At 45.2% G+C, this 115,918-nt stretch overlaps 2 protein-coding genes and 1 long non-coding RNA gene across 7 annotated transcripts; 2 read left to right on the forward strand and 1 right to left on the reverse strand.

The window, feature by feature from the left end:
* Nucleotides 1-22,046: 22,046 nt before the first annotated feature.
* LOC126546166 (golgin subfamily A member 7) lies at nt 22,047-26,657 on the forward strand. Of its 3 annotated transcripts, none has more exons than XM_050194301.3 (5): nt 22,047-22,367; nt 23,462-23,599; nt 23,700-23,852; nt 23,921-24,022; nt 26,309-26,657. In XM_050194301.3, exons 1-5 carry the CDS (start codon nt 22,353-22,355, stop codon nt 26,348-26,350), a joined length of 450 nt encoding a protein of 149 aa, XP_050050258.1. In that variant the 5' UTR covers nt 22,047-22,352; the 3' UTR covers nt 26,351-26,657. The 3 variants fall into 3 exon arrangements, with proteins under 3 accessions (XP_050050258.1, XP_050050259.1, XP_050050260.1); XM_050194302.3 differs by having other exon boundaries at nt 23,465-23,599; XM_050194303.3 differs by having other exon boundaries at nt 22,048-22,367; nt 23,483-23,599.
* Nucleotides 26,609-27,461, reverse strand: LOC126546167 (uncharacterized). The gene is made up of 2 exons (XR_007602530.3): nt 27,159-27,461; nt 26,609-27,053 (listed from the first exon to the last, which is right to left on the reverse strand). It is a non-coding gene; the product is annotated as an uncharacterized lncRNA (long non-coding RNA).
* Nucleotides 27,462-27,597: 136 nt separating this feature from the next.
* On the forward strand, nt 27,598-114,848 carry LOC126546156 (regulator of G-protein signaling loco-like). Of its 3 annotated transcripts, none has more exons than XM_050194272.3 (15): nt 27,598-27,984; nt 40,440-40,858; nt 46,181-46,745; nt 48,445-48,761; nt 60,020-60,115; nt 60,210-60,392; nt 63,594-63,680; nt 70,360-70,681; nt 81,252-81,421; nt 87,824-88,003; nt 88,068-88,265; nt 88,549-88,651; nt 91,111-91,250; nt 103,120-103,249; nt 111,373-114,848. In XM_050194272.3, exons 2-15 carry the CDS (start codon nt 40,457-40,459, stop codon nt 111,627-111,629), a joined length of 3,150 nt encoding a protein of 1,049 aa, XP_050050229.1. In that variant the 5' UTR covers nt 27,598-27,984; nt 40,440-40,456; the 3' UTR covers nt 111,630-114,848. The 3 variants fall into 3 exon arrangements, with proteins under 3 accessions (XP_050050229.1, XP_054917349.1, XP_054917350.1); XM_055061374.2 differs by lacking the exon at nt 27,598-27,984 and adding an exon at nt 28,353-28,422; XM_055061375.2 differs by lacking the exon at nt 27,598-27,984 and adding an exon at nt 36,784-36,847.
* Nucleotides 114,849-115,918: the final 1,070 nt, after the last annotated feature.

The following is a 115,918-nucleotide window of genomic DNA, read 5'->3' on the forward strand; positions in this document are numbered from 1 at the left end:
GACTCTACATAGCTTTTTAAACAGCATGATCTTACTACAAACTCTCACTGTTCCTAGTTCGCTTTAAGAAGCACGTTTACATGCTCCCCGAACCAATTCTCAGTAGACAGTAATGCTCACACTCCTTGACTATTTCTTTCTGTCACTATTTCGCACGTTTTCACAGTTTGATTTTCACCAACTTTCACCAATTTTCACCAATTACCTTTTCTAGTGACCAAGCAGAAGATAGTAATTATTTATTATGCTGTACCCTGTCTATTTATTTATTTATTTATTTATTTATTTATTTATTTATTTATTTATTTATTTATTTATTTATTTATTTATTTATTGAAACGCGTGTCAGAAGGCGGCTTCAGTCCCACGTTTTGTGGCTGTCTAAAGCCCGCTGTGGACAGTGCCCGCTTTCGCATGCAATGGCGCCTAACTCAAGTTATGCCAAATCCGTAAACGTCCACTGTGCATGCATCGGGTCTCATGCACACCGGGGAGGTGTGCCGCGAGCGCTAGGGCGCTCGCTTACGTGATTACATTGTTGTGGAGCCGAGGGGACGAAAACGGGAAGGTGCGAGTTGTGCTGAAATAAGAGCGCTCACTGAAGTCGTAGATGTCATATACTTTCCCCAGCAGTTTACAGAACAGCCACGCTGATATCCTATCTTCAGTGTCCACCGTCATTTCAATGCGTAGCGTTCTTTATCTCATATCAGGCACTTTGATGTAGGTATATCGGTTCCAGTCTCACCTCGTTCAGAGCCTCATCAAAAAACGAAAAATTATAGGAATAAATAAATATTACGCCAGATGGCGGGCTACGAATCCGAGTCCCCCAACGCAAGAGCCCAAATGCTCTGCCCACAATTGACAGTGGAACCAGGCCCGTGTTTATAAAACTTCTCTTCCATAAGTACCGTCCGCAAATGGCCCCCGAATACGGTACCCCCGGATAACGCTACCTGCGTATGCTACCTACGTAAGCTACGTAATCTGCGCGTGTGATGGGCTCCCAGGGCACGTTAAATTTCTTTGCATCGGCAGCTGGACTTACGGATTGCGCCTGAGAGCTTGATATGCTCATACATTCCCTCAGGCAGTGTCGCTGACGTGATATCAGAGGCAACTGTCGATTCAAAGCAAGGCCTGCTTTTTTTTTTTTTTTTCGAAGCTTATCTACGTGGAGCCCCAGATTTAATTTCAAAGCTTACGTATGTTACGTTTGCGCCAGGCGTGTCGAAAGGATCAGACAAGTTCCGGGTGAACGACGTTTGTTAACCCATGCTTGTGGGTTGAGGCTCGGGCAGGAAAAGAGAGGCCGCTAGCAAGGGGCACTCTGCTTTTAACACTTAGTGGCGCATGCGCACTTCGCAGAGTGCTCTTATCAAGATGAGCGCCAGCCGACACAACAACGTATGCGTAAATCTGATCACTAAATCAAGTAATCGATTAAAGTGTACGATTATTTGGGTTAAATTTTTTTATCGATGACCTGCCCTATCGAATTTTGGCATTTGTGAAAGGCAACGCACCCTACGCCAATGTACGTCATATGAGTTTATGTAAATGACTGAGAAACGTAAAAAAAAGTATCATGCCATCCTGTGTGTCGGCCTAATGTAATTGATAAAGTTGCCTGGCGATGACGATCCTGACTTGGGACGCGCTTTGCTATAGCCCAGGTCTGCGTTTGTTGAGTACTGTTAATGGGTGTGTGTGTGTGTGGCGTTAAAATATCCCCCCAACTACAGCAAACCATAGCTACAACAAAATTGACTTATTTGAAATATCGCTTTGATCGAACTTCTTTGTGGTTACGACTGCAACGCATGCATTTCAGTCTGGATAATCCAAAGTGTAGTGGCGCCGAATGCTGCTCTGTAGGGAGTGCGAAGCGGAATATATGCGCACGGGACCGCTCGGTGCAGCATATACCGGATCACCCTTTGCTTCTCTTTGAGTCGACCTGGAGCGGCCAAGAGAGTCTGTGAAGGAGCACGTTTACCCAGGTCAATTACTCACAGGGGACCCCGATCACGAGAAGGAAATTCCCAGAAGCATAAAAATGGGTTGGACCGCATACGGCAGACATTGTCAGCTCCTAACTGAAAGCTTACCATAATCATTGAAAAGGAAGGTGTACAATCACTGCATTTTACCGGTGCTGACATATGGGGCAGATACTTGGAGAATGACAAAGAAGCTTGAGAACAAGTTAAGGACCGTGCAAAGAGGGATGGAACGAAGAATGTTAGGCATAACGTTAAGAGACAGGAAGATGACTTGGATCAGCGTGCAAACGTGTATAGCCGATATTCAAATTGACAGTAGGAGAAAAAAATGGAGCTGGGCAGGTCATGTAATGCGCAGGTTAGATAACTGGTGGACCATTAGGGTTACACAATGGGTGCCAAGAGAAGGGAAGCGCAGTTGAGGACGGCAGAAGACTATAGGGGGGGGACGATGAAATGGGGGGGAGGAAATTCGCGGGCGCTATAGTTAGAATCGCTTAGCGCAGGACAGGGATGATTGGTGATCGCAGGGAGAGGCCTTCGTCCTACAGCGGACATAAAAGATGATGATGATGATGATGATGATGATGATGATGATGATGATGATGATGGAGCGGCCAAGAGCGCTATGCAAAGGCCACTCCGCCGTTTGGCGGGAGCGCTCCTTGGGACTAACCGTATGACGGGACGATAAGAGACAGACGAGGCAGTACTATAGCTCACGGGCGTCAATATCAGCAGAATTTCGCCGCAGCCATCTCGCCACTGTCGAGTGCGGCCTTGTTTGAATATACATTCGGCGAGTTCCCCCGCTGTTGGAGTGCTCGTTGCACGTTACTATAACTTGTCTTGACATGAGCTGTCGAGTCCAGGTAGCTCTGAATTATAACAGTCATTTTATGTCGTTATTGTTGAGAGCTCCCGAGGCTTCGCACTGATCCCTTCCTTCTCGCTACAGGTGGGCCGAGGTGGCGGTCAAATTGAGTGCCAGCGCCGTCGTCTGCTGATCGCGACAAACTCTTTTAGAGCCTCTCCGCGTATACGGAAATACCGCTTATAATGAAGTCAATTTTCTGCCCCAATGACTTCGTTGTGGCGAGGGTTTACTGTATAGGACAAGACTTCGTGGATAGAGCATAACGAAAGGTGCAAGCTCGACGACACACAACTCGACATCACTCGCGCGCGTGTCCCTTGCCGAGGCGCGCATGTTGTAAGGGAAGGGTGCAATAATGTGCACGCCGGTCAGGTTTGGTTTATTTTGTGCCGGGCAGAATAGTTAATGGCGGGCTATAACGTAAGTGGTTAACGCCGCTGCTAAACCTGCTCACGCCAGCAGAGGATTCCGTACAGGGAACACAAGCGTGGCAAAAATATCAGGCGGTGTCACGCAAGGATCAGCCATCAGAAGTGACACACACACACACACACACACACACACACACACACACACACACACACACACACACACACACACACACACACACACACACACACACACACACACACACACACACACACACACACACACACACACACACACACACACACACACACACGCGCGCGCGCGCGCGCGCACATGTTGTCCCACATAACTTGAGCCAAAGTTTTAAAAATGAAAGGCACTCCGGACGCGAGTTGCACCGAATGCATAATGTTGGCGCAGGCCTAGAGCTACTCAAGCTATATTTTATGTTTAATTAATCAACCTTTTTAAGTATTGGCTGCAGACCTAAAGTGTGACAGGCAACGTTCTATAGCACCTTGAGAAACCTCCCAATAAATTGTTTCCAACACGATATATATCTCACCTGGTCCTATTTTCCGCGTTCCAAAGAAAGCCCGCGAAATATGAAAAAAAAATTGGAGGACGCTTAAGCTTCGCCTTCAAGAGTGGAACGCGACAGCGTTCCCGTCGACCCGCCAAGGGATGTAAGACAATGCCCTACGGCGCAGCGATCACTTATGAGGCGCCCCGCGTCGGACTTTGCACCCACCAATCACGCGGTGAGCGCCGAGCAACGCAGCGTTCGGCGCGGCAATAAAACGTGCGCCTGAGCAAAGGGAACGAACCAAAGAACTCGGTGTCTCTGAGGGAGAAACGATCTACGTGAGCCGAACGATGGGCCTGACGCCTCGATGGGATCGTCCTCTATCTCGCTTGCGAGCACCACGCAGACGCATGACTTCTCCGAAGCATCTCGGCACACATCGCAGGGGACGCTTTTTCACCAGACGCGCTACGGCGCAGCGATCATGTCAGAGGCGTTCCGCATCGGACGCTGCACGTAGGAATCGCGCTGTGAGCGGAAAGAGGAGCCGCGTCGCCTAAACACGAGTGTTCGAGTGATGCACGCTGGAAGTTGGAAGGGGAGAGAGCAAGAAAACTAATTAAACGCAAGGGTAGTGGCGCATCCTCGTACAGGTCCCCGCACGGCCCGAAGGGGAGAAGTTAGGGAGAAGCGGGCGAGTGGCGCGCCACGCGTCGGGGCAGCGCCGCACATTGCGAGGAGGGGGTCTTCTGTGTTTGCCGCAAGATGGCTCTGCGTGTGCGAAGAGCGCAGAAGCAATGTAGCGGGAGCGTACTTCGCTACTCGTGAAACTGCGACTTCTGTAAGTTACATGGTCATAATTACGGATATACACCGCAGTATAACTTTCTACGGCACGTTTCTAAGGCAACACCGCATTCACTAGAGGCGATTTTGTCCCGTTTTGAAGGAACGAACTCGTGGCTGAGTGGTAGCGTCTCCGTCTCACACTCCGGAGACCCTGGTTCGATTCCCACCAGCCCATCTTGCCAGATGTTTCTTATTTATGAAGCGCCTTCTGGGATTTATCACTCACGGCCAACGCCGCTGACGCCGACGACACCGGCATTTCAACACCGGCACGTGGTATTAACGCTGTCGCGTTAATACCACGTGACGGGGCGCTTGCCACGGTTATTGTGCTGCTCTCAAGCGTGCGATGGATGTGCAAGGTCGGCTGCAGCGAGGCTGGCCCGCGACAGGGCGTTATGCCCGGTGTAGGTATCTGGGCATGCGGCTCTAATCGCATGACGGTGCAAATGCATGCTGCTGGGCTAGCGTTGCCGAATCGATAAAACGTCTAAGGACACGAAAAATAAAAGACGGAAGACGCATTCTGATTCTGCTTCAAAGAAGGGGAAGGGCGAAGCGCGTGGGAACGATGCAAGGCGATGACGGCTGCTACAGTTTTGCCTTTGTACACAAATGACCTTGTAGTAGTTTTCGAATTGAACGATGACGCTAGAGCTTTAAACCTCGAATAACCGCGGATAAATCACACGGAGACAAAACTAACTAATGGTAAAAAAAAACCTATATTCAAGGAAGGTTACGCATGTCTTCTTCAGACGATGACTCTTTTCACACTGGGCCTGTCTGCTTTCCTTCTCACACTTACTGTCTACCAGACGCTCTTTTTTGATCTCGCACCCCACACGTGCGCATCGCTTCGTGGTCGCAGTATCGGGTCGCGGCGTCTGGCTTCACACTTGTGCACCGTGACCGGCGCGTCAGTCCCTGAGAGTGCGCGCACACGCTGTTCCAGTTTACCGGATGTAGATCACACCTTGCGTACCTCGTTTAAACCAATCCCAGCGAACTGCAATATAGCCAGTGCTCTTCAGGCGCCCGTATCCCTGCGTGTTCTCCACAGCAACGATATTTGGCTGTGACCGGACAGGCCGCCATTGGAATTTGAACCTGGCAAAGTTTAACGCTAGAACGTTATCTAGTGAGGCGAGTCTAGCAGTGCTGTTGGAGGAATTGGAGGGCAGTAAATGGGATATAATAGGGCTCAGTGAAGTTAGGAGGACAAAAGAAGCATATACAGTGGTAAAAAGCGGGCACGACCTGTGCTACCGGGGCTTAGCGGAGAGACGAGAACTAGGAGTCGGATTCCTGATTAAAAAGAATATAGCTGGTAACAGGCACGTACCCAAGGTGGGGCCCGGGGGGACCCGGGCCCCCCCCCCCCCCCCCCGAAATCAAGTGGCATACCCCCCCCTCCCCACCCACGCCACCACTCCTCACACATTCCTAAAGCGCCGCCAGATCAATGTTAAGACTTGGCAGCTGTTCATCGGTCAGCATTATGCTGCCTTTTTCACTCCTTTTAGATGGCGGTAGTTATGGGCATCTCTTGTAATGTGAAGGACGGTGTCAGGAGTGACAAGCGTAATCGAAGAAAGTACGAGGAAGAAGGAGTGGAGCGGGCGCGTGGAGCCGCCATCTTGGAGAAGGGGCGCGCGCAGGGAAGGACGTGGTGGCCGGGGGCAGCGTTCCAGGAGAAGACGGCCCAGGTTCTGCCCCAGTTCCTAGGCGACACATCGACGTCCCGCCCGAGTACCAGGCTCGGCGAGCAGATGTCCGACGTCCCCGGGACTACCGCTGGCCCGGACCTACCTGCCAGGGCACGTCAGCGTTTGTGACCCGCGGAGGCTGGCTACAGTCAGTCACCATCCCGTCCTGAGAACTAAGCTGGGCCGGCGCGCACCGGGAGCGCCAGCCGGCACGAGCCGCGCTCTGCCGGAGCGCGACAGCCCCTCAGCGACCGTGCCTTCGTCACGTCGGCCGGGGCATCGGTGACGCCGGACACCAACAACGACTAAAGACTACCAGATTACAACGATGGACCACAGACCGGGGGACGCCGATACCCGCGTCGAACAGAACCGGTACGATAAGCGCCCCTACTACAGCGAAAAGACGATCGCCTCACAGACGTTTGTAAACGCGGTAGTGTGAGCCGAAAGCTTAGGAAGGGAGGACGCATTCTGTGTGCAATAAGTGTCAAAAGTTACCCTGTGTTCCTGTAGTTAAAGGTCCATATTGAATGAATGTTTCGTGTGCTGCATCTTGCGTTCGTGTGTTTCTTCTGCCCGCTCAAGCTAGCGTACCAGGCGTTAACGTATGCGTGACAACATGTTGTCACGCGTACGTAAGAGAGAATAGAGAGAGAATAGTCTAGAGGAATTTGAAATCCCACAAGTAACGCCGGAAGAAGTTAAGAACGCCTTGGGAGCTATGCAAAGAGGGAAGGCAGCTGGGGAGGATCAGGTAACAGCAGATTTGTTGAAGGATGGTGGGCAGATTGTTCTAGAGAAACTGGCCACCCTGTATACGCAATGCCTCATGACCTCGAGCGTACCGGAATCTTGGAAGAACGCTAACATAATCCTAATCCATAAGAAAGGGGACGCCAAAGACGTGAAAAACTATAGACCGATCAGCTTACTGTCAGTTGCCTGCAAACTATTTACTAAGGTAATCGCCAATAGAATCAGGAACACCTTAGACTTCTGTCAAGCAAAGGACCAGGCAGGATTCCGTAAAGGCTACTCAACAATAGACCATATTCACACTATCAATCAGGTGATAGAGAAATGTGTGGAACATAACCAACCCTTATATATAGCTTTCATTGATTATGAGACAGCGTTTGATTCAGTCGAAACCTCAGCAGTCATGGAGGCATTACGGAATCAGGGTGTAGACGAGCCGTATCTAAAAATACTGAAGGATATTGTTACGTAGGAAGACGCAGACGAAAAGCTATGTACAAGTATATTTACAAGAAAATACGCTGCGCTTGGCCAAGAGGCAACAGCCCGCGCTAGCTTTTAATCGTCGTCGTCGTCTTCACACTGCTCGCCTTTTCGTGATCGCACATATTGTTCTGTAGCAATATCTATAGCGGCTCCACAGCCACCGTAGTCCTCCATAAAGAAATCAACAAAATCCCAATAAAGAAAGGCGTCAGGCAGGGAGATACGATCTCTCCAATGCTATTCACAGCGTGTTTACAGGAGGTATTCAGAGACCTGGATTGGGAAGAATTGGGGATAAAAGTTAATGGAGAATACCTTAGTAACTTGCGATTCGCTGATGATATTGCCTTGCTTTGTAACTCAGGGGCCCAATTGCAATGCATGCTCACTGACCTGGAGAGGCAAAGCAGAAGAGTGGGTCTAAAAATTAATCTGCAGAAAACTAAAGTAATGTTTAACAGTCTCGGGAGAGAACAGCAATTCACAATAGGTAGCGAGGCACTGGAAGTGGTAAGGGAATACATCTACTTAGGGCAGGTAGTGACGGCGGATCCGGATCATGAGACGGAAATAATCAGAATAAGAATGGGCTGCGGTGCGTTTGGCAGGCATTCTCAGATCATGAACAGCAGGTTGCCATTATCCCTCAAGAGAAAAGTGTATAATAGCTGTCTTACCAGTACTCACCTACGGGGCAGAAACCTGGAGGCTTCCGAAAAGGGTTCTACTTAAATTGAGGACGACGCAACGAGCTATGGAAAGAAGAATAATGGGTGTAACGTTAAGGGATAAGAAAAGAGCAGATTCGGTGAGGGAACAAACGCGAGTTAATGACATTTTAGTTGAAATCAAGAAAAAGAAATGGGCATGGGCAGAACATGTAATGAGGAGGGAAGATAACCGATGATCATTAGGGGTTACGGACTGGATTCCAAGGGAAGGGAAGCATAGCAGGGGGCGGCAGAAAGTTAGTTGGGCGGATGAGATTAAGAAGTTTGCAGGGACGACATGGCCACAATTAGTACATGACCGGGGTAGTTGGAGAAGTATGGGAGAGGCCTTTGCCCTGCAGTGGGCGTAACCAGGCTGATGATGATGATGATGAACGTTGAGCAGCAGATTACTCCAATGTGGAAAAAGCGGATATGGTTCTGGCTCTAGGTGCTTCAAGTGGACATAGAAGGCGCGCAGTTGAGCTATTTTAACGCTGGCATCCAGGGGCCGAATCTTATAACGGTTCGGTTGGGGGAACCGTTTGTTTGGCCTCACCTTGTTGGCCAAAATTTTCGTTACATCACAGGTCGTCAGAGGTAGCGGGGCGGTATCGCAATTTATGAATACATCACGCATCTGTCAATCATCTTCAAAGCGAACCGGTCGTAGGAACCGACGAAGGGGTAGTCCGCTTTGGTTTCCGTTGCTGCAGTGGCTTGGCTGTTGGCTTGCGACCCTGGCCGTGGGCGCCGGTCGCGCGACCCCGGAAACACGCGTGCGTAGCGCCAAAGCCACCTAGAAAAAAAAGGAAGGCCTCCGCACGCCGGTGTGACGTCACGCTAGTCGGATGAGCCGGACAGTCGACGCCGTCGGCGTCTCCGCGCCTAGGTTCGTTGCGCTTGCAGGGTGTCTCTTTGCGCGTCGCGGATACTATGGCATGGGAAAATTAGTGCTGTCCTTAAAGTGCCAGCACCTTATAAATGCATATGCTTCGGTTCGAAAGCAAGACACGTATAGCTGACGCAAAAAATAAGGGGGAGCCGCTGGTTCACCGCAGTCAACACCACCATAGAAAGCAACATTATTTCATACCTTCCTTAGATTACTTGCCTGGCGACATTTCTTTTTTGCGTGTATCGCAACACGACCTGCCTTATTGTGCTTGTGATGTTTGGTCGGGACTAAGACAAGCAAACTGCATGCAGCTTAGTCACTTTAACCTTAGACGGAAAGAAAGAAAGAGGAAAACTGCATATTGAAGACACAGAATATACTTTATTCACAAATGATAAGAACTTCATTCAGAAACAAAAATTTTAAATCTTCCATATACAATTATCATTCTCACTCTTGCATTGCGTAAAACAGTCCTCGCTGGACACACGAATATCGAGGTTCATTTTATTGTTAAAATTTTATTATTATAGGGTCACGCACAACTAATTCTCAAATAGAATAAGCTTCCGTCTTTGTTGTACCATTTCTTGTGGTTATCTTATTTCCACCCGCCTTGTTTGCAGGCCTTATTGGTCTTCATAAAATACTGAGATAATGGTGAAAAGTAAGTAAAAAACGAGAGGCCTACTCTCAGTCCTAAAGGAAAACATGCAATTAATGGATTGCGGTAGCATGGAGAGTTCGAATCATAAACAGGTAGCACAATGCACTCAAATAACATTTGAATTGGCCAAAATGCAGGGTTTAAATTTTGATAATGTAGGCAAATAAGTCCTAGCTACGCCACAGGTTTCTTTTTACAAGGGTTCTGTCAACACAAACATACGTAGATGTTCAACAAAACAGAGCTTCATGAATAAAAAATAAATAATGAGAGACATCTCAGGCCTTCAAGGTCTGCAATTTTCGGTCGTTCTTGGCGTTGCGTAATTTGTCGTTTTCTGTGTGGCACAAGTTGTTCAGCAGTGTATTCGCTGCAGCACTTACAACATGCCCCATTACCTCCTGTGCAGGATGACCGAAATCACACACATCGACATCCTCAAAGTCATGAAGGGTAGCGAACACAAGGCCGACAAGAGTATCTTTCTGCCTAGGAAGGCTGAAAAATCGTACGGCATATTCTGGTGTCCTGAGCTTGTCCAATATAATTTCAGTAAAGAGTACAGCATTAACTACAACTGCTCATGGAAACTTCAGGCCACCCCTTGTCATCTTCGTGATTAATGCATTCTAAGGGTCATCTAGATCGACGTCTTGCATCACAAGGCTTTCACTGCAAGATGCGCATGTCAGCTTTTTTAGAGCTGCATGGGCCCAATAGCCGGCAACATAGGTTAGTGCCGGTAGCCTTGACGTTTTTTTCTCAATGTCGGAGTCGGTCACAGTGACTTGAAACTGGCCGTTTCCTGAATGTACACTTGTCTCCAACGTGTTCGCGCTCGGTGGTAGTAGAATGTCCAAATCTGGCAGGTCCAGAACCTTCTGCAAACGCAATTTGTTTTCAGATTCATATATCTGCCTTATAGACACGTGGTAATTGGCACCAGACAATTGCCGGTACTTTCCAAAGCGATCCTCTAAGCTATCAGTTTGAAATTTGCCCAAAAGAACATACTCGAAATGAAGCTCTTTGAGACAGTATATGGCAAGTTCGTGCAAGGCATGGGTAGTGTGGCTGAAAGCTATGTGCGTTTCACGTGTCAAGCGGCCATTGTCATGTTCGAGGCTTCTCCAGTGATCAAGCCATTGAACTATTCTCTCTAAGAATTCTAGTTGAGGACATGACGATGAAACTATTGGACCTTGCAATTGATCTCGCAACCGCTGTCCTTTTCTTGGCGTCTTGACGTTAACAATGTTCCACCAAGTCAAAATGGTGTCGACATATTGAGAGGTTTCCTTTGCATTCTGGAACGTTGCAACACTGAGAGCAGCAACAGTAGATGAGTTAAAAATCTTTAAGGCCAGTTTAACGTTCTGCCGTTCCATGTTTGAGGGGTTCAGTGCCTTCAAAGTGAGCGTTGGTGCTAGCTTCAAGAGCTCATGCTTTTCAGCTTCGTGCAGCTGGCATAATACCTTGAAAGATGCTGTAAGTATCTTTGGTTCAGCCTCATCACTCTTCGGTTCAGGAAAGTACATGCATTTGTCAATGTTTCTTTGATTCAGCCAGTTATTTCTTATACACTTTATTATGTGAACTGGGTCCACCACAAAAAACAGGGGTCGTGATGGGTCAGCAGGATGCTGGTAAACAATGCTGACACTTGCCGGCTTAGCGAAGTAGGACATGGCTTTTCTGTTTATGGAGTTATTGTCCGAGATCACTGCGATTATTCTAAAACCAGATGCCTCTAGATCAAGAACAATCTTCCGAAGGAAGTCGTGCAGCGCCTTAGCATCGATTTGTGCCACAGGAAGCATGTGTACAACATCCTTGTTTGAAGAAAGCAGGCTCTGTATCATAAATACGTGGGGAGTTTTTGCTGCAGTCGATGAATTTACCGCAGCACCAGTAACCAACCCAGCCTTGTAATCAAAAAATGATTGAAGGTGAATCTCATCAATCATTAACGTTACAGACTTTTCATGCTCTTTATATGTGCTTACAATACGCTTTGCATAGGAAAGAAAGCTACATTCTTGCTGCTCCGTTTCAGGGCGTACATCGTACGATGAACACAGTCTTTTGATCGTATCAGGATGCGGCATCTTAAGCTTCATCGAACTTCTCAGGAATCTATATGCCTGAGGTGAAATTGTGAACAAAAGGCTAGCAAAAACCAATAAATCGGGGGGATATCGGCCAGCATCATTCAAAACAAGATCAACTTGACTCTTCAAGAATTTAAGCACTTCCAAATGCCATTCTTGCAACTCGCATGCGAAATGTTTTCCACTTACTTCCTCTAGCAATGTCGAAACCAATGTCAGTAGATGACGGGCCTTTTCAGAACGCTCAGTGCTGATATCCTTACGTGTCTGGTCGATCATGTGTAACAAACTTTTCAAATCTCTCAAGTCGCACAGCTTCTCAGGAACTAAAACATCACCACACTTCCTCACACCCGTTTCACCAAAAAATACTTCGACGCGCAGGTCTGTGGACACGATCACCGAAGTACGGACTGCAGGAGCAGATTGAAGTGACAAGTCAAAAAAGAAAACCTTGGAGCCCTTGTTCAAAACTGTCCAGAAGTCCGAACACCGAAAGCTTGGCAAGGCCTTCAGCAAGTCCGCAAAGCTACCAACCAGATTTTCGGCGTCCTCTTCTGCTTGGGTTTGCTGAGAAAGCATTATTGCTTTTTGCAAATATGTGGCTTCCAAGCGCGCTCTTTTGGCAGCCGGCGCTTCTCGAACGCACACTTGCGGACGCGATAAATAGGCAGGGCAATTGGGAAACAAGCTCGGAACTGCAGTTTTCTTCAGACGCATGTTTTTCATGGCAACTTCGACCACTTTTCCTGTCTTGACGTCCGTGTAAGATGTCGTCTTCAAGTAATCCGATGGCAAGAAATGCTTTTCACAGAGCTGAAAAAAAAAAAAAAAAAGAACAAGCCGTTATGAGGTATGAAGCTCGACGAAAACGTTGAATTTACAAACGCGTTGACAGGTGCAGAGACCCATCTATTGTGCACGCGTGCACGAATGCATTGCGCACTATGCCGACGAAACCTATTCGTCTGGAAACCCAGAATAACAATAGAGAGAAGAAATACTTACCACTGTGTACTTCGTTGGCGAGAAGTCCTTCCGAGGAACTGCTCTCGTCCATGCTTCCCGAGTGGCTCGGTCAGATGGGAACTTGTGCACTCGGACACTTTGTCCTCCGTCATAATTGGACTTGCAGTTTGGTGCGCAACAACAGCCAGGCATCGTTGCGCTTCCGTGTACGACGAACCACGCACAATCGAAGAAAAGCAATCGCGTTTACGGTGCAGCATGCCCCACCAAAGCCACCAAGCAAATGCTCCACGCGTTGCCGCTCTAGCGTTGCAGCCACGGAGAAAATTTGTTTTCAGAACGCGCGCCGCGTTCTAGAAACGCAGCGCTCCCCCATCCACCGCTACCATCCGACTCTCGTGACGTATTGACAGGGGAGAGGAGGTGATGCGGAGGCCTTACATTTTTTTCTAAGTGGCTTTGGTAGCGCGCGCGTGCGTTGGTTGCTTCGGAGCCATGGAGGAAGGAAACTGAGGAGAGGCCCTACCCCTTCCGCGCGCTAGGAGAAAAGTGTGGAGAAAATGACGTAGTATGTTCTCCGTACTTTTTTTTTGCTGTTTTTTTTTATTTCTTTGCTGTAGTGGCCACGCCTTTCGGGCCACAATGGCGGCTTTGTTATGGTTCTGTGCGCTCACACGTCTTGCGCCGTAGGTTTCGTAGCGTGGCAAAGGCGCCGTGCGGGCAGGTTCGCGTTGGTCTCCGTGTTTTGTTGCGCTGCGTTATCTGGACCGTGCTCTACCGGGTGTTGCTGTGGCCAGGTGGGACAGGAGGAACTAAAGTTCGTGAAATGAACGCGCATGCAACGCTGTACGCAATGTACCGCGCCACGGCAATGGCAACGGACGAAGGAATATCCGCGGGAAATTTTGCCCTCTTTGGCGCAATCACGCTAACGTGCTAACGATTGTTTATAGTATTGCTGCGGAGCGCGCGCGTCCGAGCAGCCCGGTTGCGCGCAGCGCGGCATGATTTCGCGAGAAATGTAAACAAGAGAGGAGAGCTGGCCCGAAAGGCGGAGCAACGCCATGAGCAACGTCAACTTCCGGCTTCACTTTAGCTTCACAAAGAGTGACGTCAGGGCCTCTCCTGGGTTTCCTTCCTCCGTGCTTTACCTAGTCGAATCACCACTGTCTGTTGCATGCAAACGCACGCTTTGCGCTGATTTGCGCATAGTCGGTCACACGACTCAACGCCGCCGTCTTGTTCTCTTCGCCCTTCTGTGTAAGCTCGGAATGCCTGAAGAGCTGAAGGCCTGGGTTCGTACGCTCCGCGCTCACACGATCAGTTCGCGCGCTTTCTCTGAACGTGGTGGTTGTGTCATGTGCCCATGCGTTCCAGCGTGAGCGTTTCTCAGTTCCAGGTGAACGTTTTAACGCGACAGCGTTAAGGAGCTCGTGTCGCAGAAAAGCCGTTGTCGTCGGCGTCGGCGGCGTTGGCCGGGAGCGAAAAATCCCGGTAGGCAATTCATAAATAAAAACAACTTGCAAGATGGGCTGGGTGGAAATCGAACCAGGGTCTCCGGAGTGTGAGATGCTACCACTCAGCCATGAGTTCCATGGTTCAAAGCGGGACAAAAGCGCCTCTAGTGAATGCGGTGTTGCCTTAGAAACGTGTCGTAGAAAGTTATACTGCGGTGTATATCGGTAATTATGAGCATGTAAATTACAGAAGTCGCAGTTAAACGAGTAGCGAAGTACGTTTCCGCTACATTTCTTCTGCGATTGGCGCATACGCAGAGCCATCTTGCGGCAAACACAGAAGACCCCCTCCTCGCAATGTACGGCACTGCCCCGACAGGTGGCGGGCCACTCGCCCGCTTCTCCCCTTCGTCTCGTTTGAGCGCATTGGGGCCGTGCGGGGACCGGTGCGAGGATACCCCTATACGCTTGCGTTTAGTAAGTTTTCTCGCTCTCTCTCCTTCCAACTTCCAGCCTGCGTCACTCGAACCCTCGCGTTTAGGTAACGCGGCTCCTCTTTCCGCTCACAGCGCGATTCCTAGGTGCAGCGTCCGATGCGGGAAGCCTCTGACGTGATCGCTGCGCCGTAGCGCGCCTGGTGGGAAAGCGTCCCCTGCGATGTGTGCCGTGCTGCTGGCGAGGAGTCATGCGTCTGCGTGGTGCTCCTGGTACAAGTAATTAGAAAAAAATTGTGCTGTGGATTTAGAAGTGTATATGAAAACTATGTTTTTGTGTGACTCAAGAGCATGCCGAGCGAATGAGTGGGCGGTGCGAACGGGGTGGGATAACGCTATCGCATTCCACTCTTGAAGGCGAAGCTTAAGCGTCCTCTAATTTTTTGTCATGCGCTTTGGAGCTCCATTTCTGCGGCGCCTGCACGTCTTACGCCTATCAAGAGGTAAGTGACAGTTCATGAAGTCAACGTTTTTCTATTAGCAGCCCTGCAATCTTTTCGACTAAAATGTCGTGTCTGCGCATAATCGAATGACGGGCTTTGTAGTACACCCCCATCATTTGCAGCGACGGTAACATCAATCGGCGACTGACCATTCGTTGTGCTGCGTTTGGTCGCATCGTACTACTTTTCTGCAACCTTCCGAGCTTACTCTGTCCTATATTTCTGCGCAGCTCTGAGATCGGCAAAAAAAAAAAATTGGAATTCGAAACTTTTTTTTTTTTTTTAAATTATGGGGCTTTACGTGCCAAAACCACTTTCTGATTATGAGGCACGCCGTAGTGGAGGACTCCAGAAATTTCGACCACCTGGGGTTCTTTAACGTGCACCTAAACCTAAATACACGGGTGTTTTCGCATTTCGCCCCCATCGAAATGCGGCCGCCGTGGCCGGGATTCGATCCCGCGACCTCGTGCTCAGCAGCCTAACACCATAGCCACTGAGCAACCACGGCGGGTAATTCGAAACTTTAGAACCGTTAACTCCTTCCATGTAGCCCATAAGATGGGTCCGCGAGAGTTATCGTTGTGTCTTTCCTGAACAGTGGCGAATAATAAGAAAATGAATATTAATTATAATAACTTCCCGACACACACTGTCCAGAATAGCCTTGCTTGAGCTTCGTTTGCGTTTTCTTTGCGTAACCGTGATTGCGAGAGCAATCAGTCGTACAACTGCGTAAGGTTGAAATAGCTGAAATTTTGTAGGCATTTGTATCACGGGCGGGGCACTTGCTGCACGTTATGGCCGGCAACGCTGCTGAGTTTTAATACGTCTGTCTTTAGGGTTGCTATATTGACCTTACTAACAGTGCATGCACTTTTCTTGGAATAACGAAACTTTAGGGCGACGTTAGATTTCTGCTTACTTACATGTGATCGGATGGTGGTTTACTCTTCCAGACAAGTTTACTCTTCCGCTGTCTGTGACGAACGAAACGTTTGCGCCTACTTAATGGCTCGTTCGCACGTGGTCGTATTTTTTAGTGCGCAGCGGTGAAACTGCTGTTGGCGTTTTGTTTGTGTAACAGCGATTGCCAAAGTAATCGTAAACCTGCGTACGTTCGGAATAATAGAACTTTGTTGGCGTTTGTATCGCGATCTGATAATTTGCTGCCCGTGATGGCCGGTCGCGCTGCTGAATTTAACAACGCGTGTATTTACGTCTGGTATTGTTTTTGGCTAACAGTGTCGTGCACGTTGTCGTAACAACGCAACATCTGGGCGACTTGTTAGGTTTCTGCTTATTTACACGTGAACGGATGCATGCTAGTATTATGTTAAGGTCAACTGCACGTCTCAGCTTCGTAACGACTAAACGTGCGCGCTGATGAGCTCGTTCGCACGTGGTCGCAATTCTTTTATTACAAGAGTTTGTGAGAGTTGACTCCATCACACGCTCGTACTGAGTAACCGTGTCGCTTAAGCTTCGTCTGCCATTGCTGTTTTGTTTGCGTAACGATCGCGATAGCAATCGTAAAAACTGCGTAAGGATGGATTAACTGAATTTACTTTACTTATTTCAGTACGCTGAATGTCACGCAGGGCGTTACAAAGAGGGTTGGGATTCTCTACAATAAGTGGAAATCGTGCTTTTAAAGGATGATGGGACAGCTTGTCGCTGACCTTAGAATGAAGGGAATAACCGTGTAGGTTTGTACGTGAACTTGGGACGTGGAATACAGATGTAAGCATCTGTATCACGATCGGAGCACTTGCTGCATGTACGTGATGGTTAATTGGCCGGCCGCACTGCTGATCTTTACCCCGCTTGTCTTTACAGCTGGTATACCAGTCGTAAATTAACCATTACGTACAGCGCGCGCGCGCACACACACACACACACACACACAGACACACACACACACACACACACGCACACACACACACGCACACACGCACACACACGCACGTGCCAAACAGTGACATGCACATTCTTCGAAATAACGAAACTTTTGGGCGACTTGTCAGACTGCTCCCTATTTGCATGTGGTCGGATGCATGCTATTATGCGTGTAATGAGATCAAGCTTAAGTTTCAGCTTCCTGTAGCAATCGACACATTTACGCTAGTTATACTATAGCTCGTTAGCACGTGGTCGTATTGTTTCGTATTAGTAATAGGGAATGTTTGTCGGTCTTCGTTGACGGCTAAATTTGCGTCACACGCCCGCCCTCACTGATTAACCGTGTCGCTTGAGCTTCGTCTGCCGTTTGAGTTTTCTTTGCGTAACCGCGACTGCGAGAGCGATCGTAAAACGGCGTACGGTTGAAATAACTAAACATTTGTGGGCATTTGTATCGCGATCGCAGCATTTGTTGCACGTGATGGCTGGCCGGCCGCGCTGCTGAATTTTCCCACGCGTTTCTGTCATACAATGGCGTACACGTTCGTTTCTGGGAATAACGAAATTTTGGGCGACATCTTGTGAACTGCTGCTTATTTACACGTTCTCAGGTGCATGCTAGTATGTTGGTGAGGTCAAACTATGGCGTGCTTCATAATCAGGTCGTGGTTCTGGCACGTAAAACCCAATAATTTATTTTTTAGTAATCAACATTTGTCTCTTTTGACTGTTAATTAAATTCTGTCAGGTGATTTACCGTGTCGCTTAAGTTTTGTCGACCGTTTGAGTTTTCTTGCTTAATCGCGTTTGCAAGACCAATACAATCGCGGAAGTTCCGAATAACGGAACTATCTCATAGGCATCTGTATTTCAATGGCAGCACCTCGCACACAGGGCGGTTGACCAACCGTGCTGCTTCAGTTTTCTTCTCGCATTTGCTATCATTTGGGCCAGTATGTGCTGACATGTGTGCGCGACGCGCCTAGAAAAGATTACGAGTCTGTTGCATCCCCATAGTGTCATTGTAATTTACTGGAGTTATATAGTCGACATTCGCCTATTTATTATTATTATTATTGCGATAGAACTTGTAGGGACACTCCTGACGAAATTCCGCTGACGCGGACGTGCGCCGCAGTGGGTAATGGCTTCGCGGGCGCTGTTCCCGCGCACCTTACTGTCGAAGGTCGCGTAAACTTGGCTCTCGAAACGCATTGTGGCTGGAAGCAGCAAGAAGCGATCGCTTGTCGCTGCTGCCCCGCTTCATCACGCCAGCGTTCATACAGCGTGTTTACCGTCAGTGAGATGCATTCACGTTTGGCTTTGCGCACGACACCAATTTTGTTAATTTAACAAGGACGCGAAGGTTTACTGTAATTTACACTGGCGATAACACGTACAGCTGCTTAAATATAGCTGTCTGGTAATTTGCTGTCGCAATCACCGCTTCGCTTTTCGGACGAAACTGCGACATATTTTTACTGTTATCAGCTCGCTTGACATAGCTATGCTGACGTAGAGACTGGGAGAATTCCTTTCATCTTTGTACAGAGTTGAAACCATTATAACTTATTTTCTGATAACTGTTAGCTCAGCGAGTTTGTGTTAAGCCACAAGGAAGCAAAGTTGCAGTCAGAACCTGCAAGACTGCTGTTAAAAGAGCACGTTGTTAGCATGCACATGGTGGATAGCAATTTTCGTACATATTTCTAACACGTTTTTATTGCATACTTTACAGCCATGCTGTGTTCCTGCCATGAGACTGGTGTAACTTTGGGTCGACATCGCTCTTCGTTGATGATCAGCACAGAATTAAACAAGCCCACGGAAATCTGCTTTAGTACTTCTGATCTTAGCAGGGAATTTTCGTGTCTGCGACCACTGGAACCAATCATGCAGGATGACTACTAAATTGTGTAGTGTACCCGTGATCTATTCTGTTCTTCATCTGCAACCATGGGCGAAAGGCTACACCCAGCATGTGGTAACTTCCTTATGGGCCGATGTACCTGTGAACTCTGGGTTAAGTTCTGTCTCTGTGACTGTTCAAACAAGTCCAGAAAAATGCCCCACTAAATTTACTAAATTTCTTAGTACATGTGAGCTGCAATGTAGTTGTCTGCGACCGTTGGCCAGCCTGCAGTGAGCCTTAGTAAAATGTTTAATCGCCAAGATACCTGTGATATTTTCAGAATTATTTGTATCGGCTGCCATGGAAGAACAGCCACGCTCTGCCTCTGGTAACTTCCATCGGGGCTGTCTGATACCCGTGAATTTTTAGGATTAACTTGTTGTGTGTGGCCACTGAAGCAAGCCCACACAAATCCTCTCTTAGCTTTCGGTAGGGGTGAACTCATACAATGCATTTTTCTGTCTATGACTGCTGAAGCGAGCATGCTGCAAGCCTTTAGGCAATTGTGTAGTCGCCAAATAAATTAAGGTACCTGTGACGGCTTCAGAAATATTTGGCTGCGACCACGGGAAGGTCGCATTCAGCTTCTGTTTATTTGCTTAAAGGCCTTCAAGCCTATGAACACTCATGGTGAATTTGTGTTTGTGACCACTCAAGTATAGAAAGTATCTTGTAACTTCTAGTACCTGTGAAATCAGTTTGGTATTGTGTTGAAGCAAGTGTCTTGTAACTGCTCTTGCGTCTGTGAACTCTCCAGTAATGTTCGTGTTTGCAACTGTTTAAGTGACCCTTTAGTAATTTTTTAATGCCCAGTGCGTCTACAAAATATTTAGTACTTTTACTGTGTGCGACCACTGAAGCAGGCCTGCAGAAAGTCTGGAGGAGCTTCCTTCATGGCTAAGGCACCTGCGAACTTTCCAGCAAATATTGCATTTATGTGCCTGCGACCGTTGAAGTGAGACAGCCCACAGTAGCCCTCCTACTAACCTCCTTTGCCATGTATAGAGGCTGATTGTACTCTGCGGATTTCTCGATTAACTGATTGATGACATGGTTGTGATCCATTGTAGAGTATCCCTTTCTGAAAGCTGCCTGTTCCTTTGGTTGACTAAAGTCAAGTGTTGCCCTTATTCTATTGGAGATTGTCTTGGTGAATATTTTATATATTACTGGGAAGAATTAAGCTAATGGGCCTATTTTTTTCAATTTTTTAACGTCTCCCTTTTTGTGTATTAGTATAATGTTTGCATTCTTCCAGTTTTCTGAGACCCTTGCAGTCGATAGACACTTCGTATAAAGAGCCGCCAGTTTTCCAAGCATTATATCTCTCCTCCACCTTTGATTAAATCGACTATTCCATCTTCTCCTGCCGCTCTTCCCCGTTTCATCTCTTGCAAGGCCCTTCTAACCTCATCACTAGTTATAGGAGTAGTTTCTGTATCCTGTTCATTACTGTTTCGAATGGAGTTATCCCGAGTCCTCTGCGTACTGTACAGGTCAGTATAGAATTGTTCCGCTGCTTTTACTATACATTCGAGATTGCTGCTGCTGATATTACCCTGCTTATCCCTTAACGGGGAATTAAGTATCGTGTGTTTATTTCAAATACCTAGATAAACAAATTAGGATGAGGAAGGGAAGAAAAACTTGCAACTGACCGCAGTAAATAACTGCATGTAGCGCAGTCTGCCGACACCTGAACCGCGGCCAGCAGTGGAGGAGGGAGGGGAGTAAGACATATGGAGTAAAAGGACAGTGGAAGAGGATAGAGTAGCAGAGCGACTAGGCAAAGCATATTCAGAGTTCGCTTGTGGAGTGACTTCCTCGAGAGAGTTTGTCACCCGGCCGGCCCCGCACCGGCACTTTTGTAACAGCAATTCGCTGTTACAAGTGCGAGCTTGTCTGCGTTTGTATTTACGATAGCAGTACAAACGTATTAGAGTGAAGTCAACAGGTGATCAGCCATGGAAGCACCAAATCACTAGCATGGACCGAGTTCTCTTTAAACTCGCGTAGGCTGGCCCACGGACCCAGGCTGCGCAGGCCGCCTGAGAGCGTCGTCTGCAACTGCGCGTACAATTAGTCGATGGAGGTGGCGACACCTGTTACCAACTCTCGAACGCTTTAAGACGTAAGCGCTCCTGCGCACAAAAAAAAAAAAAAAAAAACACACAATACGTGCATGTGTACATATTCATAGTAGGCGCAACATTGTTTTATAGAATGACTGTTCAACCTGCACATCAATTTTTGAAGTGCTGTAGTGATATTAAGAAGCGAGTGAGCAACGTATCTGGGCCGGGTGGCTGGTCTAGCGAATGTGCTAGTTTGCCTTACCAGCAGACGGTGGAATTCAAAAGTTACATCAAGAGCTAGAAGACCTCGCATTTCACGGATCACAAACAAACAAGCAAAAAATATACACGAAAGGTGGACGCACATTTAAGGTGAAATTTGGCATGATAACAATTAAAGCAACCCCCATCTACGTAAATAAAATATGACACCACGGTGCATATGAAACTCTTGTAAAGCTGACTTGGGGAATTACAGCTGCATGACAAATTTGCAACACTCTTTTGTTCTAGTAATTAGAACAAAATAAATGTACCGTCGCTGTGACGTCGCATACTTACAGAATAAAACACATAATTATTCTTCAATCATAAAGGAAACTGGGACTGATGGTGAACGATGAAGCGAAAGTCATCCGATAGCGTTTGCTGGAACGCTAGCTAGAATTATGTAGTGAGCAGAGCACACTAGAAACTTGTTCTAGTACGCTCAAGTCATGCTCAAGTCGTTAGGATCGGTAGACACATCAAGACGCACCCTACCCGAAGACTGCCAAAACTTGCAGACGAACGTGCAGCAGACGTCGTGTGCTCCGTCCGCTGCGCATGCGCAGACTTTTCCTCGGCAGTCGTGTTTGGCAGCACGGTGCGCGTTGTGCGAAGCTGTGTAGTGTAGTTTATTTTGTCGCTGTTATAACATTTATTGTGTATAATAAGCACTTGTTTCGTTACCATAATAGCCAGTTAGTTAATCTTAACCTCGTGACCTTGTCACATGGGACAGCTCTGCCAAAATACGCGGGCACGTTTTGAGTTGAGTCCGTCTCATGACTAGCATCGATCAGGAGGACATTTCAGTTTGTAATTTCGCCGATACTTAATCTTATGGTGTAAGCAAGCGTGCCGGAATGGCATCAGGCCAGGTAAGCGCTTCATTGGATCCTGCTTCTACTCGCTTAAATGTAATCCAGTGTTTGAATGCCAATGTTAGGCTTACGATTTAGCGTTTATCTAGCCGTCACCTATCTTGCAGTTCAGCTGTTTTGACAGGGTCTGCGACGCCCATTCATGGTGTACACTGCAATATTGAACGTATGACCGTGTTTTTAATGGCGCGGTCTTCGCTGCCGAAAGTCTGCTTTGTAAACTCGTAAATTCGGTGGAAGCTTCGTGCTTAAATATGTTGTAAACGCTCTTGGCCAAGTCATGCTTTTGAGTGTTTTCCGGCTAAAGGAATGAATGGGGATCTAACATCAGAAGCACCTATATGGCCTGTCTACCGAAGTGATTGGGCAAACCGGACTTTGCTCAGAACAATAGTGGTAGCAGTAACAGGAGATTGTACTTATCGGCATTTTCCAAGATTCGGTCAAATGTAATACTGTGGCACTATATGGCCAGTCTAGTTGCCGTAATCTTGTGAAGCTGAGTTTTAGCTCTCTACATAAAGTACGGACAGTAACAGTAACACTATACCGTATTAACCATTTAATTGGTCACCACAATCAACTCTATATACTCTGAAGCTGAAAGAATGAGTAGCAAGACATTTTGTGAAGGCTTCATGGCGTGCCTCACTGCATATTTATTATACATGTGTACTAAAACCCACTATGACCCGTAACGTTCATTTCAGTCACCTGGGAAAAGAGGAAGTTTACTGTTGCGGCTGCACGATGTTCATTAGAACGTTCTATTTTTTGTCTTTAAATTACAAGTGTGTTTGCCTCTGTACACTATATGCAAACTGAAAGGCCGAACTAGCGCACTATCGATGGTATGCTCTTTGGGATTTCAGTGCACTGGCTGTAGCGTGTGACATTTTCACATGACTAGTGGGCACTCACTTGCGCCGCATGACAACGGGACTAAATGAGACACACATAGTACATTGTTTAGCAAGTTATTCACCACGAACCAGCTAGCTCGACAGTATGTTCTTGTGACTAATGCATGTGGCTGCTTTCCTATGTTTTGTGCTAATGTAATCTTTATGCATACCTCTCTCTCGCTGTAGCAGGTCTCTTCACTTTTGCAGAACCAGGCAGGCCATGAGGGAAACCGCATTCCAAACAAGGTGTTCATTCAGAGGGACTACTCCGAGGGAACATCAGTGAAGTTCCAGACAAAGTTTCCACAAGAGCTGGATGGCTTGGTATCTGTCCAATAGTGATTACACTAATGTCAAATTTATTATGTTAGCTGCATAGTGCTGGGACATTTGTGTGAGGGATATCTGCCTCCTTGTTTTTCAGATAGAAAGGCACATGTTTGATCAGATGGTCACCACAATCAACTCTATATACTCTGAAGCTGAAAGAATGAGTAGCAAGACATTTTGTGAAGGCTTCATGGCGTGCCTCACTGCATATTTATTATACATGTGTACTGAAACCCATTATGAGAAGGTATGGCAGTTGTGATTTGCACTTGTGACATCATACTTACTTTCGTTGCTGTGGCCACTTTGTTGCAGTTCTTGAAGCAGGCCACTGCATACATTCATGAGCAGAACGAGACTGTTTATGGTCCACGTGGCCTCCACATCACAGACCCCATAGAAAGAGGTCTACGAGTTGTATCCTTTTCTGCATATTACTGAGATTGCTTTATTGGAATACTATGAGCTTATTCACTTATGGCGAGTGATCTCTGGTGACGATTGGCCCATAAGTTTAATCTGAGCAGCTGTAGGCAGGGCTGGGAACCACAGAAGATACTTGTATCCTAGGTACAGATTGGGTATCCTGCGTCTGTGTTGAATTGCATAAAAAATATGTATTTCAGCATCAATATTTAAGATACCATTTTTATTGTCTGTTCTACTTAAGATGCCCACTGCTTAATGGGTAAACCAAATGTTTACATGTAATTTTTCTGGCTGCTTTGATTGTGATTGCTCAAATAAAGTGGCTGCCAGTTTCTTTTTGAGTTTTATTATGTGTGTTGATTATTATTTTAAATTATGGCAGACATTATCTACAGACTTTGGCGCCACTTTATGAATAGACATGCATGTGGTGTGCGTTTTTTTTTCTACGACCTGTGTGTTTTTAGCGCTCTTAAGTTTTTATTATTATGCATTACCAACTAGCCCACCTATCCATCCTTTTCCATCAAAGCATTTAGTTTGCACAGTTATGTCACCTGTAGCAAACTGCCCCTAGTCTACTTGGTCTAAGTAGTCTACTTTGGTTTGTGATTTGGTTATTCAATATTTGAAAATGTTGCCTTATGCCCTTTAGGTAATTCCATTATTTACTAATATGTTTGTGCAATGTTGTGATGTGCCAGCTGCAGACTTGCACTAACCATGTTTTCTGCCGAAGTTATAGAGCGTGGCAGTAATTAAGTGACCTTGGGAATGATGGATAGTATATGCATTTTCATGCGGTTCGGCTTGGCTTCATTGAGAAAGCAACTGCGGCTTCTTTTATTGTTCAACTGTACTGCGTACTAGTCGCACAACATTAGGTAGAGCAGTCAAATGTTTTACGTAGAAAACTACTTGATTCTGTTATGCAATTATGACTGCATGAACTTCTTGCTGTGCATGTTGCTAGATCTAGGTGGCTTTTGGGCATTGTCACTCACCATGGGTCATTTTCATTTGTGATGTTCGGTATAATAGTAGAAGTTAAAATAACTTGAGCTGTATTAGTAACCCTTGTACTCTTCATAGGGGAAATTGTTTCAATTAACGTGTAGGAATAAGGTGAAGGGAAATGAAAGTGGATGAAACGATAACTTGCTGCAAGTGTGAGTTGCCATTTTGTCCAATTTAATTACCCTTTAATTGAAATTTACAAATATTAAGGTAAACATAATTCATTTCCCCTAGGCTTTCTCTGGCTTCATTGTCTGTTTCTTATGGTTGTGGTCAAGACCTTGAGATCGCCTTATTCTTCTTGTTCTGAATTGAAAGGATTCCTGTGCCGCCTTCGAAGTTCCTGCACGAGCTTACCGTGGCGACATGGGTTTCAACAGCACGTGCTTGTGCCTAGTTGAACTTTTTTAGAGCCTGAACAGGCGAAATACAAAAAAATATTACATTGTGATCTGCGATGTCACACTGACTTAACAGTGCTGGGGCATTGGCAATCTGTTAGAGCAAAATTAATGAAAGTAGATGTCGGAAAGAATACTTTATCCCTCTAAATTTATGTAGTGTTTCTTTAAAACATGCACCAAAAGTATGGTGCACAAGCATTCTTGCATTACATCACCATAGGCTTGTGGTCAAGAATTGGAGCTGGCACCTTATGCTTAGTTCAGCACTAAACTGCTATAGTCCTAGGTTGGATGTTGATCAAAAAAGAACATTGTGGGTAGAGAAATTCAAAGATGCTGATGTGAGATAAGTGCAGCGGGGGTGAGTGGACATGTTTCTGCTAATGATATATAAGCTTAAGCAAGTATCTGTGAAAAAAAAAAAAAAAAAGCTAGGATGACTTGGCAAGGCTTTGTAGTAGATGCAGAAGGCTGTTTCCTAGGAAAGATGCGCAATAGAACTGCAGGGTTGCCCAGTGGCATGCAGAAATGACCAGGTGCATTTATTTAGGTGGTCCTGTCCTGGTATGTTGCAAGAATGCTCAGGTGCATGGGTTTGAATGTTTGCACTGTGGTCTCATAAGTGTCCCTTTAATCGCATTATGCATATGGACTGCGAGAGTCTGCCTTGATAGTTCATCTGTGCATGTTGAAAGCTGAGGTTGTCATTGCTGGTCACCCACAGAAACCATGCGAGGTGTTTAGTTTTCATCTGTGTTTTGGTTTACTAGAAAAGGAAAAAAAGAAAACCTTTGTATTGGTGTGTTTGATTTTTTAACTGGCAAGACACTCTCACCTTGACTTCTGGTTCCAGATTGAGATCACTATCTTAAGCGAACAAGGTGCGCGGTCATGATCGCAAGCATAACCTGGCCATCCTTGAAGCCTGGTCTGGCCCGTGCTGCACTGGTCTACCCCAAATTCTCACTGTGGCCTCACAGCCAAGCACCCAGCCCCCCCTTGTGCACCCACTCCGCCATGTGCCCAGCGATGGATGCGGCCCAGGGACGAGGTCTTGGTGTGTTCAAGACACCTTTGTTTTCCTTCTAAGCTTGCTGGATGCATATGAAGTGGGGGAGTAACAATAGCTGGTGTTTCCATCACGTGTATAAAGTATGCTTTCTCAAGTCTGTTTTTATTAAAGCTTGCTACAAAAGAAAAAATGGCTGCATCGGTCTTATTTGACGCGTGCACAGTGCAGCGCGGCCACGCCCCATGCTAAGGGGCGTTGCGTTATATAAGGTCACTTTATCTGCATAATGTTCACGCGAAGTGCAGTATGCCAAGTCTCTGGAGGGGTACTTCCGGTGCCGAAATGCTCCTTGAGACAGGGCTTCCTACATGATGTGGGCATTAGGAGTCATTAAAATCATCAGGCGCAGCAGACTCCACCTGGGGCACTGTTGGCGCTTCGCACGTCTCATTCAATCGTTGGAGAAACGATTGCAGCAACCGCTTGTTCAACTGGTCCGTCAGCGTGGGTACGTTGTTGACTGGTTCAGGTTCACCGTTCAAAGTCTCATCCCTTCGTCCTTCCGACATAGCGGCGCTCACAGAACCTATTTAAAAAGAAAAGGTAACGAATTGAAAGTCGCTCATGTAACAGTGGGCAAGTAAGTACATTAATTGCGAAACTGCGACAGTAGGGCAGAAACAATACGTACGAAGAGTCGAGCCGGCGTTAGCAACGCAATGAGTGGCGCTGAACCGTGCCGTATGAAATCGAATCGCGAAGACGTCGCACTCCACAACCGCCAGCAGCCCGGCCAAAATCACAGAAGACCTACAAAAATGACAACCCTAGAACACACGCAATCAACTGAAACTAACCACACCAGCCATACACTATAAACATGCTACAAGCTGAAACCACTCACACGCTTGCGTGTGGGGGCGCTAGAAGTCGGTTGGTGTTAGTGGTGTTTCAGTCTGGCGTGTTACATTAGTGGATATCAGTGCGCTAAGGTTAGCAGCTCACTTTATTGTATAGTGCATCACAATTAAACAGAAATTTCTAAATGTTTTGTTTTTGCAATACCGCTTAATAGGTTTGTATCCTAAACTTTGAGCCTATCAGCGTGCAGTATAGACGTCACGTGACCCGAAACGGTCACCATTTTGTAAAGTGTGCAAAGTTCACTGGTAGTTGAGTGATCCTTGATAGGTCAATGAAAAAGAAGAAAACTCCGTGCCGCCGAAACTCTGAAAAACGATAGCATGAATTGACAAGTAGTGAAACAGCATATTTGATTCTAGTCATGCGTGAATTCAAGAGTTCAGACCACTACAGTGCCACCAACGCAGTAGATCAACTTTTGTGACCCGATCCCTGCTGGAATGCTGCCCCGACCTTACCCCTCCTTGTGTCCTAAAGTTGATGTTGAGGGCCGATTTGTTCCGGTGTCTCCCGAGATGACATCGGTCGTTCGAAGCATTAAATCTTCCAGTGCATTTACCAACGGGGAATGTTATTCGCCATAATCTGACCAGGTAGGAAGAATAATAGTGCACACTGTCGTTGACAACTTTTGTTTTCACCGATGTCTACTATGCCTTTCCGTTGTCCGTGTGTGCGTGTCTGTGCGTGTCGCGAAGGAAGTGATTGCTTTACCCCAATGTGTGTGTGTGTCATCCTGTATCACGCGCCAGAATGGCCTTGAAGTATCATTTTGGGCGTGTTGAATGCGTCTGGTAACTTTGAAAGCGATGAAATGGATGAATACAGCACGCCTTCGGATTCTATGCGGTACAATGTTTCTACGTTTTACGAATTGAGGCCATACGAACTATTTAAGCGAGCTGGGTGTAGGTGCATATAAACAGAAGGTCAGGCACTGTTAGCGGTCACTTCTTTACTAGCCATTTCAGTCAGTCCGGAATTCAGTGTTGCAGATGTCCCGTGTTTAGTTTCAGCCTTGAACCACTGAGGTGAGCGTTTTATGACCAGAAAGGGCGAAACTTTCTTTTCCCACTCCGAGCACGTTTTGTTTTATGTTGCTGCTTAATTACTGCTTAATTATAATTTGGACAAAAGATGTTCATTGCTGAAAAAAAAAGCCATATCTGTGAATAACTTTTTCTTCAATGAGATGTTTTCTTGCTTCGCAAGCCAAGTTCTTTCCTATGCAAGGGTACGTTTAATTCACGCCGATTGCAGAAACGGTGTCAGTTGAAAAGTACCTTTCTTGCATTTCGTTCTAGTGTGCAGTGCTTGATAACAGATACGTTGAAGTTTTATGTGCTGTTACTCATAAGCTAGCACTCCGTTATGTAAGTTGGCAATAACAATCAAAAGTGTGTGTAACAGCAGACGTGACCTATTATTGTTTTTTTAGCTAAACACTTCAAATACCTGAATATGTGCAGTTTATTGTTTGTGTGTTCATGTAGTATAGCACAGCTGGGTACCTTGTTTCATATGGTACCTCTGATTGCTAAATATAGGTATGCACTGTTTCACAAAGTTTGTGAAACAGCAAGTTTTCATTAAGTTGAAAACAGGTGTTTCACCTTGTTTGTGAGCATTTGTGCATTTGGTGCTCGGGTATTGTGTGGATGTGCTATCAAGACTAATTTGTATGCAGGAGCTTTGTTTGTGCATGCATCATACGAGACTCCCCTTGCAAGTGAGGGTTATGTGGTTGGTGTGGAGACAACACTTTAATGTTGCGTTAGTGCCAAACTTATTTTATGTTTAGCACTTCGCTTGCTTCTGAAAAATGGACCCTTTTCAGTGCTCCTAAATTTTTTTATTTCAGCATGTGCTATTTGCAGGTCGTACTGTCATGTATTGTAGCCATGCAGAAGTCCCAATGTGTTCAAACACTTTGTGGAATCTTCCATGCTGATTCTGAGATATAATCTCGTCAACAAAACCTGACACAAGCAGTGCTATGCGCATGCTTTCAAGTACTCCAAGCTAAGATCATGTTAAAGAAGTATTGCTTTTAGACGGTCATGAAGTTAACTACCGTGTTGTCTGTGCCAAAGGTTTAAAAATCCCCTGCTTCCTTTGCAGTTAGGATGACTTGTAGGTTGCCTGTAAAGTATTGCTATGTCAAAAGTTAAGACTGTCATTCTTTCTCATCGTACTAACACAAACATCCGAGGCTCTGAAGGAAATGCTCATGATAGTACTATGCTTCGGAAAGATGAGCATCCTCAGTGCGAAGTGGTCAAGGCCACGAAAAATACACTCAGCTACTGGTGCCCTATGAACTTCCTGTAGCTAATGTTGAAGCTCAGATGAGTTGTTGATGCAGTTTTACGAGATGCGGTGGAAAAAAAAAAAAAACATTATGCGGGCATGCCAACTCTGATACTGGTTGTGAGGTATGCAAGGATGTGATTGGTGCTCCAAACTGCTCCAAAAGGCAAATCCTGCTACATTTTCGCTAATTTGCTCCAAAGCTGCACCGAAAGCAGTTTTTTTGCTACTTTTGTATATGAAACTAATCTCTTGAGGTCAAGGCCCTTTTCTATTGGAAGCGACATCATAATCTTCCATCTACTTCCTGCAGCAGGAAAAGTATAAACTCCAAAGGAGTTGTTGGTGGATGCTGAGCTACTCATTAACCACAGTTTAAAGACCGAGAGCTTCAATGACATTAAAAGTGGGCAGGATTTGCTTGCTGAAAGCAAAGCAAAGCAAGGCTCTCTGCTATTCTGGACAAAATGTCGCATAAGAGTGCTAATTAATCAGTATTTGTAATTGAAGAAAAGCGCAAACACTGTCGCACACAGAAAGAGCACTGGTCAAGTTCTCTGCTTCAGGATAGGTCAGCAAGCTTAGAATTTGTCAAGACATTTCATGTATATATTATTAGATTACACATTTACATTGTGAATTGTAAATATTGTAGCTTTTCTTTTTTTTTCTTACAAGCTAGTCATTACTTGTGTATGTAGTCATTGAAATATCTTCAGACTGACCTGGTTATTGTGTGATATAGCAGTGAAATCCCACAGGGGTTTGGAAGCTGGAGTATAGCACTCATTTACAATTAAGGACATACCAAATGACAGTGTGCAAGGTTTTGAAATTTTTTTTTGGGGGGGGGGGGGGCAATAATCGATGTGGCTTCACAGTCGCCACTAAAACCCATTTTTGGGCACAGTTATATTTTACTTCAAGAGTGGCTTCATCCTTCTGTAAGCTGTCTTGCTTCTCTCAAAACCAGTTTTGCCACTCTGAAGTACATCTTTTATACTCCAAAAGCATGTTTTTCTGCTCCAAAACACACTTTTGGCTGCTCCAGAAAGCTGCTCCAAAATGACCTCGGCTGAACGAATCACTGTAAGTGTGTTAAAGGAGCCCTGAAACACTTTTCTAATTGTATTATTATTATTATTATTTGATATGAAAGCACATACAATGCACGGAAATGGATGTAGGGAAGGAGCAGGCTGGCAACTGCCACCGAGAGGGGTGCAAAGCCTGCCTTACTCTTTAGAAAAAAAGGGATAGAAAAGAAAGTTGAAGAGGGGAAGTAAAGAAAGAAACAACAAGATGACAGGCCACAAGGACGAAATTAAAGCAAGGCATAGAGGGAGAAGTAGGAACAGAACGTACACTCATGAACAGAAAAAAAAAATACGGGTAACACTAATTACAGAAGGATGTAAAAAAATACAAAACCAAAGCTAGCAAAAAAATATTTTGTCACTTGCAAAGTCTCTCACTAATGGGAAGCCAAACCAGTTTCTTGTAGAAAAGCAAGCAGGGTGCAATGAGCTTGGTCGCGTTGAGAAGCACAACCACTCTGTGATACAGGCAAGGAATCAAGGGTCTTACACTGCAGGCCAACTGGGCTATAGCACTGGTTAGCACGTCACTACTAAGGGGCTCTAGCACGTCACTATTAAGGGGCTATAGCCCCTTAGTAGTGACGTGCGCTGCGAAAGGAAAGCAGGGTATTCTAATATAAGGTACTCAGGCGTCTTGCAGGAACCACGAGAAGCATATGACGGAGTGCCTACAACACATCCTTGCCGGTATAAACATTCAGACACCAGGACAAAGCCATCCTTTAACTTGAGCAATAGAACGCAATGAGCTAGCCTTGACCATGAACACAGTAAGGTAAGGATCCATTTGTAAATGTTGGTCTGGGTGCTACTTGAGGAGGAATCGATTAATCAACAAACATGTCAAACCTACACCAAATTTTCAGTCACATTTGTTGTTTGTTTCCGTCGATACTTACATGCGAAGGTATCTGCTGGCCAATGAGTGATGCTCCACGAGATGCAATTTTGCTGACAGGCTCAGGGATGCTGTGCACAATGGTGCAATCAGGGTCACTTCTCTGTAGTCTGCTAAAGGCAGCATGGGAGTCCGTAAAGATGACAAACTTCAATGTGCTTAACTCCTCTTGCGTGTACTTCTCAGCAACATCAATTGCTGCGAGCTCCGCATTTGTTGATGAGGCTGATTGTGGTATGTGAAACACCTGTTGGATGTCTGTTGAAGGATAGTAGAAAGCTGCAGAACTGCCTAGGCCATCGCTGCATACAGATGCGTCCATAAATAGATTAAAATAATCTCCAAATCTGCTCTGCTTAATGAGATATGGTGTGTTGCATCTAGTATTCTACAGACTTGTGTGGTCATAAGCATAATGTGTATTCATTAGGCATATTTCAAAAGTGGTTTACTGTTTTACTCGATAGCAGTTTCATATGCGGCAGCAGTTTAATTTCATGCTGTAGTTTCCTAGCAGCAACCAAAAAAATGCACTGCTTCATGTTTTGATTTTTCTCTGAATTGAGGATTGCAGATTGTTACATCTGCATAATGACTGTACGTGTTTCTGCTGCCATCTTCAAATGTCTGTTGTGTAATTGAATAAATTGAAGGGCCCCGCACTGGGGGCTCTATTGCAAATTTTGGTTATACACTGGAAGATGTATGGCACTCTAGGGAGCATGTTACAGCGAGCATTTTTGAAATCAGTTTATTATTAGAGGAGGTGGGAGAAATTGAAATATCATATTGCCATGCTGCCAGGAGGCGAGCTTCAGTGTCAATGTAGACATTCTGCCTCTTTGCCTCAACTAGTGTCCACACGCAACATTCCTTCCGTGCCTTCTTCCATGCTGTAGCCAAGGGACTGCCCCATACCTTCTTTTTTTTTGGTAATCTTTTTTACTACATGGTGCAGTTCACATTCTGCTTTGGATGATTTACTGAAGTGACGTGCCATAAGTCATGTTGCACGCATAATTCATGTTGCACTGCCTGCAACATCAATTATGGCATGTGACTTCAGTAAATCATCCAATGCAGAATTTCTTATGTGGATGCGTTTGTGTGTGTGACCTTGAATCTCTGGCTGGAAGCGGGGGTGCTGAAAAAAGTGCTTGCCGGCCTTTGTTTGAAGTTTGAGCTGTCCTTGCGGCGTTCTTTGCTGCAATACTCTGCAGACACGATCGTGAGTGCGTCATGTGTGCAACCTCATGAGGGGTCCTTTAAGCCTTTTGGAAGTTGGGCACAATTAACAGCATTGAATCCTCAAAACGTTGGTTCAATGAACTGGTTCAATTTCAAGCACTTAATGCATGCCTATGGTATGCGATCATGTTGCATGGTACTAAAAGCACATCCATATTATAGCCATTGAAATGTCTGAATCTGAGTCATAATGATGCAGGCAGGCCCAGGCTCAAAGTGTACAGCTTTCATCTGAAGGTTCTCAAGCCCTCTGAGGTACAAGGCATATGTGACTGCCTAACAAACATTAATCAAGTGCAGCAGACGGCAAGTAAATATATTTAGTGAGAAAGAAAGAATGGAAAGAATGCAGGAGAGGCTTCTCCTCAAAAAGTATGATGAACCTGTCCTTTATCCTTCCTTGCTTCAATAAATAGTTCCCACATAAATGCTATTGGCAAGTGCCCTAGTTATTAAAGGGACCAGCAACCAATTTTCATAGTACCCATTTTTTTTAGTGCAATGGAAAGCTTACCCATCAGAGTGACTAATCGTGAAGTGCTAATGCAGAAAATGCTGTTGGAACATTTCTTATCCGAATTTTTCGATCTGCAGTGAGGATGTAGTCGTTCACTGGAAACATGCTGAAAATGGGGATAGGTGAGCACAATAGTGATTATACACTGGCATTAGTGGGAGACAGACGACAAGTGTTGGCCGTAGTAGCTGTAACATAGTATGATTTTGTTAATAGAGTCGATGCTCCTGCGATTCAGGTTTTCCGAATTGTTAAATTATTTCTGCGATAATAGCTACGTGTTTTTGGGGTTTCCTGTCCAACTGCTTTGGTAGTTAACCAGTCAAAATGAAACATCTTTATGCGTCATACGGAGTTCAGCTTGTTGCTGTAGCCACGCAGGAATTTTTTATTTCCGAAGTATAGAATAATTCACGCATGTCTAATAATATACCAACTGCAATTTTAAGCAGTAATTATGATGCACCTAATAACAGTGGGTGAAAAAGCAGGCTGGTGAACAAGCAATTGGCAACTACGGCGTCGATTCTAGGAACGCTAGAGGAGAGATGCTAGTAGAATTCGCAGAAAGGAATAACTTCGAATAATGAGCACCTTCTTCAGGAAGCTTAGCAACAGAAAGTGGACCTGGAAAAGCCCTAATGGTGAAACAAGAAATGAAATTGACTTCATACTTTCTGCTGATCCCATCATAGTGCAGGATGTAGAAGTGATAGGTAGGGTAAAGTGCAGTGATCATAGGTTAGTGAGGGCTAGGATTCACCTCAATTTGAAGAGAGAAAGAGCAAAATTGGTCAAGAAGAAACAGGTCAACCTAGAAGCAGTAAGGGTAAAAGCAGACAAATTCAGGCTGGTACTTGCAAACAAATATGCAGCCTTAGAACAGAGAGGTGATGATGACGTAGAGCTAATGAATGAAACCGTAACTAGGTTGGCTTCAGAGGCAGCAATTGAAGTGGGAGGTAAGGCACCAAGGCAACCACTAGGCAAGCTCTCCCAAGTAACAAAGGACCTAATAAAGAAATGACAAAAAATGATAGTGTCCAACTCCAGAGATAAGATAGAATTCGCGAAACTGTCATAACTGATCAACAAAGCGAAAATAAGTGATATTCGAAACTATAACGGGAGAAAGACTGAAGAAGCCGTAAAAAATGGACGCAGCCTGAAATCAGTGAGCAAGAAACTTGGCATAGGACAAACCAAGATATATGCACTGAAAGATAAGCAGGGTAATATCATCAGCAATCTCGAAGATATAGTAAAAGCAGCGGAAGAATTCTATACTAACCTGTACAGTACCCAGAGGAGTCAGGATACCTCAATTAGAAACAGTAATGAACAGGTTACAGAAACTCCCCCTATAACTAGCGATGAGGTCAGAAGGGCCTTGCAAGACATGAAACGAGGAAGAAGGGCAGAAGATGGAATACCAGTCGATTGAATCAAAGATGGAAGAGACATAATGCTTGGAAAACTGGCGGCTCTTTTTATACAAAGTGTCTATCGACTTCAAGGGTCCCAGAAAACTTGAAGAATGTAAACATTATACTAATCCACAAAAAAGGGAGGCATTAAAGAATTGAACAATTATAGGCCCATTAGCTTACTCCCAGTATTATATAAAATATTTACCAAAATAATCTCCTATAGAATAAGGGCAACACTGGACTTTAGCCAACCAAGGGAACAGGCTGGCTTCAGGAAGGGATACTCAATAATGGATCACATCCATGTCATTAATCAGGTTATTGAGAAATCCGCACAGTATAAGCCTCTCTATATGGCTTTTATAGATTACGAAAAAGCATCTGATTCAGTAGATATACCAACAGTCACAGCGGCCTTACGTAATCAAGAAGTACAGAATGCTTACGTAAATACCTTGAGAAAATATCTGTAGAGGTTCTACAGCTACCTTAATTCTGCACAAGAAAAGCAGGAAGATACCTATAAAGACACAATCTCTCCAATGCTATTCACTGCGTGCTTGGAAGAAGTATTCCAGCTATTAAAATGGGAAGGCTTAGGAGTAAAGATCAACGGCGAATATCTCGGCAACCTTCGGTTTGCCGATGGCACTGCTCTATTCAGCAACAATGCAGACGAGTTACAACGAATGATTGAGAACCTTAACAGAGAGAATGTAAGAGTGGGGTTGAAGATTAATATGCAGAATACAAAGATAATGATAAATAGTCGGGCAAAGGAACAAGAGTTCAGGATCGCCAGTCGCCCTCTAAAGTCTGTGAAGGAGTATGTTTACCTAGGTCAATTAATCACAGGGAACCCTGATCATGAGAAGGAAATTCGCAGAAGAATAAAAATGGGTTGGATTGCATATGGCAGACATTGTGAGCTCCTGACTGGAGGCTTACCATTATCATTGAAAAGGAAGGTGTAGAATCAATGCATTTTACCAGTGCTGACATATGGGGCAGAGACTTGGAGACTGACAAAGAAGCTTGAGAACAAGTTAAGGACCGTGCAAAGAGCGATGGAATGAAGGTTGCTAGGCATAACGTTCAGAGACAGAGAGCGGTCTGGATCAGAGAGCACACGGGTATAGACTATATTCTAATTGACATCAAGAGAAAAAAAATGGAGCTGGGCAGGTGATGTCATGCGCCGGTTAGATGACCATCGGACCATTAGGGTTACAGAATGGGTACCAAGAGAAGGGAAACGCAATCACGGATGACAGAAGACTAGGTGGAGCAATGAAATTAGGAAATTCGCGGGCGCTGGTTGGAATCGGTTGGCGTAGGACAGGGGTAATTGGAGATTGCAGGGAGAGGCTTTCCTCCTGCAGTGTACATAAAACAGGCTGATGATGATGATGATGACTACTTAATAACAGTCTACTTGCATAGAGTAATCTCGTAGAATACGTTCAAAGTACCAAGATTTCACCCCCAGGTCTTGCCACTTACTGGTTTTTGAGACTTTCTATGCCAATTTAAAATTATAATTCCTATTTAAATCGCAAACAGTGTCCTGGATTCCCATCACTTTAAATCATGGTCGTTTCATTTCCATCAACATCTGGCAACACATTCTGGCCACTTGTCATTCCCTTTAAGCAATGATGAGTACACGACAGTCATGCGAAAACAGTAAAAATCAACAAGTGTGGGGATGGAGATAAATGTAAGCACAAGTGGGTTGTTTGAAAAGGGCTCTGACCCCCCTCCCTTTTTCTTTTTTGATTATCACTCACACCTTGGCAACACGGCAAGGAGATGTGTGTGCAATGCCTAGGCAAACACATGGATACAAAGAGAGGGAGACTGGTGCATTTATACATGTTCTCCTTGTAGGGCATTTGCTGCTGCATTTTTGGACCCACACTGACTATGGTTGAAATAGATGAGGAAAACTAGGTAAGCATGATACGGTGGCGCTGTAAAAAACAATTACAACAGGAAATGTACTCAAATATTGCACATAATACACCTATTTATGCCGACATTTTGTATTCCTGTTAATGCCGTTATGGCATATTGAAGCATCTCGGTGTTCATTCTGAGCATGTCAAAAGGGAACAGGTCAGTCTTTTTGATTTTCTGAGGGATGCATAGCATTGCTTAGTCAGGGATGTTCAGCAAAAGAATTTCAACACTAATAAACTGACTTATTATACATGAAAGCTAAGGAATATTCATACGCTGCATGGGTTGACATATTCAAATATTTTTTAATAGTTCCTCCATATTTGCACAGTAATCTGTATTTGCAAAATGACGAAGTGTGTTTCTTTGATGCATGTAAATCTTATTTATATTTAATAGTGGTTCGTCCCATACTGGGAAGCATTAATTAAGTGTGATAAACATAATAAATTATAAAATGAAATAGAAAAATGTAAATTTATAATTTTATTGCTGCATGAAGTTAAAAGTCACATTTGGATTTGGCCTCATGTTTTGTTAAACAGTTTATCATGTAGCTTGTATGGTGATCCGAACTTTGGTTCTTTTTCAAAAAACACTCCTGTGTGTTTTTACTGTGCCCACAAATCTAGTAGTGAAATCAAATTTTTTTTATGATTTAATGGGAGACTGCAGTTTATTGTGTATAAAATAGCACAGCTCTTGTTTTTGTGGCATTTAAAAGGATACAGTTAGTATTGTGCTCAGCTTTCAGATTTAACTTTGTGCTGCAAATTGTATAGATATTTCTGAATGCACTGCATTTAAAGGTTATTTCCGGTGCTCTCATTTGGTTGTGCTGTTATAGTGATGATTCTTTGCCAGATAGAAGCATATGGGCATCTGATGTCAACTCACATTATTACATGACCATGAAGCACATTACCGCAACATCAGTCTTCCTGTCACAATTTGTGACTTATTGTCAAATCATTAGTTCTTTTTTTCCCCACATTGAAACTTTTATTAACTCCAAGAGCTCCTGCTAGCCCTTTGTCAACTGATGATGAGTATAGTCGCCATGATGAGTATTGTCGTCCTCGCAGTGTAAACTGATGAGTACGCGGCAGCTTGCTTCTAGTTGCTGTTTTTGACACTAGGTGGTGGTGCCAATGTTAGCAACTAGGATACCCATGTTGGCACCCGGTACAAAGGGTATGGCCACTCAATATCATCACCATCAACATTCCCTATATGTAGTCTTTCCCTCTATTACGGGTTGCTTGAATGCTTGCATTGAAAACATGCCTGCATATACAGTGCATGCTTGGGAATTTTGTTACCTTTGTCATTTTCTGCGCTATGAAAGGAGTTGAAGTTTTGAGTTGTTCTGCTGGCCTGCAGCTCAGAACTTTAATTTAGTTAATTTTGAAAAGGTGAATGCATCCGAACAGCATTTCCACACGAGTTGCTGCTAACTGTGCTTTTCACACTGTACTCTTGCTTTTGCCTTCATGGAAAGTGAGTGCCATACTTCAGTCATCCATATTATTTTGGTTGTGGTCATTTTCTACCTATGTCATGATATTGTCATCATCATCATCAGCCTATTTTTATGTCCACTGCAGGACAAAGGCCTCTCCCTGCAATCTCCAATTATTCCTGTCCTGTGCCAACCGATTCCAGTTAGCGCCTGCGAATTTCTTAATTTCATCACCCCACCTAGTTTTCTGCCGTCCTCAACTGTGCTTCCCTTCTCTTGGTACCCATCCTGTAACCATAATGGTCCAGCGGCTATCTAACCGGCGCATTACATGGCCTGCCCAGCTCCATTTTTTTCTCTTGATGTCAATCAGAATATTGTCTATACCCGTTTGCTCTCTGATCCAAACCGCTCTCTTTCTGTCTCTTAACGTCATGCCTAGCAATTTTTGTTCCATTGCTCTTTGCCACGGTCCTTAACTTGTTTTCGAGCTGCTTTGTCAGTCTCCAAGTTTCTGCCCCATATGTCAGCACTGGTAAAATGCACTGATTGTACACCTTCCTTTTAAATGATAGTGGTAAGCTTCTAGTCAGGAGCTGGAAATGTCTATGGTATGCGATCTAACCCATTCTTATTCTTCTGTGAATTTCCTTCTCATGATCAGGGTTCCCTGTAATTAATTGACCTAGGTAAACGTACTCCTTCACAGACTCTAGAGGCCGACTGGCGATCCTGAACTCTTGTTCCCTTGCCCGGCTATTTATCATTATCTTTGTCTTCTGCATATTAATCTTCAACCCCATTCTGACACCCTCCCTGTTAAGGTCCTCAATCATTTGTTGTAACTCGGCCACAGTATTGCTGAATAGAACAGTGTCATCGGCAAACTGAAGGTTGCTGCGGTATTCGCCGTCGATCTTTACTCCTAAACCTTCCCAGTTTAGTAGCTTGAATACTTCTTCCAAGCACGCAGTGAATAGCATTGGAGAGATTGTGTCTCCTTGTCTGACCCCTATCTTTATAGGTATCTTCCTACTTGTGTAGAATTAAGGTGGCTGTGTAATCTCTGTAGATATTTTCCAGGGTATTTATGTATTGTCAGCATGCTGTTATGTAAAAGTGTTTTAATTTTTCATCTTAAACTTCAACATCCTGCTAAGCTTTGTCACTCTTGTAAGGAATTAACTAGCCAATCGTGCTTAGTAAAAAAGGAAATCATGTGCTAGTTTTTTTTTTTTTTCGATGCTTAAACTTTAAAAATAGTTACTTCGTCTGGACTGTGAAGATTTGGTATTTTATTTTTATGTATTATGATTGTTTAGAACTTTGATATGTTACCTGCAAGCACCTGTTAGTTGAGGCAGTTGTTGGTCTGCACCCTTTCAAATTTTACACAAGTGGTTGTAGTCGATGCAGGAAGTCTCTCCAGGTGCTCCTTGCCATAATCATAGGATGTGTTTTTAGAACTAGGAAAAGTGAGAGATTTGGTAGATACGAGAATACAAACTATGCTTGTTTAACGAAATGATTGCTCTGAAATTGAAGGGCGTTTTTTTTTTTTTCATTTGTCATATTTTTTTCTTCAGTGTACCTCCCCTCAATTTCTTGTTTATTTCATTCTCGATTTGTTGCCTTCCTAGCATATTATTAACCTGCCAACTGTCCTGAAATTGTGTGTGAAGTTTACTAACTTAAGTGCATTTTACAATTTTACAAATGTTGCCTCAAACTTTATGAAAATTAAGTTTTTCGGCGAAAAAGATTTGCTTGTTGGTCTTCGAACCTACCTTTGGAAGTCTTCTGAAGGTGAAAGCACACAAGAGGAGTACCTGCTTGGAGCAAATATACTGAGACAAGTTCTGGAAGCAGGTGAAATTGCCAACAGGAAAGTTGCTGGAGAAGTCATTGTGATCTAAAAGCAATGGGTTGCTTGTCAGTCTCTGCTGTTCCAAGTTTGCTGCTGCTTGTCTGTTCAGGGCAAGCTTTGCATAAATGTGTGCTACGCTTTATCCTTCTTGGTGTTGTGTCTGCGGGACTTCACAAATTTTAAAGCTCACAGATTGGCAGATATGCTGATATCTAACAAAGTTACAGTTCTGGATGCAATAATCTTTTCTGCAGGGCCCACCAGGCAAGCCATGCACCAAACAAGACGGAGGAAAAAGCGGCCCAGCTATGGGGTTAGAACTGTGGAACTGTCTCGGGGCAAGAAAGGTTTTGGCTTCACAATCTCGGGCCAGGCACCATGCATCCTCAGCTGCATTGTTGCTGGCAGCCCAGCTGAGCGTGTGGGTTTGCGGCCAGGTGACTTCCTTGTTGCAGTGAACGGGCACAATGTGTCGCGGGCACCCCATGATGACGTGGTGCGGCGGATCGGGAGTTCATCTGGTCCCCTGAAGCTCCAGATTGCCGAGAATTATTACTCTGATTCCTCCGATGAGGAAGCAGCCACCCCTGGCCGTACCCACCACACAAGGCCACGGCATAGACACGTGCCTCGCTTGGCAGCACGGGATGCCCATGGGCTCTTCCCTCCAAGCGTGAGTGGCATGCCATTTGTATAACTTGCAGTTTCATGAAATCACCTTTAGAACTTTAAGCAGGTTTGATAGGTGATTCACCTCCAAGGTGGCTTAGTAGCGTTATGCTGCTGCGTATGAGATCACGGGTTCAATACCTGTCTGTGGTGACCACATTGATATGGAAGTGGAATGCGAAAATGCTTGCGTACCATGCTTAATTGAGAGCCTTCAACCTAGGCATCCTTCATAACCCACTGTACAATTTCAGCATGCTAAACCCCACAATTTCATTTATTGACGATTTTATTTTTGGTTAATAGTCAGTGCCATCTTGCACTGTAACACAAGCATTTTCTCGGTTCTCTGTAAAGGGACGGTGTTGTGCAGCTCCATCTGTCATTGCCAGACCACTGCTCTATCAATTTGGTACTGATCTCTTATTTCATTTGACTAGTGCAGGCCTAAGCAAAATAATGTTATCATATGTCTGTGGCCAGCATGTGATACTCCATGCCTGAACGTTTCCGGTGAATGTGGAGTGAAGCAGAATAAAATGTGGTGTTGCCTTAGTCCTCACTTATCTCCATGTATCACACACAGACGTATAAGTCTACAGTGGCATGCTTGTTCATACTGAGGTGATTCACCAGACATAGAAATAAACACCACGCAGGTGGGGCACAAAAAAATTGAAATTGGTGAGGTGCTTCAGCTGCTTCTCCACAAAAGAAAACTGCTATTTCAGTGATTGTATTCGAGGTAACGTGCAGTAATGCATAGTACAGTCATATATTCCAAAGGTTTTATCAAGGCATACCGTAAATGCATGCACTTCACATGAATGCATGAGATAATAGCCTTTCTTGTGCTGGTTGTATGCATAGCATAGTTATGCAGTTTGTGTTCTAAAATTTCAGAGGAAAGTTGACGTTTATATACAATGTCAGGTTTTGCTACGCAAAGTATTAGCCTTCCCTGGTAAGAATTAATGGTGATTCAGAATCACAAAACTGCATTGATAAATTTGAGCATGGCATTTGCCCTCTGAAGTCTAAACATACAAATAAATTTCACAGTCCTTCTAGACTATGAATGCTCCCTTCCTTATATTGGTATACAGGGTGTCCCAACTATTATGCACCAAGATTTAAAAATGTGCAAATGCCACATAGCTGGACTGAACCAAGGTAATGTTGTTTGCCGTCACTTGGAGATACTCAGATTTTTTCCATTCTGCCTAATTACATAGTCTTAATTACCTTCTCAAATATTATAATTAGATGAAACGAGTCAATGAAAAAATTGTAGAGCAACATAAAAAACTCCCGATACAGCTTTCTGTTGCTCAATACATGCTACATAAGATTGTTTCTTCGAGCGTGAAACAAGCCAGAATTGCCATGCGTCTGGCCATTTGAGACACTTCGCATGTGTTATTGGGCTTCTTTTATGCTCGTAAAAACACATTTTGTAGCATGTATTGAGCAGCAGTTTGGAGCACTGCAACTGTACCCTGTCTTGCTGGTGTTTAGCTTTGTTCTAACTTTGTGCCAAAGGGGGCACGAGGAACAGAACAGAACATAGCATTTTCTTTTGTATGCGGGGACCCCGACTCAGTGGAGTCACATGATAACATTAATTTTGGTACATTGTTTAAATCTGGCCATTGGGGCTTAATGCAGTGAGTAACATACTTTGGAAATTGCTGCATCCCCCCTCCCCTTATAAAAAAAAAAAAAAAGGGGACGACGCTAACGTTTCACCTTTAAGAGTGGAATGCGATAGCATTCAGAGATCCCTGAGTGCTTCTCGCACTTCCAGGCAACTGCAGCTTCATCATCATTAGCCTATTTTATGTCCACTGCATGGTGAAGGCCTTTCCTTGCGGTCTCCAATTGCCCCTGTCCTGTTCCAACCGATTCCAGCTAGCGCCTGAGAATTTCTTAATTTCCTCACCCCAATTAGTTTTCTGCCGTCCTCAACTGCGCTTCCCTTCACTTGGCACCCATTCTCTAACCCTAATGGTCCACCGGTTATCTAATCTGTGCATTACGTGACCTGCCCAGCTCAATTTCTTTCTCTTAATGTCAATTAGGATATCGGCTATCCCTGTTCACTCTCTGATCCGCACCGCTCTCTTCCTGTCTCTTAACGTTATGCCTAACATTCTTCATTCCATCACTCTTTGCCACGGTCCTTAACTTGTTTTCGAGCTGCTTTGTCAGTCTCTAAGTTTCTGCGCCATATGTCAGCACCGGTAGAATGCATTGATTGTACTTTTCTTTTTAATGATACATGTAATGGTAAGCTTCCAGTAAGGATCTGATAATGTCTGACGAAGGCGCTACAACCCATTTTTATTCTTCTGTTAATTTCCTTCTTATGATCAGGGTCCCCTGTGAGTAATTGACCTAGGTAAACGTACTCCTTCACAGACTCTAGAGGCTGACTGGCGATCCTGAACTCTTGTTCCCTTGCCCAGCTATTGATGATTATCTTTGTCTTCTGCATATTAATCTTAAACCCCACTCTTATACTCTCTCTGTTAAGGTCCTCAATCATTTGCTGTAACTCGTCCCTGGTGTTGCTGAACAGGGCAATGTAATTGACCTAGGTAAACGTACTCCTTCACAGACTCTAGAGGCTGACTGGCGATCCTGAACTCTTGTTCCCTTGCCCAGCTATTGATGATTATCTTTGTCTTCTGCATATTAATCTTAAACCCCACTTTTATACTCTCTCTGTTAAGGTCCTCAATCATTTGTTGTAACTCGTCCCCGGTGTTGCTGAACAGGGCAATGTCATCTGCAAATTGAAGGTTGCTGAGATATTCGCCATTGATTTTTACTTCTAAGCCTTCCCAGTTTAATAGCTTGAATACTACTTCCGAGCACGCAGTGAATAGCATTGGAGAGATTGTGTCTCCTTGTCCGACCTCTTTCTTTATAGGTATCTTCCTACTTGTGTAGAATTAAGGTAGCTGTGGAATCTCTGTAGATACTTTCCAAGATATTTACATAAGTGGCCTGTACTGCTTGATTACGTAATGCCTCTATGACTGCTGGTATCTCTAGTGAATCAAATGCCTTTTTGTAATCTATGAAAGCCATATAGAGAGGCTGATTGTACTTTGCAGATTTCTTGAGTACCTGATTGATTAAATGGATGTGATCCATTGTAGAGTATCCCTTCCTGAAAACTGCCTGTTCCCTTGGTTGACTAAAGTCCAGTGTTGCCGTTATTCTATTGGAGATTACCTTGGGGAATATTTTATATAATACTGGAAGTAAGCTAATGGGCATAAAATTTTTCAATTCCTTAACGTTTCTTTTTTTGTGGATTAGCATAATGTTGGCATTCTTCCAGTTCTTTGGGGCCCTTGAAGCTGATAGACAGTTTGTGTAAAGAGATGTTAGTAATGAAGGGCCGATATGTAACCGTAATGTTCACCGGGAAATGCTGGCGGCGAATTTTATGCATGAAGGCGAGCTTTGTGGTTCTTTTTGTTGGTGTGCAAGGAACCGAGGGGGCCATGCTGCTACTACTAAGACACCTCAAACGGCAGCTGGAAAACGCTATGGCGTTAAAAGGGGTTTGTGTTTGAGTTTCCGCATTGCAAGTATGTTTTCTTGTATATTGAGATTGCAGTCCAATGCTATCATGTCTGTAGGTTGTGTGTAAGTCATACTGTACGATTTTTCTACGTATTTTGCCTTGAAAAATTCAATTAGTTCAGTAATTTCCTTACACCACGCCTGTGTGATTGGGTATGCGGGGTTCGAAATTCCTTTTGCTGAAGCGATGTTCGACGCTGGATGCTGGATGCCAACACCGGATTTTCTGCTACACGGGGCCCTTAACGCTATCGGGTTAGAACGAAAAGAAGGATCAAAGAAAGTAGGCATGCCTATGAGAGCCCAGTGAGCTAGAGGTGAACTGTGCAGCACATTTTAGAGTTGTCTAGTCAGTGACCCTGTTGCGAAAATACACAGCACCAAAAGGCAAACAAAAAAGTTTGAAACATTGCTTACCAACTTGTCTGATATACAAACCTTGCTGTCTAACGAATGCTCACTTGTATCTAATCCGTTATTGTTTAAACAGAGTCTTGGTTAAGCAAGAAAAGGCAGAAAAATAAAAGATTAGACAAATTCTTTTACTAGTTCCTTGTGGTGTTAGGAAGTTTTAACAGTGGTTTCATGGGACTGGTTAATATATTATTGATGAACAGTGATTACATTGCATCCTATTGGGATTGGAGCGGTCGTAGTTGTAGGGAGGACCTTGGGGCGACAGGACTAGGCGAGCAGGATTTATTTACATTATTTACATCTTAGACAAGACATACATCGACAGTCTAGCGTGACTCCCAAATGGAGCACGCAAGACGACGCATACAGCAAACAGCTTACAAGCACATAGCTCACGACGACGAGCACGACAACGAGCACACTCTAACAGCCGTCAAACGCTGCTTATAAGCACTTGGTCCCCCCTTGATTCCAAGCGGACAGAAACGTTCGTCCAGTCATCGTTCGACGTCACCGTAGATCAGCCCTTTTGGAGGAAGATGAGGGCTGTCGACTTGGAGGAGGATGAGGGCTTACATACACGTGCCGCACACACCCACAGGTGCAATGGTCCGGAGCCGACGTCAGAGGGGCTTTGTAGAGCTCTGAGCCGTTCCGGGTAGCACATTGTCTGGCGTCTTGGTCGGAACGTGGGAAGGAGCCCCTGTCGGCGTTCCCGCGGCAACTCCCCCACTCATAGCAGAACAGGGCGGCGTTGTCGTGTTGCGCACAAAGCCTGCTTCGTCGAACTCCTTCACTCGCAACGGCGACGAGGCTAGAGGTTGGCGGCGGCGTTCCAAGATGAGGTTACCACCGCTGGCGTAAATGGCTGGCAAACTTGCACTGCAGCTGGCCGTTCTTAACAATCCTCAATGAACCATAGACTGAACCTATTTAGTTTTGAAAACTTTTTGTGAATATAAACAGTCTGGACACATAGAAATATCTTGAAATCTGTGGCGTTATACAAATATTCCGCTGCTGCGAATAATTTTCTTTATGAATAGCCAGCACTTCTCCACCAAATTAACCCAAAGCCAGTCTTGAACAAATACTTCAACACTCTAGTAGAACTCGTAACACACTGTCTTTTTAAAGGTGTTCTCCCCTTGGTCATGGATGTCGTGGACAACGTCTGGGCTTCTGCTGGGTTGTCTCTCAGTGCTTTGCATATAATGGGCAATGCATTTATATTTCTGCATTCGCCATGGTAATGCATTTTTTTTTTTCCTTGTCAAGGATTTCAGCTACCTCTTCATGCTTTGTGCAGACTAATCAAGCAGACAGCAACAAGGCATTGCTGGAGCTTATCCTGGAGCAAAAGGGGCTGCGGACCTCACTGGTCTTGCGTACAGTTGTGGGCTACCTTGGCACCATTGAACTACCTCGTGAGGTGGCTGGTTCGCGGCTTCAGGCCATTCGCAGCTGTGTACGTCGCCTGCGCCTTGAACAGAAAGTGCACACGTTGGTTCAGTTGTCAGTGCTGCGAGATGGTGTGCTGCTGGCTGACCTGCGGGGTGCAGCCCTGGCACGTTTTCCAGCTGAACGCATTGCATTCAGTGCGGCTTATGCTGATGATAGCCGCTTTCTTGGCTTGGTCACCAAGGGAGCAGATGGTGCCCTCTCATGCCACGTACTCATGGTGGACTCGCGGCTGAGACTTCCCCCAGGCGTATTGCGGGCAGCACCTCTGCACACATCTGCAGAGCCCATCTTACGGGCTGTAGCTGCACTCTACCATCGTGCAGATGGCCCTAACGCCTCACCTCAGCCCAGCCAGGCAGGCAGCAGCAATAGCAGCAACAGTGACAGTGGGATTGGCTTCAGGGATGAAGGTACGCAGAATAATGTATTGCCCAATATTTTCTCTTTAGATTATGAGAAGACAAAGTATGCAGTGTACAGCTACTTGGAAACATTTTAGACATGGATGCTCAGAAGTGAGATTTTTTTTTTTTTTTTTTCAGCCCGTGTGTGCTGGCAGGAATTGAAAGATGTAGGTACTCAGACTGCATGGATGAGTGGAGTGTCCATTACTGTACCTGTGTCCATTGATGCCTTACTGCACACTTGGAAATTAAGGAAGACAGCTTATTCGTTTGAAATTTCGAAGTAGCTTTCCATTACCCTTTACAAAAGCTTTGCTTAGAATGCCATTGTTGTGCCCTGTGTAGAACAAAGTGCTTGTTACATGTTTTTATTCTAGCTGAGGCAGAAATAAATGAACATGTGAAAACAAGGCCTGCCTGTATAAAAACTTTGCTGGTGCATACAGATAGTGCACAACAATGTCATATGTCTCTGCTTCTACATGCTGGTTGATTGATTGATCGTTTGTTGGCCATGAAAGCCGATTAAGCAGACACTGTTAAAACTGGCTGTTACTGTCAGCTTGCAGAAGCTCTGTTCTCACTCATGTGTACCTTAGTGTCACCACAAGGACAGGCGAAATGAGCCCGTCGTAGGCATTGGCAACATGGCAGTGCAGTTTGCACATTTCTCCCACATGAGTCTTTCCACTAAGGATTTACAAAGAGCATGTATGACATACAAAGACTTTCAACAAAAAATCAGCTAAGGCTGGTAAAGTAGTCTTTCAGAACAAGTATCAGTAACTTTATAGGAAAATGTATTTTTAATACTGGAAACAATAAAAGAAAAACTTATCTTTTTTTAAATTTTGGGCTGATATCTCGGTGCCGGAACGTCAGCATGATGTCAAGGATTTCAAAGTATTTTCGTATATTTTGCTCATGTTGGCACAAGAAATATTTGAAACTTGCTGGATCGAGTGTTTTCTTCCTTATCAATTCAGTGGGGCCTTTCTTTACCTATAAACAATTACTAACTAGGTTCGAGTAAACACTGTCGAAATCCATGACATCATGTCAAGTTGGTACGGGAACTTCAGGGGTGTTGCTATTCATTGTTGTTTTTTATTTGTTTAATGCATTACTTAGCCTCCACTGATGGCCGTTTTCCTATTGCAGTAGTGCAATTTACTAATGCAACCGAATGTTTCAGTTTAGTGCCCCTTTAATCAAAATTACAATGCTTAATGCTTTCAGGTAAGCTGGGCATGATCGTACACAATTTTCGGCTTTGATAAAAGAAAGTTGTCTACATTTGCCTTAGCAAAAGGCAGATGCAAGCAGCTGCTCTCTCCTCATCACACAGTTATAGTCTATATGTGACAATGTGTGCTTTACTGCTGTCTACATGTACATTCCCACAGCAGCAAACTGTAAAAAGGCTGACAAGAGTATTGGGGGAGTACAGGAGCCTAACACAGCTTTGTTTGATATGTTGGATGTCTAATTATGAAAATGTATTCACAAGGCTGTGAAGTTTCAGTGGGTTTCTTTATACAAGTGTACTAGATTTGCTCAGCACTAGTAGGTTCAAAGCTAATGTACAGGCAACATTTAGATTTAGGCTTTTCAGTTCAAATGAAAACTATTGAAAACACTGCATCGTGTCAGATAGTATGTGAAGGCTGTGGCAGGACTTCTCCAACTTGCATTCCTGATGCAGGTAACTCGAGTGACCGTGTGCTTGTGGTGGATGTGGAAAACCAGCCACGCTTCCAAAGCTTCAGCTTGGACCGGCAGGGGGCACTGCCTGCGTGCCCAGACACTGAGCGGTTGCGGGCACGGGCCATGCCAGATTCTGTAGGAGTCAGTGGCGAGGCTCCCCTTGCCTTACCAGATTGGGTAGACAGCAGCCCCCTTGGAGGCTCCTTGCTGGATGACACGCTCACAGCTGCAGATCCTTGTCCCGACGGAGAGAGTGTTGATCTCCAGTCATCTACCAAGGGAGAAGATGGCAGTTCGTCAGCTACCCCACGTAGGGTGTGTACTGCTATACTATCTGTTTTCAGCATATTATTGAAGTCCTTCTGCTGTGTTCAGCCTGTACTAGCAGCAAATAATGTGGCATGTTACACGACTTCAGCCAACATGCCAAACATGGAACTGTATCCCTGCATAGACAAGTTGGGTTTTTCTGCAGCCTCTGTGTGCCACTACTCCTAAGGATAGGTATCTCTAAACCTTCCCAAGTTAATCACACATGCACTACTAAAGATAAAGTTGGCCAAACCATGCATGTCTAGTTTCATATTGTGCATTGACAGGTGGGGCTCTTTAAAAAGGCAAGCTTTTGCTGGGCCGAACTGCTCACATAGAGATAACAGTGGTTTAAGAATGCTACTGCCATTTGTTGTCACCAGGTAGTGTTTCCTGTGGGCGTAACTGAAATAAAAGTTTATGCTTGTTTATTTTAATAATTCTTTACCTTCGAAAACAAGAGGGCATGAATCTTGTTTTCAGACTCTATTAGTGTTACTGCTTGCCATACTTCTAATTTTTACTCGAAGTCATCTTTGTCCCCACTCTTTTCTTTCTTTTTTCTTTTCTTCTTTTACTCAAATGAGCTCTGTTGCAACAGTTTAATCATGCCAATTTCCGACACAATGAGTGCCTGTACCCACTAAATATGGTACAGAATCTTGTCCTCTTCAGCACATGAAGTCCACAACCAATCTCACCGGTAAGCACAGCCAAACTGTGTCTTCACTGCAGAGCACATAGGTATGCTCTGCCGGCTATTTTTCTGTGCGCATATGCACTGTGGCTATTTGCCAAGTGAATGCATCACTTGACATCAGTATAGATACTCCGTAAGCGGCATATGTACATTAGTACACCACTTCTAATTTGGGGGCCTCGAGGTGGTCAGGTCGGCAAACACTGCATAGATGTGAGCTTTTCACAACGGCCGACAGTGACTAGCTTAGCTCCACTCTGTCCTACACAGAGGCAGAATAATCACATGGCCCTTCCTTCTCTGCTGCTTCACACTGGGGCTAAAACGATGCTTGAGCAGGCCGCGGACACTCACAGCAGACTGGAACAAGCTTGCAAACTGGAAATTTCTTGACATTTGTCTCCTATACTATGGTTGGTGCGGAATGACGATGATTCATGTTCTTGCATAACTCATAATCTGATGATGTGTAGTACTTGCAAAACAATGAATCAGTGCTGTGCACAATACAGTAGAACCTTGTTCATACACTTTAGAAAAAGAAACTAACGCAAGAACGTACTAACTGAGAAAATGTATAATCCAAAAGTAACTAAACAAATTTTCACAGACTCAGCTGTTGACATCTACGCAATGCGAAGCATTGCACAATAATTGCAAATCGCAATAAGACTGAAAGGTGGGCTAGTTGGTTTGACTTCATTGTGGAAAGTTTTGCGGGCACTGAATGAAGACAACAAGAAAAGGGCACAAAGACCAGCGCTGGTCTTTGTGTCCTTTTCTTGTCTTCTAAGCTTGTGCGAATAGTGCTTTTTTGGTTTGAAGTGAATTCGAAGCGAATAGTAATTCTTCTCGAATAATTTCGAATCGAATACTTTGAATAGTAGCAAGCAAAGACCAAAAATATACGGCAGAGGGCTAAGGTCTAGGATTTATTCAAGGAAAGTAAACAACTTGATTATTAACAAAAATCTACAAATTTTCGTGCAATAACACCAGCTGTTCCACATGCTGGGGTTTGAGGTGCTCCCTTCTGCAGCTTACAACGGCTCCTGCAGTCGAACAAAACCTTTCACTTCTTGTCTGGGTGGCTGGTATCGAAAGATACCTACGGGCAGCTGCAACCAGGGTTGGGTAAAGGTGGCTGCCCTTGCTTTTCCACCACACAAGGGGGTCTTCGGACCAGGAAAGAAGGGGGCCTTGAAGTACCCAGCAACCTCATCCGAGATTGTACGGCTAGCCTGATGATGTGCACGCGAACTGAAGTGTGTAAAAGCACTTCACACAGAGTCCCTGATGAGTCTGCAGAGCAGGTGCTGTTCTCACTTGTTGCTGTACCATGTTGATAAACTGGCACAATCTCTTCTGCTGCCGTTGTGAGTAGAGTGAACGTCCATTGCTTTGCGGGTCGTTCAGCATAACAGACATCCTTGTATCCAATCGACCAACATTGCCAAGGCAGGAAGGCGTGACATCTTGATAGCAGGGAACCTCGTCTTGATGCTACGCAAAAGGCTTGAGGCAAGCAATGCTGCCTCACGACCTTCGGAAACATGTTCAGCTAGAACCACCTCAGTACACTGCAACAGGGGAATGACTTGTGACAGCGTGGGATATCTGTCCCCAGACAGTCAAGTTGTGGCGTGGTCAAGTGGCTTCAAGACTTGCACTGCTGCATTCATAAGCTTCCACTGACTTGTGTTCAAGTTTGGAACTGCGTCAGATTCTGAAAGTTCTACAGTGATGACCGTACGGAGCTTCATGAGCCTGGCCATTATGGCATGCTTACTGTTTCATCCCGTCGGGATGCCTTGTATAACCTCGAGAGGGTCCAGCTGCATGTTTCTCTGAATTTCCTGAAGCCGTCCTTGGGTCTTGGCTCTCCCTTTTTATCTAGCCACAATCGCTCTGGCCTTAGCACAGAGCTGCAAAAACCCTGACACTTCTCTTTTGGCATCACTGACACACAACTGAAGGGTGTGTCCGAAACACTGTACACCACTCCAGGACGACCGCGCTTCTGCAGAAGTAAAGTTCGTTCCATTATCTGTAATGACGAAGATCGGCACAGTATCGTGGGCTGGAAGTTCCCGCTCCTCGATGACACCTGCGATAAATAGCTCCAGGTTTTCTGCAGTGTCAGAGTCTGTCATCTCCGTGCAGGTCAATGCATGCACGTGTTGCACAAAGTCGCTGTCGATGACGTGACAAGTTACACAAACGTAGCTGTCATTTGCCCGCGATGTCCGACCATCAGTTGTCATTGAAAGCGACTCCACTCCGCTTGCAAAAATGTCCCCGAACTTCTTTTTCACCTTCTCTTTGCTTGATGCGTAGAGGTCCGGAATAATGGCTCTCGAGAACGTTGTCCGAGACGGCACGGCATAATCCGGCATAGCGAACTTCATCATGTCGAGGAAACCCGGTTCATCGACAATGTTGTGGGGGTGCATACCACGAGCTATGAAGCGAGCTATCATTTTTGTCATATGTTGGGCTTTTGGGGCCGACGCTTTCATTTTCGGCTTGAAACTGTCGGCTATGGATGGCTTTTGACCACTTGCCTTACTTGCCCCCTTGAGCTTGGATGGCCTTTCGCGTGCGTCCAGCTTCTCTTGGTAGTCCTAGTGCAAGTCCGGGTGTCTCCTTAAATGTGTTGCTAGGGTTGTTGTCGTACTTGTCGGGGTCTTCAGGACTGCCTTGCATTTAAGACATCGAGCTTCGGTTCCTGGTGGAATCTTTACAAATAAGTTCCAAATCGGATTGCTGGCCGCATGCAAGTCCCCATGGTGCTCTCTGGAGTGGTCCAGGGCGGCTGGGATTGATCAAATGTCGCCGCAGCAGAGACAGAGTCACCCACTAAACACAATCAACCACACCACCACGCCGACGAGATGCGTTTTTGCACGCCTTTGTTCTGAGTATAGTTCTGTTTTCCTGGCTTGGTTTGGATGGGATTGGATTGGGAAAAGTATTACTGAATCCAAAACCGAAACTTCTGAAAACGCCTTCTCCCTGCCCCCTGTGGCCATTTGTTCGGGCCGAATACATTGAAATTTCCAAATAACAAAATTCGAATCGAAGCGAATATTGAATATCGCATTATGCGTTCAACTATTCGAAAATATCGAATATTCGCACGAGCCCATTGTCTTCGTTCAGTGTGTGCAAAGCTTTCCACAATGACGTTGCGATTCATTACGCCGACGCACATCAAGCTGTTGGGGCTTCGGCGGCCCAAGACACGTCTTGTTGTTTTCCTATTGCTATTGCGCAGTGTTTAAAGACAGCGACGGAAAACTGAAACGAAATCGAGCTGGTGGGCAAAGCCGGATGCCGCCGAAGTGAAATGTGATGCTCGTATCGCAGTGCCTGCAGCAGGAACGGGCGGCGCGTTTGGGCTATCGCCAATTAAAAGCGCGCAGTACGCTTTCAACGGCATTACATGCTGTGAAACAGATTGGCGAAGATGCTTATTGCAGTAGGCTTGGCTGCGATAGCTGTGAATGCAGCGTGCGAGGACTCCAGGGAACACCGTATTTTTTCGTGGAAGGACGCAGCCCCAACTTTGCTACTGTGCAGTCCCATGATCGAATGGCCGTGCTGTAGTTTTTCTGAAAGACTACAATCTTTGACTCTCGCACATGTGTTTAAAACGAGCGCACTTAATGCTTAATGCATCCTTTCCGCCAGTGCCGGCGCAAAGACACCTCGCAGATTCGAGAGAGAAAAGAACGCGACTGCCTCTCTGCAACACATGCAGTTTATGTACTTTACGCTGACGTAATTGGAGAGCGTGCGGGCGGGATGCGCAGCTGGCCGCGGCGCACGGGAGAGTCAAGTGAAGGGGCAGCCAGCAATTGATCAACATTGTGGTCACAAGTTGGCCATTATGTCGAATTCACGTGTGTGTGGCACGCTTTTCTGCCAGCTTTGGGTTTCGATGTGTGTGATGGGCCTTAAGTCGGGTTATACGCCTGCTCCGGGACATAGTTTATCTGCTCACAAAACGGAAACGCTGATTAGACACCGATAAGCTTTGACGGGCCTACGAGCAGGACGGTCGAGGAAGGAGATGCACACAGCATGCTTGTCAAAACAGGTGCCTGCTTCAATGTGATGCTTGCGATAATGGCAGAGGGCCAGAAGCAGCTGTGAGGACGAGCTGGGGCGCGATCGGAAATAGCTGTTCGGAGCACGTGTTCAGTTATGACGTGTGCAATTGGCCTAGGCTGTGCCGACTTTGCACAGCTGAGGCATCTGTTCTTTATTCTATGGTGAACCACGATGTGTATGAAGCTGCCAGCGACCTGAACAGCAGGTCTGGTGGTTTCGATGCAGAGTGAAGTTACGGTTTGCAAGTGGCGTACATGTATTTTTACTGCAAAGATAAGTTACCTTATGCATGTTCCAAATCATTACTGTCTTACTTTCCAATTATTCTGTTTCGAAAATGTCTCATAATGAATGCACCTCCTAACTTTGATTCGGTATATTTGGGAAAGAAGTGTGTTCATTACGCTGGTACATACGGTGTTTGCTGGTACCGGAATAAGAAACTGAGTGCGTGCTGGTGTTTTCACGTTAGACGGGCGGGCAAGTATTGTGGTGAAGCTGCTGCGGTGGGCGGCCATATACTGTTCTCGATCGCGCGTCCCTCGGGCATTTTCTTGTTTACATGGAATCTAGCGGCCGGAAATTGTGTCATACGATCGCAGCTTGGCCATATGCTGTACTTTGGTGCCGAAAATTTTTGCTTTCCGGAATCGTATGAACAGGTAAAAAAAAAGTAAGTGTAACTCTAACGATGTGTATGCAAAAAAAAATCTGAAAATGCACAATTTCTTTCTTTTTTTACTGAGCCAATTAAATGCGGTAAATTCATAAATGTGTTCACCTATGACATTGCATGAAAGAACCATGTCATTAAAGTATTATAAAATTTGTAATTGCACCTAGTTGCACACTTTATTAAAAAGAAAGTTTACCTCCAACCAAGTTTTGCTTATTTGCTTAAACTTCAAAGAGTGCTTATGTCACCAAGAGTTTCTTTATGATAAAAATACTTTGGTGAAGCCTCATCCACACAATCACCAACTAGCCCAATTTTTTTCCAAGAGAACTGGCGATGGTCATTTTTGGGGTCTGGGACATTTTGCGCGGAATGACCTACTCTCTTATTTATGGTTGAATCATGGTAAACAAAGAAGCCAATCCGCTAGGTTGTCAAAGTTGCATTTGCGATTGGTCATCTGTGCACTGCACGCTCAGCGCTTTCCTTTATGTGTTAAACAGCGAAGCATTCTCGGGTAACCTCTTTGGCTAGGCTAATGCGAGTTCTTACCATCCTATGGTCACTGCAGCGCACCTTGCTGAGCACGTCCACATCTTGTATGATGCCAGGGTTAGCGCAGAGTATGAAGTCTATTTCATTTCTAGTCTCGCCATTTCGGCTCCTCCACGTCCACTTTCGGCTAACCCGTTTGCGGAAGAAGGTATTCATTATCCGCATATTATTCATTTCTGCAAATTCTGCTAATAACTCTCCCCTGCTATTCCTAGAGCCTATGCCATATTCCCCCACTGACCGTCTCCAGCCTGCTTCTTGCCTACCTTGGCATTGAAGTCGCCCATCAGTATAGTGTATTTTGTTTTGACTTTACCCATCGCCGATTCCACGTCTTCATAAAAGCTTTCGACTTCCTGGTCATCATGACTGGATGTAGGGGCGTAGACCTGTACTACCTTCAATTTGTACCTTTTATTAAGTTTCACAACAAGACCTGCCACCCTCTCGTTAATACTATAGAATTCCTGTATGTTACCAGCTATATCCTTATTGTTGCGTGTGGAAAGACACAGACAGAAGAGGCTATTTACAGGCTAGTGACAGGAAGTGTTTAATGAATCTCTACAAGAGCCTGATTCGGTCACGATTGGATTATGGTGCCGTGGTGTATAACTATGCCGCCCCGAGTGCGCTAAAGATGCTAGATCCCGTTCACCATCTAGGTATCCGCTTAGCCACGGGCGCTTTCAGAACAAGCCTAATTGAAAGCTGATATGCCGAATGGAATGAGTGGTCACTCCACCTGCAGAGATCATACATCAGCTTTACCTATTTCCTTAAAGTGCGCTCTAATCTTGAACATGCATGTTTTAATACCGTTACCGATATGACGTGTGCTACACTTTTTCACAATCGTCTCTCTCTAAGACAGCCTTTCTTGCTGCGTGTGAAGGAGCTTAGCGATGAAATCCATGTCCCACTCCTCGAGCATCGCTTAATGTACCTAACTAAGCTATTACCTCCTTGGGATTGGCAGGTGATAGAATGTGACGTATCCTTTTTAAAGGTTACAAAGCACGCTTCAGAGGTCGAAATCTGAATGCATTTTTTAGAACTTCAGTACAAGCACTCGTGCCCAGAGTTTGCTTCCAAGTCACTTGCCGGAGTGTCCTATGCAGCCGTCGGTCCATTCTTCTCGGAATCCGATGTACTACATCCAGAAACAAGTATTTGTACGGCCGAGGCCTACGCACTATTGTCGGCTGTAAAGCATATAAGGAAATGAAAACTCCAAAAAGTCTGTTATATATACAGACTCCCTAAGTGTGGTTAACACCTTGATGTCACTCTGCAAACACAAAAATCCCGTACTTATTGAGGTCTATTCCGACCTGTGGAAAGCTTATCTGTCTAACCTGCATATCATTATATGCTGGGTACCTGGCCATAGGGGAATCGAAGGTAACGTTTTGGCAGAGGAGATGGCCACGTCAATTGTATCACATGCTGTTAATGCTACTGCTTCGGTCCCTGTCACAGATCTGAAACCTTTCATACGAAAGAAACTGGGAAACCACTGGCAACTCATGTGGGACGCAAAAATAAATAACAAACTGCATGTGATAAATCCACAGTTAGGTTCTTGGCCCTCCGCAACAAAATCATGGCGAACAGATGTCCTATTCTGTCGTCTCAGAATAGGACACACATTTGGGACCCATCATTTTCTACTTACTGGAAATGAACCTCCAACCTGTGGTAGATGTGGTGAGAGGCTGACCGTCCTCCACGTGCTGTTGGAGTGCCAGGAAGCTGAAGCGGAGAGAAGGAAACATTTCCCTCTTGCATACCGTTATTACATCCCTCTTCACCTGGCTATGCTTTTTGGTAGGGAACCACTTTTTAACACCAAGGCAGTCCTCGGTTTCCCTAATGATGTTATATTACATGTAATAAGTCCAATAAGTTCGTAGAGCATCCTCGTTCCAAAGGATGCCGCTGTGATAACTGTTTTGCATAGCACATGCCTCCAGGCCCTTTTGTTTTAAGGGCTCTAAGGGAGGCAGTAGTGCACTAGCCAATTTTAGCATCAGATATATTTTATACGTTGTATCATTCTTTTCAAATGCATCCTAATGTTCATAGTACATGTCACATGTCACGGCCATATCCTTATTATACAGATTTTACGCATTTTAGAACAATTCTTTTTAAGGCCCCTCTACAGCCACGTCACACCAACTTCATAGAGCTCATCACTACACTTCGAACTCATTACCATGAGCATGGCGCTCTTTGGCCATATTTGGCCCTTGCGCCATTAAACATCAAACATTCATTCACTAAAAATTAATCTGCAGAAAACTAAAGTAATGTTTAACAGTCTCCGAAGAGAACAGCAGTTTACGATAGGTAGCGAGGCACTGGAAGTGGTAAGGGAATACATCTACTTAGGGCAGGTAGTGACCGCGGATTCGGATCATGAGACTGAAATAATCAGAAGAATAAGAATGGGCTGAGGTGCGTTTGGCAGGCATTCTCTGATCATGAACAGCAGGTTGCCATTATCCCTCAAGAGAAAAGTCTATTACAGCTGTGTCTTACCAGTACTCACGTACGGGGCAGAAACCTGGAGGCTTCCGAAAAGGGTTCTACTTAAATTGAGGACGACGCAACGAGCTATGGAAAGAAGAATGATGGGTGTAACATTAAGGGATAAGAAAAGAAGCAGATTGGGTGAGGGAACAAACGCGAGTTAATGACATCTTAGTTGAAATCAAGAAAAAGAAATGGGCATAGGCAGGACATTTAATGAGGAGGGAAGATAACCGATGGTCATTAAGGGTTACAGACTGGATTCCAAGGGAAGGGAAGCGTAGCAGGGAGTGGCAGAAAGTTAGGTAGGCGGATGAGATTAAGAAGTTTGCAGGGACAACACGGCCACAATTAGTACATGACCGGAATAATTGGAGAAGTATGGGAGAGTCCTTTGCCCTGCAGTGGGCGCAACCAGGCTGATGATGGTGATGATGATGATGATGACCATGCTTTCTCTCTCAGAATCAACGCGCTTTAAGTAGCACCAACTCCACTCTTGAAGTATGCAGTGACAAGGGCAGAAATAAGATGTGAAAAGTGCCAGACGATGACTGTTGTGAAGAAACCTGTTATTACGCAGCTATTGGAGTGCGGCTGACCTCTGGTTATGTTGAGAGGGAATGGATATTTGGGCATGCATTGACTATAGTTTTGTCTAACTGTAATGACAGCATGATGATAAAGTACAAACTGAGCAGGACACATGCAAGTATACTTGCATGCAGCAATGATTTTGTCAAACATTTTGTTTCTTGTTTGCCACTTGGAGAAAGAATAGGGCTGTGCATTCAATATTAATACTATTAAAAATGAAATAAATTGGTTTTCCCTCTCAAATTAACTGGGTTAAAGTGTATCTATCCAACTGTAATCAGTATGTTAGCATTGACGGATCCTGTTCGCAGTTTCTAGATGTATGCTCAGGCGTTCTGCAGGGGTCTGTTTTGGGACCACTCCTGTTTATTATTTATATTAATGATATTGTGGACATGGCAGACTCGTCTGTATTCTTGAAGTTATTCACAGACGACTGCATCCTATTTACCCCTGTCAACTCTCTCTGAACAAATCACCTTGAGTAACACTTTAAATAAATAGGCAGGATTGCGTGTTAAATGGGAAGTGTGAATTAACCATGAGAAAACTGTGCACATGTGCATCAATAATAAACACAACAATCTTCCCTTTGCCTACCATATAAAGAACAACCCCCTTGAAGAGGTTCAGGAATGCAAATATTTTGGACTGACATTAACTTCTAGTGCTAACTGGTCTACCCATATGAACAACATATGCTCTACAGCCCGAAAGAAATGAGGCAGTTTGAAACATAAGTTGGGCGAACCTTCCCCCTCTCTGATTGACGACATATAAAACTTTTATGAGACCCTCTTTGGAATAGCGCAGAGTTGTTTGGGACCCTTTTACTCAGGCAAATGCATAAAAATTTGAAAAAATTCAAAGATTAGCCGTCCGCTATGTTTACAAATGTTTCAAGTGTCTTGACTCACCTTCGGCGATGTTACAATTGGCTGAACTTTAACCACTTGCTTAAAGGAGAAACACAGCACGCTTGAATTTCTTAGCTTCTCTTTATTTTGGTAAACTGGGAATAAAACCTTACAACTACTTGGAGAAACACACTGGTCGAGCCTCACGTCATAAACACTGTCATCACATCAAACGTGTATTCACTAGGACTAACTTATATAAATATTCATTCTTCTCACGTACAATTACACAGTGGAATTCATTACCGTCAACTTCACCCTCACTACGTTATACTTTGTGGTTTGTTACCGTGGGTGTTTTCTTGTTTTTGTTTGCACCCTTTCCTGTGTAGACTATTGTCCGCAGTATTGTACCAAATAAAAATAAATAAATAAAGTTATTTTATGACAGATTCATTATTTTTGGCTTCTGATTATTCGGACTGTTAGGCGGTTCTCGTTTAGTCTGAATTATCAGTCTGTGACCTTATTAGTTCCAGAATAGATTTTGTAACAGCTGTGCTAAATAAAGGACCTTGTCATTTACTGTTTTTTTTTTGTGAAACTAGCTCCTACATTCACTTTTTGATGCTTAACATTTCTGATAACAGTGCGAAGAGGGTGTATGAGACGTAGTGCTGCACCCCTGAAAATTTTTCTCAGTAAATGGGACTCTTGTTAAATGAAACAGTAATTTTCCAGTTCATTGATGTTCTACCTAAATGAGATTCTACTGTATGTTGCTTTGCTTTCCTTGTTAGCCAGCTTTTGTCCTGTGCTCTCTAATCTTCTATGTTGATTGTGGTGTTTAAATCATGTTCAGGTACCAGCGTATTAAAAGATGAAGAAATCTGTTTCCGCCTGTTTTTCTAGATATTGGGCACATGCACTGATGTCTATTTGATAGCACTGCAGAGCTATGGGCTGTTGCATCTGCTTTATGTTTAAATTTTGGCTACTGCAAAATAAGGTCCAAAACAGTAATTTTGCAACACTGGAAATAGTACTACATACTCATTCTTCTCCTCTTTTTACTGCATGAGGGTTGTGGCTTATAGCCTACTGTTTCAGTGGGCCATGTCCTCTATTGCAAATACTTGTACATGTTTTCAGTCCATAGGGTACAATCAAGTGCATATTTTACCATTTAAAGTTGTAACATGAGTGTGCTATATTGGTGCAGAATGAAAGCAGCTGCAGTAGCAACAAGAATTGGACACGGTCGTCGTCGCTTCGAAGGCATCAACGGCGAAGTCATCATCGACGCAGCACACATGAGGTAATTAGCATCACGCTGATCTTGATGTGCTGGACAAATATAGGGGTAGTCTGGGTTGTCTTTTAAATACCTCATATTTCTCCTGTGTTTGTAGGCAGGCACTGTGTCCGATGGGGAGGTGACAAGTGAAAAGCTCTCCATGTCAAGCAGTGTGCAAAGCTTGGAGCAAGCAAGCGATTCCAGCAGCACATGTGACCAGCCACGAGGTCGTGTGGGCCGCTGGCTTGCTGGTTTTGATGAACTTCTGCATGACCCACTTGGTCTCCTAGTGTTTGCAGTAAGTGCTTTCTATTTTTGCAGTGTTTACAGCGAGTGCTTCCTATTCAGGCTCTATAAATATCACATTTGAAGCAAGTCTGTATTCAAGGCTTGACTATTTTATAAAATCCTTAGAATAGCCTTAGAATTTTGACTTTGCCCTAAATACACCTGCAAGTACATTTGCAATGTACTTTCAGTGTTTTTGTGCAATCTCAAAAGCTACAAAATTAGTTAATGTTCAGTTTTTTTGTGTTTTTTGACAAATGTCTTGTTTATTGCATGGTGCAAAATTCTGAATTTATGTAGTTTTGGCTTATAAAAAGGGTACTTTGATCACTTAAAATGCCTCATTGCATGCGATTAGGAAAGCAAGGTCTTATTTTTATGAACAACACAGCCCGTTTCTGCATGCTCCTCGTCATGTTCATAAAAATTTATAGACTGTTGTGTATAGTGGTGCTAGTACACTTGGAACGCTGTTATATAAACCAGTTGAGACCTACATGAATGTTTAATGTAGCGGGAGTTTTTCAATGATTGGAGCTGCTGCAACTTCGTTGAGCTGGATTTGTTCAGTTCCACAATTTGGTCTCAACCGCAAGAAAGGGGATCATGGAACTGACTGAGTGTTACTTTTCAACGTAGTCCCCTCAATTATCCACATACTTAGCCCAGCGATTTTTTAGTGTTTGGATCCCCGAGAAAAAAATTGGGAAGATTGACACTTGAAAAATGGTTGAAGCTTGAATGATGTCATCATTGGTGGAATAGTGGACCCTACAGAGTTACTTCTTCATCTTCGGGAAAAGGTGAAAGGTTGACTGGGAGAAATCTGGCGAGTATGGCAGTGTAAGCACGGAAAGTTCGCAAGAATGGATGGCCGCGATCACCATAGCAGTGTGGTGTGTAAGTGCATTGTCTTGATGGAGAATGATCCTTTACTGAAGCATATTGTTTGGCCTTGATGTCATCCCGCAGGTGATGAATCAGGACAGCATAATATTCTTCGGTAGTTGTTACGCGCCGTGGTTGCTCACTGGTTATGGTGTTGGGCTGCTGAGCACGAGGTCCCGTGATCAAATCCCAGCCACGGCGGCCGCATTTTGATGGGGGTGAAATGCAAAAACACCTGTGTACTTGGATTTAGGTGCACGTTAAAGATCCCTAGGTGGTCGAAATTTCTGCAGTCCTCCACTACGGCGTGCCTCATAATCAGAAAGTGGTTTTGGCACGTAAAACCCCATAATTTAATTTTTAATTTCGGTAGTTGTCTACCCCTTCTGAAGAAAATCTGAGTAACAGGCCCTTGGAAGCCCAGAAGATGGTAGGCATCACTGCCTACTGAGAGAACAGACCGAGCTTTTCTGGCTGGAGAGGCAGGATATCCATTGTTTTGGCTGGAATTTACTTTTGGATGGAAGTGGCACACCCATGTTTCATCAGCAGTCTTGTACCATGAAATGAAGTTAACAGGGTCTGCCCTGAGCAACTCCAGCTTATCTCTAGATGATGCGCACTGCACACACTTTTCCTTAGTGAGCAATCTTAGGACCCACCGTACATAAACCTTGTGCATCCCATCACTATATTAGTTGTCCACATGTTGAGCCGGCGATATGCCATCACTTGACCTTGCACATAGGTGATGTTTACTTGTGTGTTGACTTTGGCTGACTTGCTGCAGCGCAAGTCGTCTTTGATGCTTGTCCACCCTTGCTTAAACAGGGTAGCTAACTTATTTAATTTGGGAATGGCCGTCCTCTCCCAATGTCTTCACCATATCCTGATTGATCCCATCTGGAGTTGGCCTCTTCATTAACAAAAATTTAATCACCGCATGCTTTCAAGTTCTCAATTTTTGTATGGCTGCACACTTTACCACCTACTGGTGCCCATCACAACCAATGTGCTGCACAGGCTGCATATGTGAAAATTTTTGTGGTGTGACTTCTGAAAAGTGCATCTAGTAGAAAATTTTCTAGATTCGGTGTGCAAATGTTGTCTGTGTTAGGCCAAGGACTTGTGGGACAAATCTCATAATAATTGTTATCTGTGCATCTGCATCAATTTGAGTGCACTGCATAAATTGTTGGCTGCACAAGAAGGTACCAATAGAGACGGGAGGTATCCAAACCAGAAAGAGTAGCTAGTGATGACTACTGGATTACTCTGCAAGATCCATTATTGTCATACTTTTTATGCAGCAATATCAAACGCATCAAGGCCGGTATAACATAAAACTATTTCATTCTCTTTTTATTCCAAATCCGCCATTAGCCCCCCGTGGTGGGTCAAAAAGGCTTGGCCTCCACCCACATGGGCGCAGTGCCCGCCCATATGGGCTGTGCCAGAGCCACGCTGACCTATCACGGAGGGCTAATGGCGTATTTGGAAGAAAAACAGATAGAAATAGTTTTACGTTATAGCGGCCCAGGCTTGGATTTCAGCTGGTAATTGCTTCAAAGCTGGGGTGGCCTTGTCAAGATAGTATGGGAAATTGATCTCTCCGAGACCACCTCATCTGTTTTCTCTATAATGGATTTTGTGTAATGGCACTTTCTGCTGCAGTAATGGTTGTTAAGTGCAAGCAAGCAAATTCTTCGTTATGGTTGCAATACGTAGATAAGAAGTGGACTCACATCATCATCCTAACTTGGAAAGTGTAATGAGGCATAGGAATTGGAACATAATGTACATGAAGTGCATTTCTTCTACGAACGTTGCATGCCGAAGCTTTTGATAAGAACTTGGGGTTGACTAGGGTATCACTCATGTGATGTATAATGGTGGGAACCCAAATAGTAATGGTGATAGTGAATGGTGATGCTAGTACTAGATCATGGCATTAAGAAGTATTTGGCAACTTTCAAAACTTTGGATTTTAGGGCAGACCTTGCACATTAAATGTAATTCTTGAAATTAGGCTGTATCAGTGAAAGGCCATCTGGCGTTGTATTATGTTTCACTGTATTTGTAGCTTTAGTACTAGCTTGTGACTGCTGTTGGAGGGTCAGTGGTAAGGCTGAAGAGTGAGTGCAGTCATTTAATCTAGTGCATTTGGGTCTGCAAGACAAATACGCCATATTATACTATATCTTTATATAGTCGAGCTCTAACAAAATATGATTATTATTTTCACTCAGAGGGTGGAGTCTATGTACTAATGTGTGAAAATTTGTATGAAAAAATAACATCAATTGAATGAAAAATTTTTCAGGAATTTCTGAAGAAGGAATTCAGCCAAGAGAACATCTTCTTCTGGGTGGTGTGTGAGCAATACAGAAAAATGCTCGACAGGTGTGAGGTCAGTATCTGGAAGAAGTATATCTAAAGTGAGCATGTATGGAACATTTGTGGAGAAGTCTTGATGTTATTGCTTCTTGCTGTTAAAGGGACACTAAAAGTAAATACGTCAAGCTAAAGTGATAGACTATTGCTCAAGAATGTCTTAAAGTGTCAATATTGTCACGAACAAACTTTTAGTATTCGAGAAATTGAGGTAAATAGAGGACAAGATTTGCGAGTCACCTGGGACATAGAAGTACTTGAAGTACATTGAAGTCCCCATTATAATTTTGTCACTAATACTGAACCTCTCGTAATAAAAAGATCATTGGACTGCTTTATAAGATCGAAAAAATTGTTACTTGTCGAGTTCTATTCGATGTTTAGAAAAAATTCATTGACATTAACTTTGGCAATGATGCGGCCGGTCGAAAGGTTTTGTTTTCGCTTGACTCTGCGCCGCCCATACTTTCGCATTTCAGTCGTTGCATTGTTGCGTAGTGCTGCGCTGGTTTTGCTGGCTCGCCATACTCGCACAAACTGCAAGTAGCAGAGATTTCCAGGTCCATTTGGTGTTGCAGGATGCCTGAACAGCCCATGCCACTTGAACAAAAGCAGCCAGAGTGGAGAATCCAACACTGCCGTGGCTGAGTTTCTTGATGGCATTTGTGTGTTGCAGAAAAAAATGCAGTGCCGTCTGTGAGGCACCATTTTACTCTCTGACGGCAATAAAAGGCGGCAATAGCGTATTTTAGGTGCGTGTTTTCTACGCACACCCAAAAAAAGTCAGCATCCTGTGAGCACATCGCTCCACATATTGCCCGGAAATCATTTCAAGTGCCGTTGGAAAAGTGCTGCTTTCATCTAGAGACATTGCATTGTGAAGTGCGCTTATTAGTTGAAGTAGTTCCCAAAAAGCTGGCACTTCCTGACATCTTACCAGGACTGATATTTTTGTGTGCCGAAAAGGGCCTGACACGTGACTGCAAAGGTTTGATAAACCCACCTATTTGTTGCATTGTTTCTTGAGCATCCGAGCCGGATTTTGTGCCATTAGACATCTATGTATGTGCACTTTAAATGGCTGTTGATTCAGTTTCCTTGCAGTGTTGTGAACAGTCAGTGCCAACTGACAAACAGCACCAGCCGTGACGGAAGTGCTGTGCCATTTGCGCCAAACTGCGCCATGAAGGAAATCCTGCTACATGCTACGTAAAGTTGTCGTTTATGGCAGGTATAGCGCCAGGCCTGCACCGACCCGCACCTGCTCCAAATTGAGAATACATATTTTGTGCACGCGAGAAAGCGCTGCGCATCAAGCCACCCTTCTTCGTGACTCACCCTTGCACACTTTCCATCATAGCTACAGCCAATAGACCTAACCATGTTTGCAAACGGTAGGCACCGTCAATGTATTTTATAGTATTCTAGGCCTTATAGCGCCGGCACGTAGGATCCGCCCACATTCGCCGTCCCTGCTTGTGCTTCTCTCGTTTTTTTTTTTCTTCTGGGGGTAGGGGACAGGGGGGAGGTGCCGAAGCCACGATCTGATTATGAGGCATGCGGTAGTGTAGAACTCCATATTAATTTTGACTACCTGGGCTTCTTTGACGTGAATTTCTTGCATTTCACCCCCATCGAAATACGTCTGAACGAGACGGTAGGCCTATCTTGCTGACCGCCGCAATAATAACGACTGACGGCGCCTGCAATCAGGCCACAGCTCGTATAAGTGCGCTTATTTTGGACAACACAATTAACATGGACTTCATGAACTAGTTTTTTCAGTTTTGTCAGTGCGAATAGCAAACGGAATGTAGCACTTGCAAGCCACCCGAGCTTCCTTGCTGATCGATGTTTGCTTTCCGTCTGCAAGACGAAATGCGGTCGGATTATTGCTGGCGATCACGCCAGTGGTTTAGTACCAGGCGCTGCTTTACAAAACAATTGCATATTTGATCTAATGTTTTGTTAAGTACTACTTCATGTGAAAAACAAACTGTAGCAGATTTCTATGTCGCCGTGAGTGGCGATAGAAGCGATAGCTTGGGTTGGGTGATATGGGACCGGCGATGCCAGTTGTGTATAGGCCCGCGCAATCTTAGCTGTTGGCCGTGGCTGCCTGATCACTCCAACTCTGTGCCAACTGTACATTTTATTCCAAGCACGGAAATTGATTAACACGTATAGCAGTGTTGATGACATAGTACAATTTACGTAGCTGTGACCATGCTGCCTGCGTGCGTCAACATGTGATAGGCTATCTACACTACAGGTGGCTCAATTCCTTGAGATGGAAATAATTTATTAAATCCTTTATTGAAGTGAGAATTAACTGTGCATTAGGATCTAGTTTGCGCTTATCTTCATCTTCTTATATAACAATAATAAAATGGAACAGCATGTTGAACAAAAAATACTTGCATCTTAGTATAATACATATTGAATGCATTGTTTCAGAAAGTCCTAACTTATACAGAGCTTCCTCTTTGCAACAGAGGAGTAAGTTAGTGGTCCAAAGCATTCTTTTCTTGCTTCAAACAGCAACTTTTCCTGCTCCAAAAGCTGTTCCAAAAGACCAAGTGCCACTTCCATCACTGCACTAGCCATACAGAGCAGGCAGTAAAGAAAGCTGAGTGATTATGCCGAGTTGCACATGTGGAACTGCTGCAGTTAGTTTTACCGACAGAGATGTTTTCACTTCAATGTGTATGGATACTATACAAAAAGTGGTTACCAGTTTAAGCGTGCAAAATAAATAAAACGTGTAGTTTAGCAGAAACATGTACGTGAATGTCATCTATGAAATGTAACCAAAGAACTATACTTGTAATACAACTAGTTCATTGGCTATGTTTTATAGATGGTGCTACTAAAAGTTTTTATTGTAAAAAGATGTTTGTAGGGAAACGGCAAGCAGTATCATAAAATTATGGTATCATCACTGTCAAACAGTCATCAGTAGGATGGCGAATTCAAAAAAGTCAAATTTGATAACCATCTAATTTCTTTTAATTATAAGTGAATATTTCATCCTCTTATATTGACAGTGAAGTGACACATGTGCATTTTTCTTTCTTGGAAAATCTAAGTCATGCTGACGTTTGCAGTCTGCAGCATATGAATATTAATTAACCCACAATTTCACTGCCTCTGCTCATTTTACTTCACTGCTGTGCCTATTTTTATTGCTGATTTATAAAAGGACTCAAGATTTGGCCAAGAAGTGTTTTAGTGAGACCATGCAACCGGCTACCAAGAATACAAATGGGTAGTAGATAAAAAGTTCAAATACGTTCATATTGTTCTGCTTGCCTTTCTTGCATATGCAATATATGCTGTAAGCAGATGCACCGCAGTCTATGTTCTTTCAAAGGGACACTAAAGGCAAGTGTTAAATCAAACTGAAGTGACAGATTAATACTGAAGAATGTCTAAGGCGTCAATATTACCGAGAACAGAGTTTTAATAAGTGAGAAGTTGAGGTAAATGTAAAACATAATTTGAGACTACTGGGAGATTCTTGTACTAGCCCGATGACATAGCAAGTCCTCATTATAATTCTGTCACTAGTACTCAACCACTGATAATGAGAATACCATTGCATTGCATTATAAGACTGAAGAAAATGCTACATATCCAGTTGCATTCGATTTTTCAAAAAAAGAACTCATTGCAAAATATGCTGTAAGCAGATGCACTACAGTCCATGTCTTGTTACCCTTGACAATGACGCGGTGAGTGGTCTAAAGGTTTTGTTTTCACTCAACCTTGCCCTCCCGGCACTCTCGTGTTTTGGTATTTTCTTTTATCACGTACAGCATTCGGCGATCCTGGAAAACCTAAGCACCACTTACTGCAGCGGTAAAACGTACAGTCACGTCAAAGCTTTCTTGAAGGACAGGACGACCACAACAGGCATTGACACCATCAGGTCGGAGATCCTGTCGGCGCCCAACAGGGGCTGCCACAGGTTGTGGTGTTGACCTCGACCCTATTTAACATAGCCATGATGAAACTTCCAGTAAGGCTCAGTAATGTAGAGGGAATGCAATGCACAATATACGCGGCTGACATCATGACTTGGACCACCAGAGGGTCGCTTGGCCTCAGACGTCCGCGAGTGTGAGTAAAACTGCGGTCTTCAATGCTCACCAGAGAAATACGAGAGCTCCTGTTGCTGTGCATGCACAAACCGTGAACTCTGCAACCGACGATTAAGCAACACCTAAACGGCGTGGAAATCCCGTCAGTGAAGACACTAAGGATACTGGGCCTCCACCTCCAGGAAAACGGCGGGGGAACCCATGCCATTCAGCATTTACAGAACGCAGTCTCGCAAGTCTCACAAATTATTGGCTGCGTCACATCCTGACACCACAAACTCAAGGAGGCAGATGTGATGGCGCTGGTACAGGCTCTGGTAATCAGCCACATGGGCTTCTTGGGGCCATGGTTTCCCCTGACGAGATGAGACGAGACTGCGACAGACTAGCACGAGTGTACTAGCAAGCGCTGGGGGTCCCACCCGGCATGTCGACGAGCGAGATCATGGCACTAGGCATGTGCAGCATCACCCAGGAGGTAGTGGAACCACACCTCATCAGTCAGCGACAGAGATTGGCCCCCTGCTGGCAGAGCCATCCCAATGTGCATAGGATACCCCATGCGTGAACAGGGACATGAAACAATGCTTGCGCTGCTAACACACATACGGATACACGTGGCTTCCATGCCGCACAACATGCATCCGAACACAAAGAGCTCATCGTCGGGTATGAGCACAGGCTTTCCAGTGAAGATACGAGCATGACAAATCAGCATTGTACAAAGACGCCTCCCCTTACTCGGCAAGAAACACCGCGGCGGTCAGCGCAGTCGACTCGAACCTCGAGGAGCGATCGGCCCTGATCGTGTGCACTAGACACGACCTCAAAGTGGAGGAGATGGGCATTTACCTGGCCATAGTCTCTGCGTTGCGAGTTCAACATGTAACGGTAATCTCAGACTCCCAATCGATGTGTGGGAACTTCGCGAGGGGACGTGCATCTGCACATGCACATCGACTACTCGTGACGCGAGAGCTCCCACTCATGACAGACGTGATCAGGACTCCGGGACACGATAAGAGTCTCTTGGCAGTAACAAGCATGCACACACCACGGCCCAAGCACACACCATCTGGGCACCGCAACCCGAGGTGCTCGACTGGGACCCGTTCCCGCTATGATACCATGCGATACAACACTACAGACTAGGTAGACGTGCGTATCCCCCGGTGCATGACATACTCGCGAGAAAAGGCGCTTTGGCCTGGCACCAGCTGCAGACTAACAGGTACCCACACCTTGGTAAACTACATTTCATGTACCCTGCGCTTTATTCTGCCATTGCCCTCACTGTGGGGAGCACACATCACAGCCAGCAAGAGCTGGTGCGGCGGGTCCGGGAGATGGCCAAGGCTGCAGAGCCTTTGACTGAGGACCCCTCCCCGGTGCGGGAGCCCCAGCTCCTTGCATTGGCTCTTCTTTTTTTGAATGAACTTATTTCTCTCTCTCTGTCTGTATTGTGTAGTGCTGTGCATGTTTTGATGTCTCGCGAAGTGTACGCTTAATAATCAGCCACATGCATGCGTTATTCAAACGACAGCAACACAACGATGAACCTTGTAGCGGTCTCTCGGTGTGGGTATATACATGGGCACGACATCACAAAAAAAAGTAGTGACAAACTTTCATTGTTTTCTGAATAAATACAATCACACGGCCATAAAAAAATTTCAAACCTGCTGGGGGGGCCATCGTTTTAACCATAGGGTACTAAGTTGTAATATACCGTCATTGACAGTAAGAATGCATTCCATGCTGCCTGCACTAAATGCCATGGCGCCATCTGATAGCTAGAAATCAAAACACTTTCGTAACTCCATGGCCTCCAAGATTGTGGGCTCTCACGAGGTCTTGGATACTTTGTACTCTGTGTGAGATGAGACGGAAGGCTCATTTTACCATTTTTTTTCTTGCTGTCGCAAGGGAGAGCAAGTAGTAAGAGCAAATTTGCACTGGCGCACTGGTTGCTGTAATGTCATGCAAACATGCGGTAACAGGTGAATTTCCGGGCATCAAGTGAAATTTTTGCACGCGGCAGAAAATACCACGTACATGTTATATCTTGGAATGCTGTTGGCTGTGTCTTCACTTGGTTTCTGGCCGTGTTGTCGCTTTTTACGCAAAAAACCATAGCGCTGGCTGTCGGAAGCCATTTTACTAACCAGCAGCAGTAAATGGTGATGATGGTGTGCGCATCGTCACACCTCCTAGCTCGTGGTGGTGATTTGAATTACACCAGGGGAATGCAGACTCTTCAGACACAATCTTCTCTGATATGAAGCATTTTCTTGACACAGGAAATGTTATACAGAATTTCTTGAATGGTATTTTAACAGTCCAAGTTGACATATTTGCTTTTAGTGTCCCTTTACATTTCTAATTTGTAAGTTTAAGCTGTAATGCAGCCAAGTGCGTCTTATTACAAGCTCTTTCAGGTGTGTTTTGATCAAGTGTGCTGTTACACCCACCTCTTTAATGATTCCTGTGACTGCATATCAGCAAAATCTTACTTCCACATGTTACGAGGGTTTCTGAGTGCCCTGAGCACTCACTCAACTAATGTGTGGCTGTTTGTTATTTTATTTACAGCGCAAGGTGGCTGCCACTGCCATCTACCAAAAGCACTTGGGCCCCGGTGCACCTGAACCCGTCAATGTGGACAGCCGGGCACAGCTCTCCGTGCAGGAAGGTCTAGAAGAGGCAGCACCAGACCTCTTTGTGCCAGCGCAGAAGCAGATCTTCAACCTGATGAAGTTTGACTGCTACCAACGTTTTCTCAAGTCGGAACTATTTAAGCAGTGCATGCTGCGCGAGGTACAGGGAAAACCTGTCTTTCCTGAAGCTGAGAAGGAAGCTTGGAAGCTTCACAAGGAGGACAAGCGTCGCAGGTCCTTCTTGCCATGGCACAAAAGTGAGTTGGTCTTGTGATAATTTTTGCAGTCATAATGGTTTCTTACCAAAAGTTATTCATATATTATGCACTGGTCATTTGGAAGGAGTCATTAAGTTCATATTTCCTGTAAGTTATGTTACAAACATTGGTCCTATGGTGGTCTTACGGTGTCTGGCTAACTTATTGTTCTGCCTTGTGGCCACATGCTTTGTGGTGTAGCTGGTGGTGATTAGGCTATGTAGTTTATTTTTGTGTTGTTCAGAGTGTTGTTGTTCTAGAAGATATAGAATAGTGTGGGGATGGTCATGGTCACGCCCCTCACATCAGATGCTGCAGAACGTGTTGCCAACACTGTTGTGTTTCTGTGGTGTGGGATAAGCAGCTCCCAGGGCTATATCTTAGTGTACACATACAGAAATACCCAAGAAAGTGGACGGGGAGATGGCTGCCACTGTAGCTCAATGGTAAAGCATCGCATACGTTGTCATAGATGTGGGTTCGACTCTTACCTGCTGCATCTTGTTTTTTCGTTCACCTATGATTTCCCTTTTCCTTATTATTATTTCTACGTTTCAATTACAAAGAACAGTTAATTTTTCTTCATGCTGTCTGTGGTTTCGTCTGTTGACTTCATGTGGTTCTAACTAACAAAAATTTAGCCCCTTAGATTCCCTTGTTCTCATTCAAACATCTGAAATATTTGGTGCTGTAGTGGAGATCTTTTACTTGTTACGTCAACTGATGTAGTTCCTATCTGTTCATTTTAAGTGTACTTCTATTTTAAGGTGTTTCACCATTTTACATAATATAACTCCTCTGATCCTAGTTTGCTTTGTTGTGGTTCTACAGTTAAACTTGATCATAATGAAATGGTTTGATAAAATGCATGAGCCATTCCACTCTGTGAAGGTGGATGACCAGCAAAGCTGTTTAGCGCATGACACAGAGGTGACACCGAATTTTGAGTAAAGATGCAAACATAATTATTGTCATCATCTGTAGTCATCGTGACAATATAGGTATGCACGCACATTCGCGTATCACCTCTGTTAAATGTGTCCGTCACGTATGAAAATGAATGGCACATACCTCCGCAAAAGCAGCCTCCCCATTACGATGACGGTCATTATCGAACCGTAGTCTGTCGCAGACATTGCAGTTAGAGCTGAAATGACAGATCAAGGAAGTCTCTTTGGAACCTTGCGTTCGCTACCTTGAAGTCATCCACGTTGACCCCTTGATGCCAAAGGCTCTTCGCGCCATTCTCCGACTCCAGGCAAGGGACTGGCGCCGCCTGAAAATGAACACATACCCACACTTGTCTCGTCTACATGCAATCTCCCCAGACAGATATACGTCCCGGACACGTACCTGGTGTAGCAACCACACAGCGGCACTCGCGCACATAACACATGAATGCACCGACCGTCCGGGTGACGCGATTTTGCCACGAGTTGCAACACACACACGCACTACGTGGTCTTGGGAGGCGAGACTCTCCAAACTGGACCTGGGAAGCCAACTGGTGACCCTCGACCAGGCCCGGCGAGCCGCGATCGCCAGTGGAGCCCTGTCAGAGGGAATTACCCAGGAATAAACCGCGCAATGGTTTCTGCAATAATAAAGTTCCTCCTCCGACTTGTGGTATGCTTCATTGGTTTCGCTAAACTCGCGGACTTTTCTTGGCTATGAAATGAAAGCTAGGGGGGTGGAGCTTCTGCACATGACTGTATTTGTATGCAATGTACTCCGGGCGCGCTCGGCACTGGTTTCCTTTTCGCCAACCTCTCACAACCTCTTTTCTTTAGTGAAGGCAGATACAATTAACTCGGCATGAATCAATGTTTATTCACATTAGATATGTACCAAGTTCTGAACAGCGAGCATCGTGGCCTGTGTCGTAGCTCCGAAACAGCCGTATGATGTTGGTTAGGACTTGGATGCACAACCGACGCTGGTGTCAGTAGAGCTGGTGCAGCAGTCAGCTCGCTCACTGGTTTGTACATGCACAATGTTGCGATTTCCAGATGGGTTTGCTTGGTTTCCGCGCAGACGCTGCAAGCACTTTTTTGTGTGCTTCAGCTGTCTTTTGTTGCTGAAATTGGTCAACAGCCTCTCAGGGGAGTTGATTGGCGGGACAGCAAGCAACAAACACTCCCTAGAAGACAAGGGCGCCATTTTGCATTTGATGAATGTGCAAAACGTGTGACTGTTTCGGGTGTGCGAAAACTCTAGAAATACCTGATTGGTGAATGTTAGGTACCGTTTCAAATTAGGGCTGTAAAAAACAAAAAACAAAATATTGTTTTCTATTTCCCACATAAGAAAACGTGAGCAAAGCTGCGGGACTACTTCCAGCAGCGATGAAAGAGGCGCGCTTAGTTTCCGTAGCTTTCGCTTCATAGCCAAGAAAAGTTGTCCGCAAATATAGTCGCGTGCTGTCTCGTGGGCACGCTCGGCGGCTGCCGCATTAGCGTCCGCACGCCATCGATGATCACACTCGCGTTGCTCTTCGTACGCGCGCTGTTCTTTTGCAGTCATGACAACATGCGGCCTACCTATTGTACTGGTGGAACGAAACTATAGAGCCGTGGTGCCAGCCACACTCTAAAGAGCCATTGCTGATGATGATAGCTTTTTACACGACTGAGCCAGCTGTGGAAGGTGACAACGAATGCGTGAGCAGTGACATTAGAACGCGGTTGCGCGGAGGGGTGCCAATAAAGTAGTTGACGATGCTCGAGCCATTGCTGATGATAATTCTGCTCGCAGACACTATGAAACCTCGCATCTGAGCCATATATATCTTCGCTGTAAGATAGGGGAATTCAGAAATGGAATGCAGTCCCTCTTGTGCTTGTAGTGGTACTGTACTGGTACAAGTGGGACAGCTAGGGAATGTTGAGGTATTTTCTGCTTTGTTTTAACAAATCGGTTTCTCTGGCATTAGATAAAACAAACCACTTCCTTTTGCAAGTAAAAGGCAGCCAGCTATTTCACGTTGCTTAGTTTCTTGACACTGTTTCACTTTTCTACGTCCTCATTCAATGCGGTACACCATATATTGTCTGGCAAAGAGGCAAACTTCTTGGAACAGTCGGCACATTGAGGACAGACTGTACAAAAAGAATGCTAGGATGAGCGAACATGGCTGCTACTACTGTACAAGGAACCGAGAAACACTACCATTTGACAGCGTGCATATGTGTTGTCTTATTGTTGTGCTCTGTTTATCCAATCTGTACTCAGCCTGCTGATTTTTTCAAAAGTTCTCACACCATTTTATGCCAAGCTCCTTCTCCCCTTTCTGGCAGCATACATTGGCAAGTGCCTTCAGCAAACACAGGCTAGTTCGGCAGTAACAGAAAAGTACAGGGCTGTATAAAAAGAAATTGCCACATTATTTCTCTAGCACACTAGCAGATGACAACACTAAGTGGTGCTCGTAGCTTTAGTTACCTTCAATCTTTATAAAGCAGAGTGCCAAGATAGGTTGCTGTGTTTTACTAGGGAAATCGACTGCAGCAACATTGAATGTGCTTTGGCTAGCTTATGGAAGTGAGGCAATGAGTCTTACTGCAACATATGTGGCATTTGAGGGACAAAATTCTGCAAAGGTAGTCGAATCTGAGTTGTGCGAAGAATTGGATTCTTCACAACAGTGAATCGAGCACTCCTTGTTTGTGAGCTTGTTACAATGACTGTGACAATGTTTGTGAGCTTGTACAATGAGGAACCCGTATAAGTTTCCTTTGTAGCAATTGCTACGATTGGGTGGATGTCTCATTTTCCCTTTATTACTTCTCTCCACCTTCCGGGTTTCTGCAGAACTATTATGCCAAACTCTTGCCAATAGCAGCCGTGTATGGGAATCTGCTATATTACAATATAAAGCTTCCGGAAAAGAGTGAGGAGCGGGCCTCTGTTGAAAAGAAAGTGTTTGATAGAAAGGTGACTTCGTGTTCTGCTTGTGAGTTCCACACGTTGCACAAGACTGCAAAAGTTTGCTGAGTTGTTCGCAGCAGCGTATGCTATCTGCAAACTTTGTTTTTTCACCAAGCCCAAGGGGTGGTTAAGGAGCTCTTTTTACTAGCCTGGAAGGAAAGAAGCATACGGTGTCCAGAAGAGCGCTATTGTGGCTACTATATCTATTGTGGCTAGTTTTCTTGAAGTTGATGACTGCCATAAATTTGGACAGCTCAGCATTGCAAGTCTCAAAACAACTGGTTAAGTGAGGTTTGTTGCTTTTCTACATAAAATGCATGGCTGCTGCGATGGGGTTATTGCATAGCACCCATTGGGGCACAGTAAGTGAAGTGTTAGTAGCCCCCCCCCCCCCCCCCCTACGCCAATGCATTTTTGGGGCATTGTTGATCTTTTAAATTTAATATTTTATATAAGTCTTCTTACTGGCAGATTTTCTTTGGCATTCCTAGCCTGAAACCAAAAAATGTTTAAGCCTATAGTCGGATACAACTTTAGAAAAAAAGGGGAGGCCCCGCGCCGATGACCGAAGCGCGACAGTCGATTGCCTCTGCGACTAAAATAGTTCCGCACGAAAAATCTTGCTCCTGAAACGTGTAATTCTCGGTATAAATAAAGACTTTTGTATTTTGATCACTCGTTTAGTAGAGCTCTCACATGCTACAGCACATACCGGATAGCGACAGAAAAATAACCCTGTGCCTTCTACAACACTGCAGGGCTTTTGCGCTTGTTCACATGTACACGGCATATCTACAACTCGTTTTCCAAGCTTAAAATGAATCAGTTGCTATTGAAGAAGTACTTATAGAAAACAATGCATTTATCGCAACCATTACAAACCTGGGGCGAGAATACAGTTGAGGCAGGAAGGTACAAAAATGCTTCATTCATCGTTTTAAATAAATACTCTTGGTTTTAAATGGCATAAAATTTATATCTTTTGGTTTTGTGTTTTCACAATTTTTTTCCTTTTCATTATTATTATAATTTTTTTTTTTTTTTTTTTTTTTGCAAGCCTGCAATCTCGCCAGTTCGCACAAGGCATTGCGTGCGAGTTTTCCGCCGTGGAGCCCAGCGAGCTGACTTCAGACTTTGTTGCCGAATGAGCCTTGTGTCGCCTTGTGTCCACACCACCAAGGAGCCTTGACAAGAAGAACAAGAGTGGCCATATCCTGAATAGCGATTTGCGCAACTTGCTCTTCCACTGCTACACGTATTGGCGTAACAGCGAGCCTGATTGCAGCGTGGAAGCCACGACCAAGTTTGTCGCCGAGATGCTTGGTGTCAGCGAAAGCACAGTGTTCAAGGTGAGGAGGGAGGTCAGAGCGTCGCATATTTCTGGTGGCAAACTGTCGACGCCCTCGCGAAAGCGCCCAAGAAATGCGGAGAAAAGAAGACGCAGGACGAAGCATGACAGCTTCACGTTGTGCGCGCTGAGGTCATGTGTGCACGATTTCTTTCACCACAACGATACCGACGGTCGAGAAGATAACTAATGAGTTCTCGAAGCGTATGGTTCTCCCATCACTGAAGCGGTGTACTGTGCGTCGCCTGCTTGTCGAGATCCGATTCAAGCACGTGAAGAGGAGCTGCACTTCGCTGCTTATCGACCAGGATGACATCGCTGAATGACGGAATTGCTACCTTCGTGACGTGGAGTGCTACCGGGCGGAAGGCCGAAAGGTCTTTTTCCTGGATGAGACATGGGTGACGGCGGGACACACTCTGTCGATCGTGTGGACAGGCACCATGGTGCAAAAGCCCGGACACCTGTGCGCTCGAGCAAATGGCCTGTCGACGGGTCTGAAACAACCTTCTGGAAAAGGCCAGCGCCTGATTGTGATGCACATCGGCAGCGAGGATGGCTTCATCAACGGCTGCTTAGATGCATTCCGAGGCCAAAAAACAGGCGATTACCACGAATAAATGGACGGCAATCGCTACGAGGGATGGTTTAATGACGTTCTGTAGAAGTTGCCAGCTGGTAGTGTCATTGTTTTGGACAATGCACTTTACCATACCTGGCGAAAAGAGAGATTGCCGACGACAGCTTGGAAGAAGGAAAAATACAGGAGTGGATCAAAAGCAAAAGCTTCCCTACAGCGAAAGGATGGTGAAAAATCTGCTGTTTGAGTTGGTAGCATCTGTAAAGCCACATTTTCTGAGCCACATCGTAGACGATGCAGCTGAAAGGGGGGGTTGCATTGTACTGAGGCTCCCACTGTACCACTGTGAATTGAATCCTATCGAGCTCGTGTGGGTAAAGGTGAAAATGGCATCGCTGCGGACAACAGAGACTTTAAGCTGTCCACGGTCGAAGACGTCTTGAGGGGAAAAAATAAAATACTTAATGGCAGAAGACTGGAGGAAGAACATTCACCACGTGATGGACCTGGAGGCAGAGTTCAGGCTTGACACGTCTGGGAGTGACCACATCCAACCTATCGTCATCCAAGTGGGTGAAGATGACACTGAAGAAAGCGGCTCCGACTGTGAGCTGTCCAGCATTGAGCCACTCGACGAAGCATAACAGCTTCTTATTAACGAAATATCAGCCCTTATTAGGGCTACCAAAACTTTGCCGGTGGGTTCACAGCAGCCAACCATCCTCCCATGACCTCCCAAATAAATAAGCAGTTCGTTTGGTGACATATTCCTTTTAATGGAAGCTCAATTCTGAAAAAGCATCGTCCTGCACAGATCGTGCTCAATATAAGTACTGGCATGGAAACGTGTTCAAATGCAAATACAATTATTAACTCTGTATAACTATGTGGGGCCCAAAATGCTCATTCGGGTAACCACTGTCCAGCTTGACACGAAAAAGCAGTAGTCAACGCGAAATTGACAGCCACTGTTAGCAGCCTGCACGCCAAAGCACATTCATCTGGTTGCATTGTTTATTTTGGTTATCCGGCTCAGGCAAATAATGCAAATAAGAGAACAGTTATAAAACATCATTAGCTTAGTGAGGCCCAAAGTGGCTCACTAGGGCAGCCATCTTCGAGTTGACGGGCTCTATGGTGAAGTAGCAGCAGCCGAGGCGAAACTGACCGCCAATGTTGGCAGCCTGCGTGTCGAAAGGAAAACAATAGAAATAGTGTTGGAGCCATCGTAAGGTTTACACGCCCCGAAAGGCCAGTACATGCAGCCAAGCAATAACAGAAACACACCGTTGGCTTGGTTTACTCTTCCGCACAGTCATTGTTAATTTCATCAAGCCACTTGAACAAATAAGAGCAATGGAGAGCGACATGCCTGTTAGGCGGCCTGCTTCCAGGTAGTTGTGCTGCCCCTACTGTTTTTTCCAGCCTGTTGAGATGAAAAATGCCGTCAGAAGGCCCAAAATACTCTATTCGGCAGCCACCATCAAGCACGACGGGCTGTGTGATGAAATAACAGTAGTTGGGGCACGCTTGAAAGGCACCTTTAGCAGTTTGCATTTCAAAGCGCAGTCATGCGTAGCCATTGTAGGTGAAACAGCAGTAGTCAATGCGAAATTGACAGCCACTGTTGGCAGTTTGCATGCTAAAGCATAATTATGTGGTTGCACTATTTTGGTTATCTGGCTCAGGCAAGTAATGCGAATAAGAGAACAATTATCAAACATCATTAGCTTCGACAACAATTATCAAACATCATTAGCATTTCGACAATGTGTGAGTTGCACCGCCAGATTTGCGTATATATATTGTGTGTTTCTGCCAATAAAGCGTCAGTTGTTAGTAAGCGCTCGTCCGTGTCTCTTCTTGTGTCGTCTGTTTGGCGCTTTAGTACTTCAGTATCATTAGCTTAGTGAGGCCCAGAAAACTCATTTGGTCAACCATCGTTGAGCTTGATGGGCACTTTTGATGAAATAGAAGCACCCCTGGAGGGGGGGGGGGGGGGCCCGCTTGAAAGGCACCTTTAGTGTCTGCACTTCAAAGCGCAGCCATGTTATAGCCATTGTAGGTAAAACAGCAGTGGTCAATGCAAAATTGACTGCCACTTTTAGCAGCTTACATGCAAAAGTGCATTCATGTGGTCGCATTCTTTATTTTGGTTATCTGGCTCAGGCAAGTAATGTGAATAAGAGAACAATTATCAAACATCATTAGCTTAGTGAGGTCCAAAATACCTATTTGGGTAGCTATTAATAGCAGTAGCCGAGGGCATGCTTGAAAGGCACCATTAGCAGTCTGCACATCAAAGCGCAGTCGTGCCGTAGCCATTGTTGGTGAAACGGCAGTAATCAACGCGAAAATGACAGCCACTGCTTGCAGCTTGCATGCAAAAGCACGTTCATGTGGTTGCATTTTTATTTTGGTTATCTGGCCCAGGCAAGTAATGCAAATAAGAGAACAATTATCAAACATCATTAGCCAACTGAGGCCTAGAAAACTCATTTGGGTAGCTATTAATAGCAGTAGTCGAGGGCACACTTGAAAGGCACCATTTGCAGCCTGCACTTCATATCGCAGTCATGCCTTAGCCATTGTTGTATTTGTTTATCTGACTAGGCAAGTAACACGAATGTAAGCACAATTATTCACTCTGAATAGCTCTGCTAGCATTGTTTGTACTAAAAAATGCTGAGTAAAGTTGAATGTGTTTTATTGAGGCAATTTTTTTGTTCACAAGCTGTCGGCATAGCGACGGCCAGGTTCAGACAATGACATTGGTGAAGTAATAAATGGTGAAAGTTGCAAAAGCTCTATGCACTGCATTGCTGGGCTCCATTCACCGAAAAATGTCTTTGTAACGATGAAAGCATCAGACAGGAAATGACAGCACACTGCACAATGTTATTCGTGTTGAAAATTTGTACCAGCATATGTGATGGGCAGTGAAACTGTCTGTTTACTAGGACTGGAAGCGGGAAAAATGCAACAACATAGCAAGGTGCTGTTTCATGAACAGAGGTAAGAGGCAAAGTTACTCTGCAACCCACATGACGCTTTTAAGAAAATGTATCTGCAAACCTTTCTGTCTTCATAAGTGATCAAAATTTGTTTTGAGTAAGTTGGTTAATCACATTGCGGCAACAACACAAGAAGCAAGGACAGAAAACACAGCGAGAAGAGATTGAGAAGACGAGGTAGACCAGTGAGAAAGGCTTGAATGAGATGGAAGAGGCCAGTCCTGCAGTTTACAGGAGTTAGTGCTTTGAATGAGATGGGTTAATGAAAAAGTTAAAAAGACTTTGCTGAAAGAAAACTAGCAAAAACAAATGCTAATATAAGATAAAAGGACAGAAATAAGAGTAAGCGCAAACATGCATGGAAGCAGGCACATATTCATACAAAAACATGAAAATTAAGAAAATCTCAAATATCAACAAATGTGGAAAATAAAAAATTTGACAAACGCAAGAAAACATACATACATTTACAAACACGCGGGTACAGGTATTAGGAGTGGGTTCACGAGCTGCTGTGCCTACTTTCTCGTACGTTTTTTTTTTCTTTTTCTTTTTACCGTTTCTCTTAACACTGTCTTGGGAATTTTTAATTGGAACAGATCACGAGAATCGAAAAGCAGCGCGGAGCTGTGTTGTGGGAAAGCATATCGAGCGCTGGCAACACACCTTATGCATGACTGTATCACAGCATGCATTCTACAGCATGCTACAGTGAACACTGGTGGACAGCAATCAATCGACGGTGCTACACAATGTTTGAACACCGTCGCTAGACGCTCGGCTATCTCACTGCTGACGAGGATCGTTCACGCTAAGTTGACGGTGACAAATCTTTGCGTTGAAGGCTTCTTCTGCAAATATTTTCTGTTGAGACACTCGTAGGTTTGTTTCATGCGCGCACACATTCCTGATTTCTCCTGAGAATGGTCTTGCTCCATCACTTCACCCCGTCCAACGAAAAACGCAGCGACACAGTACACGAACACACCCGCTGCTAACAGTAGGCACCAGCCTTTGGAAAACTTTTCTCGTCGTAACTTCACTTGGGAGCGAAATTAAACAACATGGAACAAACACGCAGGATGTGTGTTCGTAGCGGTCGCTGCAGGATCCTGTTTTCAGGCAAAGCGTAGCGCAGCACCAGCGATGCTCGCTGCAATATTTCATCGCCAGATCACGACTCAGAATAAATGCATGCGGCACAAATGCTGCATCGTAAGCTCGCAGTAATATTTCCGGCATGAGAGACCATCACAAACAGTTCTAGAATTCACTCTGACGAGGGGCTGAAGCACACAGCTGACGCGACTTCGCCCAGTTCGAAGCGGGGGTGGCCATCTTCTCCGTCGGCGGGGTCACCGGCCGTCCGGCTCATGACGTTTGTTCAGAGTGCGCGCCCATTGGTGGATGCCCATGTGCATCCCCCTCGGAGGAGTAAACTCCTCCTTTTTTCTAAAGTTGTATCCGACTATGAATTCATGGCACTTTTGAACTTTTTTATAACAATCTATAACTGTATTAATATGTATGAAAGTAGCTACAAATGAAAGAGCAGTAAGTTGTAAATTCGACATAAGGGGGATTACAATACGTTAGTCTAATCATTAATGTATTATCAATTTGATTGAAGAATTGCAGGCAATATATTGGAACAACTTCATGGCAGTTCATGGCAGCCTTCAATTCTTTGCCTCTATGCAGATCTGAAGTTGGTGGGTAGCAAATTGGGTGAAAGAGCTGCCTGGGCTCGAAGGTCTTCCAAGAAGAAAAAGACGCCCAAGGAGAGTACAGCTTCAGACCTCACCAGCAGCCACTCCTCGCTAGCTAGTAGTGAAGCCAGCCTGGGGCTGCTTTGCTCTGCATCCCGTGAGGTAAGACTTCTCTTAGACCACTTTCTGGTACGTTAAAGGGACACCAAAAAGATAAATGAGTAGTTGTATTAATAAATTATACTCCTCAACAACAGCAAGAAAGCCACTCTCACTGTGAGAGTGGTGGAAAGATAGGTGGAGACCCCACCTCCCTTCAAGTTCCTGCGCCAGCTCGGCGTGACATAATGTATTCTGACAGCGTCTGCTTGGGCCTAATTAACTTTTTATTGGTAAAGATGAGCTAGAACAACTTGTTGTTTTATTAGACAGAATTTACCACTTTCATTCAACGCATTTGCCTACGTTGTATAGGTCACAGCATTTATTGCTATAAATTAGGTATGCTATTGATACCTGGTTATGTCATTGTAGCACAAATAAAAGAGGCACAAAGAACACGACTGGACAGCGCAGGCGCTGACTTATGGGTCCCCTAGAAGACCAGAACAAAATACACAATAAAATGCACGTTTATCATGCAAGTTTATCATAGTAAATAAGAAAGGAAACAAAAATACCACATGTCACTTCTAAATACTAGACACACAGAAATATCGTTGACGCAATCCGTGCCTCTTTTCTTGATATGAAAGCCTTCCAAAAGTTTGCATGCAGCAGTTTCTTTGCTTCTGCCGAGAATCTTAATCTTGCAGAACCGAGGTTTACATTTGCAAGCCATGCAATGTGCAGGCAGATGCACATTGCCTTTATTCTTAATTGAATGTTCATGCTCCCATGCTTGGTCATTAATGCACTGTCCAGTTCGACCTATACAGTTGAAACCCGCGATAACAAAATTTTTGCGATGAAATATTTTCGTATCCCTGGCGAAAGCCTATAGGATTCAATGCATTTCGTATCTTTTGACAACGATACGTCGCTGTACTACAATCCTGCATCAACGAAATTCGCCAGAACGTAACTCCACATATTACCTACTTGCGTAGGGCTAGCAGGTTCCAAAATGTGCTCAAATGTGATTGCTTTGCACTACAATTGCGCAAAATACTACCACATTACACTTGCGTGGGCGCCACCATTTTTGTTTACAAAAACAACCAAGTGCTGGAAGTGATCGCATGCGCTGGAAATGCATCATGGCCACCATTTTGTTTATCGCCCGTTTGAAGTGGCACGCATGTTGCTACTGACATGTGACAATGGTCTTTACACACCTAGTGCAGTGCATATTTATTTATTTATTTACTTATTTATTTTGTTATTTATTTATTTACCCGCAAGGCCAATGGCATTACAGAGGAGAGTGGAAAAAATATGCAATCATAAAGAGAGCAAGATAAAGTGGTTGTGCGCCTCAGTGAGAAAAATGCAGCAAAAACAAGGAAATCCATGTCTCACTGACGTGGAATTGTTTATGGCGCTTGGTATGGCGGTTGTAGCATGGAGTCCCACGCATCGGGCTGTGATTGAGCAATTGTCCAGGAATACGCATCCCTTGCTTCAAGAATGCTGGTTTTGGTGCCACCCAACAGGCATTGCGTGTGGATGCAGCGCAAAGGGGCCGTAGTCTCGATTGATTGCCTTCGGGTATACGAGCTATGAGCACTTTCGTGCTCGGCACGGATGCGTCGGCACCTAGGAGCGACAGCGTGCGCTGGAGAATTTTTGCTGCATGCGTTGTGTGCTGTTGCCCTGCATCTAGTGCCAAGTTACAGAAAATCTAGCAAAAGTGATCATATCTCCGAAAGCAGTTCACCAAGAATACTCCTACATGGCAGTGCTGCCATTGCTGATCGACGCATGCGGTGCACTTTGTGCCGTCGGAAATGTGGTTCTACAGGAACCCGACTATATCGAACCCATTTACATAGAATTATGCTATATATCGAACAATTTCTGGACACGGTATAGTTACAATGAGTATATATAGCAAAAATTACGCTTGCATAGAACAAAAATAACAGCGACTCCCGATATATCGAACGTCAAGCGGCGAAAAGTGCTCCTAGAAGTTGGCTTTTCCCTTGTGGTGGCGGGGAAATCCGGCAACGCGGCTCCATCCGACCGCTCTCTCTAGCATGACCGCGCTGCCTCAGGAAAGCCGTCGACACCCCCCCTGCAAGAAATGATCCTGGCCCGCCCGCAGCGCTTGCTCAGAAAGCCAATCAGAGGCTCTTGTGCCCTCGTCGTGCAAGATGGCGAAAGTGCGAGTTGTCTCGCTGCTTTTCTGGTTCATTGTGTGTGCGCCTTGTGGGCCTTCTCCCGCAGTGTTGCTGTGATGAAGTGGCAGAATTCGCCTTTTGTCATGAAGCTTGAAATCTTAAATCGAGTCGAACGCGGTGAGAAGTCGGATGTTCCCGCAGCATGTAAGAGGAGCACTCTCAGCATGATCTTGAAGAATAAGAGGAAGATGGGGGCTAAAGCGGCATACGCACGGCTGTGTGCAAGTGGTTCATCCGAAATTGCTTCAGCAGTGCCGGCTTCCATGTGCTCGGCGATGGCTGTAAATTTTGATGAATGCGACAAAGCCGTTGCCGATGTTGCCGTGGTTTGGAGCGAGCTGTTAGAATTTCCGGAAGCTGTTGATGAATCGACGGTGGATGAGTTTGTGAGTGCAGGTATGCCAAAGAAGCGCTACAAAAAGAAAGATGAGGTTGGTCTTTGTACGCACAAGGCACAAAAAAAAAGAAAAAGAAGAAGTCTGATTTTTCATTCCGTGAAGATGGTTAATCAGCGATGCTGAAACCTGCGGCCCCTGTGTTTATCACTGGGTTAATCCCGAGGGTTCAATGAAGTATTTCTCGGTTATGAGGTTACACACACAATCGGCTGCGACGGAGAGAACGACGTCACTGACGGTATGCCCGCAGTCCGCAGTTGTCGCTTGCGTTCGATGTCTCGAGTTTGCTCAGCGGCGTGGTTAGCAGCCTTTGCCTGCGATTTGCCGCTTGTGATTCTTCGAAATTAAATTTCTTCAAAATTAAATCTTTCCGTTACGTAAGACCATGAGTGGCTCATACTCCCTTAAGCAATGGCTCATACCCCCGTAAATGCGGCCTCCCCATTACGACGACAGAAGTGAAGTGAAATTCTACGCTGGAAAGATGAATGGCCATGCAGCCAGCTGTGGAAGGCGACGACGAACGCGGGAGCAGTGGCACGAGCGTGTGCCGTTGGTTTCGCAGTTCCCGGTCGGCACGAGGAATCGCTCTGTTTCACGCCGAGCGAAGCGTCGCATTGCTGGAAGCACAGAAAAAGTGGTGCGCCGAACTGTCAACATGGTTCCGATAGCGGCCTATGCAGCCAGATATGCAGCATGTCAGCATTGTCTGCTGATATTCTTAAGAAACTCGGTGAAGGCTACAGTTCCCCGGATGACATGCTTGCTGAAAATTCGCTGTCAACAACGAACCACAGATTACACCAACGCTGCACCGCGTGCTTAGCCCGGCCCGCCCGCGCAGCCGGCCAGTGAGGAAGTGAAGCCGGGTGCGACTGCAGCGCTACGAAGGCGCAGGCGGGTGGCAGTTCCGCGCAACGGTGCCGAGTTTTAAAACTGAAGCTAGTCTTGTAACGTTGGGACGTCCAGCGCGACAGCGGTATCGTCTAAACAGCACCAGTTGTACATTCCATGTATGACCAACATACAGTGAATGGCATCCACTGACGCCGTTCACTGTATGTTGATGGGTGTTGTTCGTGGTTGTCGCAGTCAGTATTTCTTGTTCGTTCTGCACGAATATGTCTAATTAGATAACATTATAAACTTATCTAATTGACGAAATGTCAGTGAAAAAGATATGGAGGATGTTGAAACATGAGCGATAACTGGATTTAAGGCAACATAGGATTTGCATTACCTAATATTTTATCCAATAAGTGAGGTACTTAATGTTAGCTAATTAAAATGAATCATTAGCCCCTTGTGCACAACTAAAAAAACAACTCTTGAGTAACATTAACAAAAGCTTACCAACATACAGCGGGTGCTGTTCGTGTCCCTTCCTTAATTTTCTTTTCTTGGCCACATTTAGTTGGCACATCCAGTATGTAACTTAATAATTGGTTTCCGAGGAACGAATGTGGGTTTCCTTTGTCCGGTCTATGATAATTTTTCCCTTTAGCGAACTTTCCTCCACCTTGTAGGCTTCCGCAGAACTGATTCGCCATAACCTAATACAGTTGAACCCACTTATACCGATACCACTTTTAACAATACACTAGTTATAATAATGAAAAGCTGCTGCACCGTCAACCTTTGTATGTTTTCTATGGGGAAATAACCCACTTACTACAACCCACGTCTCCATGCTGCATTATCCGTTATAACTATGAAGTCTGGCTGCTGGGTGTCCATGCCGAAAGGTAATGGAATGCGAAACCCTTAAAAAGAAAAAGTGAAATGCGAGCCACTGCACGATTGATCACTGCCCCAACTGCCACCGCCACGCGCTTCTCTCCATGAGAGATGCACGGCAGCCTTGCGCGCATCTCTCCCATTGCCTTTCCATCCGTCCGAAGACGAATGGGCTGTGCCGATAGCTCTGTTCCGCACCCGTAGCTCTGTTCTGCGCCATCCTCCGAAACACGAATGGACCGTTGCAGCTTGGCCTCCTTCTTATAGAATTTGTCGAGGGATCAAATACAGTAATAATAACTGCATTGTCATTGCCAAAGATGCTGCAAACAAATTCTTGAATGCTATGCACTGTCAAGACAAGTGAAATATGTATTTTTTCATAAAAGAATATACTAGAATGTCTCAAAAATTGTGCCCGAAATAACTGATATCAATGCTTCCATGTGTTCTGTCTATTTAATAAATAACGAAAGTATCACACGAGCTTTAGAACTATATCAGTTTGAAACCAGCAAAGCAGTTCATGCCGCTGATTTGAAAAATGTAAAGGCCATGAAATGAGCAAGTTGTGGACAAATATTTTAAAGAAACTTTGTTAACCTCCCTGCCTTTCTCTCATTTGCATTTCTCTCTCTGTCATTCAAGTACCTTGTTTACATTTTTGTACTTATGCAACGACCAGGGAAGAATCTCAATGACTCTATCCTTTGTTACAATGTATTGTGCAGGAGCAGCTGTCACAGGTCGTGTATTGTGAGTAATTGCGCCGAAATCATAGTTGCAACAGAGAGCACATATAGAAAGCAGGAGGTCTGCAAAATCTACGAGGGCGAGTCGAATGAAAGTGAGCCAACGTGAATATATGACAAACGGGGTACTTTATTCAAAAGTAGTCTCCATGAGCATTTAGACATTTGTCCCACTGACTGACGAGTCGCGTGATTCCCGTCTGATATAACTCCTTGGGTTGCTGTTTCAAAAAGTCTGTAACTGACTTTTTGACGTCATCATCCGACACGAATCTAATTCCCTTGAGCTGTTTTTTTTTTTTTTCAAATGCTCCAAAATGTGGAAGTTGCAAGGTGACAGGTCTGGCCTGTATGGCGGATGTTGCAGCATTTCCCACTTGAACTTTGCCAGTTTTGTATTAAGCACATCACCGACATAGGGAGAGGCATTGTCGTTGAGCAAGATGACCCCATTCTTCAATTTTTCACGTCGTTTGTTTTTGATTGTGACACGCAGCCGATCCTGTGTTTCACAGTATCGGAAGCAATTGATAGTCTCTCCAGGTTTAGCAAATTCGATCAGTAATGGTCTCTGACAATCGAAATAAATCAACACCTTTCCGGCAGAAATGACTGCCTTTGCTTTCCTTGTGATGGTGAATTCAAATGTTTCCACCGTAAGCTTTGTCTTCGTGTTTCAGGCTCGTAGTAGCGGCACCATAATTCGTCCCCGGTCACAAGTGCAGACAAAAAGCCGTCACCGTCATTCTAATACCAGGTTAGATGAGTCAAGGCAGCGCCGAACCTCTCCGTCTTCTGGCGGTGGTTTAAAATTTTGGGCATCCATTGCACACACAAGAGCCGGTAATCGAGATGTTTATAAATTATGGTGTGACCCGAACCGTGACTGATGTTCACACGCCCTGCCAATTCATCGATGCTTATCCTCCGTTCTTGTCTAATCAGCCTTTGCAATTGTGTTGGGGGTGATTGCACGGTGGCTTTGGCCCGGTCTTGGATCGCCTTTGCAACTTTCACGTCCTTCTTTGAACCGTTTTTAAACGCTTCACAGTGGCCAATGAAATGCAATGTTCAACATACATGGCAGCCATACGGCGGCATGGCGGCGGCACATGGCAGCATGAAAAAATTTCGGGGGGGGGGGGGCTAAATCCTCCTAAGCCCCCCCCCCGGCTACGCCCTTGATGTCTGGTGCCCTTTACCTTTTGCAAGAGGGTCTCCGAGACCGCACTGTTTCCAAGTCCGATTTTAATTTCTCCACCTTGATCACATTTTCTTTACCCTGATCAGCATCGGTTCTCTTTTCTTCATGTTTGTGCTCTTTTGCCCCAGTCACTGACAGGGGCGCCAGACTCCAATTGCATCCTCAGTAGAGTCATACTGCCAGACGGCTCCTCCACTGTGGTTCGAGTTCACCGTGGCGAGACTGTTGGTGCCATGCTTATGCTGCTGCTGCAGAAGCGCTCACTAACTTACTCTGTTGTGGACATCTTCGTGGCTGGTTCAGACAAGGTTAGCTGCTGCACAAATGCGACTGGCAGGATGTATCTAATTATGGCTTGTTCTTGCTTTGCAGCCTATAAGTCCAAATGTTGACGTTACAATGGTTGGCTGTAAGGAAATTCATGTTGAACCACGGGCAGTGTTCTGTGTGATTCTACCCAACAGCAAGATGCTTGGTGTGAAGGCAGTTCCCCGCCGTTCATGTGGAGAAGTGCTACGTCCCGTATTAGCAAAGTATAGTGTCCAGTTGGAGCATGTCAATCTGCGCATGGTGAGTCAAGTTTGTATTCTGCAAGCATGTTTCCATGTTGGGAGGCAAGGATTATTGGTGCACTGTATTTTTCTTCTCTTACAATTGCTGTCATTGTGCCCTATATTATAGGTGGTGTTGTCTTCACAAATTAATTTGTGAAAATGTCTAAAAGTGTTGTGTATCTTATCAGATAATCCATTTAGGAATTCAGCTTGAGAACGTATATTTTCCACCTGCAAAACTTTTGGTTGCATATTGGGAGTGCATACTGAGTGCTAAAATGTCTGCTTCAACTGTGCAGTTTCCTGTGCAAGGTGTGACATTGAAGCCATTGTCATCCAGTGCCCTTGTCGCTGACGTTGATGGTCAACACATTGTGGTGCAATTCAAGGAGAATGGTTCTGGTAAATTGAAGGCTTTTTGATGAGGCACTTGATAATTAATTACACAAGGTGTGAAGAAAAGTGTGTTTGTGTCCTATATAAATTAGTGCTTTTGATTGTGACTGGGTCAGTGACAGTTGTGTGGAGTTTACTTGGCAGCCTCAGCTGCATTTGATGTCTGAATAAAAAATTCACTCATAAATATTCGGGTGTGCTATTTTTGAGTAATTCTTCTTGGAATACTCGTGTAGACATGGGGTTGTTAAAGCAGGTTTGAATTATATTCTAAAAAAAATTTTTAATCTGCTCTCTGCAACTTCAGAAGCACTGTGTATCTAACATGTGTTAGACCTATTTTGGAATATGCTTGTACTCTTTGGGTTCCATCCCAAATATGCTTGGTTGAAAAATTTGTAAATAATCAAAATAGAGCAGCGATGGTTGTCTTAGGTATGTATGGAAGGCACAACAGTTGTACTGGAATTTTTAAAAAGTTGAATTGGAAACCACTTTCTTCTTCTCAAAAAAAAAAAGATTGTGAATAAAGTGTATGATATGTGAAATTCAATAATAAAATGGGAAATTACTGCGGCAGATGTTCAAATTTGGCATTTTATCTGCACGTACTGTTTGTGTGCAAGATCAATTAATCAATTAGCTTTTATTATGGGAACATAGAAAGTGGTTACACAATAATTGAACTGGTAGCCATGAGGCTGTTTCCACTCCAAAGCATATAGCATCTACGGGTAGGTTACCGTTGTACCATAGGGAGTAGTACCAGGCCAGGACGATACTGTATGAAAATTCTTTTTTGTGTAAAACTATCACTCGGTGGAATCGACTGTCAATTGAGCAAGCATGCAGTGTGAATGAGTGTGCATTTTTTTCAAGCTTGTAACTCCCCTGTTGCAACAGCTTCGGGCAAAGCGGGGAAATGATTGAATGAAGAATAAGGAAAATAATGACAGTTAACCTTAAAGGAGGCTAGCGGTTGTAGTTGAAAGTCAAGCAGGTGAACTGCCAAGGTGTCTGCTCCCAACAAAGAAATCTTGGCATCCGAAGTATTGAGTGAAACATTTGTAGGAATGCAGGTATTCACAGACATGCTCATGCACATCTGGAGACATCATTTGCATGACAACCACAATGCAAATGGTTTTTCTTGGTTGTGTTCTTACCCGGTTTTCGACAGCCTGTACTCGGTGGTAAAAATTAGAACTTACAACTTCAGGTCCAGTAAAACTAGGTTAAAATAGGTTAAAAAAATATATGGAAAGGAAAATATAATAATGTGCACTCTTGCAATATTTAATTATGTCACACGAGCGTCAAATGCATGGTGGGTCAGCAGCCTTGTAGTAGTGAGGGGCAATGAGAACGGTGACAACGCTTGGGCGCCTAAGACGAATTCCAATTCAAATGTACTCTGCTGCAGTGTTCGCCGTTGCAAGGCCAGTTACACGCCGTGTGATATTTAAAAATTGTAACGGTGTGCATGTAATTCTTGTCAACTATTATAAATAATTTAGTGTACATGCGAGAGTAAAGTTTTATAAGAAAAGCCATGCAAGAGAAGATCTGCAACTACCAATTACTTCCATGCCAGTGGAGATCATATTACTGTTAGTTAAGGAGTTGAGAATACCGTCTTTTCCGAACTGCAAGTCACACCTTTGTATAAGTTGCACCCACCAGTTCACGCAAGTTACGAAGAAAAAAAAATTTGGTATATAATTTGCACTGGTGTATAAGGTGCACCTATTTTAATTTGGTTGGCAGGATGAAATTATGCCTACAGAATTCACACACAACACAGAACAACAATCACAGCCTGCCTGAACCTGAACGTACACATACAAAAGATGAATAGCAACCAGAAGCTCTGCGACTTCGCACAGAGTTGACTGATGATGATAATAAGCATGTGTTGCTTTTTGTAATGGGTATATCTTGGGTGCCACAGCATACAATAAAATATTGTGGTACCCTTTTTAATATTTGTTGTGTCGGTTCCGTGGGTTTAACCTTTTCTTTAAGAAAAACTAAACTATAACGGCAAACCTAGCGTGCTTGACCTCCAGTCATAGAGGCATCCAAATCATGGAGGCCAAGCTGGCTGTGATCACACAGCCACTGTGTTGCCTACACAGTGAGCCTTAGGGGCAAGTATCTGTGGCCATGGTCGCTCCACTTTTCATATAAGATTCGATTTCTTTCAGTATGTTGCCGCGCATGCTTTCTTGTTGCTTATAGAAGTTCAAGTGTTTTATAAGGTGCACCAACGAAAATATCTGTAAAAAAACTGCGTCCTATAGTCAAGAAAATATGGTAACCGTATCAAGGTAGTTTTCAATTACTGTGTGTCACAAGAAAGTTTCTTTTCTCGTAATCTTGTTTCATTTTTAGGCCTTGCCTAATTATTACATTCATGTTTTACAAAGTCCACTTGTTTAATGCACAACCTGTTCATTTTGCAGAAAACCGTAGTACGCCTACAGTGCGACTTCTGCCTCATGGAGAGTCTGTGGTTCCTCGATTTCTGGATGCCATTCATGATGGAAAAGTACAGTTCGACGACCTTGGTGTGACGGACCTGGACATCCTGTTTCCCCCTGTGGTGAGTTTTCAGTGCGACTACAAGTATGGTGACGTAAACAAGTGACATAGGGACGTACATGTACAGCAAAAACAAGACATTTGATAAAGTGCTTTTTTTCAGAATTAAATGCCACCTAGCATTGCTTTAGAGTTACTGCAACCTCCCACAAGTCCCACAAAATATAGGCTTATGTGAATATTCAATATTTTCGAATATTCGATCGAATATAAACGTATTTACTCAATTCTAACATGCCCTCGATAGTAACACGCACCCGTTTTCTGAACCCCCCCCCAAATAAAAGAGTACAATACTGCGCACCTCATGCTTTCATATAGAAATACTATTTTCTCTTATTTGGAAAAAACAGATTTATTCCCAATACACTAAAGTTGCGATAAATGAAAACACAAATGGAAGTGGTGTACCTTGCCGCCAAGATTTTCACTGCACCGGTACGAGTCGCGTGGGGCAATAGATATTGTAACATAGATTGAAGACGGAGTCTTACAAAATAGATGTTTCGCTTTAATGGTGGGCCAGAAGAGCGTGCAGCTTACACACTTCATCTTTCATGGCGCCGACCTTTGCGCGCACCGTCCTGTGGTGCGGGAGCCCCACATCTTTGTGTCAGTCGCCCCCATGCAAAAAGCGACCATCTCGGTCGCTTCAGAAAGTTCTTTCAGTGACATAAGAAATGGAGCTCCTCAGGTGCATCTCGGCGTTCACGTGTGCGCATAGTATGGTTTCATTTGCACTACATGAACAACCTCAGCGCGAGGACGACAACGGAGTGAACCGGGGTCAGAACTGCAGGGGACGACTTCGTAGTTCACGTCACTGAGGCGGCGTGTAACCTTATAGGGACCAAAATACCGGCGGATCAACTTTTCCGAGAGTCCACGGCGACGGACGGGCGTCCAGACCCACACGCAGGCGCTGGTATTGTAATGGACGTCGCGTCGACCCTGGTTTATCGAAGGGTGTCGGTATGCTGTTGGCTCCGGATACGATGCCGAGCAGGCTGGCATGCCTCTTCGGCTCTTTGTACGAACTCTTCCACGTGTTCGCTGGTTGGGCTATTATCAGCCAGAGGTAGCATGGCGTCAAGTGTTGACGTGACATGGGTCCCGTATACAAGTTCGAACGGCGTAAACTGTGTAGTCTCCTGTAGAGCAGTGTTATACGCGAAAGTCACATAGGGTAAGATTTTGCCCCACGTCTTGTGCTCTACGTCGACATACACGGAGAGCATATCAGCCAGCGTTCTAGCCAGACGTTCCGTTAATCCATTGGTTTGAGGGTGATACGCAGTGCTCTTGCGGTGAGAGCTATGCGTCAGCTGGAGAACGTCCTGCATAAGTTCCGCTGTAAATGCTGTACCGCGGTCGGTGATGAGCTAACATGGTGTACCATGTTGTAGGACGATGTGGCGTACAAAGAGCTTGGTCACTTTATACAAATTTGCTTGCGGAATAGCTTCAATTTCGGCGTACCGGGTTAAGTAGTCGGTAGCGACAACTATCCATCTGTTGCGCGAAGAGGTCACTGGGAATGGCCCAAGTAGATCCATTCCTATTTGTTGGAACGGTGCTTGAGGAGGATCCACAGGGTAGAAAAATCCAGCAGCTTTAACTGGTGGTTTCTTGCGGCGCTGACAATCGCGGCAGGTCTTCACGTACTGTTGCACAGAAGAAAAAAGCCGGGGCCAGTAATAATTCTGTCGTATCCTTGCTAATGTCTTAGCGAATCCCAGGTGTCCAGCGCATGACTCATCATGGCAGGCTTGCGAAATGTCTTGGCGCAGCGCCGACGGCACGACAAGGAGGTATGTATTGGGACCTTATCCGCAGTTTTTCCGGTAAAGGATATTGTTGAGCAAGTAGTACGATGATAAGCCGCGCACGAGCGAGCGGGGTAAAACACCTTTAACTCCTTGAAGGTGCTCAATCAGCGGCAGCAGCTCAGGGTCAGCGCGCTGGTGCTCAGTCATCCTTATGGCGTCGATAACACCGACAAATGGCAAGTCATGGTCAGGGTCCGATGACGTCGTAGGCAGTGGTGCACGTGACAAACAGTCAGTGTCACTGTGCTTCCTTCCAGATCGGTAGACAACTGTAATATCGTAAGCGCAGGCTCCAATGGGCTAGTCTGCTTGAAGGATCCTTGAGGTTGGCAAGCCAGCACAGGGCGTGGTGATCGCTGACAGCCTTAAAGGGTCTACCGTACAAGTAGGGTCGGAATTTACCGATTGCCCACACAACCGCCAAGCATTCTTTTTCAGTGGTTGAGTAGTTTTTCTCAGCCTCGGTGAGACTGCAGCTTGCATAAGCAATGGTGCGTTCCGCACCAGTTTGCCACTGCACAAGAACTGTGCCGAGACACGCATTGCTGACGTCAGTATGAATTTCAGTGTCAGCGTCTTCGTCGAAATGAGCAAGTATTGGGGCCTCTTGCAAACCCTTGCGCAATTCATTGAACGACTGCTGCTGCTCGTCCGCCCAAGTGAAAGGCGCATCGTCACGTGTAAGCTGTGTCAGAGGCTCGGCAGTTCTCGAGAATCCTTGACGAAGCGCCCATAATATGCGCACAAACCAAAAAAGCGTTGGACAGCCTTCTTGTCTGTGGGTTGTGAAAACTCGGTGACGGCAGCTAACTTGTCGGGCTCTGGTCGGACGCCTTGAGGACCAACGACATGGCCAAGAAATTTGAGCTCTTGGAACTCGAAGTACAATTTTTCAGGCTTGATGGTGAGGCCGGCAGTGTGGATTGCAGCGAGGACACTCTTGAGTCGTGTGAGATGTTCGTCAAACGTGCCCGAGAACACGACGACGTCGTCCAAGTATACGAGGCAAGTTTGCCATTTGAGTTCAACAAGCATAGTATTCATCATCCGCTGAAAGGTGGCAGGTGCGAAACAGAGACCGAAGGGGAGAACTTTCAACTCATAAAGCCCGTCAGGTGTCACAAACACTGTTTTTTCACGATCCTGTTCATCAACTTCGATTTGCTAATACCCTGATTTAAGATCCAACGAAGAAAAAAACTTTGCATGTTGTAGATGATCCAATGCGTCGTCGATGCGTGGCAGTGGATAAACATAGCACTTGGTGACACTGTTCAACTTTCTGTAATCTACACAGAAGCGTAGTGTGTTGTCTTTCTTTCCGACTAGCACTACAGGGCAGGCCCACGGGCTGGTGGACGGCTGGATCATGTCATCTTGGAGCATCTCTTTCACCTGATGCTTGATCGCTTCCCTTTCCACTGGAGACACTCTGTAAGGATGCTGATGAACAGGACGTGCGGACTCGTCCGTAATAATGCGGTACTTTGTGATGGACGTGCGCCGCACTTTGGATGACGTTGAAAAACAGACCGCACATTCATTCACGAGACTCAGTAGACGGTCTTTCTAATGGTCTGGCAGAGCGGCGTTAACGTGAATCCGTTCTTTTAGGCTGGGTAACTCAGATTGCTGGGACGATGCGGTTTCCAACGTGGCAATGTCAGTAACATCGGGGATTTCGCGAAGAAATGTGATTGTCGTTCCTCGCGGTACATGCTGATACTCGTTGCTAAAGTTTGTTAGCAAAACGACTGAACATTTGTTTCGCACCTGAAGAAGCCCTCTGGCTATCTCAAGAAGCAGGGGCATGTTTGCCTCAGCAATTCCTTCAGCGTCGTCCTCCATGTCGCATCGGACAAGGGCAAGCGTGCTGCTCTTGGGTGGCAATGTGACGTGATCGTCAGCTACGCGAAGCCCGATGTCACGGTCGTTGTCATTACTGTTCGCTATGACTTGCGCAGCAGCGAAGCTGACTCTAGACTCCTGCAGGTCGATGATGGCACCATTCGCCTGAAGGAAATCCATGCCGAGTATAAGGTCCTTTGAACATTCAGGAAGAATGATGAAGTCACCGATGTATGTGAAGCCCCGAATGTTGACTCGTGCCATGCACCGGCTCATTGGAGTTATGAGGTGCGCTCCTGCAGTACGAATCTGTGTTCCGGTCCATTGCGTCGAAACTTTGTTCAATATACACGCGAGATTCTGGCTCATAACAGACGTGTCCGCACCCGTGTCGATTAACGCCGTGACTTTGTGGTCATCTATGGTAACTGGTACGTCGCAGGATACTGACACGGAACTACACTGCTTTCTCTTTGTCTCAATTACGTCATATCGCGGTCATCATAGTGGAGGATCTTCAGCATTCGCAACGTCAGCGACCTCACCTCCACAGGTCGCTGGACTCAGTTTTCCCGGGAGGCTGGGCTGGGTGAGCAACGTCTCGTTGCTCTCGGCGTGAATGGGGGCTGGAAGACTTGTTACGGGCGGGTGACGGTTACCGGGGTTCACGGAATTGTGGGGCAAACGAGGTCCTGGCGTCTGCGAAGTATGCTTCAATCTCCAGGGGGCATTCACCATATCACGGGCACGGCACATTCAGTGAAAATCCACGGAGCCTAGCCCGGCGGTAAGGACATGCCCTTTAGAGGTGATTGGCTTCACCGCAATGAAAACACAAGGGCCTCCGGTCTGTGGTGCGTCATACGTCGCTCTTGCGGGGTGGTTGTGTTTCAGCCATGTTTCGCCTTCCCGCCTCAATCGCACTTATCACCGACCCTACTAACTTCAAGACTGCTGTTCAGAATGCCTTTTGTTAGTATTTTTTGTTAATACTTTTTTGTTTGTATTTTTTACTGCATTACTTCTTGTTTTGACTCCACTCCTTTCTGTAACGCCTTCGGGCCTTGAAAGTACGTGAAATAAATAAATAAATAAATAAATAAATAAATAAATGGCGTGCAGCGAGTCCTGAAGTCGCCAGTTGCTTGTTCAATGGCGCGCACACCATGAAAGTCCGGGACATCGCGTGCATCGTGAAAAGTCGGAGACAACGAACTTCGCGCAGCTTCCGCATACGACATGTGAGGCTGTGGCTACCGTACTTCGTGCTGTGGTGCCTGGCTTCACTCTGGGATTTGTACTGCCTGCCTGATTGCTTCCCGGACGACCTCAGCCAGAGCGAGTCGCGGTACCGATCCCGGAGCCACCTGAAGCTTTTGGAGCTCTTCTCGTGCAACAAGCCTAATGAGCTCCCGCAAGGCGTCTGTATTGTCCAAGGGTATAGCGAGAGGGTCACGCGATAGAGCCTACATGTCGCTGTTGTACTGCCTTGTTCGTTGCTGCAGTGCCTTTTCCCTTGACATGGCTTCCGCGAGAAACTCTGCAACGGTCTTTGGTGGGTTGTGTATTAGGCCACCGAATAACTCTTGCTTGACACCGCGCATCAAGTTCCTGACTTTCTTTTCTTCCGGCATGGATGGATCCGTGCGTTGGAAAGGTCGGCACATATCTTCGACAAATATTGCGATGCTTTCATTGCAGATTCAGCTCGCTCCTTGCGATCGAGGCTGGCGTATGTGCTGATTAGCTGCTGTCGGAATTTGTCCCGTGTCAATAAGGCCCCCTCATGGTTCTCAAACCATGTAATGCGTAGCTTGTGCTCTGGAGTCCAGCCGTTGAATTCTGTGACACGCTCAAAGTGATCGAGCCAGTCCTCAACATCCTCGAAGGTGTCCCCATAGAAGGATGTGGGGATTTGTGGCTGGTTAAGGACGACCTCGGTCGGTGCCATTGTGGAAGAAGACGGAACCGATGTACTCATCCTTCTGACTGTATTCGGTAGAGGCTCGTGCTCAGGTGGCAGTCCTTGATGTCGACGGCTTGTCCGTATGTGAACAGGAGTCAGCTCGACCGGACTTCGTACTGGGCTTGTAGGCGGCGTTCGATCTGGGAGTGGTAGCATGTACCCAGCACCTCCACTAGAAAAATGTAACGTAGATTTAAGACGGAGTCTTACAAAATAGATGTTTCTCTTTAACGGCGGGCCAGAAAAAGAGCGTGCAGCTTACGCACTTCATCGTCTTTCGTGGCGCTGACCTTTGCGCGTGCCGTTCTGCGGTGCGGGAGCCCCACATTTTTGTGTCAATATCACTCATCGTTGCTATCGGACAACTCCTTATCTCTATCAACAGACCAAAGCATTTCATCCTCGGTGCCGCCCATGGCATATGAAATTCGGTACTTTTTAAAGGCCTTGTTGACCATGGCAGATGGGATATTGCACCAAGCATCTTTCACCCATCCAGCAAAGTCCTGCAGTGAGACGCGCTTCATTTTATTGGCGGGCGTGAATTCGTGGCATCCACTGACAAGCCATTCGGTGTAGAGCACCTGAATTCTATCTTTCACTGGCCCTTTCAAACAAACATCGAACGACTGGAGCTGCGATGTCATGCCGCCAACTATCATGACAAGGTCGGTGTTGCATGCAGCCAGCTTGTCCTTGATGTGCTGGTCAAGGTGGCACATGAACGTGTCGAGCACAAGCATCCCACGCAGACCCAAACTGCCGCTGGGTCTCTTCCGCCAAACATTGTCAATCCAGTCAGTGACCAAGTCCGATGGTCATCCAACCTTTTTCATTTGCGCGCACAATCACGCCACTCGGAAACATGATTCCTTTCGGGAACGTCTTGCATCTGAAGATAAAATACGGCGGCAGCTTGTGCCCATCCGCAGTGCTACAAAGCATTGCGGTGACTCTAGTTTTTTCATGGCCGGAAGACAAAATGCGCACTTGCTTCGCCCCCTCCTTTTCAACGGTTGTGGTGGCAGGCATGCCAAAGTAGAGCGGCGTCTGATCGGCATTTCCAATCTGTCCGACGTGGTAGCCGTTTCTATGGCGCAACTTCAAAACGTACCGCTAAAAACTGTGCATTTTCTCTTCATATTCTTCGGACAATTTTTGGCATATTCCCGTACGCCTTCGAAGAGAAAAGCCTTTTCTTTTTATAAAATTGATAGCCAGCACCTGCTCGCATTGAAGTGACTCTGCATTAGCCCTTTCTGTAGGGCTAACTGCACCGCCCGTACTTTGAGCAGATCGGTCGTCACAGGCTGCTGTGCCGCCCGGTGCTCTTGCACGTATTCTGCGAGCAGCTCTTCTATTTCAGCAAAGCAGCACTGCTTCTGTCCACTCAAACCCTTCCTTGTTGCTTTGCTGGCAAAAATATTCTCCTGCTGTTTGCGCCAGTCCTGCACGCAAGTTTCGGGAACTTTGAACACCCATGATGCGGCCCGACTTCCGTCCGTCTCTGCGCACATGATAACTTTCCTTTTAAATGCGGCATCCTGGTGGACTCGGCATGTCTTCGCAGTCGGCGCTTTCACACTGATTGAATAAACGCAAAAAATGGGGAGACAGGCGGTAGACTTGGTAACACCAGCGCCTGGTTACACGTACAACATGGAGGTATGCGCATGGAGGAAGCTACAGCAGCTACACTCTTAGGCAAAGTTACACCCTTTGGCTTGCCCCTTCTGCCACACAACAATAATCGTTATCTGCCTTGATGCGTTTCCTTTCTTTAACGCTGCGAGCCCGGAACTTTCCAGTAACGAACGGCACGCGCGTTATCAGAAGGGGTACTCCAAAGGGTGTAAACTGCTCTATGCTGATAACGCGCGTGCCGGTCGTTACTGGAAAGTACCGGGCTCGTAGCGTTAAAGAAAGGAAACGCATCAAGGCCGATAGCGATTATTGTTGTGTGGCAGAAGGGGCAAGCCAAAGGGTGTAACTTTGCCTAAGAGTGTAGGCTATAAACGCGTACGAGGCGGCCATTTTTTTTAATGCCGATGACGATATGGTAACGTGGATTTAGGGTTGTACTCGATTCTAACGCGCATGCAATTTTTGGACCCATTTTAGCGTTAGATTCGAGTAAATATGATATGCTATTTGATGTTCGCATTGACTCGGAATTCAAATATTTGAAATGAACGAATATAGTGTACATTTAAAAACGCATATACAGTCGAACCTCGATATATCGAACAGCGCGGTGATCGCAACATAGTTCGATATAGCCAGAATTCGATATATAAAATCACGTAGAAAACGCGTTAAAAACTAGCACAAATCAATCAATGAACCAATCATGGCGCAATAGATGCTCACATGAAGCTTCAAACAAAGTATTTATTTCGTTCGCTGAAAGTACTGAAGCAGCGTAGCCTGCTTCATATTGGCAACCGCGTGCTTGACCACGGCGTCCTCAACATAGTCCAAACGGTCCACAAGAGACAGTCCAGTGACTTCTATTGCGCCGCACTAGCGGCGTACAACGGCCAAAGCAGCTACAGCCTCAGTTGCAGTCGGGAGCAGGGCAACATCAGCGCTTGCTGGATCAGCCTCGGCAGCGTCTCCGTTTTGGCCACTCAGCAGTCACTTCTGCCGCGATCTCCACGTCTGTTAACTCCGCCACTGTTCCACTGTTTAAAGGCAGCTTTGCGCACCCGCCGCGCGCCTGAGTGCTGGTTCTGTTCCGCCTTGGCCTTTATGTCACTCTTGTTTATCAGCAGAGTGCTCAAAGTACTCCTTGGGATGTTGAAAGCTTCGGCGACGCTCGACTTCTTTTCTCCATTTTCAACGCGCTGTATCACTTCCAATTTCGCAGCAAATGTCAGGGACGTCCGCTTCTTCGCGTTTGCAGCCATCACACCAACCACGACAGGCCTAAGCCGCGCGCGCGCGCGCGCACACACACACACACACACACACACACACACACACACACACACACACACACACACACACACACACACACACACACACACACACACACACACACACACACACACACACACACACACACACACACACACACACACACACACACACACACACACACACACACACACACACACACACACACACACACACACACACACACACACACACACACACACACACACACACACACACACACACACACACACACACACACACACACACACACACACACACACACACACACACACACACACACACACACACACACACACACACACACACACACACACACACACACACACACACACACACACACACACACACACACACACACACACACACACACACACACACACACACACACACACACACACACACACACACACACACACACACACACACACACACACACACACACACACACACACACACACACACACACACACACACACACACACACACACACACACACACACACACACACACACACACACACACACACACACACACACACACACACACACACACACACACACACACACACCGACGACGACGACGACGACGACGACGACGACGACGACGACTGGCGTAGCGCAAGCGGCAGCACCGAGACGCATGTGTCGTTGACGTTGTCAAACTAGCCAACCTGGCCAAGCCACGGCCGCGCTAAGCCGCCGCGTGCGTACGCCGCTACGTTCAAATGGCACCCTCGGCGCAACCGATGTGGGCAGCTATCGTACGCAGCAGTCTGGAACGCCCATCGCGCCGCCGCTATCTTCAAGGGTGCTGCGGGAAAGCTCGCCTCCTGTCAACAGAGCGCACTTGGTCTGGGGCGGCGGAGTTCGATATATCCATTTTACATCCGGCCCCGTTCGAAATAAAAAATTAAAAATGCATGCGATTTTCCACGTGATATAGAAAGTGTTCGATATACGCAATAGTTCGATATATCCGTGTTCGATATATCGAGGTTTGACTGTATAGTGCATATATGGTTACCGATCACCATGCCTTGTGCTGGCTCTCCTCGCTTAAAGACCCCACTGGACGATAGGGTAGATGGGCACTACAGTTCCAAGAATATTCATTTGCTGTTTTATACAAGTCAGGCCTTCTGCTCAAGGACGCCGACTGTCTCTCCCGTCATCCTGTTGACCGCCCAGAATATGATGCGCATGACACCAACTCTTGTGTCCTGGCCATTTCTGATCAGCACGACATCCGCACTGAACAATGGCGTAATGACTGCTTACGTATTCTCATTGATCGTCTTGATTCTGGCCATTCGGAGCCCACGCTGTGTATGTTCATGCTCCACAATGACGTTCTCTATCATTGTAGCTTATGTCCTGAAGGACCAGAATTTTGACTTGTACCACACAATCTCCGGACATCAGTTCTTGAACAGTTGCATGACGCCCCTTACCTCAGGCCACCTCGGCGTTTTGCGTACTTACGACCGCGTACAGCGCCACTTCTACTGGCCAGGCCTCTATCGCTCTCTGCACCGCTACGTTGCAGCCTGTGCACTCTGTCAGCACCGTAAAAAACCTGCTGTGCTGCCCACTGGACGCCTTCACCCCATTGATGTGCCCTCAGAATAATTTTTGCGCATCGGTCTCGATCTTCTTGGCCCTTTTCCGACATCGAAATTTGGCAATAAGTGGGTCATTGTCGAAACTGATTACGCAACCCGGTATGTGATCATGTGAGCATTGCACACAAGCTGTGCAACTGAGGTGGCAGATTTCTTTTTACATGACGTCATCCTCCATCACGGCACACCCTGGCAGCTCCTCACTGATCGCGGCCGCACCTTCTTGTCCTGAATAGTTGGAGACCGACTTCGCTCCTGTTCTGACAAGCACAAGCTTTCCATTGCCTCTTGCCCGCAGACAAACAGACTGGCGAAGCGGCTCAATCGCACGTTGACAGAAATGCTGTCTATGTATGTTTTTGACAACCACAGTGATTGGTACAGCACGTTACCCTTCGTGACCTTCGCCTATAATTCGTCCCGTCACGAGACCACTGGCTTTTCACCCTTTTACGTTTTGTTCAGCTGCCACCCTTCTTTGCCCTTTGACACACTGCTTCCTTCCTCAACGAGCTCTCCCACTGAATATACTCAAGACGTCTTTGCCCAGGCTCACACAGCTCGCCAGGTTGCTGGCTCCCAGCTCACCAAGTCTCGGGCCACGCAGAAGATCTGGTACGACAGCTGACACTGGGATGTTTGATTTTGTCCTGGCTCCCTTGCCCTTCTATGGACGCCATGTCGCCGCGTCGGCTTTTCTGAGGAGCTGCTGCCGTGCTACACACGTCCTACATGATATTGCGTCAGCTTGGCAATGTGAACTACGAGATCGCTCCGCTGGACTCGCGTGTCAACCTCAACCAGGCACGTGTCCCGGTTGAAGCCTTACTTTGCCACGAGTTCACCTCCTTTATAGTTAGCGCCGAGATGGTGCCTTTGCAGGTGGAGGAGGAGGAGGAGGAGGAAAAACTTTATTTGCTCTAATTGGTTAGAAATTAGCGGTAGCAGATGCGGTCGGCCGTCTTCACGGTCTTCTTCCCCATCTGCGCAGGGTCGACGCCCCTATTCCAGGGCACCACTGAGGGTGGCTACTCGGCGAGCGTGCCTTACTAGTCCATGCTGGACTTTCGGGTCGCTGCTGGCGAGCACCCTCTCCCACTGCTCCGCACTCGGGTCTTTTATTTGAAGGAATTGTTGATTCTGAACGCATTCCCATGTAATGTGATATAAGGTGGGCTTGGCGCCGCACCAGGGGCAAATGTCTCTATACTGGGTGGGAAACATCTTGCTTAGTGTGTTTAGGTTTGGATATGTTCCTGTTTGCAGCCTCCTCCAAGAGGTTGGGGGCTATGTTACGGTGCAAGCAAGAGGGGTGCCAGTCAGAAGACGACGATTTGACGTGTATAGGTGGAATCGGTCTCGACAGCCATCTTGCTTATGCATTGTTGTCTCTTTTGTAAATATTGTGAATACATCTTTATATGGACTTCTGCAATGTAACAATACGTTCTCATAAAATGCCATTTTTAATGATTCTGGCCAGCAGCTTAAACTTGTTTTTCATAGAGCACAGAAGTAGCATAAGGACATTATATGGTTCGGGTAGTTGTGAGCTCATAAAGGTGAGAGGGATGGCAAATTTAGTAAATGAGGGTGCTGAAAAAGATATAAAGCTATTTCATTCACGGCATGCACTGATGTGCAGGTGGAACTGCGCCAGTGTGGCAAGAGCCATGGCATGTACCTGCCCCCATCTGCACTGCGGCCAAGCATCGAAAAGAGCCCTCTTGTAGAGTGCTTGCGGCAGAGGGAGACAAGCCCCCGGGAAAGAGATGGTGAGTGTTTAGATTGCCCGCAGTTGTTAAATACTGACTTTGATTTTTATTCATTACAAGTAGGTGGCCTGTTGGTAAGCGGTGTTGATTTGCAGGACTTGGAAGAGCACGAGAGTAATATATAGGGCTAGTTGGTTTGTGAATACAGTCGCCAACCAATGATTCAGACACGCTTGATTATTCGGACACCTCTGCAACACCACCACAGGCTTCATATACTTAATGTATAAGGATGACTGAAATTTCTAACACTGTAAAGAGTGTCGTGCGGTAATTTGGGCTCATACTGCACAGCTATATGCTAATTGTGATATTTTCATTTGAATGTGTCATCAGTCATGTTGCTGGTGCCTCCTCGAAACCGAAACTAGCGAAGCCTAGTCGATCAAATATTTGCCGACCATACCCAAACCACAGGACAAGCTATGCCAACCCAGTGAAGGCCATTGTTTCTAGTAACGTTGGTAAAGGCTGCATTTGCAATTTGCGTGATTTGACATCAGAGTTTCGTTCTGCTCTGACCACTGACGAAGCATAGAAAGCATGAAAAGGGATGGTATAAGAAGCATTGCTAGAAAATTGCAGCCAGAGACTATTTAGGGCGAAAGCGTGTATTCCTTTGTAATACCTTGGCACAGTCCCCAGATTTTTTTCTCGCAACTCACATATACAAGCATCGGGCAAAGGCCTGCCCCTGTCTTCCTTTTTGTTTCCTTGTCTTCACATTTGAGCAGAATGCAGTAAAGCAGATAGAATTATCATATTTACTCGTTTCTAATGCGTCCTCGATTGTAACGTGCACCTGTTTTCTGTGACCAAAAGAAAGGAAAGAATACTGCCCTTGATTGTAATGCGCACCCGTCTGCCATGACCTAAAGAAAGAGAAGTCTTTTACAGTACCACGCAACTCAATCTTTCATACAGAAATACAGTTTTCTCTCATTTGGAAAACGGATTTTCTGCAAATGCACTAAAGTTGTGATAAATAAAAAAAGTCACAGTTTCGCCCGAGAGGCGAAGCATCAATTTTGATAGCAAATTAGTAGACATCCACTGTATACGAAAAGTAAGGTTAGCAGGCTTATCGGCCGTATAAACTTCTAAAAATTCGCTTACTAACTAAATTAACATGCATGGTGTCACACGCGCACAAACAAACATGACCATGTCTCACTCAATGACTGCGGAAACTTTTTATCAATACGCTGGAGCGAAATGTGGCAGCAGGAGTGAGTAAATTGACCTTTGTGCAGCCTATCGCTCCAACGCCAACTAAGCGACGAGAACACAGCACGGTGCACCTAGATACGTAGATTGCCTCCATTGCAGATTGCTTTCGAGATAGGGGCCGCGCAGCTGCCAAAGTAGGACGCCTATCCTGCTTGCGCCAGTCCCACACGCAAGTCTCGGGAACTCCGCGTGCCCGTGATGTGGCCCGATTTCTGTTCGTCTTCGCACACGTGATCACCTTCCTTTTAATTGCGGCATCATGATGAACTATTGTGTGTCTTCGCAGTCAGCACTTCCAACTAGAGCAAACTCAGAAAACTGGAAGACTGATGGTGGACTAACCTAAACACGTATTACTGCACATGGAGGAAGCTACGGCAGCTAAGCTCAAAGCACGTATGAGGCGGCTATTTTGAAATGCCGATGGCGATAAGGTAATGCAGATTTAGGGTCACACTCGATCCTAATGCGCACGGAATCTTTAGACCTGTTTGATCCGAAAGAAGTGCACGTTAGATTTGAATAAATACAGTATGCTGGGAGCAACACAAGAGTGGAACACTTTCCGCTTCCATTAGCTCTTGAAGTATTAGACAGGGATTCAGTAACTCTGCTATTTGCACTTGAGCAGCCTTCACCGCTGGCGTGCTAGCTTTGCACTTCAGGAAGATACCATAAAAATGCTCAGTCACAGGGTTGGCGATAAGGCCACCTTGGAATGCATGCATGGTTTTGTGCAAGGTTGTGTAATTCTCCCCCTTACTACACTGACTACAAGTAACTGCATGCTTGTGGACACTATGCCCAATATGGTTAGATATAGCCGCTCTGCGATGCTATGCCTATGGCACTGTAATGTGAGAGCCTTAGACCAAAATTAAGACGAAATGATCATGCTTATTAGTCAAGAAAGTTTGAAATATGATGTTATAGTTCTGCCCGAGACATGGCTAAAAGATAGTGAATTCATAAACATTCGTAGCTATCAATTTGTGAAGCTCCCAATGTGGCAGCATGGTGCTGTATATATCCTGCCATATCACCTTTAAATACCAAGAAAAACTTGCAGAAACAAAGTTGGGAGAGCTAGAGATGTTGTTTGTCATCATCAATTACGTCATCATGGGTATCATGTATATAGGCCCCCATATGTGAAAATTAAATATAGCCGCTTTTAGAAAGATTACAGCACAATTGCCAACATTTTACTAGTGAAGATAAGTCATTTTACAAGGTGGTTGTAATATAGACAAAGGAAAACAAACAAGCGCGGAGTGTTGAGTTCTGACTTCAGAAATCATATTTTAGCACTGACAAGACTTACACCAATGTCATCTACAAAAATTGACCACATGTTGTCAAACACTGATAGTGAATACATTGCAGCTGGTATGATAACACAGAAAGTTTCGGACCATTTTCCAACATTTGTTTACGCTTCTATCATTCGTCTACAGGCAGAGAGACAAACCACCATGCACCCTCTGAGGATAGATTACGAGAAGAGTAGAAGAGCAATTCAAGAAACACAATTTTTAGGTACAAACAATACAGATCTTAATGCAGCCTTCACAACCCTTGCATCATTGCTACAATCAAGATGCATAAAAGTAGTGTACAAATCTCGCTGGGAAGTGTGCCTGTGCACACCAATCTGCCCTCGGATGAACACGGCAATACTCAATGATTAGATTCAGAGAACACTGGCTGACCAAAATGAAGCAAAATAATGACACCCGTAAATATAAGGACCTGTACAGAAACACATGTAATCTATTATTATCGATCACCCCGCAGGGGTGTCTGCATCAGCAGGCGTTTGGTGTGTTGCGGCACCATGTACCCAAGCACACGAGGGTTGGACCCTCCCGCGTCTAACCGTGCGCGGCTTAGCTGTGTCCAGGGAAAAGGGGATCCTGGGGGTTGAGCCAATGCCGGGTGTTTGGACCTTTACGGCCCCTCGGCGGCGGCAACACACCCCTTTGGCCTCGGCTTCACGTAGACGGCGCCCCCGGACTGACCCACCCGGGGGAAATCTGTAGTTGCCTTTTCCTGTCTCTCTCTCCTTCCAACCTTCGTCTTTCTCTCACTTTCCATCTTTCCTGTCTTCTCCTGGCTTCCCTTTACTTCTAATTTTTCCAGGCAGCAAAGGTTAACCTTGTGTGAATAGCCAACCTAGGTTATATTATATTTGGTTATAGTGGTGATGTACAGCTGGCGTTTGCAGGCTGTGTTTCACAGGTCCTGCAGCGTCCCCTTGTAGTACTCCACGGTGGGTGGCTGGCGTTACTGCCGAAATTACACTCTTTTATGGCTACTTCCTTCCCCCCACTACCTGATCGCTCCCTGAAAAGGGGGCGCACCGATGATGTTTTCGAGTTTTTTGCACACCAAAAAGAAACTTTCCCTCGATTCCATGTAGTCCACTCTGAACAACCAGACAAACCCGTGCGAACAATCTCACCATTCCTCGTCTCTAAGTCTCTCACCCAAGTTTTTGGTACAGGTTATAAAGCATCCAGGATGGCAAGCGGTGATCTCCTCTTGGAGCTCCGCAACCAGAAACATTATGAAAAGCCACCCAATCTAGTATCATTTGGGGACACCCAAGTAACAGTAACTCCACATCGTACTATGAATACCAGCCGTGGCGTAGTCTCCGATGATGATCTCTTGCAGCTGACTGAAGCTGAGCTCCTGGAGGGCTTCAGTGAGCAGAACGTCATCAACGTCAAACGAATTAAGATGAGGCGTGACAATAAGGAAATACAGACCAAACACCTAATGCTTACTTTTGGCACAGGTGTTCTGCCCGAGTCCATCGAGGCCGGGTATATCAAGCTTCGTGTTTGGCCATACGTCCCTAATCCCTTGCGATGCTTCAAATGCCAGCGTTTCGGTCACAGCTCACAGAGCTGCCGAGGCCACCAAACTTGCACGAAATGCAGTGCTCATGAGCACACCTCTGAATCTTGTGAAAACTCTCTCCACTGTGTAAACTGTGATGGGGAGCACGCTGCATACTCGCGGTCGTGCCCATCTTGGAGGAAAGAAAAGGAAATTGTTACAATTGAAGTAAAAGAAAACATAAGTTTCAAGGAGGCACGTAGGCAGGTATCCTTCCTGCCAAAGAACACCTTTGCCGGTGTGACGCGTCAGGGGGCAGCGACACAACGGCTTCCGGCGGCTGTCCGACCCACAAGCAGTGAGTCGGCAGTTACGCCATCTGCCCCCGCGGCGGTTGCAGCTAGCGCTCCTCCGTCAACCCAGCAGAAGGGGCCATCTACCTCCGGGCAGGTGGCCTCAAAGGCCTCGTCCAACGTGCCGAGGCCTTCACGTCAAACAAAGCGCTTGGAAGAGCGCGTGTCCAGCACCTCGCAAGAGGCTATGGGCACAACCACCAGCAAGACGGTGCCACCAGCGCCTAAGGAGCGGCGAGGCTCTCTATCTATCGCTCCAAAAAAGATAAAACTCCCGTCACGGCGCCTGCAAAGGGCCCGTGAGCTAATCCTCGTCTCTTAAACACACAGCACCAAACACAAGTAGCATAATAGATGCACAAATGCTACGGTGGAATGTACGAGGACTTCTAAATAACCTCGACGACATTAGAGAACTACTACACAAACGCAATCCCAAGCTGCTGTGTGTTCAGGAGACACATCTGAAACCTACAAACACAAACTTTCTTCGCAATTACTTCATCTTCCGAAAGGACCGCAATGAGGCTAACGCCTCTGGTGGAGTAGCAATAATAGCGGACAAGTCTGTAGCTTGCCGACACGTCGCCCTTCAGACGACCCTTGAGGCAGTGTCAGTTCGGGCCATTCTTTTTAATAAATTAATCACTGTCTGTTCTTTTTATACCACTGAACCATCATCTCAAAAAACAGACTTTTACAACCTTATTATCCAGCTTCCCGAACCTTACATACTTGTGGGAGATTTTAATGCTCACCACACGATGTGGGGAGACCCACGATAGGTCGCGAGAGGTCGATTAGTAGAAAACCTTTTAGTAAACATGGGTGCATGTCTGTTCAATAAAAACGAACCAACTTATTATAATATGTATCATAATTCACATTCTTCTATAGACTTATCTGTTGGCTCGGCAGCATTTATAACTTACTTAGAATGGAACCTTATTAAAAATCCTTATGGAAGTGACCATTTTCCAGTACTTTTAAACTTAATTGTACCACATGAATGCCCTCCACATGCTCCTCGGTGGAAGCTGGCTTCTGCCGACTGGGACCACTTTAAGGAATCGACCTACCTATCACGAGATTTTATCACCGATGTTAGTATTGACGACGCGGCAGCGTATTTCACAGCTTTTATCATCGAAGCAGCGAATAGCTTCATTCCACAATCAAGTGGTAGCTCATCCAAAAGACGAGTTGCATGGTGGAAGGACGAGTGCAAGGAGGAACGGAAAAAAGAGAATAAAGCTTGAGCCATACTTCACCGATCCCCAACTGTAGAAAATTTGATTGCATTTAAAAATATTAAATCACGGAAGGCGAACGCAACGGCAAGCAATGAAGACAAGCTGGAAGAGGTTCCTGTCAGGCATTAACTCATACACACAGGAGGCAAAAGTATGGAATGGGCTAAGGAGAATTAAGGGACAACAAATTCATCCATTGCCCCTTGTTGGTATAGATGGAAACAAGTTGGAAGACCAGGCCGATGCTCTTGGTGAACACTTCGAGTGCGTGTCTAGCTCCACTCACTATTCGCAGACCTTTTTGAAACATAAAGCAATAGAAGAACTTAAGCCACTGAATCGGAAATGTAACCCAAACGATCCCTATAACCATCCTTTTACCATTGCTGGACTTAAAGCTTCCTTATCAGTATGTCGGAGCTCTGCACCGGGCCCCGATAGAATCATGTATGATATGTTTAAGCACCTGCACTCCGACACACAAATCACGCTACTCACGCTTCTCAATACTATCTGGGCTGCTGGTTATCTCCCATCAAAGTGGAAGGAGGCTATTGTGACCCCTGTTTTGAAGCATGGTAGAGACGCTTCATTGCTGACTAGCTACCGTCCTATAGCGCTTACGAGCTGCCTCTGTAAGCTTTTTGAAAAAATGATCAATCGCCGTCTCGTACATCTTCTAGAGTCCAGCAAAATGCTTGACCCATCTCAATGTGGTTTTAGGGAAGGGCGATCTACAACCGACCGTCTCGTGCGCATTGAAGGAAGCATTCGCCATGCCTTCGTGCACAAACAATCTTTCTTTTCTGTATTTCTGGATATGGAAAAACCGTACGACAACCTGGCGGTACGGAATCCTGCGCGACGTTTCGGTGCTGGGAATCCGCGACAATATGTTAAATATTATAGAGAGCTACCTAGAGAACCGTACATTTGGGTGAAAATAGGTAATGCCCTGCCGCGTACATTCATACAGGAAACTAGGGTACCCAAGGGTGGCGTACTCAGCGTAAAGATGAATACGCTTCGTGCATCATTACCACCAGCTATTTTTTATTCCGTCTATGTAGACGATATACAAATAGGTTTCAAATCCTGCAACCTCACAGTGTGTGAGAGACAGGTACAGCAGGCCCTAAACAAGGTGTCCATGTGGGCAGACCAAAATGGATTTAAAATCAACCCCCACAAAAGTTCTTGTGTTCTCTTCACAAGAAAGAGAGGCCTCGTCCCAGATCCTTTTCTAGAACTAGGCGAACAACAAATTCCTTTTAACAAAGAGCACAAATTTCTAGGTGTCATACTTGACTCCACGCTTACTTTCATTTCACACATAAAATGTCTAAAAACAAAATGTCTAAAAACAATGAACTTACTTAAAATCCTATCCCACACAACATGGGATAGCGACAGGAAGTGCCTGTTGAATCTTTACAGGAGCCTAGTTCGATCACAAATAGACTATGGTGCCGTAGTATATCACTCTGCCACCCCGAGCGCACTAAAGATGTTAGACCCCGTTCACCATCTGGGAATCTGCCTGGCCACTGGCGCATTTAGAACAAGCCCTGTTGAAAGTCTATATGTTGAGTCAGATGAGTGGTCACTTTGAAACCATTTGAAAGACTCTTGCAGCAGAATGCCCCCTAGAGGGCATGTAACAACTTACAGTGTATAACTGAAATTCGCTATGTGGCCTGATGAGGGGCTGTTTAAAACCTAGTGTAACACTCTACATGTGGCAGGGAAAAAAAAAAGAACTTGATCTGCTGATAGTTCACAATGTTTACGATCGTAGAACAATATCCTTTGTTGACGCAACATTTTGTAACAGTATACCTTGCTTGATTGAATGTCTGTGAAGGCGCTACCACTCACCATATTAGTACACTCTTAAAACATTTGCACCCTTTGTGGCGTATATTTGTCACACGACAATAATCATCTTCTGCCTTGCTTGCGTCTCCGTCCTTGAAAACGCTGCACTTGCTACTTTTCTGTCAAGAATGCTATGTCACACGCATGCTCAAATGCACTTGCCATTCGTGACTTGGAAGTACAGAGCTGGCCGCATTAAAGGAAATGCGGGCAAGACAGATGACGATTATTCTTGTGGGACAAGATACATCCCAAAGGGTGCAAACTTTTTTAAGAGTGTATTGTACTCTCAGACTACTGCTGATATTGTATACATGCCACATTAATGCTGTGATTTTTCATATTAACGTGGTACTCGCTGATTGATGTACTTACTCAACCTTTTTATAATGGATCCTCAGCTTGCCATGTTGGCTATTAATCCAGATGCTGTCACAGTCATTATGCATACCTTTTAGTTAAACAAACATTCTTCTTCATTGATGTATTGGAAGAAACAGATTAAAAGTCAAAGGCTTTAAAAATGCACTAAGTACATGGCTGTTTTGATGCTTGCTTACAGATGCACGTGACTTATGGGTGTGCCGGGAACTGGTTCGAAACCTGGATGCAGCTGCACCATCTCCTCCACCACCATTGCCACCCAAGGCAAAGCAGCGAGGACCTCCGCCACGACCCCCTTCTCGACCTCAAGGTGGCTACCTGTCAGATGACGAGGAGCCAGGTCTAACAGTTAAGCCTTTAGAGCACGGAGAGTTTGTACACATCCCTACCAAGACTTCCTTAACCAATCATGACTGCAACATTAGTTTCGTCTGAGGTTGTATGATTTCTGGGCTGGGTTCAGCTTGTGGTTACGGTGCTGATGATAAACTGGTAAAATTGCGCATACTTGATGAACACTATCAAGTGTGCCAGACTGCTAACGAATAGGAGGAACACCATTTGTGTACCTCCTCTTGTAGTTCATGTAACATTATAAACTGAGCGTGCCTTTTATTAACTCAGACCTGCATTGTGGTGCCTTGCTGGCATTTGGCTACAGTGATGAAAAATGGCTGAGGGAGCACTTGCTATATAGTAGTAATTTGTGTGCAACATATTCTAAACTATTATGTGAATGTTCATTCATACACCATGCTAGCATTTTGGGCTAGCTTATATGAAACTGTGTTCAGCTGCAGTGCAGCTTGATAACTGTGTAAAAGTTAATGGTGAGCTTGCATGTGGCTGCAATAACTAGTGCTGCAAATTTTTTTGTGTTCAGGGCCACTCTAAGGCCCACACATGCCAGTTTTAAGCTAGTTGGCTACATGTGTAAGGTATATTGCGCAGAGCGCTAGCATGCTCACACCACTATATGTACCGTACTTAATCTGTTCTAACGTGCACTCTTATATTTACTTATTTTAAGACGACTAAAATTCACATGCATGGTGGTTTGAAAGGAAAAACTCAGGTCATGGAGCTTTTCTGCTCACTCGATAGGCATGTTGAAAAAAAAAAAAAAAAACAAGGTGCCTTATTGAGAAAAACAAAAACTTTGTTTTCTGAAGCGTAGACTGTTGTGCCAGTTGGTGCTTCATGTAGTGTCGTTGAGTGGAAATACGGGTGGGAAGAAACGGAGCATCTGCCTTGTCCACTCCGTTTCTTCCCACCCGTATTTCCGCTCAACGACACTACTTGTTTTCTATACAAAAAACTTTGACCATGTCATTTGGGTAGCAGTTTAAAACAGTCACTACTTGCTTGCTGCTATGTTATGCCTCTTGGAGCCACACCATTGTGGTCCACATATCAAATTGGTAGATTTTAATTACTTTTTTGCAGCTTAGAAAATTGATTGGCGAATGAGTTCCAATACACAGATTTATTTTTATTTTATTTTTTTCTTCTGGTTACCACAATGTGCCATACGAAAGGACCCCGCACTAAGTTTGGCCATTACAAACAGACAAACATCCTACGTAAATAATGCAGTGACAGTTGTGTCTGCAAAATATTGCACTGGTGTGCACTGCAAATGCAGCTGAAAATACGAACAAAAGCTTGCACATTTCTCAAACAAGCTCCTCAGCTTGCCCACAGAGTATCATGTCAAATCTGTGACAGTCCCATGTCATGTGCGAATAACTGGCAGCAGTATGAACAACTTGGGGATTTCTGCAAAATACGGTGTGTGACATGAAGCAAGAAAAGAAGCGGGAGAAAAAAAAATGGTGGCAGGGGTTGTGAAAGTGGCGATCTTGCAAAAAAAAAGAAAGGGTTGTGGGCTCTCACGATGTTGCTTGCAGGAACTGGTAGAAGTAACTAGAGGGAGTCATGCTGCAAGAATGGTTGTAGCATGGCATGCAAACATTTCATTTGCTCCCTGGGTGGCACCTTACAATTTCCAGCGTATGACCAAACTTTCCAACGGGGCCTGGCGAGGAGCCCTTTAAGTGAAAAATGTGCCATCTTCGCATGAATTACACAAACGAAATGAATTTGAGCAGTGAAGTGTTGCATTTCACAATCAAGGATTCACATTTTTTTCTGAACATGAGAATTGCTATTGTGTTACAATAGAGTTCCGTGTTAGAATTGAGTAAATACGGTACCTGTGTCTGCTTTGCCCCGCAATTTCCAATAAAAGAGCATGTGTTGTAGTTTAGCTTTCCTTTTTTCACAGCTGCAGCTGCAATTTAACTAAATTTGACTGCTGTGTGCACTTTTGTATTAAAAAATAATGATTGGACTTGTCAGGACGTGCCCTGTGAGATCATGTCAGTCTGGTCTGTCGTATAGATTGTGCATTTTAATATGGCCGTCTCTTGGGTGATGGAAGAGGTGGCTGTAAGTACTGCCATGTGTATGCAACATATTTGGTCACTCATTGCCACAGGTGTTCATGCACCACATTTTGGTGCCTTTTCTTGCATCTCCACTGTAACAAAGCACAATGTTCATGTTCATATAAAATTAGCACTGATACTGGTGAAAGTATGTGTTTGGTGTAAATGGTATCTATTTGTGCCAGCCTGTAGTTAACATTCCCGTGGATGAGTTATCGGTGCACCGGCACAGTGTGCTGTGTAGCTGTATGATATATGAAGACTGCACTGCAAGTGGGTGTGTATACTGCTTTTTTTTCATCTTCATTTCTTGAATGCAACATTTTTTTTAAGTGATAGTCAAATTATTTGTTTTTTACTGTTTGTTCACACTTGGCATATGCTGAAGCCACGAAAATGGGGCTGTACTTTCATCATTTTGCTTCTTTAGCTGGGAGTCCCACCCCGTTAACTTTATTCACTTATCGAGGAGAATGTTTCTGCATCAGGTCTGAAGTAGAAGCATCCTTCTTTTACGAAAAGATTTTTCCTCAACCAAATGTGATTGTTTAATGTTCGTACATACCTAGCGCTTAATAAATATTCTAATGCCCTGTGCTACTGTACACAGCTATATCCTTTGTACTAGTAGGAGAGTGCATGTTGCCTTTGCCTGTGTCATACTGGGAACGTTTTATCTAGTGTATTAGGAGTAATACTGTGAGAAACTTCACAAGAAAATAGAAATACATAATAAGCACTGAACTGGACAGTGCAAAAGCTGTCTGTTGTACGTTGAGGTTTTACAAGTGCTGTTAAACAAGCATGTATGCACCCAGGCATGGTAAAAAAGGCCAATATCTTCTGTGCATACTTCATATAATTGTTTCTTCCATCTTGGTGCTAATTTCACTGTTGAATAATACTTGAAAATATTCTGCAGATACTCAGCATTGAGTGCCAATACTGTTGCTGGTGTCCACAGAGGGAATGTTGAAACTTGTGTATACATCTTGATATTTCACGAGATCATCCTACTCTGCCAATTTCTGTGCCTTGTAAGGTTCAAAACAACATTCGGTGCCAACACAGGATGCCAGCAAATCCAAAGTGCATTTAATTTGCATTTAATGATGGTGTTTCTATTTTTGGATGTATATATAGTCTTGTATGTATGAGGGAAATATTTTAGTTGCAATTAAAGAGGATTTTTTTACAGCTTTCACTGACTTGGTAGTGGTGATGGGATCAAACATGCTATAGTTGACCTTGAATCATTGCCTGCTGTTGTAAATGGTGAACCCAGGGGAAGGGGGCAGGGCGTGAACCGTTAAACAGCAGGGTGCCTTTGTTGAATTAGTCGAGTGCCAACATCATTTGAGAATGCATTTGTTCGACAAGCTGCTTGGCTTCTGAAAGGTGCGCTAGAGAGAAATGCCAAATCAATTCAGTCCGATTATTCTTTCAAGACTTCACGATTCTTTAGTGGTCAAGGGCCGATTATTAGTATTAAATTTTGTACCCAAAGTGCTGCGTTGCTAACAATGATGTGGATTGCATGGCACCCTCATGTACAGTAGACTCCCTTTAAGATGAACTCGAAGGGACCATGAAAATTTGTTCGTCTGATCAGCAGAATAATTGGCATGACCAGGTGCTCCAAATATCTTACTTCAAAACAGTAAATGAAGTAGACTTACAATGGCGCAAAAATGACATAAGAAGCATTTATTTAGCTGAACTTAATAGAAAACTGTCTTCAAGTGGTACTCTTGCTTGGACTCATCCAGTCTGTGATGGATATTTGTCGCTTTGCAAATCTGGGTGTAGCCACAAGCGATGTCATCTCACCTAATGACCTTAAAAATCATTCTGTGCCTTCGCGCTGCTGGAAAAAGTTCACTAGGGAGTTCAAGCAGGCATCTGCCCCCTCACAGGTCATTGGTGAGGCTTCGAGTTGGCAAAAGTACGAAGGAGTATGCCGAGCATGCGGCAAAGCAACACCACCTAGAGGAAAGTCTAGGCAACGTTGAGCGAAGTGGAAAACAAGAAATGAGGTGAAGCATTGCGGAGGACTAAGGTAGGCGGAGGCAAGCTGTGTTGAACTCCTCTAGCAGTTGCTACAGGTTTTGTTTGCGATACGGACGTACCGGGTTTGTCTCATGATAACATTGTCTTCGCGCGCTGTATGCTGTGTGTGCAAGTATGGTGCATGTGCAAGTGAAAGCCAACGATGACGGCTCAATATCGCTTGCGCAAGGGAGGATGGGAGGGTGCCTCCAGTAGGGTACCTCA

This window comes from Dermacentor andersoni, chromosome 1 (assembly GCF_023375885.2).
Source record: "Dermacentor andersoni chromosome 1, qqDerAnde1_hic_scaffold, whole genome shotgun sequence".
NCBI classification, from domain to species: Eukaryota; Metazoa; Arthropoda; class Arachnida; order Ixodida; family Ixodidae; genus Dermacentor; species Dermacentor andersoni.

What these genes read in the sequence shown, in the direction of transcription:
- LOC126546166 (XM_050194301.3), top strand. An exon ending in CTGAAACCCATTATGAGAAG is followed by an intron (nt 23,853 to 23,920) that starts GTATGGCAGTTG and finishes ACTTTGTTGCAG; the next exon opens with TTCTTGAAGCAGGCCACTGC. An exon ending in TAGAAAGAGGTCTACGAGTT is followed by an intron (nt 24,023 to 26,308) that starts GTATCCTTTTCT and finishes TTCTGGTTCCAG; the next exon opens with ATTGAGATCACTATCTTAAG.
- LOC126546156 (XM_050194272.3), top strand. Translation starts at nt 40,457, where the DNA reads ATGCACCAAACAAGACGGAGGAAAAAGCGGCCCAGCTATGGGGTTAGA. An exon ending in ATGGGCTCTTCCCTCCAAGC is followed by an intron (nt 40,859 to 46,180) that starts GTGAGTGGCATG and finishes TGCTTTGTGCAG; the next exon opens with ACTAATCAAGCAGACAGCAA. An exon ending in ATTCAAGGAGAATGGTTCTG is followed by an intron (nt 88,652 to 91,110) that starts GTAAATTGAAGG and finishes TTCATTTTGCAG; the next exon opens with AAAACCGTAGTACGCCTACA.